At 34.9% G+C, this 137,621-nt stretch overlaps 24 protein-coding genes, 1 long non-coding RNA gene and 3 other non-coding genes across 32 annotated transcripts in view; 17 read left to right on the forward strand and 11 right to left on the reverse strand.

The window, feature by feature from the left end:
- Nucleotides 1-5,537: 5,537 nt before the first annotated feature.
- LOC108816255 (aldehyde oxidase GLOX) lies at nt 5,538-7,310 on the reverse strand. The gene has a single exon (XM_018588830.2). The coding sequence runs from the start codon at nt 7,239-7,241 to the stop codon at nt 5,583-5,585; it is 1,659 nt and encodes a 552-aa protein (XP_018444332.2). The 5' UTR covers nt 7,242-7,310; the 3' UTR covers nt 5,538-5,582.
- Nucleotides 7,311-12,343: 5,033 nt separating this feature from the next.
- On the reverse strand, nt 12,344-16,089 carry LOC108814925 (probable LRR receptor-like serine/threonine-protein kinase At4g36180). Its single transcript, XM_018587578.2, has one exon. It carries the CDS (start codon nt 15,910-15,912, stop codon nt 12,472-12,474), a length of 3,441 nt encoding a protein of 1,146 aa, XP_018443080.2. The 5' UTR covers nt 15,913-16,089; the 3' UTR covers nt 12,344-12,471.
- Nucleotides 16,090-16,729: 640 nt separating this feature from the next.
- Nucleotides 16,730-16,802, forward strand: TRNAE-CUC (transfer RNA glutamic acid (anticodon CUC)). The gene has a single exon. It is a non-coding gene; the product is annotated as a tRNA-Glu (tRNA).
- A 362-nt stretch (nt 16,803-17,164) lies between these two features.
- On the forward strand, nt 17,165-22,688 carry LOC108833939 (5'-3' exoribonuclease 3). Its single transcript, XM_018607325.2, has 21 exons — nt 17,165-17,457; nt 17,620-17,722; nt 17,859-17,935; nt 18,108-18,299; nt 18,403-18,522; nt 18,631-18,837; nt 18,936-19,100; nt 19,172-19,249; nt 19,353-19,439; nt 19,538-19,792; nt 19,896-19,991; nt 20,080-20,175; nt 20,257-20,327; nt 20,446-20,574; nt 20,659-20,735; nt 20,837-20,877; nt 20,975-21,049; nt 21,145-21,302; nt 21,406-21,510; nt 21,595-21,670; nt 21,763-22,688. The coding sequence occupies exons 1-21, from the start codon at nt 17,254-17,256 to the stop codon at nt 22,390-22,392; spliced, it is 3,042 nt and encodes a 1,013-aa protein (XP_018462827.2). The 5' UTR covers nt 17,165-17,253; the 3' UTR covers nt 22,393-22,688.
- A 171-nt stretch (nt 22,689-22,859) lies between these two features.
- On the reverse strand, nt 22,860-25,614 carry LOC108814263 (endoglucanase 10). The gene is made up of 4 exons (XM_018586798.2): nt 25,266-25,614; nt 24,016-24,734; nt 23,472-23,777; nt 22,860-23,400 (listed from the first exon to the last, which is right to left on the reverse strand). The coding sequence occupies exons 1-4, from the start codon at nt 25,489-25,491 to the stop codon at nt 23,068-23,070; spliced, it is 1,584 nt and encodes a 527-aa protein (XP_018442300.1). The 5' UTR covers nt 25,492-25,614; the 3' UTR covers nt 22,860-23,067.
- A 580-nt stretch (nt 25,615-26,194) lies between these two features.
- Nucleotides 26,195-27,197, reverse strand: LOC108816074 (protein disulfide-isomerase LQY1, chloroplastic). The gene is made up of 5 exons (XM_018588643.2): nt 26,985-27,197; nt 26,830-26,913; nt 26,692-26,743; nt 26,456-26,612; nt 26,195-26,370 (listed from the first exon to the last, which is right to left on the reverse strand). The coding sequence occupies exons 1-5, from the start codon at nt 27,144-27,146 to the stop codon at nt 26,349-26,351; spliced, it is 477 nt and encodes a 158-aa protein (XP_018444145.2). The 5' UTR covers nt 27,147-27,197; the 3' UTR covers nt 26,195-26,348.
- A 291-nt stretch (nt 27,198-27,488) lies between these two features.
- On the forward strand, nt 27,489-29,151 carry LOC108816191 (putative HVA22-like protein g). The gene is made up of 7 exons (XM_018588761.2): nt 27,489-27,663; nt 27,914-27,955; nt 28,053-28,151; nt 28,245-28,301; nt 28,380-28,443; nt 28,529-28,735; nt 28,832-29,151. Exons 2-7 carry the CDS (start codon nt 27,924-27,926, stop codon nt 28,934-28,936), a joined length of 564 nt encoding a protein of 187 aa, XP_018444263.2. The 5' UTR covers nt 27,489-27,663; nt 27,914-27,923; the 3' UTR covers nt 28,937-29,151.
- Nucleotides 29,152-32,493: 3,342 nt separating this feature from the next.
- On the forward strand, nt 32,494-34,899 carry LOC108814994 (uncharacterized). The gene is made up of 3 exons (XM_018587650.2): nt 32,494-33,154; nt 33,231-33,328; nt 34,083-34,899. The coding sequence occupies exons 1-3, from the start codon at nt 32,577-32,579 to the stop codon at nt 34,775-34,777; spliced, it is 1,371 nt and encodes a 456-aa protein (XP_018443152.1). The 5' UTR covers nt 32,494-32,576; the 3' UTR covers nt 34,778-34,899.
- A 1,977-nt stretch (nt 34,900-36,876) lies between these two features.
- On the forward strand, nt 36,877-37,352 carry LOC108816615 (uncharacterized). Its single transcript, XM_018589178.2, has one exon. The coding sequence runs from the start codon at nt 37,015-37,017 to the stop codon at nt 37,282-37,284; it is 270 nt and encodes an 89-aa protein (XP_018444680.1). The 5' UTR covers nt 36,877-37,014; the 3' UTR covers nt 37,285-37,352.
- A 1,119-nt stretch (nt 37,353-38,471) lies between these two features.
- On the reverse strand, nt 38,472-39,464 carry LOC108834833 (WEB family protein At1g75720). The gene is made up of 2 exons (XM_018608156.2): nt 39,302-39,464; nt 38,472-39,072 (listed from the first exon to the last, which is right to left on the reverse strand). Exons 1-2 carry the CDS (start codon nt 39,425-39,427, stop codon nt 38,605-38,607), a joined length of 594 nt encoding a protein of 197 aa, XP_018463658.1. The 5' UTR covers nt 39,428-39,464; the 3' UTR covers nt 38,472-38,604.
- Nucleotides 39,465-40,072: 608 nt separating this feature from the next.
- Nucleotides 40,073-43,855, reverse strand: LOC108834832 (uncharacterized). 3 transcript variants are annotated; one of them, XM_056991021.1, is made up of 8 exons: nt 42,950-43,825; nt 42,234-42,424; nt 41,962-42,122; nt 41,844-41,895; nt 41,702-41,754; nt 41,294-41,598; nt 40,699-41,221; nt 40,073-40,614 (listed from the first exon to the last, which is right to left on the reverse strand). In XM_056991021.1, exons 2-8 carry the CDS (start codon nt 42,298-42,300, stop codon nt 40,249-40,251), a joined length of 1,527 nt encoding a protein of 508 aa, XP_056847001.1. In that variant the 5' UTR covers nt 42,301-42,424; nt 42,950-43,825; the 3' UTR covers nt 40,073-40,248. The 3 variants fall into 3 exon arrangements, with proteins under 3 accessions (XP_056847001.1, XP_056847000.1, XP_056846999.1); XM_056991020.1 differs by having other exon boundaries at nt 40,073-40,608; nt 41,844-42,122; nt 42,950-43,855; XM_056991019.1 differs by having other exon boundaries at nt 41,844-42,122; nt 42,950-43,833.
- A 983-nt stretch (nt 43,856-44,838) lies between these two features.
- On the forward strand, nt 44,839-44,910 carry TRNAT-CGU (transfer RNA threonine (anticodon CGU)). The gene has a single exon. It is a non-coding gene; the product is annotated as a tRNA-Thr (tRNA).
- A 431-nt stretch (nt 44,911-45,341) lies between these two features.
- LOC108834834 (gibberellin-regulated protein 1) lies at nt 45,342-46,186 on the reverse strand. Its single transcript, XM_018608157.2, has 3 exons — nt 46,027-46,186; nt 45,904-45,943; nt 45,342-45,802 (listed from the first exon to the last, which is right to left on the reverse strand). The coding sequence occupies exons 1-3, from the start codon at nt 46,099-46,101 to the stop codon at nt 45,621-45,623; spliced, it is 297 nt and encodes a 98-aa protein (XP_018463659.2). The 5' UTR covers nt 46,102-46,186; the 3' UTR covers nt 45,342-45,620.
- A 4,362-nt stretch (nt 46,187-50,548) lies between these two features.
- Nucleotides 50,549-52,051, reverse strand: LOC108834775 (uncharacterized). Its single transcript, XM_018608100.2, has 5 exons — nt 51,731-52,051; nt 51,439-51,638; nt 51,174-51,314; nt 50,890-51,095; nt 50,549-50,782 (listed from the first exon to the last, which is right to left on the reverse strand). Exons 1-5 carry the CDS (start codon nt 51,951-51,953, stop codon nt 50,734-50,736), a joined length of 819 nt encoding a protein of 272 aa, XP_018463602.1. The 5' UTR covers nt 51,954-52,051; the 3' UTR covers nt 50,549-50,733.
- Nucleotides 52,052-53,691: 1,640 nt separating this feature from the next.
- LOC108816614 (glutamate receptor 2.5-like) lies at nt 53,692-60,867 on the forward strand. Of its 2 annotated transcripts, none has more exons than XM_056990531.1 (5): nt 53,692-53,965; nt 57,610-58,937; nt 59,243-59,558; nt 59,634-60,047; nt 60,138-60,867. In XM_056990531.1, exons 1-5 carry the CDS (start codon nt 53,692-53,694, stop codon nt 60,800-60,802), a joined length of 2,997 nt encoding a protein of 998 aa, XP_056846511.1. In that variant the 3' UTR covers nt 60,803-60,867. The 2 variants fall into 2 exon arrangements, with proteins under 2 accessions (XP_056846511.1, XP_056846512.1); XM_056990532.1 differs by having other exon boundaries at nt 59,634-60,040; nt 60,134-60,867.
- A 3,514-nt stretch (nt 60,868-64,381) lies between these two features.
- Nucleotides 64,382-65,541, forward strand: LOC108817909 (uncharacterized). The gene is made up of 3 exons (XM_018590738.2): nt 64,382-64,821; nt 64,913-64,996; nt 65,093-65,541. Exons 1-3 carry the CDS (start codon nt 64,504-64,506, stop codon nt 65,408-65,410), a joined length of 720 nt encoding a protein of 239 aa, XP_018446240.1. The 5' UTR covers nt 64,382-64,503; the 3' UTR covers nt 65,411-65,541.
- LOC108817908 (tubulin beta-1 chain) lies at nt 65,517-68,274 on the reverse strand. Its single transcript, XM_018590737.2, has 3 exons — nt 67,819-68,274; nt 66,539-66,808; nt 65,517-66,367 (listed from the first exon to the last, which is right to left on the reverse strand). The coding sequence occupies exons 1-3, from the start codon at nt 68,213-68,215 to the stop codon at nt 65,691-65,693; spliced, it is 1,344 nt and encodes a 447-aa protein (XP_018446239.1). The 5' UTR covers nt 68,216-68,274; the 3' UTR covers nt 65,517-65,690.
- Nucleotides 68,275-72,604: 4,330 nt separating this feature from the next.
- Nucleotides 72,605-72,690, forward strand: LOC130498215 (small nucleolar RNA Z161/Z228). The gene has a single exon (XR_008937136.1). It is a non-coding gene; the product is annotated as a small nucleolar RNA Z161/Z228 (small nucleolar RNA).
- Nucleotides 72,691-75,882: 3,192 nt separating this feature from the next.
- Nucleotides 75,883-77,739, forward strand: LOC108834650 (thaumatin-like protein 1b). The gene is made up of 2 exons (XM_056991040.1): nt 75,883-76,729; nt 77,162-77,739. Exons 1-2 carry the CDS (start codon nt 75,981-75,983, stop codon nt 77,388-77,390), a joined length of 978 nt encoding a protein of 325 aa, XP_056847020.1. The 5' UTR covers nt 75,883-75,980; the 3' UTR covers nt 77,391-77,739.
- A 3,149-nt stretch (nt 77,740-80,888) lies between these two features.
- On the reverse strand, nt 80,889-84,378 carry LOC108817525 (receptor protein kinase CLAVATA1). The gene is made up of 2 exons (XM_018590245.2): nt 81,603-84,378; nt 80,889-81,471 (listed from the first exon to the last, which is right to left on the reverse strand). The coding sequence occupies exons 1-2, from the start codon at nt 84,187-84,189 to the stop codon at nt 81,116-81,118; spliced, it is 2,943 nt and encodes a 980-aa protein (XP_018445747.2). The 5' UTR covers nt 84,190-84,378; the 3' UTR covers nt 80,889-81,115.
- A 14,189-nt stretch (nt 84,379-98,567) lies between these two features.
- Nucleotides 98,568-99,127, forward strand: LOC108815028 (defensin-like protein 4). The gene is made up of 2 exons (XM_018587687.2): nt 98,568-98,696; nt 98,795-99,127. The coding sequence occupies exons 1-2, from the start codon at nt 98,633-98,635 to the stop codon at nt 98,971-98,973; spliced, it is 243 nt and encodes an 80-aa protein (XP_018443189.1). The 5' UTR covers nt 98,568-98,632; the 3' UTR covers nt 98,974-99,127.
- Nucleotides 99,128-102,580: 3,453 nt separating this feature from the next.
- On the forward strand, nt 102,581-103,207 carry LOC108815027 (defensin-like protein 4). Its single transcript, XM_018587686.2, has 2 exons — nt 102,581-102,740; nt 102,835-103,207. Exons 1-2 carry the CDS (start codon nt 102,677-102,679, stop codon nt 103,011-103,013), a joined length of 243 nt encoding a protein of 80 aa, XP_018443188.1. The 5' UTR covers nt 102,581-102,676; the 3' UTR covers nt 103,014-103,207.
- Nucleotides 103,208-115,832: 12,625 nt separating this feature from the next.
- On the forward strand, nt 115,833-117,913 carry LOC130497720 (uncharacterized). Of its 2 annotated transcripts, none has more exons than XR_008936731.1 (3): nt 115,833-115,984; nt 116,077-116,352; nt 116,455-117,913. It is a non-coding gene; the product is annotated as an uncharacterized LOC130497720 (long non-coding RNA). The 2 variants fall into 2 exon arrangements; XR_008936732.1 differs by having other exon boundaries at nt 116,577-117,913.
- A 2,300-nt stretch (nt 117,914-120,213) lies between these two features.
- LOC108817031 (defensin-like protein 3) lies at nt 120,214-120,827 on the forward strand. Its single transcript, XM_018589619.2, has 2 exons — nt 120,214-120,373; nt 120,466-120,827. The coding sequence occupies exons 1-2, from the start codon at nt 120,310-120,312 to the stop codon at nt 120,639-120,641; spliced, it is 240 nt and encodes a 79-aa protein (XP_018445121.2). The 5' UTR covers nt 120,214-120,309; the 3' UTR covers nt 120,642-120,827.
- A 1,133-nt stretch (nt 120,828-121,960) lies between these two features.
- On the forward strand, nt 121,961-127,291 carry LOC108817030 (defensin-like protein 1). Its single transcript, XM_018589617.2, has 3 exons — nt 121,961-122,096; nt 126,789-126,874; nt 126,972-127,291. Exons 2-3 carry the CDS (start codon nt 126,811-126,813, stop codon nt 127,148-127,150), a joined length of 243 nt encoding a protein of 80 aa, XP_018445119.1. The 5' UTR covers nt 121,961-122,096; nt 126,789-126,810; the 3' UTR covers nt 127,151-127,291.
- Nucleotides 127,292-128,560: 1,269 nt separating this feature from the next.
- LOC108817029 (defensin-like protein 1) lies at nt 128,561-129,082 on the forward strand. The gene is made up of 2 exons (XM_018589616.2): nt 128,561-128,718; nt 128,815-129,082. Exons 1-2 carry the CDS (start codon nt 128,655-128,657, stop codon nt 129,000-129,002), a joined length of 252 nt encoding a protein of 83 aa, XP_018445118.1. The 5' UTR covers nt 128,561-128,654; the 3' UTR covers nt 129,003-129,082.
- Nucleotides 129,083-130,358: 1,276 nt separating this feature from the next.
- LOC108817028 (rac-like GTP-binding protein ARAC5) lies at nt 130,359-133,637 on the forward strand. The gene is made up of 7 exons (XM_018589614.2): nt 130,359-132,099; nt 132,445-132,532; nt 132,625-132,734; nt 132,820-132,883; nt 132,972-133,036; nt 133,114-133,179; nt 133,271-133,637. Exons 1-7 carry the CDS (start codon nt 132,001-132,003, stop codon nt 133,367-133,369), a joined length of 591 nt encoding a protein of 196 aa, XP_018445116.1. The 5' UTR covers nt 130,359-132,000; the 3' UTR covers nt 133,370-133,637.
- A 278-nt stretch (nt 133,638-133,915) lies between these two features.
- The window catches only part of LOC108817026 (vacuolar protein sorting-associated protein 35B), a 6,670-nt gene continuing 2,964 nt past the window's right edge, over nt 133,916-137,621 (reverse strand). Inside the window, exons 11-22 of the mRNA XM_018589612.2 lie at nt 137,283-137,399; nt 136,911-137,150; nt 136,772-136,837; nt 136,576-136,665; nt 136,192-136,281; nt 135,729-135,818; nt 135,319-135,387; nt 135,135-135,215; nt 134,915-135,022; nt 134,705-134,808; nt 134,462-134,575; nt 133,916-134,379 (exon numbers count right to left, since the gene is read on the reverse strand). Of these exons, the coding sequence (XP_018445114.2) occupies nt 134,166-134,379; nt 134,462-134,575; nt 134,705-134,808; nt 134,915-135,022; nt 135,135-135,215; nt 135,319-135,387; nt 135,729-135,818; nt 136,192-136,281; nt 136,576-136,665; nt 136,772-136,837; nt 136,911-137,150; nt 137,283-137,399 (1,383 nt within the window). The 3' untranslated portion in view covers nt 133,916-134,165. The remainder of the gene's footprint in view (nt 134,380-134,461; nt 134,576-134,704; nt 134,809-134,914; nt 135,023-135,134; nt 135,216-135,318; nt 135,388-135,728; nt 135,819-136,191; nt 136,282-136,575; nt 136,666-136,771; nt 136,838-136,910; nt 137,151-137,282; nt 137,400-137,621) is intronic.

Raw genomic sequence — 137,621 nt, forward strand, 5'->3', positions numbered from 1 at the left:
TCATTATAATAAATCAATGCTGTAATAGTTGGCACTTGGCAGAAAAAAACGTTGACATAATACTGACCAAATGTTTAAAAAGAAAATAATAATTAATTAACCAAAATAGTTAGTGGTTACTTGAGTGGAATCGTTTACGAGGCGCTGAATTGTGATTTGTGACTCTGTGGAACAACGTTTATTAAGGTGTAATTAGCGATGAGCCGATGACATGTCAGTGTCAGAAGATGACAAGGCGTTTTCTGATTAGAGGAGCCCAAAATCCAGTAAGAGTAATTAACCGTGTGATGACATGGAGTTTTTCCACTCTGCTCTGTTTTTATTTCTTTTTATTGTAGGGTTTAAACTTCTAATCTTTTTTTTTTTGCCGTCTTATAAATTTTATTAAGGGAACAAAGCCCATTAAAACCATATACAAAGCAAGGCCCAACTACTAAAAGACCAGTCTAACAGGAAAATCGGTGGGACAGAAACCCAACCATTAAGTCACTAAACCTCTCCTCTCGCCACGCGTCACGATCACACGAAACGACGCCCACGTTGAGACTCACAAGGACACGCGTCACCTTTTCACTTCATTGTGACCCAGCCGACATGCATCACCGGAGAAAACGAAGAACCACCGTTGGTTTCGCCAGGCCACTCCGGGATCCACTGCCGCCGCACCCATTGACTTTACCATGGCTCAATTGAAACGGAGAGATTCACCGAGACAGTCTCGAAATCTCGTCCAAGCCACTTCAGTCCCATCTTCATCGCTGGAGCTTCCTTCACCAGAGAGCATCCCACTTCTAATCTCTTTTCGTATAAATTATATATGTCACAAATATTGTTTATTTTATGTATTAGAACATTTTCAATCTCGCTCTTTTCTACTCTATTAGGGTATCATCATCAATGAGATACCCACGGGTGACTGTTTAGAAAAAATATTAACTTTAATTTTAATTATTAATAGATCAAGTCATCTAATCTATTAATTTAGGGATTATCTACTATTTGAAGTATTCATTTAAATTTTGGACTCTTTCATAGTTGTTGCTAGAATATATCATGCCTCTTATACAATGCAACCTACCAACTTAAATTAAACCAAATCTTAACCAACATAGATTAGTTAAACGTAACCAGTAACACTTTTATAATATTTTTGGTTAATCTCTTAATATAATTAGATCACTAGATCTTGACCCGCCCAACCGGGCGGGTATTTATTTTATGTTTTTATTTTTTTATTTATAAATGATGTGGGCGGGTATTTATTTTATGTTTTTAGTTTTTTATTTATAAATGATATATTTGTAATATTTAAACATAAATTCAGATTGAAAATTAACGGTTGTAGTTATAATAAAAATTAAAAGTTTAAAAAAATATTTTGATATAAATTTTAAATTCCTAATTAAAATAATATAGAAATGGGTTATAATTTTTTCCAATTCCAAAATCTTAGCATTCTTAATAACAAATAAAATAATTTATAAATACATAAAAGATATAAACATATTTGAAATTAAAATAAATTTGTTAAAAAATATCTTACGCCATTGTTATTTATTTCTATAGTTTAACCCGTGGCCGTATAAATATTTGCTTTCACTTCAATTTTTTCTTTGTTCTAATGATAATATATATATATATATATAACATTTTAAAACAAAAATTTTATTTATTACTTTAAATAATTATATTATGTGAATTTAATCGTCTATTATATCAGAGTGTATCATATAAAAATCTAATATTTATAACTAATTGGACTTATATTATAAAAGTGTTATACTAACAATTTATAAATAAAATATTTTATATTTTATTTATATGATATATAAATTGATTTTGATGTGCGATTTTTATTTAGTTATTTTTATTAATAAAAAATATTAAATGTTAACAAAAAATCTATAAGGAAATTTATTTTGGTTAAGATTCATTCTATTAAACAAATCTATTATTTAAATTAGGAAAAGACATTAAATACTTAAATCTATCATTTAAATAAGGAAAATACAAAATTCTCTACTATCTTTGTTACCAAACAAAATTTTTTTTTTTAAAGATTCCTATCCCTATTACCAAAAAGAAACTTAAAGTACTTCTACTTTAATAAGATAGATATCACTCTTAAATCAACGAGTTCCATATCATTCCAAACATAAGAGAAAAAATATCCGACTCATTTACAATGTAAGCATACAAAGACCGTATATGCTTATGCTCATTGATCTTCCAAAAACCAAATAATTGTGGCATAGACCAACATAGGCTCATGTTCGTAATACTAACTTTACTTCCATATATTTACTCTTCACCTACATCATATCACAACATACACAGTTATGCAAGAACATGATTTTTTTTGTTCAAACAACCAAATAATGGTGGCATATGGTCAGTAGATTTTTTAAATATGTTTTTTATATATTAAATTTTACGAGACTATGTGTATAAGTTTTTTTTTGAAAAAAGGCATAACTATGTGTATAAGTTAAAAGGTAAAAGGTGTGACAAGACAAATTATTATACTAAAAATGAAAGAAGATTAAATACAAACTAATAATAAATACAACACAAATTATAACACTATTAAATTTTATATATATTTACTAAAATATTATATATATGTCTAATATGTGTATATATATAAATGTTACACAAAATATATATAATATTATATACACATATTATATATACCATATATTATTAATTAAAATTTGACAAATCAATTTCCGCCCTTTAGGGCGGGTCCTAATCTAGTTAATTTTTTTACAAGTGGCATGTGAAAACCTTAGCGAGAAAATGATGTTCTCCCCCCCCCCCCCCCCTTCCCCAAGAACAGTTTTGTTTCTTTTCTCCCCTTTTTCTAATTCTTTTATTATTTTTATTGGTGAAAGTAGCATTTAGAGACTATCATTATACATGGTCTTCATTATACATGGTCTTATAAAAATAAACATGGTATTATTCCACAAATAGAACATTTTTTTATTTTTTGTTTATTATTTTATTTTCACTTTAAAAAATAAATGGTTGGAGTAAATTTAACACTAATATAGAGTTTTTCTTGGTCTAAAACTAATATAGAGTTATCCTATATTAAGTTTACAGATGAAATTTTATGTTAGAAATGCTATTAGACGGCAATGGTTGGTCACAAGCAGAAGGGATGAACCTGATTAAAGTTTGGTTTTCACATTATTTCGTTAAATCAAGTAAATATAGCTTTGATGTGTAGCTATTTTGGAGTGTAATTTGTCATTCTCCACTCATTTTTCTTAAAGAAGTTATTTATAAAGTTATTATAATATGACGCGTAAGACACACAGACATAAGTTCGGTTAATAGTATGCTAGTGTACTTTAATAAAGCCTACTCGGAATCTTAAGTTTAATTCATTTGCATCATAGATTTAAGTTAGTATATAATCAGATTTAAGCTTCATTACTAGTATATTTTGTATATTATAAGTGTGAAGAAGAGAGATGACATAAAAAGGCACATGTAATGTTTAGGTTAGTAAAGGCGTAAAGAGAGGCTAATTAGGATTATGCCTTGGATTTATTTAGGCAAACGTCTTTCGGCATCTCTCTCACCTTATTGAATTCCACCATGTCTCCATCTCCTCACATTACTTATTGATACTTAAATACAATTTCACATAATTATATTCAGATAATATGTTTTGTTTCTGATTTTAGATCCAGCAATACAGATTTAATCAGTGGACATTCTTTACATAATATCACCCATTTTTACATAGATTGATGATGAAACGAGTTTTTATAGTTTTTTTTTAAGGAAAACGAGTTTGTATAGTTTGCATTTTAAATTTGATAAGTTTATAATTTAGTATTGTAGATAGAGATAAACTATTGATAATACATGCGAAAGTGTAATCATGCACAACACCATACTCAAATCCAAATTTGCTGAAGTTTAACTTAAGCTTTCATACTGGTTGGTAAAAAAACTAAGCATGGTCGGACAATTGTATGTATATTCTAATTGCGCCAAAACTGGAAATGGTATTGGAGGTTGGATAGATAATCTGTGGGTACTATATATATTAATAAAATAAAAAATTGAAAAAGACATCAAAATTTATTTATATAATTTTGTGTAACACTAGATTTGGTTACCTCATGGGTGTTGGAATGAAAACAAAAGAAGCAAAAAGCTATGTAATTTATAATATAATAAATTAAGTATAAAGAAAGAAAAGCAAAGAACACAGCTTTGCATTGCAATTATACAGTGATAGTTTATCATATAAAAATTGTTTCTGGTAGAGATGATATTTGTTATGGACCAAAGGAATAAGTAGGCAGTGACGTACGTACGTATGTGAATTTGGAATAACTTAATATTGGCTAGGGACTTTGAACAATTGATAATTTGATGGTACGTGTTACAACATTTTTTAAAAATAACAAAGAAAAGTCTTTGATTGATAAGAGACACTTAAGAAAATATATAATAATTAGCATCCAATTTATTTTGTGAAATGATTAGCCCTTACCCATAGGCCATAAACCAGCTCATCAAAAATGTTTGTCTACTAAAGAATAGTAATATTATATATATATACACTTTTTGATAGTATTCTCTCATTATCCTTTAGCTAATTCAGAGGTTAGTTGTTTTTTGTTAACACCACAAGCAAAAGCTGCAGCTAAATTCTACTCCAAAATTTTATGTAATTCAGGCTGAAGTCTGACCAGTCTAGAGGTGGACAGTGGACAAGGTAACTGGGTTGGGTATAATCAAGTTTCATATTAGGGCCGAAACCCTTAAAGCTATATATATAGCCCACTACCCAAAATTTTGGTGCCCCTAAAATATATTATAATCTCTAGCTCCTAAAGCCTTTGTCTTATGGACTTTTTAGCCTAGGGCCGGATCATTTTTTTTCTGTAACGACCACAAGAATTACGAAGTGAAATCCATGATGATAACTTTTTACTTTAATGTAAGTGGTGGAATGTTTTCGGATTGGAAATAATTTGCGTACAAGCAGTTAAACAAGAGAGTGGTACAAGTGGAGACGTGCTAGACAGTAAGCATCTGATTGGATCATATAGCTACATACAACGTAATTCACTAAGTAGCTTATTGGACCCTGTCTCTCTATTTCTGGTATCCAATCTTTCTACACTTCTTCACGACTTTCTATTTATGGAATATTTCAATTAAATCACATTTTCTTCTTTTTTATAAATGTCCAAACAAAAAATCGGCAGTTGAGAAAACATATTTACCATAACTCTCTTGCCCACGACATAGAAATTTCATATGTTAATGTAAATAACATAAATAGAGATTCCTGCCCCTTTAATCATGAAACTTTCACGTAGCAATAAAGTATCAAACATGAAACTTTACCAACTCAACAAGACACAAGTATCTGATTCCTTTTTGTAATTTGGATCCAAATAAGAATCTTGTGACATACAATTCCGCGAAATAAAATTTGATTTACTCAAATCAAAAAGTATGTTTGGTTCAGTCATATAATAACCAAAAAAAAAAATCACACATATAGAACAAACTATATTAATGTTCACAATCACTTTTCACTTTTTTCACTGTAACCTTACCCAAATCCCTTCACTCGGTATATCTTGATTCACCACAAAAACCATGTAATAACCGGGCGGTGCAAGATTCGCAGATCTTGGCGTCTTGACCCTAACCTCATAGGTCCACTGTCCTATTCTCAAAGACGTGACATGATCAAGAACCAAGACTCTCTGGCTCATAGAGAAGGAATGCGTGGTAAACGAAGGAAACACCATTGTTACTTTAACCAGACTTTTCACACCTCCTAATACTCTAAATCTCAACCTCAAGATTCCACCGTAATTAACCGTCGAGTGTAACGAAGGACTCATAATCCTTGGACGTGTATTCCTATACTGAGATTCCAAATACGACGGCGAGAAAGCCTCTAGCCTAAGCTCCGTCGGGAAAAGCACGCCGGTGAAGTTGTAAAACTCGTGTGGGTTGCTTCCTCCGACAAGAACTCTACCATCACGTAGTAAAGTAGCGGTTGAATGGTACATTCTTGGTATAGTACTTGGGTTCTGAACTTGGAATCTTGAACCGATCGGTTTATCAGGATGATAAAGATCAGGATTCAAAACCGGTTCACGACCAAGCTCCCAACCAGCAGACCCTGAGGAACCACCGTTAATTAACAGAACTTGTCCGTTAGGTAAAACGATCATGTCTCCCATTATTCTCCGTCTCGGCATCTTCTCAAGTACCCATTTAGGGTTAGCATCGTTGATCTTGATTCTGGCACACGTGTCAAGAGCTTTGACAAAAGTGTTCTCATTCAAAGCGAGAAGGTACGATCCTTTGGGTGCACCGCCACACACCAGAACCTCCAGCTCGATGACATCAGCTTCAAGATTCTTGATGGGGAGAAGAACGGCGGAGCCAGTGCTAGGATAGCTTCTAGGCTCGCCTCCAGGGATCTCCGGATACGTCTTGACCACCGTGTTCTTTGAATAGTCGAGTAAAATGGCTCGGTTATTAGCGAATATGAATAAGTTCCCATCGGTGTTGAGGAACACGTTAGGGTAGAGATTGTTTTCTTGGTCAAGATCGTTGGTTTCCGACAAGAACCGTAAGCTGTACGTGTTTGGAGCGTTTGTCTTAGGGAAAAACTCAAAGTTGAACTCATCTCGACCTCCGACTACGATCTGACGACCATCGGGAAGAACATGGTTCGAAGCGTACCATCTTTTAACATTAAGTGCGTTGTCTATTTCAGACCAATCACAAGACTCGTCATCGCATGGATAGAACAGTCTTGCTTTACGTTCTCCATCTTTGTCTCCTCCTGTCTGAAGGAGAGTTCCGTCTGGAGTAACTCCTCCCGAGGAGCACCAAGTGTTGGACTGGACGGTCAAAGGACGGATACGGTTTAAAGCGACGTCGTATTCGATAGAGTGCGCGGTGCAGTCACGTTTCGAAACGGAGTCGTTTGGACTGTTCCGGCAGGTTCCGTTAGGAAGAGAGATTTGTGAAGGACCGAAGTTGGATCGGTCGTACATTATGACACGGTCGTTGATGAGGAGCTGTGAGTGCATCGCTGAGATTCCGACGTTGTTTAAGAGAAGCTTCCATGTTCCTCCGGCTCCGGATGCCACGTGGATGGATAGGAAGAGCATGAGAAATAAGTAAAGGAGACGGTTGATGTCGGAGAGGATTTGAGGTTTGGCTTGTGAAGCCATTGTTTCTGTTGTGGATGTAATATGGAGTTAATGTCACGGGTTGGCTTTTTATATGTATTTTTATGTTTCGTGTGGTACATATGTAAAATTGTAAACTGTCCATGAGATCTACTTTTATAGAAGGCATGAAAGAAAAAATCGATAATTAAAGTCATGACGTTAATAAAGCATACTAATTAACTCACGCCATTATGTCAAATTTCCTGTATTTCTGTTAAAATTCTAGTTTGAAATATGGAATTTTAGTAACTTTTCTTCAGAATTGAAGTAATATAACAATACAGTTTATCATATTTTTTTTGTTTTCCATGTTGAAAATTAAATACTTACAATCTTATTTTTTCCATAATATATAAGCAGTCGTGCCATACTGTTACATTTTCCTGTATTTGTAATATATTTTCTATTTTAAATTTGGAATTAATCTAACAAAAGCTGACTAAACTGAACACTAACGACCTATATAAACGCTTCACTTTTCACAGCTAATTCTATGTCATATTTTGCAATTTTTAAATAATAAAGTGTTAGAATGCCGAAGAAACATTTAAACATATTTGAAATAATATGATTTGCGTATAAAATAGAAAATGAGATCCTAATAAGTTTCTTCTCTAACTGAAATTCCATGCAACTCTGCAACGTTTGTATAACCAATAAGCCATCTAAAGCTTTGATATCAGAAATACCAATTCCACAAAGACAGCTTCAGTATTTAGATGATCGTGTATATATATATATTCACATCGCGTAGTGTATAATATAAATCGATTATACACAATCTCAAGAAAAACAATTACATTTAGGTATCTAAGTTTTCGGCTGTGTCAATAAAATATATATTATCAAGACGTGGTACCAACCTGAAAATGTACCATTATAAAATGTTGATTGTCGTCGAAAGAATATTTTCTATTGTTGGTTATAGCACTATACGTGAAGAGTTGAATATTTCTGCCTGATGGTTTAGTCATTTGTTCGTGCCATGATGATATATCAACATCGAATAGTCCTATAATCGAAATTATAAATATAGTTAAGCAAGTCAATGTTCTCTTTGTCCTTGGGGTAATTTCTTTTAATACTATGGGTTTCAACTCCACCGCCACTAGAAAAATATTCAATGAATAGAATACTATATTACAAAAATGAACAAACAAATGCGTGGAGAATGTTTAAAAAGTACTTTTTCAAATGTTAACCCGTGTTTATATTGATTTGATACGGAGTTGAAGATTTTTATTCTGTCTCGTTGGGACAACTGTCCTTCCAGATAAAATATTCAGAACAGCAAATAAAAGTTTTGTAGTGAGATTCCAAAAGATGTATCCCAGATTGAATCAATGTTTTCGTCGAAAGAAAAATTGGTTTTAGTTATCTTATCGTTTGAGTCTTACTCTAAAACCACGTCGAAGATCAGATGTTTTATTTAGTTCACTTGGAAATACATCAATAATAACACAAGATTGTTAGAAATGATAATTTATCAAAAAGTTTAACTCGATCGTCCGAAAAAAAATCAAAATATGACGCTGTAAGGCACCTATACAAAACTGGTCTAAGTATGTATTCTTTTACAAACTGTAAAGCTATGAAGAATCTCTCAACCTGAGTTGCAGTTTATGTCGGTGTGTGCATCTAGATAGGAGCGTGTTGTTTTACATGAGGGGTTACCTGCCACAGCTTTATTCTTATACGAACATTCGGGGAATCACTGAAAAGACAAAAGGTTCGGTTCGGTACTCGTTAGTCAGTTACTAGGTGGCTATGCATAGTTTTCTTCTTTTGATTTCGCGTACACAATGATTTAAGCATTAAGAGTGATACTGTCATCATATCTTATGCTAAGATTTACAAAAATCAATGTTATCACAAGTCACATGTCACAACTCATTTGAGCGTGTTAATATGTTTTGCTCTGCTTTGTTTTGGAAAATACAATCGATCTGAGCCAAACTCATAGGCTTAAAAACGAAACAACACGAGTTGGGCTTTTGTATCCGTTGAAAAAATCTCAAATCTGGAGCCCAACAGCTTGTTTATCTATGCTGTAACTCGGACGAGTTTAGTCTAATCTATCGAGCCCATACAAATTTGTTTACGTTTAAAGGGCTGACTGGTTTTCCCGCTACCACCCGCAAACACAGCTTTTGCGGTTCATAGCGGTTATTGACGTTTCGAAACAATCACAGAAAATGCTACAAATCGCTTCAAACCGCTCCGAACCTCTTAAAATCAAAATCTGGTTCCAGCTAGCGTTTGCGGTTGCGGAAAGGTAATTTTTTTTTTAAAACAGAATAAATAAAAATAATACTAAAAATATCCAATAAAATTTTTCAATTGATATATTAGAAATTGTAAAATGTATTCATATTATATTTCAATTTATATTATAAAAATTCAAAACTAAAATATTTTCTATAAATTTTTAAAATTTAAAAATATGATTTTATAAATATAAATTTTATATTTATCATATTATTGTGATTTTTAATATTTTTATAATTACATAAAATATAAATATTATTAAATTATTATTTAACAGATGTTGCGTTTGGTAGTTTACCAGTCATAAGAGTCCCGCAAACGCAACAATTTCTAACAGTTGTACCAATCGTACAAATCTCTAGAAAACGCTTAAAACCGCAACCACCCGCACCCGCAAACTCCCGCAACCGCAACCGCTGCGGTTACAGTCAGACCCTAAACAGCCATGAGACGCAACACACGCAGACCAGAGTATTAACTGAGTACAACAAAGAAAGCACCAGCAAATCAGAGTGAGTGATCAACCCATATGGTAGCTTGCAACTGAGTGAAGCAAAAAAAAGAGTAAAATCAACCATGTAGTAGAAGGAGGGTAAAGGTAGCATTTCAACTAATTCTATCTATCATACCAACTAAACCAACCAATTGAACCCATACCAGACTAAACCAATTCCACGATCATCGGAGCCATGGCTTCAGGTTTCAGCGGAGACGAAACTGCTCCTTTCTTCGGCTTCCTCGGCGCTGCCGCCGCGCTCCGCTGGTATGGCTATCGGAATCGTCAGCGATGCTGGTGTTATGTAATATAGTCTTTGATCTGATCTGGTGTTTGTTGTTTGGAAAGGAATGATAACGGAATCTTGATTCTTACTTGTTAGACAAGTAACTTTGATGGGCTCTAGGATCATTAGTTTTTCAATCTCTTTTTTAATCTATGGTTGAATGTCATATCACTAACTATGCCTTATGCACATGATAGATATTTCTTCAGTTTTGTATCCATTTGTTAAATATCATATTTCTTATTTGTTGCAGAGCGAATGCGCAACAACCGAAGCTGTTTGTAGGAATGATCCTGATTCTCATCTTTGCGGAAGCGCTTGCATTGTATGGTCTCATTGTCGGTATCATCCTCTCATCTCGAGCTGGACAGTCTAGAGCCGAGTGAAAGTATCAAGGAGGGGTCTATGGTTATCACCATCTTATCTCATATTTGAATTTTCATGTAGTGTTTGGCTTCTTCTTTCAGTTCCTTTTTGTGGGATTTGAGTTCAGTTCTCACTGAAAAACAATTATAACTTGCGTGAAAGCATTTGACTTGGTATTAAAAAAAATCATACTCTCTCCGTTCCTGAAAATAAGATTTTCTAGAGTTTTCACGTTTATTAAGACTACAATAAATATTTGCCAACTTTAATTTACTATTTATGTTTTATACAATTTCCAATAACTATCAACCAATAAAATTTAATCAATTCAAATATTTATAATTAATGATCCTCAAAAGTATACAAAGTACCTCAAAAGTATACAAAAGTACCTTAAAAATATAGAAAATATTTCTTTGTGGAAAAAAAATAAAATCTAGAAAATTCTATTTTTAGGAACGGAGGGAGTATTTTTTTAATTTGCGTAATAAAATCTACAGTAATTAGTGATTACATATATCACTACACAAATATTTGTGCGATTTAATCTCAAAACTAATCGTCAACGATTATAGTAGCCAATGACTTGACACAAACAATTAGACTTGTTATATACCACGTTCGTCTTCGCGAGGGACTTATAAAATCTGCGACCTATAATTTTTCTCATTGCTGGGTAACACACTAGATATTGTTTTCACCGAAGGAATAACCTTTTCACTGTAAATATTTATTTCCCATTCACTTCATGGGTAAAAAAAGAGTAGTCTGTGGGTTCAAGAGAGTAGATACCTACACAAGCAGAGTCAAATAATTGTCATGACTTGTTTTAAAGGTGGCAGTGAAGATAGTTATGACACATTTAATAATGGGATGAGTCATGTCCACACAAACAAAATATCCATTAAACTCTCACACAACTTATGCATTCCGTATGCATTTATTCTCCTTACCTTCTTTGTTTACACCAATCCTTTCTTCATGAGTCATGACTACCATATACTGTATATGTATTCAATAACTTCTTATCTTCAGTAAACGAAGTCACTCAAAATTCATTTCCTCGAAGACGTCATGGAAAATAAATGTTCCCTCTATGGTTATTGCTTGAGGCGGAGTTCTCCATTCATAACATACTACCCCCACCAGAAATCATAATTATACAAAAGAAAATTAAGTAAGGAGCCAAAAAGACAAACAGTGTAAAATCCGACATGGCTATGGGTTTCAGACAACAGGTTCTGCTGCTCAAAAAGCTTTTCAGTCGTCTGACGGCTAAAGTTCACTGTTCCCCGTACAGAAAAATCCAAGACTTTTTCAACGGCTACTTTCATCTCTCTAGAGAGACTTAACACGTGGCAGTCACCCACTTGTCACGACTTATTTGGCGGGAAGCTAAACAGAAAGAGGAAAATGTGGAGGACCCCACATTTCTCTCCCAACCCACTAACTAAATCACGGAAGTGTTGTCTAACCACAAAACTCAGTGTATATAGATTACGCATTGCTTAGCGCCGTAGGGTAAGTTCAACGTTAACACACTATTTATTGGACCCGCTTCACATTTACTAATGTATTATATTCTAATTTAATTTTTAGGATATGATTTTTATACGAGAATTCCGGAAATAATACATGTTTCAGGTTAACGAAAGAGATGGAAAAACACTGAACTTGATTGATTTCACTTACATTCCTTGACTAGACAGCTTAAAATTTTCTGATTGTCGTACCCGTGACAAGATACAATGCAATGGAAGTCAACAGAATTATCCACAGGAAAACTTATTATGAAATGAAAAATTGAAACATTTTCAAGAAGCTGCGGGGGCGGCGGCTGGGGAAGTAGGTGAAGTAGGGTCTGCTGATAAGGAGATCGCTGGACCAACTCTACACCCTTCGAGCATGAACACAACATCAGCCATAGACGGTCGATCAACTACATCTCCTCCAGTACACAACAACCCAACTTTGATCCCTAACAAGAACTCTTCCCACTCTGAACTCTCCGGGTCAAGCTCCAATAGACCCGGTTCAAGCAACTCAACGATCTGTCCCTTTTGCAACTGTCTCTTCACCCATTTCACTATATCTTCATCCTCCGTAAACATCACTGCTTTTTTACCCGTCAAGATCTCTAACAACACGATCCCGAAGCTATAGACATCGCTCTCTTTACTCGTTTGGCCCGTTAACGCCGCTTCGGGTGCAATGTAGCCTAATGACCCGACCGGGGTCGATGAAGTGGACGGTTCTTCCGCTGGAGTCAATGCCGTCAGCCTATCTAACCCGAACTCCGACAAATGCGCTTCGAAATCCGCGTCGAAAAGCACGTTCTGCGGTTTCAAATCCCCGTGGATGATAGACAGTGAATGCAAGAAAGATAATCCTCTAGCGATTCCTAACGCGATGAGATGACGCATCGGCCAGTTCAGTACGTGCCCGTCTTGGTGAGACGCTTCTTGCAAAAGGGTCGAGAGGTTTCCGTTGGGCATGTAGTCGTAAACAAGAAGTCTTAGATCAGGTGGTCCGCAGTAATAACCTCTCAAGACAGTGATGTTCTTATGCTTCACTCTACCTAACGCCTCTGCTTGGTTACGGAACGTTGCGTCGGTTATCGACGCACCGTCCATGAGTCTACGTACCGAAAGAACCATACCGTCTTTAAACGTGGCCTTGAAAACCAGCCCGTATCTCCCTCGGCTCAGCACATTCTCTTCGTCAAACTGTCTCGTGGCTTCTAACGTTTCAGCTAACGTGATCTTGTTGTTGAACATCACAAGCTTAGGACCACCGTTGTCCTCTCCCCTCGTGCCACCGGAGCTCGTACCGGAGGTACGTGAAGGCGTTCCTTTCTTGTCCCAGCCCAAACCTAATCTTATTTTCTTCCTCCATCTCCATAGACTGAACACATAACCGCAGCAACATAGTAACAGCAACAAAGCTCCAGCCGCGGCTAGGGTTACAAGTAGAATCAGCTTTCTTCTTCTCCTTCGCCTAACGTTTTCACATTCTAAACCGAGCGGTTTACCGCAGAGTCTCGGGTTATTGGAGAAGACGGATGTGTTGTTGAAACGTGCAGCTAGAGCTTGTGGAATCTCCCCTTCTAATCTGTTTCTTGACAAGTTCAAGTAGCTAAGCGAATGAAGCCGAGAGAGACTTGATGGTATAGTAGAGTTAAACCGGTTTGATGAAAGATCCAACCCGGTTAGATTCCTCAATCTTGATAACGATTCCGGTATACGGCCCGATAGAGAATTCGAATTAAGCAAGAGAGTCTCCAGAGACGAGTCTTTATATATCTGATCCGGAATATCCCCTGTTAACTTGTTGTGACTCAAATCAAGTTTCTTCAAATGAGATAGTTTCGAAAGACGAACTGGAATGTGACCTTCTAACCGGTTCGAACCGAGCTCAAGAACCTCAAGACTAGAGCAATTCCCAATCTCCTCCGGGACAGAACCAGAGATACGGTTATGAGACATGGACAGCACTTGCAATGACTTGAGAAACCCATAGTTCGAAGGGATATGTCCTGAAAATAAATTTGAACTAAGATTCAAGAACCGTAGACTAACCAAACTGCTGAAACCTTCCGGTACGGCGCCGTTTAAATTGTTGTGTCCCAAAGCAACCACTTGAAGATCCGGCAAGCCAAAGAGTTCAACTGGCAACTCCCCGGAGATTCTCTGCTTACTCAAATCCAACACCCGAAGCTTCACCAACCCGGATATGCTAACCGGAATCCGACCCGTTAACCCGCATCCACTGAGGTTTAACACGCTCAAGCTCTTTAACTCGCCTACATTGGCCGGAATCTCGCCGGAAAATCTGTTGAAGCTGAGATCGAGGACGCTGAGATTAGCTAGCTTCGTTATCTCCGAGGGTATATCCCCCGTGAGATGATTCTCGTTTAGACTCAACGCTTCGAGTCCCGATAGCCTCAGAAGATCCGTTGGGATCCGACCCGAGAACCCGTTTCTTCCGAGAGACAACGCCGTCAGAGACCCTAACCGGCTCAGAAAACCCGGGACTTGACCCGAGAGCTTGTTCCCTTCGAAGTCCACGACACGCAGCGACCTGCATTCCCCGACGGCCGTCGGGATTTCTCCGACGAAGGAGTTGTTCGCTGCTCTCAGCTCCTGAAGCGCCGTTAAGCTCCCGACTTCAACAGGAAACTCGCCGGAGAAACCGTTTCCTGATATATCCAAAACCGTTAATGAGGTCAAACCGGTCAACAACCACGTGGGAAACAAGCCATCAATGCGGTTCTCGTGAAGGTCAAGAATCTCGAGATTAGGGTTCACGCAGGAGGCGGGTGCATTTGACGGCGTAGCTAACCCCGTGAAGTTATTAACTCCTAACTGAACGATCCGCATGGAGGAGGAGTTGTGACCAGAGTAGCCGCAGAGAAGACTCGCCGGAACCGTACCGGTGAGGGAGTTTTCGGTGAGCGAGATCACCTGGAGAGTCGAAATCTTCCCGAGAGTCGCCGGAACTATCCCGGTGAGGGAATTTCTGGCGGCGGTGAAGTGTACAAGCGAAGAGCAGTTAGATAACGCAGACGGTATTGTTCCTTTCAGCTCGTTGGAGTCTAGCAATAGATACGTTAGGTTCTGCAGGTGGCCGAGAGAAGCCGGGATCTCGCCGGAGAACCGGTTGTAGGAGAGGTTGATGAGTTGGAGAGAAGACTCCGGCGAGAAACTCGCCGGAATGGCTCCGGTTAACGCGTTGGAAGACAAGTCGACGTGACGGAGGCTCTTGGAGAGAGTGGCGTTGGCTATGCTCCCGGCGAGGGAGTTGTGAGCGGCGTTGAGGACTTGGAGACTCCGGAGATTGAGTATCTCCGGCGGAAACTCGCCGGAGAAGGAGTTTTGGTGAAGGTAGATCGCTCTGAGGAAGACGCAGCGGGAGAGAGAAGACGGGAGGGGGCCGTTTATGTCGTTGGAGTGGAGATTGAGCCTGCGGAGCTGAGTCAACTCGCCGAGTCGAGGGCTGAGGCGGCCGGCGAGGCGGAGGCGGGGGAGGCGGAGCTCGCGCACGCGGCCGGAGAAGCAGAGAACGCCGTGCCAGTCGCATGGTGCGGAGGGAGAGGACTCGTTCCAGCTCTCGAGGGCGCCTAGTGGGTCGCGGAGAGAGTGTTTGAGGGATGTGAGAGCTTGAGTCTCCGGTGAGACGGCGGAGGCGTGGGGGAGGTGAGAGAAGACGGCGGCGAAGAATGTGAAGTGGAGGAAGAAAATGACCGTTGCGGCCATGAGAAAAGAAGAAGTGGAGAAAGAGTTTTTGCAGAGAGAGAGATTGTTTCTTTGGTCTATAATATAAGAGAGGAGGAGCGTATGGAGGGAGAGTGCAACGGCATCGTTTTGTGTGAATGTTTCGTTGTTTCCCCAGGAGCAAATTATATAAAGAGAGTAAATTGTTTTATGTCGTCAGTGGATTATGAGAAAGGGAATAGTATCTTATATGCATATAGTTTTTTTTTTGGGGTACATGTGCTTGTATGACAGTATTTGCATAATGGTTATTTACTATGTTGGATTAGACGTTGTGTTTGTAGCGTACCAATGTTGTGACAAATGTTACGACCAACTCTGCATCTCTCATGGCCGGTACAATCAAAGATGATCAGAAAGTACCAAAGTGTAGGTAAATTATCACTAAGGCTGAATTCGAATCTATGGACTACTTCTGGTACTTCGTAAATTCTGAATACTCTTGTTTTGATTTTTAGTTGTTAAATGTTTTTTGTTTTCTAATGATCAGAAGTCATTAAACACACTCAGACTGTGGGAAATTTAAGATAATGTCGACATATAGAAATAACATAAAAGAAACAAGTTGGAGTATTACAAAGATATATACCACTAACTTAACAAAAAATTATAAAATGAATGATCTTTTAATAGTTAGAATCATAATTTCTGCCGGAATAGATGGACCACACAAGAAGAAGACACAAAGCCGAAAGAGACTAGTTTAATCAAGTACAAGACTGTGTTGAGTGTGTTCTTGTTTTTCTTAAAAGCCAAACTATGCTTTCTAATTTGATATTCGGATTAATAGTAGCACAAATCCGTTGTAGTCTAGCTGGTCAGGATACTCGGCTCTCACCCGAGAGACCCGGGTTCGAGTCCCGGCAACGGAGAATTTTTTTCTTACAAGCCTGTTTCTAGTTTTGACGTCAGAACATGACGTCTCGACGTTTCTGACTTCTCTCCGAATGGGACCACCACTCGTCCCCGCCGGTACACAGACAAATGGGCTATTGGGCTTCAGAATTAGTTTTAAAAGATAATACAAAAGGCCAAACAAATATCTCGGTTTCTTTTCTGACATCGTATGCCTGTTTTGTCTTAAGCCCAAATAAATTTGACAAAGTCAAAAATCCGTTTGCTCTCATCCAAAAAAGGAAATAGGTAAAACAAAAGCAATTAATAATCTCTTTGTGGCCTTACCCGCCGTAGACAAACCAAACACCGTTGATTCGATTCGATTAATACTTTCTCTCTTCTTCGTGCTTAGGTCTCTCTCTCTCAGTTTTTTTTTTTTTTTTTTTTTTTGCGGCCGCCGGAGATTTTGATTAATATCTTCGAAGAATGGGAGTACCGGCGTTTTACCGGTGGCTAGCGGAGAAGTATCCGCTGATAATATCAGACGTCGTGGAGGAAGAGGCTGTGGAAATCGAGGGCATCAAGATCCCGGTCGATACCAGTAAACCTAACCCTAACAATCTCGAATACGATAATCTCTACCTTGACATGAACGGTATCATCCATCCTTGCTTCCACCCTGAAGACAGGGTACGTCGTCTTTAATCGAAATTCACATTTAAAAAAGTTTCAAACTTTAGCATCGATTTGACAATGATATTTTGGCTGTAATTAGGGTTTGTAATCAGACATTAAAGTTTCAATTTTGAGTAGCTTTTTGTACTTTATAATGACTTGTGTGTTTGGTTGCAGCCATCGCCGACTACTTTTGAGGAGGTGTTTCAGTGTATGTTTGACTATATCGATAGGCTTTTCGTTATGGTACGTCCGAGGAAGCTGCTCTATATGGCTATTGGTAAGTGGGGATTTTTATAAATGAGTTTTTTTTTCTTTTACCTGCTAAGATAAACTTAATAGAGTTCCTGTAGCTTGTAGCTTGAAGGTTAATTAATCATCATGTATGTATGTGTGTTTGAATTGGGTGGTATTAGATGGTGTTGCTCCAAGAGCTAAAATGAATCAACAACGATCTAGACGGTTTAGATCTGCTAAAGATGCTTCCGATGCTGTATGTCCTCCCCTCCCCATATATACTGGCATGGGGTTTCCTCATCCAGACCAAACTTATTTTAGTTCTTTCTTAATTTTCATCCAGACATGTTTCTAATGTCTGTTGATTGTCTCTTTGTTTCTCCAATCTCTTTGTATGGAAAGTTTGTTGATGTTGTTAATGGTTACAGGCTGCTGAAGAAGAAAAGCTGCGAGAGGAGTTTGAGAGGGAGGGTAGAAGACTCCCTCCTAAAATTGACTCTCAGGTGTTTGATTCTAACGTTATTACACCCGGGACGGAGTTCATGGGTGTTCTGTCTATCGCCTTGCAGTACTATGTGCACATGAGACTCAACTATGATGCTGGTTGGAAAAATATCAAGGTACTTGTGTGATGGTTATAGCTCTGTTACTTCCCTATTAGATCTTGTATTATTGGATTGAGTTTGTGACTTATATTTGCTATTTCCTTGTTGGACTGAAAAGGTTATCCTCTCAGACGCAAATGTTCCAGGTGAAGGGGAACATAAAATCATGTCATACATTCGTCTTCAAAGAAACCTTCCTGGTTTTGACCCTAATACTAGGCATTGCTTGTACGGATTGGTATGAGTCTTCTTCATCTTCTGATTTATACTTAAGACGGAAAAGCTATTTATGAGATCTTATTTGTGCTAGTTCAATTTTCTCACTTTGGCCTGATTTGATTGACAGGACGCTGACCTGATTATGTTGGGCTTGGCCACCCATGAAGTTCATTTTTCGATTCTTCGAGAGGTAGTCTTCACTCCTGGCCAGCAGGACAAATGCTTCTTGTGTGGTCAAATGGGCCATATGGCTTCAGATTGTGAAGGGAAAGCAAAGAAGAGGGCAGGGGAATTCGATGAGAAGGGCGATGGTTTTGTCAAAAAGCCATATCAGGTTGAGTTTCATAACACACTATCAGCGTGTTCGTGAGATAGAGTCTTTAAAGTGTGATAATATTGTCAATTCTCATGTCTTTGTTTTTTTTTCTTCAGTTCCTTCATATCTGGATTCTTAGAGAATACCTGGAGTTTGAAATGAGGATTCCCAACCCACCGTTCGAGATTGATCTGGAGCGCATTGTTGATGATTTCATCTTCATATGTTTCTTTGTTGGCAACGATTTCTTACCACATATGCCTACATTGGAGATTCGTGAGGTTTGTGTTGTATGGAATAGAGTTTGACATTTATATTGTTTAATGGAACATTTTTCGTCATTATCTCCCAGGGTGCTATCAACTTGCTAATGGCTGTTTACAAGAAGGAATTCAGGTCCCTAGACGGCTATCTAACTGATGGGTGCAAGGTGCCTTTTTCTCAGATTAACTCAGATCCATGTTCTTCCTTTTCCAATTCACCCTTAGGTGACATGGTTTTTGACTTTATTTTTTTACCTTTATCCTCTCCAGCCGAACTTGAAGAGGGTGGAACAGTTTATTCAGGCTGTAGGATCTTTTGAAGATAAGATATTTCAGAAAAGGGCCAGGTTACATCAGGTAACATCATTTGAGTCTTGTCAAGTATTTTTTATTGCTGCATAATGGTCTTTGGTATAGATTTTCATGGTTCCACACTTTTTCTCTGTTGATATCAGAGGCAAGCGGAAAGAATAAAGGGCGATAAAGCTCGGAAGAAGAGAATGGACGATGAAGCTCCGACAGTTCAACCGGACTCTCTTGTTCCGGTTGAAAGATTTAGTGGTTCACGACTTGCTTCTGCTCCTGCGCCTTCGCCGTATCAGTCTAACGGTGGAGGAAGGTCTGCTCCTCCTCAAAAAGTTCGACGTTTATCTTCAGGATCCAGTATCGGTGCTGCTATTGTCGATGTTGAGAACAGTCTTGAACCTGACGTATGTGAACTTTTATGTGACTTTTTAACTCCTTTGTCACTGCAATTGAAAGTGAATAATATTATTTAAGTGAACGGTAATTCAATTTGTATTGTTAAATCAGGAAAACGAGAACAAAGAAGAGTTAAAGACAAAGCTCAAGGAGGTAATCCGTGAGAAATCCGATGCTTTCAACTCAGATACTCATGAAGAGGATAAGGTTCGTCCTAGTGCATTGAATTAGATTTACAAATAATGTTTTTCTTTGGGTCGTCCTTGGGTTCTTAATGTGGTTTGCATTTACACAGGTGAAGCTAGGTGAACCTGGATGGAGAGAGAGATATTATGAAGAGAAGTTCTCGGTTGTAACCGTGGAAGACATGGAGAGACTACGGAAGGATGTTGTGAGTTTGAGAACGACATATATATATAGAGTTTGGTCCTAGAGAGGTGGTTCTAATATGTTTAAACATTATTTTGTGCAGGTTTTGAAGTACACAGAAGGCCTTTGTTGGGTCATGCATTACTACATGGAAGGTGTTTGCTCTTGGCAGTGGTGAGTTCCTCCTCCTACAACTTTAAAATACTTTTTTTTTTCGTTTGGATTGCTTTCTTTAGTGTGGCCTACTGTGATTTTTATATACTGATGCATCTTTTTACTTTTGATGTTACAGGTTTTACCCTTACCATTATGCACCATTTGCTTCTGATCTGAAGGATCTGGGAGAGCTGGATATTGAGTTTGAGTTAGGAACTCCATTTAAGCCTTTCAATCAACTTCTTGGGGTGTTCCCAGCTGCAAGGTTTGGCAACATTCCTTTTTCTTTTCACATTCTTGTTTGTTTCCTTTGTATGGTATATCTGTAACCGTGACTTCATTTTGTCAGTTCGCACGCTCTTCCAGAGCGATATAGGACCTTGATGACGGATCCTAACTCACCCATCATTGATTTTTACCCAACTGGTAAGTGTTTTACTTCCCTCAAAAAAGATTATATGTTCTCACTCACTGATAACTGTCGGAACTAATAATATATTAATGTATCTCTTTATTCAATCTTCCAGATTTTGAAGTCGATATGAATGGAAAGCGTTATTCCTGGCAGGTAAGCTCTCTATCTTTCCAGAGACAATCTGGTATTGTAAACACAATCACTGTATTTGAATGGCATTTTGAAGTATTGTAACTTTCTTTCCTCATAGGGTATTGCTAAGCTGCCTTTCATTGATGAAAAACGTCTTCTAGACGCTGTTTCCGAAGTGGAATTCACATTGACGGTATGGTGCCAATACGCCATTCCTTCAGATCATGATGTGTGCTTTTAAAGAGATCAACTTTTAAAAGAAATTTTTGTTTGCTCAATCTTTTGTAGGATGAAGAGAAGCATAGAAACAGCATGTTGTGTGATATGCTATTCATTGCAACTTCTCATCGCCTTGCTGAACTCATCTTTTCGCTTGACAACCATTGTCGGCAATTGAGTGAAAAGGAGAGACTAGACTTTAAGGTTAAGATCAGACCTGAGCTCAGGTTTGTACATCAAATGAAAACATAACTCTCTTTTTATCTTTTATTTTTTTATGACTCCATTGTTTTCCCATCTGTATCCTGATGTGGTTTGAACTACTTGCAGTGATGGTATGAACGGCTACTTGACTCCCTGTTCAGGAGAGACTCACCCTCCTGTGTTTAGGTCCCCAGTGGAGGGTAAGGAGGACATCTTGGACAACCAAGTCATGTGAGATCACAAACCTTAGCTTTCACACAATATTCACTCACACCTTAAACATTCAAAACTGATTCAATCTTCTTTTCTTCTTAGATGTTGCATTTACAGACTTCCGGATGCACATGAACACATTACCAGACCTCCACCCGGTGTCATCTTCCCTAAGAAGGTACATGATACCACAATGTTTATCACCTTTATGTGACGTTACATCAATAAGCAGCTTAAGTTGGGTTGTTTTCTCTCTCTTTGTCTTTTCAGATTGTGAACATAGGCGACTTAAAACCACCACCTGCTCTGTGGCATGAGGACAATGGAAGGAGACCGAACCATAACAATAATTACTATAACAACAACAATAATAATAGTAATCATCAAGGGAGGCATGTGGGAGAAGCAGCACATCGTCTTGTCAACAACAGCTTAGATAGGAGAACAGACCGGGACCGGTATCAGACAAGAGATGTGCATGCTCAGCATCATCATCCTGGCTACGGCTACAATCAACCACCGCCGCCGTATGTTCCACCAGTTCCTTACCAACATGGTGGTGGCTATATGGCTCCACCTGGCGTGCAAGGCTATGCTCAGCAGCAGCAGCAAGCTCCTTATCAAAGTAGAGGCGGGTACCAACCTCGTGGAACCAGCGGGAGATTCCCGTCAGATCCTTACCCGGTCCAGCCAAGGGGAGGCCACCGTGACAACAGAGGAGGTGGGTATTCTGGTAACTACAACCAACACCATCAACAACATGAGCAGCAGCATTGGCATGGTGAAGGTGGGTCTGAGCATTATAACAACCCACGAGAGTATGGTGGTCAGCAGCATCACCGTTATCATCAGCAGCAAGGTGGTGACCGCAGAGGAAGTCATCATCGTGATCGTTATTAAGCACAAGTGTGACGTTCTCTCTCTGATGCTAAGAGCGTATGAATCATCAGGTGTAGTGTTGAGCTTCGTTTGTTGTATCATTTAGAATTTGGGCCCTGCTCTTGGTTTCTTTGATTTAAAAGGGAGACAAGAGCACCTGAGGGAAAACTATAGGTTGGGGGGTTACACTAGTTTTGCTTGCAACAATTTTTATTTGTATTTGTATTGTATCTTTATTTTTCAAAACAATTGTTTATCTTTGAATAAACTAAAACAATGGTTATTTGGATTAATAATTTCAGAGTTAATTTTCTATACTTTGATGATTCTCGTAGCTTTTGTATACAAAGAACTCAGTTTGTGAAGAACACCAGATTTATCTGTAACCATAACTGAACCACCACTACAAATACATTGAAGCATTAATGACAAACATCATTGAGTGCATATCTGATAAAAAGCGTCAGTCATGTTTTGGAATCTAAACCTCTTATAAACAGTTTGCTTATTTTAAGTGTCGTATTTGTACCTTGATTACAACGAACTTACAACACAACAATACACTCATCATCAACATATCAAATCAAATACACAAACGTGAAATAAACAAATACATACATACACACATCAGTAGGACAAAAGAAAAAAAAAATTAAAGCAATGCCTGATTATTTAACAAAGGATAATGGCTCACACTCACTTCAATGATTGTAATGCTGAAGAGGTAGTGACAAGACTAGACAAGAGACCAACGAGTAAGGCATTGTTATACGTAGTTGGCTCGTTCTGCCTCACATTAGTTCTTACGTCGCTGAACGTCTCGTTCAAGTAAGGCCCACCCACCAGTGCACCGTACGCTACGTTTGGGTTCCGTTTCGTCGAGTTAAAATACTTGAACCCATCTAAACATCCCGTGGTTGCATCCGCAGGTATCGAAGCGCCTCTGTGATGGATATACTCAGGGTACTTGTCTCCGTAACCAACCACGAAGCTCATCCCCATCGGATTCTTCCCCAATATGTAATCAGCCTTAAAACAAATATAGTAAGACTTTCTCTTCTTTTAAGACTCTTAAATGTTCTTTTGTTGTTATTATTTACCTGTATTTTGGCGAAGTCTCTGAGCTCTGTCGCTTTAAAGATCTTCCCGTTGCATGATATCTTATGGATACGTGAAGTGAGCATGTAGTCACTGAAGAGTGAAGCTAAGAACGCTGCGGAAACGGATTGTTGGAGCGAGTTCCAGTCACTGACAATTACAAGACCACTTTTTGATCTACTAGCTGTAGCTGTTGGAGATTTTGGTAGAAGACCGCACATGACTGCTTTAGCTGTACCCCTGTAACTTGCAAGCCCCTTGCTTCCTGATAAATCTTTTTTAAAGAAGAGTAGCCTTGATAACAGTACCTGCAGTGGAAAACATCTTTTCTATTAAAACATGACCGATAGAAGTTACTGTGTCATACTATGTATTTTATTTATTTAGTAGACGATTATATCACATTAATTTAATATTATTACAAAAAGATATAAAAAAATTTTTTTTCAAAAGAAAAATTAAAATAAAAAATATACTCATCCTTCTTTTTAATGTTAATGTTAATTGAATATAAATAAAAAAATGCTTCCTTCTTACAAATCTAACCTGTGTTCCTGCAAGCTTATCGTCCCAACTGAACCAAGTCGGGTTACCAAATCTAGCAAACTCGTTTCCATGTTTAGTAACGTATTCAAGATAAGTGTTGTCCTCCGTCGCATGGTACAACCAGCTAGCCGCCCACAGCAGCTCGTCACCATACCCCGTGGAGTTATAAAACTTCTGAACCTCAGGTATGCTGACACTGTACGAGCCTCTCTTCTTATCAGCGAAATCAAACAACTGCTTCGCGTGTCTCAGAAGCGTCGCCGAGTACTTAGGGTCGCTCTCCTTGAACACCAAAGACGCCGAAGCCATGGCCGCTGCGGTCTCCGCAGCGACCTCGGTCCCTGGCGTCTCCGCGTCGATCTTCACGAGCGGTCTCTTCCCTGTCATAGTCTCAGGTCTCTCCCAGCACGGGTGATCCACCTCCGGATCACCCACCTGGACGTAGAGGACGTTGTCGGAAGGATGGGCTTCGACGAAGTAGTCGGTGGTCCATCTGAGAGATTCTTTGGCGGGGTCCAAGAGGTTGACAGCGTCCATCTGATCAGCGTACTCGAGGATGGACCAAGACAAGACGGTGGCGGTGAAGGCCATGGGGAAACCGAACTTGATATGGTCACCAGCGTCGTATAAGCCTTTGGAGAGATCGAGATTCGCTTCGCTTCCGTCTTTGAGACCTGAGTCTCCTCTCCACGGTATTTTGTTGTTCACCAACTTGCCGGCTACATCGTCACAAACAATCAAATTCAGCATTTAAAAACAACTAGATATTCATAGTTATTCAAAAATAATAATCCTAGCCTAGGCAGTCTTATATTGGCCTAGCTAGAAGCATGAATTAGACTAACAAATTATTTATTTATCTAATATATATTATATATCTATATTAGATATTTTAATTTTTTTTAGTTTAATTATAAAATTGTTTTAAGAGCTATAAAAAATTATATATACAAAATGAAATAAATTTATAGACTTACACTAATATCGTTACTTTTGTTTGCACCAATTTAGATCAATTTGTTAATATTGTTACTCGATTTACACCAATTTAGATGGAATTAAACCAAACTAAACCGGTTTAAACCGTCTAAGCAGTGTAAAACCGATTTTTAGAACATTGATTCAGATTAAGGAACTAAGCCGTTGCAGGAGAATTGATGAATTGAGAATTGTGGAAACGTGGAAGCAAGTAGATAATGGAGAAAGTAAAAAAAAAAAAGAACAAAAGGATGAAGGAGAGTTTTAAGTACATTTCTGGATGTCGAAGAACTGTAAAGCGAGTTTGAGAGCGTCGGCGTATTTCTTATCGATGGCGCCGGGAGGTCCAGGTACGGGACCAGCTCCTCCTTGGTCGTCGTCATCGGATTTATTCATTTTGGATTTGACCATGTAGACGACGGCCAGGACGACAGCGGCTAGTACGATGAGCGCTATGAACCAACCGAAACATCCTCTCGACTTCGATTTCTCCCCCATTTTTCTCCCGTCGGTGGAGTCAAAAGCCACACCAGATCGATCGAGACTCGAGAGATGTCACTTTCGCTACTTCAAACCCAGTGGTTGTTAAAGTCGGTGGAGTATCAAGCGGGGCTTGTTTCAGATCTATTTTCCCTCCTTTTTATATTGCTCTTTTTTCTGTTACATTATTACTACTGGGCTTATATGGGCCTTGTAAATGTCACAATTTATTACGATTAATTCATACTACTAGTCTACTCGCACTTGATCATTTTTTTTATAAAAAAAAATCTTGTTCAGTATTAGAGTGAGGGCAATTCTGCATTTCCTGATCCTGTTTCGATCATTCTTTGTATATGTTCCAAAAAAATGGTGGTACGTCATTTTCTCAATCACTGTCTGTTGTAAAGACTCTTGTCTTCATGATGATGATGGATAATGGAGGTGATCAACAGCAACAACCAAAGCAAAAGCGACCATCCGGAAAGAAACGGACACCGTCACTTGACAAGCTTTTTAGCTGCCTGCTCCGATGGCTGGTTTGAAAACGCAAGATGCCATGCTAGTATCTCAAACTGAATCAATGGACTTGACGAGATTGGGAATGTGGATGAAGAAGTTGTGTCTACTTTGCAGCTTTAGACCTTTTTCGAGAATCTTGGTCTTAGGGAGACATTTATCTCTCTTAAAGCTAACAAGTTGACACTTGACATGGTTGAACTTGAAAGTCAAGTGCAGGAAGCTTACTCCTTCAATTGTTTACAAGGTCATGAATTGGTGAACAAAAAAAAATACAGTATTGTACAAATGTAGACACACAATGAAGAAAGGGAGGAGAAGAGACTCTTTTGATATGGTTATCAAATGGAAGATATCTAGTCATCATCCTTGAACTCCCTGGCCACCAGAACAAACAACAAGAAGATGTGTGTTAGTATCAAAAACAGAGTTTGGCTGCTGATTCAGAGTGATAATCGTGTACCTCCGATCAAGGTATCGAGGTTGAACACCAGAGCCTTGACAAGTAGTGCAAGTCAAGGAACCAACACCATCACAATTGATACAGCTGGAGACTTCCTTCTCTCCTCCACCGAGCTCCACCGTCACGTTACCACTCCCCACACACAACCTGCACTTCTCTGCTCCAATCAAAGAAAAAACATTAAATAAAACAATCCACAAAACAGGTTGCTTCTTGATAGAATGGGATTCACATACGAGCTCCAGTGCCATTGCAAGGAAAACAAGGTTGAGTATTCTCTCTCTTAGCCTAATGTAGAAAACAATAAAAACACTGTTAAACATCACTCACTAACAAGCATAAGCTTTTTACTAAACCTAACGGTGAAGACTCACGGCGTTATCGATCTGCGTCTCGTAGAAGACAGGGATTCCGATTCCCAGTGCGACGCTCGCCACGCCTACTGAGATTGCGATTACCTAAAAAAAAATCACGAATAATCAATCGACGTGTTGCTAAATACTGTAGCACAGAGAGTGTGGATCTTAACCGTGTTCGTATCGACTTCTGATTTGATCCGCGGATAAGATGTTGTTGACGGCGAACGGAGGTTCCTCGCGGAGAGTAAACGGGGAGAAGACGGAGTGGCATTGATTGGACGGTGGATGAACGGAGATTGGAGACGAGGCGGAGACGGAGATGATACTGGCATTTTTACGATGGTGTGAAGAAGCTACGCAGAACCTCGCGTGAGCGCGCCAAGATGAGAGGACGAAGAAGAAGGACCAGTGGTTTTGGGTTGATCTCAGCTGCGGCTAAGATTTGTCCACGTGGCTTTATTCGATCTTCTTTTTTTATAATTCAGTAATTATCGCCTTATCCGGTTATATGACTGCTGACACTTGAACCGTTTTCAATGTAGAAAATCGTAACCGTCAAAAACTAATCAAACGGTTCGACTATAAACCGGGAACTGTTTCAAGTATAAACTTACAAGTAGAGAACAAAATATATTTGTGGAAAAAAGTATTCGCAAGTCACGATCGATACGAAACGCAACCGTTTGCTTTTGCCTCTTTCTTTCTTTCTTTCTCTATACTTAAGTTTTTCTTGTCCTTATCATATCTTCCCCTGCTTCTTCTTCTCCTTCTCGCTTTCAACGCCTAGAAACGTAAACGTCGCCGTTCACATCGTTCGTCTCCAAATCATTCTTGACGGTTTATCTTAGGGTAAGTTATTGATCAACCGTTTAAACTGCTTCTCAATATGTTTTCACGAATTGTTTAGTGATCACTTGTGTTCGGTAGTGAAAGTAATATGCTGTATAGATTGTTTTTCAGTCTATGAACTTAGATATCATATGATATGTTACTACTATGCACCACCCTGAAACCATCCGCCTGTATTATCATATATATGAATTGTGGTTGAGAACGTAACGTTCGTTTTTTTCAGTCTAATATTTTTTATTATTACCAGGTTGGCTACAATGATTGGATCGTTTCTAACAAGAGGCCTTCTGTATGCTTTACTTCTTAAAACCCCTGATCTTTGCTTTTTATGTTTTTATAAACACAATTGTTTGAAACTGACTAATGAATGTTTTAATCGTTGACAGAATGGTGTTTGGCTATGCATATCCTGCATATGAATGTTTCAAAACGGTCGAACAGAACAAGCCTGAGATTCAACAGCTCCAGTTCTGGTGCCAATATTGGTATATATATATATATATATTAGACAGGATCATCATAGTGTATTTTTTTTTTCTAACCTAGTACCTTGAGGTTTACGTCATAGTATCTTGCAGGATTCTTGTAGCTGCTTTGACAATCTTTGAAAGAGTTGGTGATACACTTGTTTCCTGGTAAGCTCTTATTGATTTTTTTTTTCATTATGTTGCATTCTTTATTTCTTTTTACCATCATGTTTCTTCTTGATGAAGGTTGCCAATGTACAGTGAAGCTAAGTTGGCTTTCTTTATTTACCTCTGGTTCCCCAAAACCAAAGTAAGTAAAAGCCCTTTTGAGATAGAGAAGTAATTTTTTTTTTATCATTCTGATTCTACTGGCCTTATGTACTTTCTAATTTCAGGGAACTACATACGTTTACGACTCTTTCTTCAAGCCATATGTTTCAAAGCATGAAAATGAAATTGACCGCAGCTTGACTGAAGTAAAGACCAGAGCTGGAGATATGGCAATGATATATCTCCACAAAGCAATCAACCATGGACATACGAGATTCTTTGAGATATTGCAGTATATTGCCGAACAATCATCAGCCAAACGTCAGTCTAAGGTACTAATGTTATTAGTTCCTTCCCCTTTCAAGTCTCAAGTTTTACCTTTTTACTGTCCTGAGTTATGGTAATCATTTTTTTCTGTTTGTTAACAGGAAGGGAAAGAGATAATACCACCTGAACTTGGTGATCCAACTCTGAAGATGACACAAAATAAAGATACGGTACCTGAGATAGAGTCATCCACGAAGAAAGACTAAAAGGCTGAATTGGGTGGGAAAGTATTGGGGAAACACACATGGTTCGATGCAACTTTGTGTTTTATTTTCTTTTTATTAATATTTAATAGGAGTAAATAATACTAAAACGTAATTAAACAATAATTTTACTATCATATGTAGTTCTTGCTAGATTCATATTTCAGATGTAAATGACTTATTAGGAAAGAAAAATAAATAACTTTGACGTTCAAGAATTGGAATGAGAATGGAACCCTTTGTTGGTGTTCAAAAAAAAAAAGAAAAGAATGGAGCCCTTTGTTGAAGTTGGTTTAGCATTATTAGAATTAGAATCACGCTTATTGTGGGCCTAAACATAAATCCTTCTCCATACACCCAATATAGGCCCAATCACTTGCCCGTCCATGTCTCCGTGGTCGATCTTTATTTTAAAACACTGTACAAAGTAATGTAAGAATGAAAGTGCTTAAAGTAAAAAACGATACATAACCATAGGACCACATGGTATAAGTTTTGACATGTCATCACTGCATGGTTAAACACATCAATATTTACATAATTTTGTTGAAGATATTTCATATTGTAATGTATGTACAGGTAACCAAATTAATTTGATGTTACATGTAAAGAAAGTCCCAAAATAGTGAGTTGTCGAGAGACCAATAATTTAAGAAGGAAACGAATGATGGGTGAATCCACTATTAAGAGTTAGGGGACCATTTTTGATTAGAAGTTGTTTGTATATCTCATCTTCTCAATCAATTGCATTAATTGATTATGTACCGCTTGTTGTATGATTCAGTGTGAAACTAAAAGAGTGTCAGCAAGAACATCTTATATTTCACCACTCTTTTTGATTCTCTCTGAGCAACACACCAAATAATGAGAGAATTTTTAGGTAGTCAGTTCCAAGACCGGTCTCGTTTTCTCACATCTAACTTTCAACAAGTTACTTGATTATAGAGTGAGTGCGAAAAGGAATATAATGCAGTTGTTACAAGTTTGTTAGTATCAGAATAGATTGTAATTGTAGACTTTCGTTATAGTATTTACAGTATCATGCTTAAGCTTTTCGAAACTTAATGCGAGTTAAAAAAAGTTAACAGCGTCAAAAGACGTTATGTTTGAACTTTATTTATAAAATTCGTAAACAAAACGTTCGACCGCTTTATTGCTTCGTTTGTTTATTTTAACAAGTTAATATGTTAACATATATGATGAATCTAACTAATGCTATTATATCAAGTTGATTGAAACCTCAAGTATTTATAAATTATAAAATGATGATACAGTTTGTAGATTTTTGAAACGAGGGACTTCAATATTTTTGGGTGGGAGATGTAATTCAATTACAAACGTTACGCAAGAGATCCCTTGCGGTTGGTTCATAAACTTTATGATTAAACGAAATGGGGACACATTTGTCTCCATCTTTTTATCTTTTATTTGAACCGTGTTGCCAAATCTTTTTAAACCCCTAATCACACGTGCACTTCATAAGTTTATATCATTGTAAGAGAAATAAAGAATACATTATCAATAGAGTAAACAAACATTTTGTATCTAGAAATATCTCCTCTTGTTTGTCACAAAATCTAAAATCTAACAAATAACAAAAAGACTGAAGAAATTGAATAAAAGATCCATAATTGATAGCTATCTTCAAAAATATTGTGTACGTTTTTTATCTCTGTGTCGGTGTTTTAAAAATCTTATATCGTTCGTGGCTCTATATTTAATGCATATTAAAAGCACTTGAAATTATACAAATTGGGAATTGGAAGTTCTCTTTACTGCAATGCAAGATGGGTAATACTAATATTTATATCAGTTTTGAAGTTATATATGGGGAAAATTATTAACCTGAGACTAATGCTGATCGTCCACGTGCTTATTAGAGATTCTTTAACATGCATGCAGGTGGAGTAAATTTTCTGTCAGTCTAATAAATTCCATTGTCACCGGAGTAACAATACTATTTAAATGTTATGCGTACGTAACAATTGGTTTTGAATTTCAAATTTGTTAACATACAAATACGTTCTCAAAGACCTCGCGCTACTTTTCTTTGTCAAAACGATGCCTATACTGCTATATAAATTACAAAATTTAATTATTTATAACGTTAAATTAATGAAAAGACTTTGCGAATGATCTCTCTTGTGAATTTTACAACTAGGTTTATTAGAGTGGAGGCAAAAGAGAGGGACAAATGTGGAACACGACAAGTGAGAAGGTCAAATCGACTGCGTGATTAATCCAAATATTGCGGCGAATGTGAAGGTCTTCGATTTTTACATCCGGTCAACAGTCAGTTCCATCCCTTATGATTAATTTACTTTATGGTTTTGATGAATGATTAATACATATTACTCAAATTATTGTGGTAAGTTTAATTGTAATTAATATCATAACCTAAAAATCAATAAGCTGAGTTACATTGTCTTGTGAATTACTACTATTATTATATTCTTTTATTTGGCGCATTGATTTTGTATGATATACTATATTAATAAATGCAGTGTCCCATACTTCTTACACTAACTTCAAGTGTAACTCCACCACTTTTACTGTAGTAAAATTAATTTCTGACACCCAAAGTTATCTTTCCCGAAATCAAATTCTTATTAACATGAAGTAAAACATTGTCCAACTATAGAATACTTATAGATATATTGAATTTAACACAAATTAGTATTTAGTATATAAGTGAAGTAAAATTAGCAGAATTAAAATATAGGAGATTTAAAAATTAGACATTGAAAAATTCAATCCGAGACAAATAGAACATTTGAAATTCGTAAACACAGGTCCAAATACGAAGTTTCCAAAGACCTTGTCTGTTGTTTAACGTGTAATCTTGATCTGTTTAAACAATTGTTTTGTCCATACACTCAAAACATTATTTTAGCAGGACTATTATTATATATCTAATGTACTATAATCGTTTTCTTTCTGGCTTACATGCATGGAATCTCCAAAAATTTTATAATAATTTACGCAAACAAAAATTAAATAAGAAATTTTAATACAATGATAATACCAAACAGATAAATATTAAAGAGCTCTGAGATGCTTGCATCACATTTTCTTTTGCATTTCGACCAATTAATAGCTTTATGACGTTGACCAAAGCAGCTCTTAAGAAGGCAAACTGTAATGGAAGATCATATGTAAGGAAGGAGTTAACTGTTTAGGTACATACAACTATACAAGCCAACCAAGCTCGTCCAAAAAGATTTAATTTCAAGTTCTTCTACCTAATTTCTTATCATTAAAAAAGCAATTCAGAACTCAAAATGCATATTAAATACTGTTCTTTCTTTTGAGGAAAATACAGAATTAACTGCACCACAACTAACAAGTCAGCAATTCCAAGATTAACTAGAAAGATTTTTTTTCTCTGACAAAACAAGATATCTAACTATAGCTTAGTACACTATGTTACAATTAAAAGCTTATAATTAAAAAAATGAACAAAGGGTAAGAAAGTAAAACAGTAAATAAAGAATTAAAGAAAGATAGAGCCCACCACTTTAGTTTTCCCTCCTTATTATCCCATCTTGGATCCATCTTCGATTTCAACACCAAAATAAAAAGCTTATAATTAAAGAACCAAAAAGAAACTCTCACATTCTCAAGAGCTTCTCTCTCAACTCCAATGGCTTTACTAACTATCTTGCCGGAAAACGCAGAGCCTCCAAAACATACTCCACCGCCTAGCAAACGCAAGAAACGCGAGAATCCCACCGAGAAACCGCACAAACCACACAAACCTCAAAAGCAGAAAGCAGCAGCACCTCAGAAGCAACCGTCTTCATGGGGCCAAATCAAGAATCTCTTGACTTGCAAACAAATCGAAGGGTCAAGAGTTCACGACCCATCCAAGAACTCTCAACCTGCTCCGTCCACGACGGCTAACTCATCGCCTTCCAAGCTCAGCTCGTCGTGCAGCTCCATCTGCAGTTTTCGAGATGTTGCTCACGGCAACACTCGTGTGGTACACAGAGCAGACAACTCCCCAGAAGTAGCTAAATCGGCTACTGCTGACTCGGAGACTCGTCTTCTGACTCGGAAACCTGGTCAACACGGTTCTTCATCTCGGTCTCTTACATCTGGCTCAACTAGATCTAACGCCAGCGGAAGTTACACGTCGTCCTCTACGACTTCGTTTAGAGCCATGCAGTTCCGTAAACTCTCCGGATGCTACGAGTGTCACATGATAGTTGACCCTAGCAGGTAATTAACGAACCACACAAATAAAATTAAATGTACAGTAGTTATATTTTCATTTTATTAATTTTTGGAATATCAGGTATCCGATTTCGCCTAGGGTTTGTGCTTGTTCCCAATGTGGAGAAGTCTTTCCAATGCTTGAAAGCTTGGAGCTTCATCAAGCGGTTCGTCACGCAGGTAATGCTTTTTTATTTGTTCTTTAGTTGGGGACTTTATTAGTTATGCTCTAGCTACGATATTAACTTTGGTATGTGTATAGTCACGTTACTAAAGTTAACCCTAGTAGTAAGAAGACCTTTTTATTCATGTGGTGATACTATACTAATGCAATTTGCTTGGTAAAGCAAAGTAAAATATTTGTAGAACTAAAAATTTGTTTAAGATCTTAGTCCATAGTGATGGATGATGATTAAACCTTTACTTGTTTAGTATTTCATTGAATTATTAGCACTATCTACACATGTTTTTTGTGATTAAACACGAAGATTTATCATGTCATAGCCTAGACTTAGGCTTTTTTTTTTATCAAGGAATCAAGATCTCAAATGCTATTGTCGGTGAAAACATCTATCAAATAATATTATGAATATTTGGCATTATGTTACAGTTTGTAATTATACTAAAATTCACATAACTGCATCTTAAAGAAAAATACAAAATAGAAGAGGAGAAACAATATATTCTATAGCTTCCATACCTGTCATTTTTGCTTGGAAACATTTCGGTGCGATGGGACCATTTGTACTAAAAAAACATAAACAGCTGTGAGCTGTCTCAGTTCGTAGATAAGTTTAATGTCCCATGGTAGTATTACGTGTCATATTTCTACTCGTTGGTACAAGAATTAAAACCTGCACCTGACAAACCGTACTAAAACTTTGACTTTTCTTTTACCATCTTCCCTAATTTAAACGTTGTCGTTTGATTGCAGTTTCTGAGTTAGGCCCGGAAGATTCGGGTCGGAACATAGTGGAGATCATATTCAAGTCGAGCTGGCTTAAAAAGGACAGTCCAATCTGTAAGATCGAACGGATACTAAAAGTACACAACACTCAACGCACGATCCAACGATTCGAAGATTGCCGAGACGCGGTGAAGGCGCGTGCACTTCAAACCACAAGAAAAGACGCTCGTTGTGCTGCTGACGGCAACGAGCTTCTCCGCTTCCACTGCACCACTCTGACTTGCTCGCTCGGATCTCGTGGCTCGTCTTCTCTCTGCCCTAATCTCCCCAACTGTGGCGTATGCAACGTGATTCGCCACGGCTTCCAAGGAAAGTCCGGCGCCGGAGGAGGTGCCGCTACCGCAGCATCTAGCGGCGGCGTGATGACGACGGCGAGCAGCGGAAGAGCTGATGATCTTCTGAGGTGTGGTGATGATGTGAGGAGAGTTATGCTTGTGTGTCGTGTGATCGCTGGGAGAGTTAAGCGCGTCGATTTACCGGCGGAGGAGAAGAAGCCTCCGGTGGAAGATAACTCGACGGTTGGAGTTTCTTCGAGCGGCGGTGTGTTTGACTCTGTGGTGGTCAACGCTGGAGTATATTCTAATCTGGAGGAGCTGGTGGTTTATAATCCAAGAGCTATATTACCTTGCTTCGTGGTTATTTACAAAGTTTTAGAATCTTGAGTTTGTAAGATTAACTTCAGAAATAATGTTTTTTTTTTCTTTTTGTTTCTGTAGTGTGTGCTTCTAACTTTGTAATATTGCAGGGAGACTAGGTTAATCATCATTTCAGATTTTAACCTGCATCATAAATCCTATCTTATTATTGGCTAATAACTGTTAAGTGTAACATAGTGAACTTTAGTTTTATTAACATAATAATTTAAAAAAAAAACTGTCAGTGTAAATAAGAAATGTACTGCTTTTTAACCACGGTAACTTTTCATAGCTGTGTCCACACTTGGTGGGCATCAGATAGTGTGGGAAGTGGCAGAGAGTGATATAATTGCTACCACATGCGTACTCAGTATATATTGTTTTATTCTCCCAAGTTCTTTTGCCTATTTTTTAGATTTTAGGGAAAGCTGATTTGTTTTAGATAACCATGCAAAGCTGTTTTTTCACTCAAATAAATACAGTTTTACACAGATAAGTTCAAAATTAACCCATAAATAGTAAAGGTTTGCACGCTGAGAGGCAGCCATTGGAACTTTCCTCGTTGTCAGAAGCAGCTACATTTGTTTATTTGCAAATGAAATCAGCAACATATGGCAGCCCAAACTACCATTATGTACTGGTCTGTAATTAAACTCCAGCCCAATTAACTTTGACTCCACTTAACCACTCTGTCGCCAGTCGAGACTCGATTGTGTATCGCAAATCTAGAGATAAATGAGTCGAATATGTTACTGTTTACTTAAAGAATAATCCAAACATGTCTAATATGGTAAACACATTAGGTACATAACAAGATTTTTTTTTTGTAGAATCTTTTTCAGCTGAATATGTGCATTTTAAGGTAATCTATTCTATTTTTGTTTCTGTACTCTTTCCTATTAGAATGTTTGCTTCTGTTATTTTATATAAATAGCCAAATATGGCTTGCGTGAGAGGTAGCTTGGGATTTAGATTGAGACGGATACATGTACTAAGCAACAAATGTGAAACTGGCCTGGCTTCCTGTGATATTGCTTTTCAGCTAAGTAAAAATTTAATTATTTATTAAACATGAGAAAACATAAAAGGGCTTTTCAAAAATTGTTAGTTGTTATACTTACCTGTTAATTACCTTAGAAAAACTTTGGGCTGGAATTATAAACCAACTGATCTAGACCCAATAGTCTTTTATTCTTCTTCCATAAAAGAACATTTCCCTATATGCAGCACTAGATCCACTCATCAAAGGAAACATCTTATAAAATTCTTTGACATAATCAAATTTATGTGAAATTAATAAACTATTGAGTTATTTAAGAGTTATCGAGGTGGTTTAGTTTTAACTTTAAGGAAGAACTAAAGTACATGACATAATCATAACCGTCATAAAACCTTAAAATTATAATAAGGATCCTAATTCATATATGTTCTCTCCATGTCTCCTCCGCTATAAAAAATTTCCTCATTATCTGCCTTTTTATATGTACTTTTGTTTTTGTTTAGATCAAACTCTTGTTTTGTTCTACAAATAATGTTTTTGAAGCTAACGTTTGCTTACTGGTCCCAAAATATGTCGTGCCCTAAAACTAGGTCAAAGTTTAAATGCAGGACCACAAATTTCTGTCTGAATGTAATCACTAATTAGAGCTTTAATTATGCATTAATTATACACTAACCTATGATTAATCATACGTAAATTGATCAGTTCTTGGTTCGTGTTTTTCTTTATATAGATCAAATGACTGAAAATAGAGAAAGAGAAGTGACATTATCGTTTGTAGATTTTTTTTTGTTGAACAAGACAGTTAACGTTATACTTTGGTGGTAAGTGGTAACTATGACATCAGTTCAACCACACGTCATTTTTCTTTGATTTTTTTAAAGGTTTATAGCTAGCAACTAGTAATGCTCATGAAACCTCCAGTCCTTTAAATACACATCGAGACAATTAAATTGGATTAAGAGCTTTGATAGTTAAGATGGACCCTACATATGTTCAAAGGATAAACACATCTCAAGAAATTCTTTGGTGGTTTAATCATTGAAACACTCTCTTCTTCCATGTTTTCCTCCTTGATGAATCATTACAAATTTACTTGGGTTTTATTTTATAAGAAAAATGAATGTCTATCTTGATTAAACTATCAAAAACATAAACGTACGAACTATAGCTTTCACCATTCGTATATAGACAAACCTACAAGATCCTTCTTCCTACAAGATCCTTCGTCCTACTAGATCGGTTTTTATAAAGGATCATCATCATGAAGCTCTTCCACAAGTTCAGAAAGATTCTCATGAGGCTCATCGACTTCACTCTTCCTTGCTCCTCCCGGCGACATAAGAACTCCGGCGAGGGAGAGAGGTTTGAGCCGCCGAAGATATCTTGCAGTAGCTCGTACTATTCGTCTCACGTACACTACAATGAAGCTATCGCAGATTGCATAGAGTTTTTTAATAAGTCTTCGACTATGTCTTGTGATGCGAATCATGAAGGTCGTCATGTAGACAAGCGTGACTGTTTTTACGTTTAATCACATCTCAAATGCTCACATGTTTCTCTTTTATTTTGCTATAACATTTTCATTCGAGGCTTTGCTTTTATTTTGTTATATTTGAGTTGTGATTTTGAAACACTTATATTATATGATCATTGATAAGTTATCCACATTTTTCAGGACTCTAATTTTCTTAGAAGTTTCTAGCATTTCGTAGTTTTCAAACTGTCATATGCTTCGAAAAGAAATGGATGTAACTATTAAGAACATTTTGTACAACTCTACTTCTCTTAGTCTTTTCTACCAATTCCATCTAGGTTGAAATATTCATATAAGGGTCTGATATAAGTTTCTCAAGTTTTCAAATTGTAATTTTTAATCATGATTAAGGTGCAACTCTAACACAGCTCATCCATCAGAACTTTATAGTTCGAGTTCCGTTTGGAAAAAATCTGTTCTTCAAAACAAAATTACTTATTTGGTCTCGTCCTATAAAGATGTACTGACTTGTATATCTTTTTCTTTGGACAGGTACTGACTTTTATTTCTAAAACCTCCTGTTACATTCGTGCAGTGCCGTGCTCAGGGTTTTTGGGGCCTAAGGCAAAATTGATGATATAATTTTTTATTTAAATTCAATATTAAATAAATTAATATTTTAAAATACTATTTTTATTAGAGAAATATAATTAAAATGATGATATGTTATTTTATATATTGAAAATAAATTAAAGTCAAATATAAATGATAAAATTAAATATCTAAATTAATTTAAATATGATAAACAAAATATATAACTATAAATTTATATATTATATGGAAATTATAAATGAGTTAAATTCTTTTTGTAAAATATATGTGAACAAAATCAACAGAAAGACAAAAACAATTAATAGTAAAAATTTAGGATAATGGCTAAATCTATAATTAAAAGAATAGGAAATAAAATAGATTATCCCAAAGAGATTTTTTTGTACCAATTATTATCATCTAGTGTAACCATTTAGCTAAATCATGAAGTCATGCATTGTATTTGACTAATTACACCGAACAACAATAGGAAAGAGGGCCCCAAAAATAGCATTTTAGAAGGGGCCTGAGGCGGTTGCCTCTTTTTCTATGTCTATGGCACGGCTCTGCATTCGTGACCAAAAAAAATCCTGTTACATATTTTGGGATTAGTTTGTTTTTAAAGAATTTTAAGTTAAAATTGCATGTGTCAATATTTAAGTTTTCTTATTTCTTTAAAAGAGGACATTCAAGAACCATTTACGAAGGTCTTACATATGACATTATTATCATTTTATAACAAAACACACAAGAAAAGAGAAGAAAATTTTATAAAACCAAGTTGTTTCATTGCAAAACCTTTTTCTTTGAGAAAATTCCTCCGATGAACAAAGGGATCAAACTCTTTTTCTTCGTCGTCTTCGTCATCTTCTCCTTTTTTCTCATCGAAGGGTGTCTCTCAAGAAACATATCCACCACCGGACCATTATTTTCACCCGTCGTAGGGTTCAAAAATTTCACGTATCTCTTCTCACTCATTGATCTCAACCTTGGACTAGTTGCAGCTAGTCTATCATCAGGAACCAACACTTCAAACTTGGTTTTGAAAACAGTATCATCGACTTTAGTTACTGGTTCCTCAGGAACTACTCTCAGCTTCTGAAGCTCTTGTTTTGTCCTCTCAAGCTCTTCCTTGAGAGAAGACAAAGAGTTTCTCATTTGCATGCTTTCTTCTTTTGCTCTTTTGAGATTGTGTTTTGTCTCTTCAAGCTCTGTCTCAATCTTTGCTGGATCCTCTAGTTTCTCTCCCTCCATCTGTTTATTCACCAATGGTATTGCCATAAATCTCGAAATGCGATGAATACAGTTTGGTGCAAATCTCCAAGATAGCACTTTTTAAAGTGTATCCAAAAGTAATATTTAATGATAAAATTTCTTTAATAAAATGGGACTTGTGTCATAAAAACATGGATTTAGTTTAGGTATTTCTCTATTAATTGAAATTCAAATAGATATATGAATATATAGAGAGAAAGGGACTTGCCACTTTGAGATGGTTGGAATAGACTTGACTAGCTAAGACTCTCTCGCCGAACAAAGCTACAGCTTCTTTGACGGTTTTAAACGGTGCCGTTGTATCGATCTCTGCTCTCTTCATTGTCTCCATCATATGGCTGCTGCTTAGCTCTGTGACGAAGTACAGAGATACATAAGCTTTGCTTATAGCATGGTGGCTTTAGAATTGAGTGACAAGACGACGCAAAGCATATTAGTTTCTTCATCTCCACTTCTTCAGAATACTCTTTTTCAAACATTTTTTATATATTTATGGAATATATCTTATATAAGATTGTTCATAAAAAACAAGGGATCTGTACTATTATTTTTGTCACATCACATCCAGATTGAAATATGAGTTTACTTGTGTGAGTTATATATTAAAAAGAAATAAAAAAGGTTTTATAAAAGAAAAATAGTCTTAAATAGCATTAGATTATACTTTGAATATAATTTAACCACACAAGCTAAAAGAATATCAAAATAACATTTATTAAAGATAAAAACAAATATATATCTCATATTTGGATTTAGGATTTAGTGATTAGGGTTAGTATTTAGTGGGTTGGATTGAGATTAGGGATTAAGAGTTAAGGAAATTTAGTGTTTTCTTGTCAAATGAATGTTATTTTGGCATTTTTTTTGTGATTGGGTCTATTTTTAAAAATAAACTTTTTAAAAATGTTATTTTGGAGATTTATCCTTTATAGGTCTTACAGAGGATTTTGTTGGTTTGATGCACAAGAAACTCAAAAGATGCTTTTAAAATCTACTTTGGAGCTTTGTTCTTTTTGCAGAACACGTTGATCATTTACATAGAGACATTAAAGAGTTTTCTGAAACAAGTAGGGTGCAGTCATCTCTCTCTCTGACAATCCTAGTTCCCGGCGAAGACAGACAGAACTCTGTTCTTAACTATAAAGTATAACATCTTCACGACTGCTCGTAGCAGAGTAGTTGCAACGGTGTTCTTGTATCTTCGTAGATAAGTGGAAAATGGTGTTCTTGTCTGTTCATCACCGTGCGTAAATGATTACTGTTATGATGATGACTCATTGACATTACTGCTGAAGTAGCCATGAAACGATGTTGCTGTTGAGATACACTGTTGATGTACCTTGGGGAGCAAGCAATCTGTAGAGGTTGAATACTAGTCCGGTTAAAGGAGAGCCTTGGTTTACTGTATTGGCTCGATGATGGTGGTCTGTACTGAGCAGCCCACAGCCTTTTATGAAGCTGTTGGTTCGCGTTGTAAGCGGTTTGGAATCGACTAGCTAGATAAGGAGACATTTGCTGCATCTACGAGATGGAAAGTCACATCATTATGCAACTGAATACATTAATCACAACTCACAAGCAAAAAAAAAAAATGATCTAGGTCACCTGGTGGCTAGAAGGCGCAGGTGAGAGTTGACTATTGTAAGCAGCAGAGATAGGATACTGTGGAAACAAGTTTGTGAATGGGAGATGGGATTGTGTTGCTCCAGAAGACGAGAGAGACAGGTCGAGACCAAGCTGAGTCATGTTTTCTTCCACCGGTTTTGGACTTTGATACCTCTTGGATGGAGGAACCATTGTTTTAAAGTCACTAATCGTTGTCACAGGATCAGGGAGTCTGCATTGCGACATTTCTAAAGATCTTTCTTCGGTTTGGTTAAGAAGTGCCACTGGACTACTCTTACTTCTCTGTAACGCTTTGATGAGACGACAAATGTAAATGTGGGAGGCACATCTCTTAAACTTTCTCGGACGGACACTTAACGGTTCGCACAAGAGTGAAGCATTCTTGGTAAGAGAAAGAGCTTGACCCATCATCCAATGCGGAAGCTTTGTAGAAGAGAGTAAGTTAAACGGTGTTGACTTTTTGCTTACAGTTTGTGCATTCACTGAGCTGCTTTGCTTCAATCTATCAAGAAAAGTTATTATGAAAAAAAAAATTAAAAAGAAAAGTTATTACATACGAAGTTAAAATACAAACCCGGTTAATCTGCGCTGGTTATGATCTTGCTGCTGCTGTAACGGCTCCTCATCAATCTGCTTAGGTTTGGGTGAAGAGAGAAATGAAGCCGCAGGTTGAACTGATTCAGCTTTGGTGGTTAAGTCAGTTTCCATGACCAACATTGAGTCAACTTTGCTGGTTTCTTTACCATCAGACAAGAAAGGATCACAAGACTTGTTATCAATGAAGTTACTGTCAGTAAACATATCAGCTAAACCGTAGAGAGTTTCTGCAACTTCTTTCTCATCTTTTGTAATTGACTCACGAACAATAGATTTTGCATCCTAACCAAAAAAAAACACAAACAAAAATTACGTTACTGTTTATTTTACTTAACAATATAATTCTACAAAAAGTAAAACATTTAATCATCAATCAAGAACCGACCATTGCTTGATTCTCCTTCTTAACAGATTCAAGATTCCTCTTCTTCATGGCTGCTGTCCAAAGTTCACAAAAAGAGATAATAGTGAAAAAAAAAATTACTAAAAAGTTAGAATTAGTATATTAAAGACGTAAAGTATGTCACCTGAACGAAGCTTCCTTGGTACAGAAGCATGATGATCCACACCGTTAGTGTCCTGAAGAAGAGATGAAAAGAAAGGAAGATTAAATTGAATTTCCGTATTGATGAAGAAGTTAATTACCTTATTGGGAAGTTTAGAGTTCTTCTTCTTCATAGAAGAGACGTCAGTTTCTAAATATGAAGCAGGACACTTGTAACACATCATCTTCTCTTGTTTCTTATGATTCATGTTTTCATCAGCATCACCTAAACCCAGTTTCTTCAATGCTTTCTTAGACTTTCCTAATTCCACGAGAATATAGAAAATAAAAGGAAAGAAACAGAGCAAAAGACGACAAGAAGTTTAAAGGTTAAAAAACAACAACAAAAAGAATAGAGATATTTGGAAATTACGAGATAGTTTATTGGACAAAAGATTGGTTCCTCCTCCACGTCTCACATCTCGACGACCCATTTCCATATTTTCGATTTACTCTCTCTCCTTTCTTCACCACTCAAAATACCAAAAAAAAGGAAAGAAAGAAAAAGATGTGTAAAGAAGAAACACTCAAGAAGAGGTTTGTAGATAGAGAAAAAACACACCTCTGCAAAAACAAAACAAAGTAGCAGACACTTTAGTTTACTTACAAACGAACAAAAGAAAAAGAGAGAAAAGTAAAAAAAAAAAAAGATGTTAAAGAGAAAAAAGTTATAAAGATCGTTTCTCATGTCTCTCGAAGAATCAGCTTCTTCTTCTTTAGAAAAGAAAGACAAGAAACCAAAGACATTACTTTTTGTTGTTATGTAACAAAAAGAGATATTAAAGGAGGATTTGTAACATTCAACCCGTGATATACCTCGTTCACATCATTAAATATATATTTTAAAACACAGTTTTCATATAGTGAGAAAAACTTCATTAATAATTATAGTCATTGTTCTCAAGTCTAATCAAGCATTGATTTGTAACTGACACAGAAGAAAAAAGGTATAGGAATGGTACTCTTTATCTGTCCCGCCAGGTTAAACAACGCAGTACAAAGTTTATTTTAAACACACAGAAGCTATAGCTATTCTAAGCTTAGATTCATCGGTATACTATAAACAAGTGTAAGAGATCAAATGAAAACCTTGTGGTCTCTTCGACCAAAAGTAAAAAAAAACCTTCTGGTCTCTCTTTGAAAAGCAGCAGGAAAGTTAAACCAAGCTCTCTCCTCTTTTAAACTAAAATATTTTTCTCAAAGTTTGCACATTCTGAAAAGAAAAGACGGATAATTCGAAGCTGTCTCTTAGCTCTCGTTCGCTTTTTATAAATGTCACACACACGAAATGACTAAACGCCTAATTATATCCATCCATCACTCGCTCAATCGAATGGCGTGCAATAAAGAAGGTACTATAACCGTCCGATTGTCTTAAGTGTTCTGCCACGTAATGTAATTACTGGCAGATCATGTGTCAGACAAAGTCAGCATTTAAGAGCTGAAAATGTACTGTTCCTTCCTGCATGGGTTTCCTATGAGATATGATTTGTATCCGTACTCTAAGGGTCCGACTGGTGACGAAGAAACGAACGATGAGGAATAATGTATTCCCTAACATTCCTAAGAAAAATTACCATTCACAAGGAATAATTTTTTCTTCTCATTCCCCATCATTCTTTTTTTTTGTAGAGAAATAAAAAAGAAAGTTATTCCTTGTCAAATTTAAGATGGAACAACAATTCCTTTTTATTCCTGCGAATTTATTCCTATATGTTTCTTTCCTATTTGTTCCTTTTGATTCCACAATTGTCACTAGTCGGACCTAATCCCACACTGGATTTGTTTTTCTCCTTTTCCCAAAAAAAATTATTTAGACAATTGAAAAATGAAAATTCCACTACATATTTGCGGTGAGACATGGCTTTGGAAAAAGGCCCATTGTTACGATTTTAGTTAAGGCCCATAAAATGTGAATTGTAAGAACATTTCTAATTCATCCCAATATTTGCCTCTATGAAATATACTCCGATTCACCTCTATCTTTTTTTTGAAATAGAAATTGCTATTTTTTCTTCTATATTTAGGAAAATAAATAACATTCTTCTATAATAGAGAACATATATTTTTATTTACACAATAGTCTTTTAACTTTTCTGATTATAATTAAAATACATGTTTATAAAAAAAATATTTTTTACATATAAAACATAATTAGATTTTGTTTACATAATAATTCTTAAATTTTTATTTAACAAATGATATGTAAATTTTATATTTAAAATTAAATCATCAACTATAATTTAATTATTAAAAAGTTTACATATATTTTACATATTGATAACATATTTAAATTAAAATTAAATATTAATTAATACAAATCAACTTAATACTCTGGTAATTTATTTTTCGATCCACAAAAATCATTAGAATATTGTCCAAACGAAGTAGATGAAGAAATAGTTTGTTGATTCTGTTGCTGGTCAGTTCAAATATTAGATGATGAAGATAACCAGTTTTAAGTCGATTAAAAAAAATCAAAGATAAACAAGTTCATTTCTCATTTCATAATGTATTAATTGATCATTTATGGGAAAATATAGTAATAATGACGGTTAGATAATGTCTACTTTGTTTAATTTTTTTTTTGGTAACAAAATATTTAATTTAAATAATATTGCACTTTTATGAAAAGTTTCCAAAGTTATAATAAATTATTTAATTTTCAAGTTAAAATTGTTAGTTTTAAAATAAATAAAAGTTAAGAGTATTCTGTTTTAGAAGAGAAAACAGAAATATTCATGAATATCTGCGAGATGCTATAGCGTGCAAATAACGATTTTAGAGAAATGGTTACAAAAAAAAAAAACGATTTTAGAGAAAGACCCGTAATCATAACTTAAGGCCCAATCATGTGCCAATGTAGGGTCCAATATACTTCTGTGTTCATCAGTTATAGTTAGTTTTCTTCTGAAGAAAAGCTAATTAATTACTATATCCCAAATAGATTTGGTATGATGAGATGAGTTATCAAAAATGCCTCCGTAGCATAGTGGTATTGCGTTCGCTTCGTAAGCGAAAGGCCGCGAGTTCGATCCTCGCCGGTGGCTGTGTTTCCCTCATAAATTATTTATTTAGCTTGTCCACCCGAGGCGTTACTACAGAAGGACCCTTTCACAATGGATAATTTACAAAATACGTTTATTTCTCTTTGCTAGATTAGTACTGCATTTGTCCAACTTATCCCTCATGCTAGTTTTACAACAACTTTACGATCTATCAATGCCCATAACGCTAGTCATATACATTTTTTACTCTAGAGGAATCTATATGCTTTTCAGCTAATATTCTGTATTGTATGGATTCTGTGGACCAAATATATGAATATGGTCTACCACCGTTACCAAATAATCATCTATGCTAGCAAAAATAGTTTGCAAAGAAAATCAATATAAATTTGAGAAACACCTTTATAAATATATATGTAACATGACAATCAACCACTCCAATTGGTTTATGTTGTTTCTTGGAGTCAAAATCATTGAGGAAAATCATATTATACAATCAATAATTTATAAAAGCAACATAACTTTATTTAGAAAACGAAATAATACAAGGGGATTATTTCACGCAACAAATGAAAAATCAAAAAACTTGCAACAAATAGACCAATTAATAAAACAGCACCACACACAAAGACGCCGTACGGTTCTCATGACTTATTCGATCCACATACAAATATATGCAAACAAGTACTAACAAGTAAACGACATAGTATCGAAATTCAACATCCGCAGCAATTTGAGAGTGTTAAATTTACTTAAGGGCACTTGCGGCGACCACCGTGGGTGGTAAGGGTAGCGTAGCACTCACACTTGTCGTAGTTTCCATACGTACCAGGTGGCACACAGTTGCATCTTGCGCAACAAGTCCCGCAGGCTCTGTGGCAAAGGTTAGGTCTACTTGAGAGCCTGCACCTTGCTACACAAGCACTTCCACAATCTACAAAATCAAGCGTTATTAATTTTTACTAATTTAACGTTAGTTTTTTTGTTCCAATACTATGTACGTAAATGCTTGTCCGTATAAGGTAATATTTTTACCAATTTTACTGCCGTAACCCTTCTTTTTGTTTGAGTTTTCCTGAATCAAAATTATAATATGTAAATAAATAAATAAATAAATAAATAAGCAAGTATTAAGTATTTGTGGTGAAAAATACGTACCACATCGGCCTGGACGAGTTGGAGAACAATAAGTGATATGAGAAGAGAAGCAATAAGGGCTTTTGAAATCGCCATATTTCTCGAGATGATTATAATATGAGAGAACTCAATGAAGATAATGAAGATAATGTGTGTTTTGAGTTTTGTTGTGTATAAATGAAAACTTGGAGGCCTCTATTTATAGTCCTCCTTTCGACGGATATCCGACCCCATATTATGGTCTAGACTATTCTTTTGTTTTAACTATTTCGTTAGGGAAACTAAAATATTGGCTTTCCGAGTTTCAGAATTCGAATATGATATGATAGGAAGTAGCCAAGTAGCATTTTGCAACAATTACTGATGATCATGAGCAAAATTAAACGCATTTTTCATTTAATTGTGAAGGTCACGAATTTGTATTTTTGTACCAATTATACTATTTCTTTTTTTGGACAAAACCAATTATACTATTTCAATAACTATTTTTTTACGATAAATAGTTAATTGAGAGATGAGAAATAGTATAAGATATTGATGTTTAGGTGTGTATATAAGATACTTTTTTACTTTTCAAAATGGGTCGGTTGGTGCGTATAAAAGTTATGCGTACGCGTAGAAGAGAATATTATGGTGGGTATTATTTGTGGTATCTTTTTTTTTTTGACGAAATTATTTGTGGTATCTTGTTATAATTTCATCAGATTATTCGGTATAACTTTCTCCGCCAGATTTAATTTATAGTTTATTTGAATTTTTTTTGGTTTGTGAATATTGCTTTGGTGGTCAGATTAACTACAGGCCAGTTTATTACCAGTGTAATCAGTTACGTACAGCTAAACTGCTAAACAGTAAACTCTATTATTGGTTTCGTTTGGGTTTGGTACGTTGTGGTTCTACAAGAAATATTGGTTTCGGTGAAATATAATAAATACAATAATTTAAGATTTGATATTTCTCTTTGTACTGAGCTTGTTTCATGAAATTTTAGCGTATAAACGGACTACTCGTTTCGGTCTTGAAATATCTTTTGCTCTTTCTATATAATACATGTGATCTCGTGAAAAAACTATGGGCAATTCCTATCAATATTTATTATTTTTAAATGACTAAGATTTTGGGTCTAAATTTTCGTTTATCTTTCTAGATTAAGATTTAAACTTTGTTAAGTAAGCTTTTACAGAAAAACATATTTTTCCAACGAAAGTTGAATTTCCGATCCTTCAACCCCTTTATTAAGCATCTACGTTTTAAATCGAAATTGTGTTTGATATGTTTTTTTGTAACTGAAATGTTTGGTATGTTATAGCAAATAAATTAAAAGATTAACACAGTCATTTTAGAATAGTGTTCTGGTTTTGATAGGTGATGTCAAGTGTCAGTTTTAACGTTTTCTTTTGTGTTGATCACCCTTTGTCCGAAATCGTTCAAAAAAAATTTGGTGTAAAATCGATCAAAATTATATGAGAGTATTGATGTGGCTGAGACAAGAAGGATGAGAAGATGTTGACGTGAGAGGTCCTTTTGAGAATACTTCATCTCACAGCTTGCACTCTTCTTATGTGTTATGAGTCTTATGACCCACTCTTCTTCTCTATAATTCATTTTGTTTTAAATCGGTTTCTGGATCAATCTTTACGATTTGTTTTAACACTAGTATTTGTATTCTTGTGGTCCACTCTTCGCTGTTTTCTGGTATTATTAAAATAGTTTGTTTAAAAGTTATTCGTATGCACTGTTTCAGTTTTTGACGTTTTATGTTTGATATTGGATATGATTTATTTTGACGAACCAAAATAAACACGTTTCTGCTGCAAGAAACTCAAAAGAGGAATAATTCTCAAAAAAAAAAAAAACTCAAAAGAGGAAGTAAAGCCATTAAGTAGGCAACTAATTTTACAAGAAACGGTGTGTTAACCAGACGATGCCTTCAAGCAGTCGATGGTAGGTAAGCTTTTTGTGAATCAAAAGTTTTGGATCAGCTTGCTTGCAGCGGTTTGCTTGGCCTGAGAGTTTCGTAATTGTAAGGGGAACGAACACTGTAAAGAGAAAGTGAGATGTCACGGATTGTCTGTCTTCAGTGTTTGGCCTTTTCACCAACCTTATTGACTCAACCACCATCCCGCACGCACACTAGACAAAGTCTATAGCATACCATAATCTTTTAATTTATATAAATAATTGAGGAAACATATATTTCTATGCATGGGAATGTCACTTCAACTATCATGTCGTCTGACAAATATTATCACACGTTCGGTAGTCGTCATTCACTAAACTCTATGTTAAGTCAAATCAAAACTTGCACCCAACTTATAGTACTGTCCTAACTCGCAAGTATTACATCGTTTTTGGTTTTATCGATAATAAAATAAGAAACGATGAAATGTGAAGGTAGTTTCCTAAATCGTAGTTCTTGAACGCTATTAACTCAGAGCTAGGTTAAAGCCCTGCTGTCGAAAATAAACAATTTGCTATGCTTGAAGGAGTGTTTTCAAGATATCACCCTCGTGAAATTACGACACTTTTTTATTCTAAATAAAGGAAACGCAATTAAGAGAAAAAATGATAAGGAGTAGTGAGTTCTTTAGCCAGCTGTGAAGTGGTGTTGTTCACTTAACAGCTGTTATGTAGCTAATCGCCAACCTGGTTATCTCTTTTACTTTCTTTTGTTCTCATCCCAATCTATTTATAATAGATTCTACGGACCTATATATGCTTTGTATTTATGTTTTCAATTGGCTTTCTTCTCTTTAAAAAAAAAGTTGTGGAAATAGGAATCTAAAAATCAATTTCAACCTCGTCCTTGTATTTGTCATTATTCTCAATTTGTGTGAATAGTAATACTTAAACATATACATGTAAATTGATAGGTAACTGGAATTTTGGTTTATATTCAGAACCGATTAGACATCGATCAAACATGTGTTTGGAGCCGTAAATATGTAAAAGTTCCCCATTTTCTAATGATGTTAATCCAGTTAAGAGGACGTAGGGTTGAATATATGTAAAAGGTTATAAATATTTTCATAGTTTGTTAGTTACTTGATCAAAAAAATGAATCGTATGCTTTGAAACCCTCAACATTCAGGGCTGATTCTTGTTATATGAGGTCAAATGTTACATTACATACGAGTTCCACCTCAACTTCAAGGTATATTACTTTAAATAGAATACATTTCCACTCCACAAATAATATATTGCGAAAACTCTCACTTTCTGATAAAAATCTTAAATATGAACTCGAGTTATCTGAACATATTTGGTAATATACATCAAGTAATTGGTGGAATATTAGGTGCTATGATTACAGATTTTCCAGCTGTAGCCGCCGCCAAAAGAGTCGAAATCGAATTTATAATAAATTTGGATTAGCTCAAACTTGAGCACAAAAGTTTAAAACAATTGAAAGAAACAAACAATAGCTGCATGCATCAATCATCATCACTCTTTAAAGTTACATAGTAACCAACGGGGTGTTGGTCCAGTGGTTCTATAGAAACTTGGTTCCCTGGATTAATCCGCGTTAGGAAGAGATTAATAAGTAATCGGTTCTTGTTCCTCTCTTCAAAATTACTTGATTTTTCACAGTCCGGACCGACAATCCGTGTCATCGGAAAAAGTTAGATAGTAACTAATTCGTACAAGAGAATAGAATAACTAATAACTCTTAAATATGTTATTATGTTCATTTGCAATAATACCAGATAAATAGACAAATAATTATTTCTGATTTTCCTTTTATGACATTTCAAGAAGATAGTTCAATGAACTTTATTTGAAATACAAAGAACAGAAAAGAAAAAACTTTAGATTGTCTGCAAAAGATTCAAGAGTTGTATTGATACTTCATAAATATGAAAGTGAGTCTGCAGAAACCGCAACTAAAGTTACCTACTACAATAACTTTAAACATCTGTTTATATCAATTACATCTTGATAAAAAACCTAGATTACATAGGTTTTGGGTTTAACTTCAATGACTTGGACTTGTTTTCTAATACTCTCCCGCAAACTTAGTGTAGAGTGTGAAGCTAAGTTTAGAAGCTCAAGTGCATCAGCTTGGTAAAGGAACGAGAGCTCGAAGTGTTCGTTTGAAGTAGTCAATTTCTTCACTTCACCATAAGATCAGTTAGTTTGAGATTTCTTCACTTCGCCATAAGATCAGTCAATAGTGTGAGATCTATTCATGTCTATCTTTGTAGCCTATTTATCCCAGGAAGAGTCTGGATTTCTTTACCTCGTTTAACTCCCCTGAGCTGTCTCGTAATGAATGTGAATCTTCTTCCATAACTAAAGATCCTTTTTACTCTCTGCTACCCATAACTAAACTAACTACAGACTGCTTCTACCAACAAACACTTCATACTGGATCATAATATGGGCTTTGGTGTGGGCTTTAATATCCTTAACTCTTAGTTTTAATTTATAGTAAAATGTTCACATAATTGAATAAAGAATGTAATGTTCATTTTTCAGCATTTGAAAATGTATTTTATCTAACACTATATATATTATCACCTAAAATTTTAATATAGTAAAATATTAAAATCTGAGAGGCTAAATGTTCAAAATCTCTAATCCACACCCTTGTTTTTTACAGTAATCTAAAGCAATTAACATAAAAGTAAGAAGGGTGGCCTGCAAAAAACGTAGAGCCAAACTCAAATACCATAACAAGAGCTTAAAGCCACACAGTATCTTATTCTCTCTTCTCTTCAACACATTTTACACAACACCTGATGGGAGACGAAGAACGAGCTGGCCACCCATTAAACTGCCAAACACCAAAAAAAAAACATAAATAATCTTAGAACACCCATCAATGTTATTATCAAGTATAGAGATTACTAGATAGAATTACATCAATTAAACAGCATTTACCTCTTGACATAGTAGTAACAAAAGTCAGCAAGAATAAAAGTTTGTATGACTTCAGAGAGTAGGACCATTATAGGCCAAAAACCATATCCTAAAGCAGTCAGTAACCTCCCTCGAGTGTCCCAAACCTGAAGGATCCAGTGTGCACAACTCAAGAACCTAGCTATCCCCAATGCAAATACGTAATGTGCTGTGAATGGCTCCACGATCTGAGACAAAGCGTTACTAGTGTACATAGGTAAAAAGTATATAGATACTTGTTTCAAAAGCTTCTACAAAGTACGTACCTTAGTGTTTTGCATGGCTCTAAGCTGAGGAAGAACTGAAACAGCCTCAAGGTAAACGCAGAAGGCCCATGAGACTCTATTGACTATATGATGATGTGTTGATGGGTGAAACAAGACTGACAGAACAGCACAAGGTATAACCTGCATCAAAAGAGACATTATGATCAAAACGGATTAATACTTTAAGAATAAATCATTCATCATTCTTTTAAAGACACAAGTTGAGATCTCAAGAAAGAAACCGAGACAGACAACAAGAGCTTACAATGTAGTAGATAGGAAAATTGTCTTTGTCTTCCATGTAACTAGCTTTGAGGTTGAAACGGATCATATAGATAACCCAAAGGGTAGTCACCAACGTAGCGGAATCAAGCAATGTGTGAATATCAAACTCCATGACGAAACTAGAATACAGTCTCACGGCCAAAAACAGAGCCGTTAGCTCTTGTGTCTTGAGAGACAATCCTGTCACAGAAAACACACACCACACCAAACAAAAGAGATAGCTATCAACCCTAATTTCGAGAATTCGGCAAGAGAGAGAGAGATGTGATTACCAGCACAAGTCTTCTCCTTGGTGAGTTTGTAGATGAGAACGGAGATTCCAAGGGCGTGGACAGCCTCGGCAGCGACAAAGAAGTTGTCGTGATCGTGAACAATCATTCTTAAGAGAAGGAGAGCAGCCATGGCGGAAACAACACCGAGAAAGGCTTTGACTTTCGGTGGTTGCCGGCGAACCCATGTCGTCAAGGCGTGGATTGGCTTCTTCGCCGCCTTCATCTCCTCCGATTTCACTTTACCTGAAAAATAGAAACAGTAAAAAGTCGAGACTTTTGGTAACTTTTGTACGAACCAAATGTTAAGTCACACTATCTTATTCCTACAAAACAAAAAAAGAAGTCGAAAAGCTTTGACAGTTTACGACGGTGACACGTGTTGAAAGTTAGATTCGCGGTAGGCCAACGATTCTGCCCTTGTCTCCTACTCTCCTTGTGGTAGTAGTATCCGTAGATAAACTAATGGGTGGGTATTATTTGGGGCCTGGATATTTTTAGCGTAAATTAACGATAATCCTTACAGCCCAATTAGGAATTGGATTGGCCCAGTATACTAAAGCCCAGCAATCCGACTAGTCTCCATATAGCTAATATAATTGACCTCTATTTTTCACTCTAAAATAAAATTTATAGATATAAATATTTCAATTATACTCTGTTTTTTATTTTATAATAACCTAAAAATAGGTTTATTCTGTAAATAGAGTAAATCATTTATTTTTGTTCGTACTTTATTTTTTATTCAAAAATAGAATACCATTAGAATATAAATCAATAGAATTATTCTATTTTAAAAGAAAAAAAAATAAAATGAACCGTAGGATCTAATACAAAATCCCAATTACAATTCCCTCTCTGTCATAGCCATGCCCTGCGACTGTGACATGCAACTCTAATTATAAAACAGCTTAAGTGGCTGAATAATTCAGCGATTGAAAATTTTAATTTCTATGACTAGTCACATGATGATACAACAAGTAAACCAACAACATTCTGTCGCCACTTGAGTTTTTTTTTGTGCTAACTGGTTAAGATCATTCAAAATGAAAAGACTTGGATATAACTATGATATTAAAAAAAATGATATATACTTTGATTCCCTGGCCAAAAATAGCTAAAAACAAGGAGTCAAAACATAATAGCTAGAATGAAACTAGGTGTGAGCTGGTGAGAGGAGGTGGTGATCACTGAATCCAGTTGATGAGGAGGTTCCTGAAGTGCTTCATGTTTGATCTAGCGTGGGTGATAACTCCGAATACTTGCCAGTTGTAGTTGCATGTCGTAACTACTTGTAACGAAACGAACAAAGCCCATGATCACTACGATCTTTTTGGAATATGAAGAACAATGGCAGCGTATTTTGTGTCTCGTGCTGATTTTGAGAGTGGACTGTTATGATGGACTTTGCAACACTAGGAGGAGATAACAACGCTAGCATGTATCAGCAACTTGGTTTGCAATGTATTGCTACTTATCAGCCTCGGCTCGGGCACGTGAAAGTCATACTCTTGATCAGTGGACAATTGGCTCTTCACTCATTAAACCAAGTCAAACCAAACTTAAAATATTGCAGCTTGCGTAATCGTCTGATCTTTTATTATGTCTTCTTTAGGCTTAATTATCTAATAATTGATTGTCCGGCCGGAAAGAAAAAACTAACTAATGATTATCCCTTCTATATTTGTACACCTTATTAATGATATCTGTATAAGACCATGTCTTTGCCTCAAATGGCTAACGCGTTATTTATCCAAAACAAGTCTTCTCTACATAATTTTAATTTGTACTAATTATTATCTATAAGGTATGTATAAAATTAATGCTCTACTTGCAAATACCAACAGTAGTTAATTAACAAGTTGAATAATCATTTATTAAATAGTCTACTTGCAAATTCCTGCCTCGCGACTTATTTATTCCACTCGTCTTTCCGTTTGTAGCTACGAGATCATCATATAGCTATGTCTTTTTCCGATCACATCGTGTCACGTTCTCTTCCAATATGGCTTTTTATTTTCCTCATATTCTTAGTATTACTAGGAAAATCTCAAAAGGAAGTTTTGAAAGTTAAAGTTGGAGTCGTTCTTGACACAAATTCGACATTAGCTGATTTGAGCTTGCGGGCTATCAACATGTCCCTGTCAGAATTATATAACACTCATAATGGCTTCAAGACAAGGATTGTCCTCAACATCCGAAACTCCAAAGGAACCGTTGTTGGTGCTGCAGCTTCAGGTAAATAATGTGTCGTGAATATTAGGGATATTACATCCCACCTGAGAATTCTAAGTGACAATAAGTAATATATAAAAGGTTAGGAACAATCCACTAATTGTCAATTAGTTTTAAGTCGGAACTCCATAATTAGCCCATGAAACTTATCATGGTATCAGAGTTCAGATCCTAAAACTCGAAACCCCTAATTAATATGACCCTTCCGACCGGGTTTATAGGTCGTGCTTAACATTTCCTGACCAGGTATAAAAGTCATAATTAACTCGCTCGACCGAGTATAATTGTTTTAAAGTTCTAAAATTTTTGGCCGATAAGAGACATCATCTCGAAGATGGGTATTAGGGATACTACATCTCACATCGGAAATTATAAGAGACATCTATCTATCTATACTATTATTTGCGAAGTAATTTTTCGCAATGGAACTCACACGTTAAAAGTTAGAGCGGTTAATATCGATAATACCCTTAATGAATATAAATATAAATTACCCATAAAATAAAAACGAATTTTAATTATTTGATTATAATGATAACTAAAATTAAAAATGATAAGGATTATCCAAAATCTAGAAATATATTTTAAAATAAAAAGTTAGAACGGTTAATATCATGATCATTTATATTCTTAATGAATACATCATATAAATTAGCCACAAAATAAAAAACGAATTTTAATTCTTTTGATTAGATAAATTATTAAAACTAATAATATCAAGAATTATCAAAATATGAATATATATATTAAATAAAATAGTTCTTATACATATTGTGTTGTTTTCTGTAAAAGTTTTATAATAAAAGAGTTAAAAGAGTGATTTTTTTCGCAACGGAACTCTCACATTGAAAGGTAGAGCAGTTAATATCATTTATACCTTGAATGAATAAAAATATAAATTACCCATAAAATAAAAAAGAATTTTAATTATTTGATTAGATAAGTGACTAAAATTAATAATGATAAGGATTATCCAAAATCTAGAAATATATTTTAAAATAAAAAATTTGAACGGTTAATATCATTTATATTCTTAATGAATACATATATGATATAAATTAGCTACAAAATAAAAAAAAGATTTTAATTCTTTTGATTAGATAAATTATTAAAACTAATAATATCAAGAATTATCTAAAATCGGAAAAATATTAATTAAAATAAAATAGTTCTTATATATTGTGTTGTTTTCTGTAAAATCTTATAATAAAAGAGTTAAAAACTAAAAAGAAAACACAAACCACATAACTAAATATCTATACTATTATTTGTGAAGTGATTTTTCGCAAAAGAGTTCTCACATTGAAAGTTAGAGTGGTTAATATCGTTTATACTCTTAATGAATAAACTATAAATTACCGATAAAAAAAATAAATTTTAATTGTTTGATTAGATAAGTGACTAAAATTAATAAAGATAAAGATTATCCAAAATCTAGAAATATTTTAAAATAAAAAGTTAGAGTGGGTTAATATCATTTATATTCTTAATGAATACAACATATAAATTAGCCACAAAATAAAAAAACAGTTTTAATTCTTTTTATTAAATAAGTAATTAAAACTAATAATATTAAGATTTATCTAAAATCTAAAAATATATATTAAAATAAAAATAGTTTTTATACATATTGTGTTGTTTTCTGTAAAAATCTTATAATAAAAGAGTTAATTTTTTTTTTAAAAAAACACAAACCACATACCTAAATTTTAATGAAATAAACTTTAAAAAAGTTAATTTATAGACTTTAGTGTACAAATAAATTTAAAAGACAAAAATTATTTTAGATATTAGATACACATAACTAAATATTAATCAAGTCATTTTAAATTTTTATATAATTGAAATGGAAATAAATTTTAAAATAAAAAAAATATATTTTATTGTACAAATATATTGACAAGACAAAAAATATTTTAGACAACAAAACACATAAATAAATATTAATCAAGTAAACTTTTTTATTTTTAGATAATTGAAAAGATAATAAATTTTAAAATAAAAAGATAATTTTTGTCGTTCATATGGATGCGGAGCCACCAGTTTGGTTAACAGGGTCTATTTGAGTCTGTTTTTGTTGCTGACAAAAAAAAAAGATAATTTTAAATATATTTTAGTGTACAAACAAATTTACAAGACATTAAAATTTTTAGATGAAAACATAAATAATTTTTTTCATTATAAAATTTATTCAGTAATGAATATATTAATAAGTAATTATAAATTATTTACGTCCGCATCCGCGGGCCAAATGCCTAGTTAAGTAATATACAAAAGATTAGAAACAATCATTAATTGTCAATTAATTTTAAGTTGGAAGCATGTAATAAACCCGATTTTAACAGTGAAACTTCGTATATAACGTATGAAATATATTTGCAATTTATTGTCCATACTATATTATTTTCATTATCTTATATATAATATAATTAATTTCATAGTACCAAAATCTTTATCAAAAATTAGAGTCCGGTAACGGCTGGTTGGGGTCAATGCCGTAGACCTCCCTGTGTGTTGAATTTCTACATTTAGCACATGAACAGTCGCGAACTATATATGAAAGTTTGCACACACAAAAAAAAACTATACATGAAAGTTCTCTCTTAGGGTGCGACAGGTCTCGTGTTCAATTTTCAGATAGCCCCATTTGAGTTATTCTTTATTAAAAGAAAAACTATATATGAAAAAGACCTGTGATCAATGATATCTAAAGATCCTGGTGTAGTGGTCTTATATTTGAAGTGACTGTGTTGTCTAAATCGGCAAATGAGTCATGAATTCGAAAGCGGAAGGCATATATAGATCAGCAATATTAATTTGAGATACAAAAAAAAGTATAATATTTTCATGATACACAAGGGTGTAAACATAAAACTTTTATAGAAAAAAATATGTCTTTGGCAGACCATAAATCATTACTAACGCATATGATTTATCTATTTACAATTCTTTTTACTCATATCAATGAAGACACCCCCTCCCCTCCTTTCCCCCAAAAAATCGGTAGCTATTTGATTGATTTCTTTTAGTGATCCAACTCATATCAATAAAGATCCTGGTCTAGTGGTCTTATATATGACGTGATTGTGTTGTCTGAATAGGAAAATGAGTCATGATGTCCAAATCCGGATCAGGATAGTAAAATCTTGAATCCGTCAAAACCGAATCCGGATCCGGATATCTTGATTTTAGGTATGAATATCCGGATATGGATCTATATTTTCAAATATATTATTTTTTTTAGTTTTTATTAGTAATTATATTTGATATAAGAATATTTATATATATATAGTTTTATAATATATTTTTATTTATTTAATTTTTATAAATATGTTATATATGTATTATTTTAGAATCTTAGTATTTTAAAAAATATTTATTATTTATTTTTAATTATTTTTACTAATCTCAATTCAGATCGAGATATTTACGACAGCGACTAATACAATATATAGACGGATATTCGGAAACTACGAATCCAGATCTGGATATTATTCACATATCCGAAGAATCCGGATCCAAATACCTTAAATTTTTTGGATATCCGTATCCGTGCCCTACTATAAATCAAGATATTAAGCCTTAATTTTAACTTCAATGCAATGTTTAATAAAGGCTTTAATGCAACGTTAACCTTAAATTTGCAGCTTTATACTTGATAAATAAGAGGAAAGTGGTGGCCATTATTGGACCAGGGACTTCAATGCAAGCTCCATTTTTAATCAACCTCGGAAACCAATCTCAAGTTCCAATCGTTACATTCTCCGCAACAAGTCCGCTTCTTGATTCCCTCCGAAGTCCATATTTCATCAGGGCCACACATGACGATTCAGCTCAAGTTCACGCCATTAGCGCCATCATAGAATCATTTAGATGGAGAGAAGTTGTGCCTATTTATGTAGACAATGAGTTTGGAGAAGGCATTCTTCCTTACCTTGTCGATGCTTTTCAAGAGATTAACGTTCGTATCCGATACCGAAGCGCTATATCAATACATTCCACCGATGATCAAATCAAGAAAGAGCTTTACAGACTAATGACCATGCCCACTAGGGTTTTTATCCTGCACATGTTGCCTGATCCCGGGTCTAGACTTTTTAAAATAGCGCGGGAAATTGGTATGATGAATAAGGGTTATGCATGGATTGTTACAAATGGTATAATTGATCTCATGAGTTTAAGGGGAGGACCAAGCTTGGAGGATATGCATGGTGTCTTGGGTGTCAAGACATATTTTCCTAGATCAAAAGAGCTAGCTTATCTTGAAGCTCGTTGGAGAAAAAGATTTGGAGGAGAAGAGCTAACCCATTTTGGATATTGGGCTTATGATGCTGCCACAGCACTTGCGATGTCGGTTGAGCAAATAAGTAACGAAAACATGAGTTTCAATACGACCAAAAACATTTCGAGAGGTGATAATGGGACTGATCTTGATGATCTGGACGTAGCTCTGTCTGGTCCTAAGCTACTTCAGGCGTTATCAACGGTCACTTTCAAAGGCGTTGCCGGGAGATTTCTGCTAGAAAACAGGAAGCTAGAGCCAACGACGTTCAAGATAATCAACATAGAGGAAAGTGGGGAACGAGCAGTTGGATTCTGGAAGTCAAAAGTTGGACTAGTGAAGAGATTAGGAGTGGATCAAATAGGCACTAACATCTCACACAGCTCGCGTGGACTTCGAACGATAATATGGCCTGGGGATACTACTCTTGTGCCTAAAGGTTGGGAGATTCCAATAAATGGAAAGAAGCTGCGGATAGCAGTTCCAAAAAAGGATGGTTTCAACAATTTTTTGAAGGTAACAAAGGATGCAAACACTAATGCTCTAACCATTACCGGGTTTTGCATAGATGTTTTTGACGCGGTAATGAGACAACTGCCATATGCTGTCCCTTACGAGTACGTCCCCTTTGAAACTCCGGATGGAAAAGGAGATGGAAATTACAACAACATGGTTTATAAAGTGTTTCTTGGGGTAAATTATACATTGATCCCTAGCTAGACCATTCATGAACATTTTTATTTCCAACTTCGATAAAAATGGCTTTTTGAAGGCTACAACTGAGAACTAGTAAAATGAATAGATAGGTTTTGAAATAGTTACCAATGGAATATAATGAATTCCAGATTTTTTCCATTTTTTTGACATGGAATGGTTTTCTAATTACTGAATGTTGTTTTTCGGAATAATTTAAAAGGAACATTCCATAAAAAAGCAGTTGCACCCGAATTTATTTTAATCCATATTGAGCTAAACTTCTTCTTTTTTTTATGTTACAGGAGTTTGATGGAGCTGTGGGAGATACCACAATCTTGGCTAATCGGTCTAACTATGTTGATTTCGCATTGCCATACTCAGAAACGGGTGTTGTATTTGTAGTTCCTGTCAAGGATGAGAGAGAGAAAGGAGAATGGGTCTTCTTAAAGCCTTTAACAAAGCAGCTCTGGTGTATGATTGCTGCTGCGTTTATCTACATTGGACTCGTGGTTTGGATTTTTGAGTACATAGCAGATCCAACTTTCAGGACACAGAGGTTCACTGAAAAAATATCTAATGTGTTCTACTTCTCATTTTCAACCCTATTTTTCGCACACAGTAAGTTTATTTTGTCACACAACCTCAGTTCTAGATAAAACTATATTGACCACATTTGCAATATTTTATTTATAGGGAAGCCATCAACGAGCATTTACACAAGGGGTCTTGTTGTGATTTGGTGTTTTGTGGTGCTAATATTGACTCAGAGCTACACAGCTACACTCACATCGATGCTCACGGTTCAAGAGCTTCGACCAACCGTGAGACACATGGATGATCTAAAAAAAAGCGGAGTGAATATCGGATATCAAAAGGGTTCGTTTACATTGGAAAAGCTAAAACAAGAAGGCTTCAAAGAATCTAAGTTCAAAATTTACAATTCTCCTGAAGAAATGCGTGAACTGTTTCTTAAAACGAGCAGCAACGGTGGTATTGATGCTGCGTTCGATGAAGTCCCTTACGTAAAACTTTTCATGGCAAAATATTGCCAAAAGTATACCATTATCGAGCCTACTTATAAGGCAGATGGCTTTGGCTTTGTAAGTAAACCATTATAGTATGTTTTTTTTTTACATTTTAGCAAGTATCGTAGATGTTATTATTATTAACTCTCCATGTTTTGTTTTGGTAAGGCTTTTCCGTTGGGATCTCCGTTGGTACCAGATATTTCAAGAGAAATCTTGAACTTAACAGAGGGAGAGACCATGAGAGCTATTGAGAACAAGTGGTTCGTTGAAGAAAAAAATTGTCCGGACCGGAACACAACTGATGATACTCCAATCCAGCTTGACCACCACAGCTTTCAAGCTCTATTTATGATCGTCTTTGCTAGTTCTCTGCTTCTACTCTTTATCATGCTGTCTTGTAGAAGATACCAAGAGGGACGAGGAAACATGAACGGAGATCCACCCAATCCGCCAGGCGATGGGCCTGATGACCATCTGCTTCTATTCTTGCTCATATTGGCTTCTAGAAGATACCAACAGAGACGAGGCAACATAATCGGAGCTCAATCCAATCCTCCAGGCGATGGGCCTGACGGCCAAGACAATGCACGAGCTAATCAAAACCGTGAAGTAAATGAAGGTGGAGCTGCTGAACCAGCTGATAATGAGCATCGTATTGTGGAAGTTCGTGAAGGAGTTAATATTGGAGATGGAGATGGAGATGGAGATCATGAATCACATCGTATTGGGAAAGTCAATGTGCAATTACAAAGGCAACAGTCACAAGTTCGCCGTCGCTGCAACAAACTCTTCTCTGAGAAAAATATGCCCTTAGGAATGGCTGCTTCGCCTTAGAGGATCCATTTGGCATAGAGTTCAAAGCGGTCTTCAATCAAGGTTACGGTTTGACTTCAGTTTGAGTTCTCGGTTTTATAAAAAAAATTATTGATCTTGTAAGATTGGTTGAAATTTCAATAAATTTTCAATAAATGTATTATTAACTTTTGAATCTTGATAACCTACTATGAGACTGAATTTGTAAAATAATTATTTCTACAAGATATGCATAAACTATCCTGCTTGTGTAGTATACATTGCTTTGAAACTAATCGGAGTTTTGGTAATGTTTTGCCCGGAAGAAAGAAAGAATTTTGAGAATAATTTCTGGAGACATAGAAGAGAAATTCATCTTACCAATTAAAGTGGAGGAAATTTTACTTCCAGGTCTGGGGTTCGAATCCCGTACTATGCAATTTATTGCAGATTTTCTCAAATCCAGGTTTCAAGTCCCGGAGAGAGCACGATTTATTAGGCAACTATTCAGTTTATAGAAGGAAGGATTACAGGCAACTATGCGATTATGGAAGGAAAGATTACAAGAGATCTTCAACATGGTGCAAGTAAATCTGGTCAGGCGTGGATCTTCATAGGACGGCTCAGATGATGCAGTTAGGCGTAGATCTTCATAAGACAGGTAGTATTGTCGGTTGTCGAATCGTCTATGTAATATTCCTAATAATTGTAATATCATAATAAATCAGCGTTAAAAAAAAAATAAAGTGGAGGAAATTTTACTCTCAAATTTAGATTTGTTAGAATATTTAAACCAAGAGCCCACTATAGAAACAATAATCTAAAATATATAGTTTTAATTTTAGAATCTAGTTTATTATTTTCGATATGAATGATATGAGAGCAGTTTTAGAGCATCCACAAGGTAAACAGAATGTCTAAAATGTTTCAACAAATTAAAAGTTGTTTTCTTAATTTTTTTTACTTTTGATTTATTTTTTAAACCAATCAAAAGTTGTATACTGAGGTTGTTAAAAGGTTCTGCAAACATCTCGGCAGACATACCGTATCAGTCTCTCTCTTCTGTCCTTTTTACTTTTAATAAATTAACTAGATTTTTAACCCGCGTTTAGATTTTTTGTTGTTGTTTTTTCTATAAATAGATTAGTATATCTTTTATTTTGATTATATAAACTGTCACGTGATCAAGTTCAATTACACGAATATGTTTTTTGTTACTTAGATTTACCAATTATATTGTCCATAAAAAAATTCTAAACATATAAAGTGGATATATTTTTATTCGTTTATGTGATAAATTAGTAAAATCTTTTTGATACAAAATTTCTATATCTAATATTCCTTTTAAAAATTATTGCAGAAAAATATAATTGTTACCAAAACATAAAAATATGGTTTTCATTTTTCGGGAACCGCTCGATTATTTATGAATTTGGATTTGATTTCTGGTTTGGTTTGGATAACAATGTTAGGAACCCGTTAAAATTTCGAGTTCAATTCAACCATGGTCCAATTCTTTTTTTTTAAAGAAAATTTAGAGTAATTGGGGTTAAATGATATTTTTGAATTTTTAGATAAAATAACAGATAATTCAGGTGATTCTATTATAGCATAAAATTAAAATAATTTTAAATATTTTGGATACAAATAGTAGGATAATCCATTTTTGGATAGTTCGGTTTATAGGTAGTAGTTTTAAAATACTTGATTATTTTAAAATTGAAATAATTAATATTTAAAATATATAAACTGTATTTTGAATATTTGGAATTCAGTTTGTAATTTCGCTCTGATTTGATTTTAGTTTTTTTTTTCTGTCCCCAATATATAGGAACTCTTCAGATATTTATAAATATTAATTTGGCGTTGATTTTGTTTTTTTTTATTTGGAAAATATTATTACTTAGAACATAATAATATATTAAAATCATTTTAAATGTTTGGTAAATATTATATCAAATAAGTCTACAATAATAGAAATATTATTATATTCACAGAAATATGTATTCAGTTATTCATGTAATTAGGATTACATATCGAGAATATTTGATATAATGTATTGTGAGGTGGACATTAAACACAAAATTTAACATATTACAAAATGTTGAATTTGATATGTTTTGGTTACCATATATTTTCGATGGTAAATAAGGTAGGTTCCATAATTTTCCTATTTTTTATCAGTTAGTTATTAGGTTGTTATAATTAATTTCCACAAATTTTAATTAAAATTAAATACCAGTGGTACTCCTGTAAATATTTCAAAAAACTAAGGGAATGTCAAGGAAAAGGCTGTTGTTTTAATTGTATTGATTATGAAAACTCCATCTTAATGTATGAGTATGTAGTTGAAATTGAAAGTCGAGAGAAAAGTCGAGAGAAAAGCTCCGGTGACCCTTAGATCCGGCCGACGGTGTGGGATTTCACAGCCACCGTCGGTCCGGCCTTTATTTTAGCTCGTCTTCCAGCCTTCGTAATGTTGTTCCCGTCTGCTATCGGCGTCACACTCTCCTCGCGGTGGACGTTCGGCTTTTGTTCCCGGCGCCGCACTTTTCTCGCGGTAGACGTTCGGTTCGTGTTTCTGGCGTGACTCCTTTCCATTAAAAGGGAACGGCCGGCTCTAGCTTCCACGTCGTTTGGATCTTCTGTAGTCGACGGCGGCGTTATTAGGGTTTGTTGTTTTTTCTTTTTTTTTGTTCTCGATTTGGTCGATCTCTGTCTGGGTGGGACCTCAAGTCCTCTCATGATGCGATCTCGAGCCTTTTGATGTTCTTTGAGGAAGAAAGGGTTTGTGATGAAGTTGGTGATTTACGATGGTTTTGGAGTGGATGAGATCTCGAGTGTGTCTCGGTGAAGCTCTCCTTGAAAAAGTTAGGCGAAGCAAAGGTATTGTAGCTACGGCCTCAGGCGTCCTCCGGATTGAAGCTCAGATGTGCGCCGTCGAATAGGAGGTTCCGGCGCGTCGTTGTTGACGGTGAGGCGTAGTGGTTTGGTCGGGATGGTGAGGGCGTGATGCGTGTATCCTCGATGAGGAGGATTGAAACACGTGGACGACTCTTCTCGATGGTGTCAGTGGTGGTTTGGACCCAGAATGGGTGGACTGTAGATCCAATCTGTTGTGGCTTTTTTAGCCTTTGTGTTTAATGGGCTTGCGGTTTGTAGATTTATAATGGGTTTATCCCATGTTTCATAGTCTTGGGCTCTTCTAATATAACTTTGACGGAAAAAAAAAACGTATGAGTATGTATACTGTTTAGGGTTTCTGGTTGCATGTAACCTGTTTTAGAACTAGTTTAGGACTAACATTTGTAATCTGTTTGCTTTAGTTTCATTAGTGGTTGGTTTTCTTCTTGTGGAGGTGTCCCAGAGGACATTGTTTCTGTGCTTTAGGGTTTCTAGTGTAATTTGTTTTGTGGCAATTTGGTTCGGGATCAGCTCTAAACCGGGTCCACTAAGGGTTTTTGAATGGGCTATACGTTTCTTCTAAATTTTTAGTTTTTCAAATCCTATTTTTTCTACATTGTAAAACCCAAAAGCCTATAATTTCTTTTTCAATATAAAGGCCTCTTAAAAATCAAAGAGAAGAAGAGAAGACATAACGTAGCGACACGTGTCATAAACCTAGACCATCAAACGCTACGTGATATAAAAAAAATGGAAAGAAAAGCTTCCGAGAAGATTTATCTTCTTCGTTACCCACAATCGTCCCAACTCCCAAGCGACCCCAAAAGAACATTACTCGAATGCTACCGAAGAAGAAGACAAAAGCACCAGTGGAAGATCATTGTTCGCTCCTCTACGGTGACATGGAAGGTAAACAAGGTTTCTTTGATGAAATTGACTTCGAAGTTTCAACAATCTTATTGGAACTCTCCCACCCCGTCGTGTTCTCTTCCGACCCTCCTCTTTTTCATAAATGGGGTCGCACTAAAAAGAGGTCTTGTACCGTCTTCCTTCGTCCGCCGAAGATTTCACCACCGTGTGCGGAGGTCGCCGAGATGGGAAGTACTTCGAGTTCGTCGTGTTTAACCGGCGACGCAAAGAAAACATATCCTCAAAGCGTAATTCTTATCTTTCTTATTTCTTTATATTTTCTAAATTCTAATTTTTTTCCTCTAGTAGATACTGATTTATTGTTTATTTACACGACAGATTAGAGAAGGTTCTATGACAAATCATAGCTCGAATCTGAAGATTACTTCTCAGACAAAAGCATCATCGTGTTCGGTTCTCGAGGTTGTTGTGCTCTTTATTTTTTTCCATTTTATTTTTGTTTTCATAAAAGATATGAAAGTATCATTTCCATTTCTAAAATATTCTGTGAATATACAGTCAGAGACGGGTTTAATTAGGGCGCAAGTTGGGTTACTACTAGCCCAGCCCATTGGAGAAAATCTGCGTGATCTACAACCGTTGATATACGTTGGTGATCCTACGGCCAACAAGAGAGATCACTTGGAACGACGTGGCTTCGATCTGAACCTTCCAGCAGAAGAAGAAGGTAACCATATATCCACCACAATGGTTGCTGATTTTCAGAGTGTAGTGACTAAAGCTCAAGCAGCTGCCCAAGCAAGACAAAGAAGATTGGGTTTAATTAGATCTAAGAAGCGGTTTAGTAGATTCTTATCTTCCTACCAATTCAAGTAGGAATGGGGTATTAAAAAGAAAACTTTCTGGAAAGATTTTGTTGCTAATATATAGTTTTTATGCGAATATGAAACTAAAGTTGCAAGTTCCATTTTTGAATATGAAATAAAAGCTTAAAATAAAATTATTATTACAAGACAAGGCATTGTGAAGGAAAGTACAAACCAAATAGCAAATACAATAAACAAGTAAAAACCATAAGAAAGTAAATTCAAATACTTTTTTAAACAAACTCAACTTGATATGTATATTATACTTGTAGTAGTTGGCATAGAGAGAATCAAGATTCGTAAGCTTCTTCCTCTTCATCCTCGTACTCGCCCTCTTCCTCAGCAGTAGCATCTTGGTATTGCTGGTACTCAGCAACCAGATCATTCATATTACTCTCGGCTTCAGTAAACTCCATCTCGTCCATACCTTCTCCAGTGTACCAATGCAGAAAAGCCTTACGCCTAAACATAGCCGTGAACTGTTCACTCACTCTCCTAAACATCTCCTGGATCGAGGTCGAGTTTCCGACAAAGGTAGACGCCATTTTGATACCGGTCGGCGGGATGTCGCAGACGCTGGACTTGACGTTGTTTGGGATCCACTCGACGAAGTAGGATGAGTTCTTGTTCTGGACGTTCAAGATCTGCTCGTCGACTTCCTTTGTGCTCATCTTTCCTCTGAACATGGCTGAGGCTGTGAGGTAACGTCCGTGGCGAGGATCAGCTGCGCACATCATGTTCTTGGCGTCCCACATTTGCTGGGTGAGCTCGGGGACTGTGAGAGAGATGTACTGTTGGGAGCCACGGGAAGTGAGAGGCGCGAAACCAACCATGAAGAAGTGGAGACGAGGGAATGGAATGAGGTTCACGGCGAGTTTCCTTAGGTCGGAGTTGAGTTGTCCAGGGAACCTTAGAGAGCAAGTCACACCACTCATTGTCGCCGAGATCAAATGGTTCAAGTCTCCAACTGCAAATGTTATAATAATATACATAAAAATTCTATAAATTAATAATATTGAATCGTCAATATTTTATTATTTTATAGAGTTATTAATTTACAGAAATTTTTAATTTTTAAAGATATTTTTTAATTTTTAGGAACAAGTAAGCGAAGATTAAGAGTAGTTGGTGTACTTACAGCTAGGAGTGCTGAGTTTGAGAGTACGGAAACAGATGTCGTAGAGAGCTTCGTTGTCAAGGACCATGCATTCATCAGCGTTCTCTACGAGCTGGTGGACAGAAAGAGTTGCGTTGTAAGGCTCAACGACTGTGTCTGAGACCTTTGGAGATGGGAAAACAGAGAATGTGAGCATCATCCTGTCTGGATATTCCTCACGGATTTTGGATATCAATAGAGTTCCCATTCCGGAACCTGTGCCTCCTCCAAGGGAGTGGCATACTTGAAACCCTGTAATTACGAAACCAAGAAAAATCAGACACGAAGTATCATCAAGATAGCAAGTGTGAACCAATGTCGACGAACAGATGAACTTCAGTGTTACAGTACAGTGTATTAGATATGAATAATAACGTAGTTAATAGGAGACCATGTCCAAAAGTAACGAGATGTTTTCACAATGATAAAACAAGAATCATGCTGCTAAGTCGCCGACCCTGACCCACTTGCTCTGTTCAATTATCTCATAAAATGATATGTTCCACCTCGACAATATCAACACAACATTAGTAGCGATTAATTAAATTATTCCATGTAGGTAAGGTTCACGTGATTTACTACAATCAGGCCACAATACACACTAAAGCCAAATTAAAACATTGTCTTTTAGACTAAAAGGAAGTTAACTTTTTCTCCAATATAAAACACAATCTAATGACTGCGCTTATATATGTCTGTATAATAATATGTTCAGCAATTATGTAATGACATGTAATATTCGATTTAATATTTGAAAAGTTTAGCCGACAAAAAAAATTGCGGGACAAATCAATAAGTGCTAACAGCTCAGTCTTAACAGTGATTCATAGCTTAATTCAATTAGTCGGTTTGAAAAAAAATTGAATTATTGAAGAAAAAGCATGGTTGTATTAACACTAGAGAGAAAGCAACTAAATAATCACAAAACATGCGTTAAATAGGGTTCATGAGCGCACAAAACCTGTGATTTAATTCTTCTGCAATTTATTTTCTACAGAGAAACGGTGACAAATGTCTACCAAACAAATATTACAGAACAAAGAAAAATGAAATGGTGATAGATGATGATTAATTATGATTGTAGTTCTTTTGTTCTCAAATTAATAATAAACAAGGAAATCCTGACTGAAAATCACTAAACAAAATAAGTCAAAATCGATAATATATATAGAACGTTTGAAAGATCGTTTAGTCAAAGATCCTCAACAAGTGACATATACATTGAAGATCAAGTGAATAATAATAAGACACCGAAACTATACCTTGAAGGCAGTCACAGTTCTCAGCCTCTTTACGGACAACATCAAGAACAGCATCAATAAGCTCAGCACCTTCCGTGTAGTGACCTTTCGCCCAGTTATTACCAGCACCGGACTGACCGAACACGAAGTTGTCGGGACGGAATATCTGACCATACGGTCCCGATCTGATGCTGTCCATCGTACCAGGCTCGAGATCCATAAGGACAGCACGTGGAACGTACCTCCCGCCAGAAGCCTCGTTGTAATAGACATTGATACGCTCGAGCTGGAGATCGGCGGAGTCGCCGTTGTAACGTCCGGTGGGATCAACGCCGTGCTCGTCGCAGATGACTTCCCAGAATTTGGAACCGATTTGGTTGCCGCATTGCCCGCCTTGGACGTGGAGGATCTCTCTCATGGCGTGATTGAAGGAGAGAGAAAGAGGGAGAGAGAGAGATGGAGAGAGATGGTGGAGGAGGAGAAAGGGAGAATAAGAAGGAGGCGCGGGAGAGAGGGACAAATTGACAGCGTGGGGGGGTGGGGGTGGGTGGGGGGGGGGGGGGAGTATGGATCTTGCCAGCTATAACCGTTACTCTTCTCTTTGAATTGAAATATTTATGTTAATAAATATTTTTACCATTTTACATATTATTATTAAATTGTTTTTCTTATAACAAAATAACAAATTAAAAATTAAAATGTATTAATAAATCTAAATTGGTAACTTTATATTTATGTGATACGACGGTTGTATTCTTTTATTTTATAATGCAAAATTATTTTTAGGAAATGTGAGATTACTTAAAAAACTGAAATTCTTTTTTTTTGCATTTAAAACAAAAAACTGGTTCAACACTATCTTCGCTAGCTTTCAATAATTTGTTGCAAGAATCTATACTATTAAAGTAGAATCGCTAATAGGATTCTACCCTTTGTTTTTTAGATAATTACATAGAAATGCCATTATTTTTATTGTCTTTTTAAAATGAATTTCAGCCGCATTAATTGCACCAATCATAATCAAGTGTTTTAAATGCAATTTAATGTAATTTAGGCCCAAACATATTTCAGCATATTTCGGCAATAAAATGAGGGATTTTCAAACCCATTTCGATTTAGATAGCCACTAAGATTTGCCACAAACAATTAGAGAGAAACAACTGAAAGTCTAATACGTGGGCAACTCTATATTATTTCATCAATTGAAGAATGTATACATTTTTATAATAGAATTAAATAAATATCCACTCATTTTAAAATTCATAAAACTTACATTTAGCGTTATTAATTATAAAATTAATTAAAAAAGAGTTATTAATAATAAAATAATTTGGCGAATATCATTGGTAGATTTTTGTATAAAATAATTTTTATTATAAAACCAAACAATAAGAAAACATCAATTTAACTTTAATAGCATTGTATTAGTTTCAACAACAACCAGTGTTTTGAAAACCGGATCGGACCGGCCGGTCAAACCGGTCCGACCGTGACTCGCTGAAGAAGCCGAGTCCGGTTCGATTTAAAACCCGGATTTGATAAAAACCAGTAAAATAGGCTGAAACCAGTAAAACCGGCTGAAACCCGGTAAAACCGTGACCGGTTTAATTTTAAAACCCGGTTCTTGAAAATTAACATATAATTAAGTGTTTTTAATTATTACTAGCTAAAATTTAATATTTTATAATTAGTGTTCAACTATCACTATTTAATTGTTCTAAGAAAAAATGTGAAAAATATATTTTTGACTCTCATATACTATTTTTATTTTACCATATTCTTAAAATTTGAAATGTTAGTTGTAAAAAAAAAAAAATATGATTGTTTTAACTGTAAATCATTTGTTTTTTAAAAAATTTTAGTTTACATACTAATCAGATTTATGTTTGTTGTTTATTTTGAGTTAATAAAAAAAGAATAAAGAAATTATTATATGTAGAAGTAAAGTTTATATAGTATAAATATATAATTATATATATTTTTATATAAATAAAAAACCTGGTTCGACCGGTTGAACCGGTCTAACCAGTCAACCAGTAGCTTCACCGAGTCAATGTCCGGTTCGGTTTTCAAAACATTGACAACAACACATATAAAAAACACATTATAATATTTTTCTTTACAAAAATTTATATGTAACAAAATAAATATGTTATAAAATATAATATTTCAAAAGAGACAATCCCGCGCTTTGAAAGCGCGGGTCAAAATCTAGTATCTTTATTATATCGATATCTAATCATGTATTTCATTGTCTAAATCAAAATTTCAAACTTTTCATACATTAAACTATTATCACCAATTTTTTTTTTATATATGAGTCTCGACGACAAAAAAAAAATCTCTCACCAAAATCACTGTATATCGTGGAATTATTAGACTAATTTTCAATGTAAATAGCATATGGAAGTATAATCCCTATATACTAAAGTACAAGTCACTAGACCAATAAAATTTTGCCACATAGATTAAAAGAAAAAAAATTAAAGAAAAAGCAAATTGAAAACAAAATCGAGAAAGTTAAATGTTTATCACATAAAATCAAAAATATTTTTTCTTGCCACTTCGCCGACCGTTTTCTTTCTAGACCACGATCACCAATGATCAACAATCTAAAAATAACTACCCAATTCTGTTACTTATATTTGTACGAGGCTTTTCTTTATAATTGCATCTTGATACAATAACACATCTTCTCTATTTCTCTAATCCTCAAACCTGATTTTGCAATGCAAGACTTCTTCCCTGAGAGACATTGTCATTCACTTATTCATCATATTTTTATTTGTGTTTGCTTAATATTTTTGGATCTCACTCTGTTCTCTACTTCTATCATCGCTTTGATTTATCAAACCTCACTCACTCACGTGTATGATTTTCTTCAAAAACTCAAGCTTATTAATATGCAGAAACACAAGGTTATCTTCTTTTTCAAAACGAAGATGTGAGACAGAAAAGATAAAATGGATATATCAAAGTTTTTCTTTGTCCCATATTTTACTCTTCAAAAGTCTCTTTATTTTTGTATGCTTAAATTTTGTTAATCTTACAATTAATAGATAATGATTGACAATGCAGGTTTCAAAAGATGTAAAGAGATCAAGAGAATCTAACACTACCCAAAAAGACTATCAACAAAATTGAAGTTACAGGTATAAATATCATATTTTACTAAAAATTTTATCGTAAAAAGTATCATATTAGTAAACTATGTCTACAAGGAAAAGATTTCTGAAAGGAACATTTTTTTCTAGGTATCGTATTTTGTATTGTTTCTCTCAGATTGGTGTTTGTTTCTTTTTGTTCTGGCAAAGATAAAGTAAAAATCATGATGATAATATCTAGAATATCATTCTTTATGCGAGTTCTTTTGAAATTTTACCTGAATAGCAAGTACATATTTCTTGGTTTATTTACTAAATAAAAATCATTATAATAAGTAGAGAAACTAGAATAAGATTTTATATTTTCTTTTATATAGGAAAGATAATTGGTGTAAGAAAAACATAAAAAAGCTAACACAAATTTTGCAACCAAATAAAATGAATTAAAAATTTAAATTAAATTTAGAAGAAGACTATTCATCACTTAGTGCGTCTAAAAAATAAGAGACGGTAACTATTATCCTAATAGAAATTAAGTATATATATATATATATTTTTTTTTTGTTGTCTACAGATATTGCAATATGCTGAGTATTAAGCATTAACATGGCAATACATTTGCTAAAAACACATTGTTTTAATATAATAAACTAATCATTTCCCGTACGCAGTACGGGTGGAACACTAGTAGTAATAATATATTGCATAGAACACAATAATCTTTCTAGATAATCAATCTTGTTCTTGAATATTGACCCACCAGATGTATGTTGTACTACTCAAACTTCACTGGAGCTCAACCCCTGATCGTAGTCTTTGATCGAAGGCAACAACAATGTGAACCATAAAATAAGTAACAGTTACATAAATGCATAAACACAAGAGTAACAGTTACATAAATGCATAAACACAAGAATACGAAACGAATACAGCAACTTGTATTTAGTATCAAAGATGTTTGAGTGACATAGCACATGGTAGCAAGATGTAATAGCGATCTGGAGATCTTGAATACATATACATATTTCTATGATAATGATAAAAACATAATAATTGAGATTGCTTGAATAATCGTATATTTTTTTGCTCACACACCGATTGTTTTTTTTTGGATCTATCATGCATTATAGACAACACCAAAAAATTATAGGTAGAAAAATAATAATGTCATAGCACATGTAGACTGTAGTGAGATCTGAGATTTGATCATTTATTTTTATTATTATGTCATGTTCGATCTACTGTTTTTATGTACGTCAAGATCAATAATTGAACATGTCAATATAGGATCCTATTACATTTATATTTGCTTCCAACCTATTGTGAAAATGTTACTGATAGAGACGTTAATGAAATGGGAGCACGTTAGCTGTATGCCTGTATCCATAATAAGAAAAAGAAAACTATAGTTTCGTAAGCCCAGACTAAACCCACTTTCAACTTTAATCGAAGTTATGGATTGACAAAAAAAAAAAAAAAAAAAGTTTCGTAAATTTTCCATTTGGGGTGGTGCGTGTTCGCTCGATCAGTAGTCCATGCTTAAATACCAATGGGCTGAGATGGGCCGGTTGAGTGAGAAATATAAAGTGGGCCGAAATAGGTAAGCGCGTGGCGGTATAAATTAGCCGGCTATATTTGTTTCTTATTATTATTCGGTTTATATTTCTTATCAAAGTGTTATTTGTCTTCCTTACTATAAATGGGATTCAATTGATGAGATTGGATCTAAAATTCTCACGACGGTCATCTGATTCTAGTAATGCACCGATCCTAATATTTTCCGATGATAATATCCATTCATCTCAGATCCTCCTTTTGCTTGGTGGTGTTATATCTGATGGACCCTCAAGTGATATCATTACCCTTGCTTTATGTGATCTCAACGTTTCACATGCATTGATTGCCCATGGCTATCCAGTGTTGCTGCCACCAAAATCGATAAACCTTACTTTCTTAATCAGTTAAAAACTACTCATACATTATTACACACTTAGTCGGTCTAATTAATAAACCGGGTTGAATAGCGATAAGTTCAATCGGGCTAGTTTCTGAATCTACCATCCCTCTGTAGGATCATGAAGTTTGAGGATCTCTTTAACCTCATCCTCGTGTTTGATACTCTTGCCAGCTTATATGTTTTACATGACGTAAACCTTAAACACTGATGATCTCTTATTATGCACACAAAAAAACAAGACTGCGTTTGTGTATGATTAGAGATACTGATATGATTAATGTGACTTTATATGCCATTTCTAAAAAGAAATCACGTGGTTGAAATGCAAAAAGGCTTCTTCGCGTCCAAGCCCATTAATAAGAATACCACCAGGAGTTGCTAAAGTGATACCATTGTCAAGTGAAGTTGTTAACAGATTGTATGCCTTTCTCTGCACCCCTATCACTCGATTGGTCACTTGTGGATATCATAACTATCTGTACTCTATCACTCGATTAAACTATGGGCTTATTCATTACTTTTCTCCTTTGTATCTTTTTATCTTTCACAGTTCACACCACGTTTAAAAACAGTTAAAAGTAACAACATTTTCACACTTGACAAAAAATATCTAGCAGATACTTATCCAGAAACTGATTTTATTGTTGAACCAACAATTTTTTTTTGGTGGGAAGCCGGGGATGTACTGTTGCTCAATCAAGCGCAAAGATATTATATGGATTCTCCAATATAATCAGAGGGCCCGCGGCTATCACCAAAGACGTTGAAACATCCACTAGAGTTCAATGCCTAGCTGTTCTGAAAATGAAATGATAATGTTATAAATCATATGGTCTTACACTTTGAAGTTCGTCATCATTTTTGTACTATAAGTCAAGGCGCTTGATTATTTGTTACTTGCAAAAAATCACATATGTGTGTATCCTTGTCTCTACTGAAATTCATGTCAGTGTAAAGATGGATAAAGTAATTGTGTTTCACACGTTTACCTGATTAAAAATCGTAATTGCGTAATTATTCAGTAAAGTTAAAAGAATCCTGAAACATAAATTACTTTACGTTTTGTAGATATTTTTAAATAAAAAAGTGGAGGTCAAAAGGTGGTTGAATGTTTTCGTTGAAAAACATCAATCAAATACCAACAACACATTCTGGTAATAATATAAACCATTTTCAAACCAGACCTTAGACTAAATACATTATCGTATAGTTCTAATAATCTCTATAATATTATTTGAGAAGTCAGTTTCATATGTGTCGCGCTCACGTTGATTCTCATGATGGTTGATTACGTGAATACCCTTGATGAATTAATTTTAGTTATACCTAATTATCATTACTAAAAATTGTTTAGTTTCTTTTTTATTAATAAAGCTTTAATTATATTTTTATTATAGTTTATTTATTTTATAAACCTATATATATAGTAAAAAGGAAATATCTATAAAATATATAGATTTTGTATATACAAAAAAACGAATTTATTTTTTCCTACTTTATATTTTCGCTAAAAACATAAATAAAAAAGTGAATATCTAATAATTTTCAAAATATATAGGTGTATATATATAATTAAAAAATAGTTAAGATAATTTTTAAGAAAACATATTTTTATAATGATTATATTTTTGATTAATTGATTTTAAGAAAATTAATTTCAAACAACGTAAAGTGATCATCTAATATCATTAAGAAAAATTATAAATTAAAATTATTTTTTACCTAACTTTCATTGATTAAATTATAAAATGTATTCACAATTCTAAACAAGTGATTATTTACCAATTATTATGATTTAGTTTTTTTATAAATATTCATATATGTACATGAATTTTCAAATATTATAAAATATGTTCATGAATGCAACTACAACATTTTCTGTGTGTTTTTATCTTTTTAAAAATAAACTTACCAAATTTTATAAGATTTATAAAATATATTACAAATATAAAAGGATGAACTGAACTAAATTAAGCTAAGAATAGTAATCCAATTTTAATATTATTAAAGTAAAAAAAATAGTTGTCCAATTTGAAATAATAGATGCAAAACATACCCAACAATGAACACTTGAACTGTCCAAAATATTATGTTTGAAATAAGATATCTAATTAAGATGAAAACACACGGATAGATACAACCTTTTGAATTTCTGGGTGTAACTACCTTACGAATTTGAAATTAATCAATGAAGTTTTGAAATATTTTGAATTGGTTTGCTTATTCAATTCTCAATCTCTTAGCACATTAATTTATTTTATATAATTTCTCCAAAATAACATATATTAATATTTTAAAATATTAGAAATAATTATTAATGCAATTCCAGCTTTATATTTCTTTTCTCAGAAAACATATATTAAATTATAAAAACTTGTATAAATATATTTACAAATCTAATAAAATGAACCAAACTAAATGAAATTAATCTAATTTTAACTTAATTAAAAAGTGTTGTTTACTTTCAAACCAAATATGGAGCTTAACGATACCATACATGAATTAATCCAAATTACTATAAATAGAATCGCATATCTAATTAAGATGAGAACATAGTGATACTTAATATTATTTTCATGATATAAATTAAAATAACTTAAAAGTTATGAACAAATGTATAGATATATCTATATAATGATATATATACAATTCCCTTTATTCATCATAAATATAAGTTATAAAGTTACTTGAAAGTTATAAGAAACATATGTAAATATTTTACAATTATCATGATTTGATTATTTTATAAGTATTTATTTCCGTGCATGAGCACGGGAGAATGACCTAGTGAACCGATTAAATATCAAAACTAGCTCAACATGTCCTTACTATAGTAGTAAAATCTTTTTCATAATGCAGCAGGTGCTTTTCTTAGTCCCAACGGTTAAAAAGTCACCATCCAGTCGCGTGTAGACACGTAAGCAGGCGTACTAGAAGCCACCAATTACGGTATACACATGATCACTACCGACATAGAAGAAAACTATTGGAATATGCTTCTTCTATAAATCAGACATCATCTTCGTCATCTCTCTTTCGCCCTGAGAATCCTCCTTTATATAAAAAAAAAAAGAAGAAGAAACAGAGCAATATAAAATACTAAAAAAGCTTAACACCAATCAATGGCTCTCCCATTGCCATTGATCTTCCTCATGTTTTGGTTATCAGCAAGAGTTGAATCAACCAGCTTCATCATGGAGAACAAATGCGAGTACACAGTCTGGCCGGGACTCCTCTCCAACGCCGGAGTTCCCCCACTTCCGACGACCGGCTTCGTCCTCCAAAAAGGCGAGGAGCGAACAATCACCGCTCCAGCTTCATGGGGCGGTCGTTTCTGGGGAAGAACGCTATGCTCCACCGACGCCGCCGGCAGATTCTCCTGCGCCACCGGAGACTGCGGCTCCGGGACCCTCGAATGCTCCGGCTCCGGCGCCGCGCCGCCCGCCACGCTGGCCGAGTTCACGCTCGACGGATCCGGCGGCCTCGATTTCTACGACGTGAGCCTCGTCGACGGCTACAACGTCCCGATGCTCGTCGTCCCTCAGGGAGGCTCGGGGCAGAACTGCAGCAGCACTGGGTGCGTCGTGGATCTGAACGGGTCGTGTCCGTCGGAGCTGAGGGTGACGGGGGCCGACGGGGGGAAGCAGTCGATGGGATGCAAGAGCGCGTGCGAGGCGTTTCGGACGCCGGAGTATTGCTGCAGCGGCGAGTTCGGGACGCCTGATAAGTGTAAGCCGTCGGAGTACTCGCTGGTGTTTAAGAACGCTTGTCCACGTGCGTACAGCTACGCTTACGATGATCAGAGCAGTACCTTCACATGCGCCAAGTCCCCTAACTACGTCATCACCTTCTGCCCTGCTCCAAACACGAGGTAAAATTCCATTTATACCCTTACTGTTTCACTACTCATGTAAAGATTAAGGTTAGGTGCGGGAAGTAATTTTGTCAAAATAGAACAGACTTCAAATTTACTACATTGGCATTTAATGAATGTACCTTGCCGTCGAAGTCATTTTAGTTTTGTTAGATTGTTTTCTTGTCATTTATTGTCACTGGATTTTTTCTTTTTTTGCTTTCTACTGCAAAAAGAAAAGAGATGGGTGCTCATTACGATTTTATTTCAATATGTTTTTTCCAAAATTATTTTAATTTACCATCGGACATGGGCATCGGGCGCAGAGATAGATTTATTGGGATGTGGATACTTAACGGCCCATCAATAATTTTAATGTTTACCCAATATCAACGCGACGCGTGGTCAAGCATTTACCTAACGTCTAAGTTTTGTTTTTGTCCGTGGCAGTCAAAAATCATCTCAAGATCAGAGCCCAGACACAAAACCGACGACACCACCAGGAACGTCTACAACTCCTGCTGGGGGAAGTACGACGTGGACGCCGGAAGATACGTCGATGATATACGAAGGAGCTCTAGATCAGAGCAAATCATCACCCTCGTCGTGTCATCTCTCGTTATATGGAATCATTGTCACACTTGCGCTGGCCTTTTGTCGGATGTGGTGGCTCTTTTGACCTAACTTTTCTTACTTTGGTCTCCCGCGGTAAACACTGAATCAGGACAATGTGGGCCCTCACAAAAGCCTTATCTCTTCCTAGCCCATGTGACTTTTTTCCAAGAACGAGTCGGATGAGTCTGAGTTATAAGAGGTTGCAGTGGAAAGCTTTACTCAAATTACAGAACTAACGTTCATGAGAGGATTCTTGTTTTTTTGGTGGGGAACATGTGGGCAAAGAAAGTGGGCTGCTTGTGGACTTCAAAAAAGACGGGAATCATATTTGTTTAATCTTTAATGAAATTATTTTTAGGATTATAATATAATGTACACTATATAAAGTAATCTATAAATTTTAAGTTAATTTATTGGAGAAATGGGGGAATATTTCATTTGTTTGTTATCTAGTGATTTGCGTCGGCCATTAGAGACATTGAGATGAATAATTACTCTTATTATATACATGTGTTTTGTTCTTGTCTCAAAAGTTATAAACTGACTTACTAAACGCATGATAGACATAAGAAATTCATAGATTCTCTGTTAGTAATGGAAAAAATGTAAATCATAAGTGATGTGGTAACCACTAGCTGAGAGAAAGATTAAATTGATAATATGGATTAAGGGTGAGTTGATGATGATGAGGCCTTTGGTAGTGGGGGGTGGGAAACTTATAAATATAACCAAGTGTCCATTTCACTGCCAATGATTTGACAAAAAATCCATATGAGTAAAGCCATCATGGAAGATATACTACACATGCTTAATTCATCCCTCTCTAATGAATAAAGAAAAAAAATAACAAGACGGGTCCAGACTAAAGCCCATTTTTAATTGACAGAGGCCCATTATAGTGATGATGATGCTAAATCTAAACTATTAAGACTGAAGTACACTTAACTATCTAAACTATTAAGACTGAAGTACACTTAACTATGTCCTCTTAAAGTTGCTCAAATATTACAAAGGACTGCCACTGCATTTAAAATAAATAATTAATCTAAATTACTATTATTCTAACCGGATTTGGCCAGATTTGGCTGGATGATTTACTTACCAAACTTTCTTTTTCTGACATCACTTACCAAAAACTTAAAATGTACGTTTAATATCCTGTGCATTGTAGTTTTATATCTTATATATTATACACATGACATTAAAAAAACACCTGTCGATTGTTAGTGAGTCACCGCATTTGTATTTTTAATTTTAATAATAGCATTTACATTAGAGAATATTTTATATATACAATGTAATACTTGCACAAATAGATTAACATTTGGGTTGATATATAGATTCAAAATTGTCATCAATAACGATCCACTTAATCATTTATAAAACACAGTAATTACCAATGGTTTAGAAATTTATAATGATTTTATAAATTTAAAACAATGAAAACAATCAATAACCATTATTAAAAAATATTTTCAATATATATAAGAAAAATACAACAAAAAGATTAATTTCATATACTAATTTAAATTATAGTTTTTATATTTGACATTAAACTTGAAGAATATAATATATATGATTATTTATAAGATGATACATATAAAATACTATTATTTATATGATTATTTATATGATGGACCAATACAATTAATTATATGATGACATATATAGGATACATAATAGTGACTAGGACTAGACGTTCAAGTATCCATTCCGTTCGTGGTCAAAGATTTCAACCCCGTTCATATATTTCTAAATTTCAGTTCGAATTATCACTAGGGCTGGGCGTTCAGATATCCATTCGGGTTCGTTTCAGATCTGTGTTTTGGATTTCTGGGATCAAAAATTTCAGTCTCATTCATATATTTTTAAATTTCAGTTTGAATTACATTCGGATCTTTGCGGATTCAGTTCGGGTTCATATAACCCATTTAAATTATTTTTTTTAAATTCACTATATATTTTGAATTTCTTAAAATCTATAAATAAAACAATATATTGTATATAAATTTGAATAACATATGTCAGAATACCTAAACTTAACATATAAATTGGTTTAGTTTAAATTTTGGATCAAAAATCAAAAATTATTTTAAATATTTTTGCTGTTTTGAGTGTACTTCCACTAAGTTAGATATTTATATTTGACTATTTTATATATTTTCAAGTATGTAAACCAACCTAAAAGTATCATATATATTCTGGATATTTTTATATACATTAAAACGAAAAATAATTAATATATATATATATATATATATATAAGTATATAAATCTTTTTCGGATACAGAACAAATATCCAAAATACTTTGGTTCGAATTGGTTATGGTTTCAGTTGTCTAAATATTAAAATTTTGATAGTTTAGATATTTAATCAATTTTGGTTAGAGTTTGGTATTATTTTTTTGGATCGTGATCGGTTCGATTCTTCAGATTTGAATTTTTTATCCAGTTTTGATATTGACTTGAAAAATAAATAGCAATATATTTCTGAAATATACACCCGCACGGGTGTGCGGGTCAAAATCTAGTGTTTCTTGTTTTTGAATTACAAAATGATTTTTGGAATTGTTATAGAATTTGGTTACATATTGTATATGCTTCTTGATGTAGAGACCAAAAGCACACGCCACAATGTAATAAAGGATCTTTGGGTCTTACCATAATGAACTTGTGGAATCTTAAATCTGTATGTATGTTAATATCTAGAATAAAATATTGGTAGAATCTAGCAGATGAAGATTTGTTTTATGAGAAGAATGAAGAAAGTAATCGCCCTTGGATTGGCTCCATTTTGAAAGCTCATGGAAAAGAATTTCGATTTCTGTGGACAGTGTTAGGGCTGGGCGTTCGGGTACCCATTCGGATTTCGGTTCAGTCCATTCGGGTTTCGGGTTTTCGGGATCAAAGATTTCAGCCCCATTCGGATATTTCTAAATTTCGGTTCGGGTTCGGTTCGGATCTTTGCAGGTTCGGTTCGGGTTCGGATAACCCATTTAAAATGTTTTTAAATTTTCAAAATTCATTATATACTTTAAATTTTCAAAATCTATAAGAAAGATAATATATTACATATAAATTTTCATAACATATATGTCAAAATACTTTAATTTAACATATAAATTGGTTTTCTTTGAATATTTGGATAAAGAATCAATAGATATTTAACTATTTTGGTGTTTTCAATATACTTTAGCTATTTTAAACATTTACTTTTAACTATTTGCATATATTTTCCGAGTATTTTGGAAAACTTAAAGGTTCTTATATATTTTTAATATTTTTAATATACATTATATATAAAAATAATGTATATATTTAAGTATACAAATTTATTTCGGATACATTCGGGTATCCAAACTATTTCGGTTCGGATCGGGTTCGGTTTCGGTTCTTTAAATACCGAAATTTTGAACCCGTTCGGATATTTAATCAATTTCGGTTCGGATTCGGTGATACTTTTTCGGATCGGATTCGGTTCGGTTTTTCGGGTTCGGATTTTTTGCCCAGCCCTAGACAGTGTTATAGCAGTTTAAGGGACCAATAACTTAATACACATGAAAGTTTAAAAGCCATCATCAATAATAAGCATACTGATCGCATTACAGACCCCAGTAGATAAGAAGATATACAAATCGAACACATAAGTACACAGCAAATATACAAACAACTCGAAAGTAATTTAAAACCACATATGTCCCCACTTAGAGACCACAAAACAAAAAAATATTAGCATTACACACAACTGACAACACATCTTATTATTTTCTTCATTAGTCTTTGATCGGCTCAGAAGGAGATCAAGTTAGTCACAGACTTTGGAGCGTTAGTGAGCATGTGCACAACTTCCCTCATCGTAGGCCTTGACGCTGCCTCATCCTCCACGCACATCATCGCTATCTTGAACACATGAACCACACTGGTCAACGGGTAACCAGTCAACCTCTGGTCAACGATCGCAACAACAGTGGCTGCATCAGACGACGGCTGAGGTATCTCACCCTCCGTGTTCCTCACCCACCTCACTATATCCACTCCTTCTCCAAACTCACCAACCGGTTTCTTCCCAGCTATCAGCTCCAATAACACCACTCCAAAACTATACACATCACTCTTCTCGTCCACTTTGAGAGTGTATGCATACTCTATCAACACCAAAGCAAACAAGGATTAGTACATATTTTAAATGTTAAGCTCATGTTCATTTGCGTGTCACAAAACAAATTGCAATTTGAGATTAGTTGTTTGTTATATAATAAATCATGTTTAAACCAACCTGGAGCGATGTAACCATAGGAGCCAGCTATTGAAGACATACACTCAGAAGCAGCACCGTCCACTAAGAACTTAGCAAGCCCAAAATCAGCAACATGGGCTTCAAAATCAGAGTCCAGTAGAATGTTATTGGACTTAACGTCTCTATGCAAGATCAACGGCGAACAGTCATGATGAAGATAACACAGTCCTTTCGCCGCTTCAACGGCTACTCTGTGCCTCGTCTCCCACTGAAGATGACCGCCTTTGGACCCGTGCAAAAGCTCGCCGAGGCTCCCGTTAGGCATGTACTCGTACAGAAGCAGGTTCGTGTCCTTGTTCGCCACGTAGCCGAGTAGCCTCACGATGTGACGGTGGCGGATTCTCCCTAGCGTCTGAATCTCCGCCGTGAACCCGTGGTCGCTCCTCCCGGTTCCACGTCCCACCAAGCGTTTGATCGCGACGTCTACGTTGTTCGGCATGGATCCTCGGTAGACGATCCCCGCTCCTCCTTTCCCGATTATGTTCTCTTCCTGAAGGCACTCCAGGACGTCTTCCGCCTTGAAATCGAGTCGCTGGAAGGCAGTTAGCTTCCATGAGAGAGATCTCTCGTGTCTCTTCTTGTTCATCTGGCGAATCGCGACGCTGATGATGATCAGCGCCGTGATCGCCGCGATGATCGTGATGGCGATCCTCGACGGCGAGAAGAGCGACGCGTGGATGCGGTCGGAGGTTTGTCCGGGACGCGTTAGGCAGGAGACGTGGTGAGGGAGGCAGAGGTAAGGGTTCCCGGCGAAGGAAGTGTCGTTGAAGACTAGGAACTGGCCGCCGAGTGGTACTCTCCCGGAGAGGTCGTTGAAGGAGAGATCGAGAGTGGTTAAGCTCGTCATCTTCCCGATTCCGATCGGGATGGAACCGGTGAGTTGGTTCCCGGAGAGATTGAGAGTTCCCAAGTTAATCACGTCGTGGATGTCTTTAGGAATATCTCCGCCGATTCGGTTACGGCTGAGATCGACGGAGATTAAGGAAGTGCATCGGGAGATTGAGTCAGGGATGTCGCCGGTTAAGTTGTTAGCGCTCGTGTTGATCTTAGTGAGATGCTTTAACTCGAAAACTTCTTTAGGAATACTCCCGCTAAACCGGTTCCGGTCTAATAACAGATCTTGTAGATTTTTAAAATTACCGATAGCCGGGGGGATTAAACCGGTAAACCAGTTGTTAGACAGGTAGATATGATCGAGAACGTCGCCGGACATCTCCCCCGGAAGCTCCCCGGAGAAGAAGTTATCGGTGAGTTCGATGATCGTAGCTAGTGGTAAGTTGAATAATCCCGCCGGAACCGTTCCGTTGAGGAGATTCTTGACGATTCTGATCTTGTTTAACGATTTGCATTGACCTAGCTTCTCCGGGATGGAGCCGAAGAAGAAATTGTTGGAGAGGACCAGCGCCTCCAGCTTTCCACCTCTGCATAGATCTATTGGGATGAGTCCGGTGAGATGGTTATCAGAGACGTCGATCTTTTTAAGATTCCCGTTCCGGCCGAGATTCGCCGGTAGCTCTAGCGTGAAGTTGTTCTCCCAGACCTGGAGGACTTGGAGGTTCGGCATGTCTCCGATGAAGTCCGGTATCGGCCCGTGGAGATTGTTTCTGAAGAGGTTGATGAGAGTGATGTTTCCGAGGGAGATGAAGCTCTGAGGGATCTCTCCGGTTAGCTGGTTTATTGATAGATCGAGAGATTTTAAGCTGATTAAACCGGAGAGTTCTTGTGGGATGTTTCCGGTTAAGTTGTTGATGTGGAGGAACAGCGTGTGCAAGTGTTTTAGGTTGCTCAGAGTCGTGGGAATCTCTCCGGTGAGAGTACAGCTCGCCATGTCGAGGATCTCTAGGTTCGTTAATTCACCGAACTCGGGGGGAACGCCGCCGGTGTAGCTGTTGAAGTAGCCGACGTACATTTCTTTGAGATTCTTGAGGCGTGACAAGAACGCCGGGGGTTTACCGGAGAGTCCGTTTCCGTTGAGGCCGAGATACTCCAAGCTTTGGATGTCTCCGTAGCTCTCTGGAATCTCTCCGGTTAAGAAGTTCCCTCCGAGAGAGAGGTGTCTCAGCTTCTCGAGCCGGGGAATCTCCGGCGGTAACGGCCCGGTGAAATTGTTGTTGTACGCGTCGAGGACTTCGAGGTCGACCATGGAAGCGAGAATCTCTCCGGGGAAGGTTCCGTTGAGGTTTGCGTTGTTGGAGATGTTGAGAACCTTGAGAGAAGTGAGGCTCTTCATCTCCAGCGGCAAAGTACCGGAGAAGTTATTCGCAGCTAACGTCAGATTCACCAAACGGTTTAGGTTCCCAATCTCCGGTGAGATGGTCCCGAACAAGGGAGTGAAAGAGACGTTGAGGGAGATGACGCGAGCGTCTCCGTCGCAGGACACGCCGGAGAAAGAACAGTGAGCTGTGGGGGAAGTGGAGTGAACCCAGTCGTGGAGGCCGCGGCCCTTGGGGCCAGTCATGGAGGATTTGAGGTTGAGGAGATGGTCCATGTCAGTGGAAGCGAAGCATGGTGAGAAACATAGAAGATGCAGAAACAGAAGGTGAGTTTTCAAAAGTCTCATCTCCATTTTTATTTTTTTTCTTTTCAAAGCTGTCTTCTCAGAGAGAATAAGAAGTTAGCGTGAGTCTTATGCGATAGGATGAGTACACACATATATGCAGAACATTACAATGGCATATTATGAAGAGGATGGAGAAGAGGAATCGTAGTGGTACTGTTCTAAAATACTGCTAGACTTTCAGAGAGAATATTATTACTTTTTAATCTTTTTTTTATATGACTTTGAATGAGAATAAATATGCCACTAGAAATAATGCGCTTTAAAAACCTTTTTTTTCCTAATGCATCTCGTAATTTTTTTGAAAATAATTTGTAATGGTTATTCTCTAGATTTATGAAATTATCATACGGATATAAAGTTATAAACGGGTAAAAGGACATCCAGCTTCTAGATATGAACTACAACTAGCAGTCAACACATCATATGTGTCAGTGGTTCATAGGCCTTTTTATATCTCGCATTCTATTTTTTTAAAGGGTGCTCAGATAATATTTATAGAAATTATTACAGAGTTGCTGGTAAATTTCAAACCTGAAACCAAAAATATTTAATATCAGTTTCGTGTCAAATTTCATTTAAACATGTGAATTTTAGACATTATCTATGGTTTTTTTCTCGGCTAACTAAGTAATAGTGCTCAAATTGTAATGCAGACCCATAATCCACTTCTACACGTGCAGATTTTTTTTTTTTTGAGCACGTGCAGATTCAACATACACTTTTTTTTTTAAGACTTTAAAGAAATTTTTACCGCAGTGTTTTCTAAACTTTTTCTTTCACAGTTTTTACAGACAAAGTTGTTTGGTTAATAGCCGCCACTACACTAGACATGGAAAACCGGGAAAACGTCGTCTTCGTCTTCTGTCTTCTTTCCACTGTTAAATCTTCTGACACTATTTAAATCGAGAAAGTTTATCTTTTTGGTTATATATATCAAAATAAATGGATATCTTCACGGCGTTTAAAATGTAACGGGAGAACGAAACCGCTAGTACATAGAATGACTATGATCTGAACTGACCGTTATAGACCATAGACAGGACTTAACTTTACGTTCCCTGGCTATAGCTGCTGTGGTTTCTTTCTTCTTATCGCCGTCTTGTCATCTCAGCCAGCTTCATCCGACGACGTTTTCTTTTCATCGTCACGTGATTATGAAAATGGAAAAATATTATTAAAAAAATCTTAAAAAGACAAAGAAGGGAGTTAATGGGCTTATTAAGTAGGGCCTAGTTATTAAATGGCCCGTAGAGAAAGTTTGTCTGTGTCCGTCCTTTCCTAAAGACACAAATTTGCCCCTTCTATTTTGGCTTCAATCGAATAGTCAACGCTCCATTTCTTGTCTTTGTCTACACTCACTCTTCTTGTAGACCTTCTTCTGCTGTGCTTCAGGGTCCCCACGTTCTGTGTTATTTACCTTTGGTTTTGCAAATCTCTCTGACTTTACCCTTATCTTCTCTCCTGTAGTTGAAAAAAAAACTATGTTGTTGTTTTTTACCTTCTGAAGATCGTTGGTTTGTTAATAATGGGTAATCATAAATAATATTGTAGCGGAAACGAAACGCTCGAATATCACACTTATCTTTGTTAGAACAAATAATCTGTTATTAGTTTAGAAACATTGAAAGTTCTAGCGACTTTGACATATCTAGTCTATCAATGGACAAACACTGAAATGAGTTGATGATCAACAACTATTTGATCGCGATTACTAATCGTGTGACGATAACATAACAAAGAACGAAACATATGTATATCGCTGACGAATGCTAATGCCCACAACTACATAACAAAGCTTTTGCAAGAGATAAATCGAATAGCAAATGTGTATCTTACTTAATATTATAACTATCGTTGATACACTTTTACAAGTATTTCCAATAGTTTTTCACAGCTTTAAAGATTTCAAGAACTTTACGATTTTGATCCGCAAGATATCCAATTTATTTCCAATATTTTTCTTAGTTATAAAAGCCATGTTATAGTTTATACAAGTTTTATGCAGAATCGATTCTGCCAGAATTAAAATGTATTCCCTCAACATTTTGTATCATAAAAGCTAATGCTATTTATAAATTATTGGTTTCCGGTTATACAAGCACTAGACTTTTGGCGAATATATCTTCACCCCGCTAACAATATTTTATACGATTAAATATCAAGAGGAGCTTTACCAACAAAGGGCCTTTTATTTGTTGAGAAATCTATACACTTGGGGTTGACATAGACACACACACATACACTAACACCTGGGGACCAATGGTCTACATATATGCGGCATATTGGTATAAAGGCCCTTTCCTAAATGGCGCAGCGAATTTCTCATTTTATAATTTGATGTTGTGTATTATCTTTTGGATTTGATCTTGCTGCATTAGATTTAAGAAAGTAAACGCTAAACGTACCTAACAACATATAAATATATGCTTTCACGTGTAATGTTTGGTTAATACTGTTAGCCGGTACTGTTCTGAACCAAGGGAGATGCCAATATGTGATGAAGAAGAGAAGCATCTTTTCTCTGATTCGCTGAAAATGCCCAAACTTGTGAACTTCGGGGAATAAAGGTTTAGGTTCTATGTTTTCAAAAAAAAAAAAAAAAAGGTTTAGGTTCTCTTCGGCGGAAAAGGAGCTTTTCTTTGTAATAAGAAAATTTTCTTTATGTAGAGAAGAATATATGAACTTTGGGAATTTTCTGATATAATATGACAATACACATACACTTAATGTAAGACATTTATCGTTAATGACATACATGGTGAATGTCTGAATGAACTGTAGACTAGCTTCTAGATGAATGCTAATAAATGATTAGTGGAACTGTATAAGCTTGGCTCATACTTTCGAACGAATTTTGGAGTTGCACTTCCAATGGTACAATTTACATCATATGTTACTTTTCACTTGTTACTTGAAAGTTTATTACTGTTTAAAAAGTTCGTATAAAGCAATTTGAAATAATATGCAACTTGAGTGAAGAATAAATTTAAGACGCTTAAGAAAATCAAATTTCTATAACATTTCTTATGTATTTGAAAGATTTGATGTTTTAATTTATCACACATTTTTTTTTAAATATACACATACATACATACTTTATTTTATTTTATTTCTTAAATTTGTTTTATTTTTAACAAAAAATTTCCACTCATATTTTATATTTTATATTTTAATATATATTTAGTTCACAATTAAACTACACTAATTAAGATACAAAACATTCACCTTTTAAATACAAAAAGTAAAAACATAAAAAGTTTAAATTAAAAATGGGGGTATAGTCATTCAAAAATTTTAAAACAAAAAAAGCTTCACAATTTGACCCAAAAAAAAGCTTCACAATAGAAACTTTACACACGGATAGTGTCCCGGCAAAAAAATGGTTTATCTAATATGCTTTCTTATTCTTACAGAGTGTATGCATACACGCTCTACTAACCAAAAAACATCGTTTAGTATTAAGAACCGTATCTTCAAAAATTCAGAGGAGGTTTATTTAATGTCATGAACGGCGAGGAGGGGCATTCAATGTGTTATTGTCTAATGTCTTCAAAACCTAGTAAACGTTTTTGGGAGTAAACATGTAGAAAATGATACATGATCCATTCCTGATCAGCTTGTTTGTTTCACATATAATCAACGCACTAATCATTTTGGGATAAACCTTTCAAAAGCAATTATTACAAGAAACAAATTGAGAGCATTGAGAGCAATGATGATATATAGGTCATAGTATTGTCAATCGAGTTAATAGTTAAACGAAAAGGCTACAGAAGTAGTAGTAGAAGATGATGATGAAAACGAAGACAAAGTTGTGACACAAGTGTGTCTTACACTATCTGTCTTGGAAACTGGGCATTGCCTAATGGCCTTTTGAGCTTTTGCTTCAGTCACTACCGAATTCTCTCTCTCTGTATTGGCAGCTTTAGTCCTAAATCTATTCAACACATGCAATGATATTAGACGAAGAAACTTCTGAATCCATGATCCTTCTTTCACTTTTTGTTCCATTGCACGGCTGATATCAAAATATAATTATCATTTATATCTTATACACTATGAAGAGGCAACACCAATATTTTTAAATAGCAATGTCTTTTCTATTGTAGGGAATTAATTACATGTTTTATTTACAACTGCAATGTCATCAAGTACGAACTCCTCAACGGTTGGCTTTGTTTTGACACACGTCTTTTGTCAAAGATCACACGATTTCCTCTGGTTAAAGAACAATAACTAGTAATTTTATCTCCATATTTGTACTCGTCAAGTTTGTTGGGCCCTTGAGGCTTGAGTCTTGTTCGTAATCCAGATTTATAGTTCTATTTGAATCGTTGAATCCGTGAACCCAATACCAGCCCATCAACTAGGACAAGCTTTTACACATAGCTTTTATTAATGTCGCCAGGTGCATCAGATATCTAATTAGTTCCTCTCCCCTCTCCAGTTCTCTCCCACTCGGAATATTAAATTGAACTTCTTTTTTTTTTGATAAATATTAAATTGAACTTACGGTGAAAAGTATTTGTCTACACAACTATGAAACAGTATTGGACGTATATGCTTAGAACTTCTCCAAGAGAACCACGAACAATAAAGAGGTACATAACCAACGTCTCCGTTTTGATAAGAACGTTGCTTACCTAGCTAAGTTAATCCTAAAATAGAAAAATAAGAACAAATGTGGTATATTCAGTTGGATTTTTGGTATTACCATTCAAAAACGAGCATTGATATATTTGTTATCCAGCTTATGTGTACTGATCTCCAACAAGAGTATACATCTATCTTATTAAAACTCAAGTACAAAATTGGAGTGTTTGGAGATTCGAATAGGAGAATTAAAAAAAATTAGAGTGTTTGGAAACTTGGACAGTAATCTTAATGAAATTTATTTGGATACATGAATAGTATTATCTATTAATTGTGTTTCCATATTTCACTTAGTTTAACAATTTAATTAATTATATTACCTTAATAATAATTTACATCATTAAATATATTACCATAATAATAATAGTGCATATTTTTATTTATTAGTTAATCAATATTAATTTTGTGTCAATTATAAAATAAAAAATGTTAAATAATTAGGTTTTGCATCTATCTATCTTATTAAAACAAGTACAAAATCGGAGTGTTTGGAGACTTGAATAGAATAATTAAAAAAATTGGAGTGTTCGAAAACTTGGATAGTAGTCTTAATGAAATTTGTTTGGATACATGAATATTATTATCTATTAATTGTGTTTCCATATTTCACTTAGTTTAACAATTTAATTAGTTATATTACCTTAATAATAATTTAAATTATTAAATATTTTACCATAATAATAATAGTGCATATTTTTATTTATTAGTTAATCAATATTAACTTTGTGCCAATTATAAAATTAAAAATGTTAAATAATTAGGTTTTACATATGATTAAACGTTTGGTTTACTTTATTTTACTAAAATATTTTATTTTAGTTTCAATCGGTGGAAAATTACGTACCCAAAAACATAGTTCAAAGATATATTTTTGTAAATAAAATAATAACTTAAAATGTGCTACATTTATTGCCACTTAATTTTTCACTCTATATAATTATTTTACTTGATAAAAAAAGTCTTTCTATTTTACTTAATTTAGCCAAACACATAGAAAGAAGTTTTTTTATTAATTTATAAAATCAGTTAGACATGAACATTATATGTCCATTTAAGTACATGTTGTTCTTTTTGGGTATCGTTTTTGTTTTGTTTTGAAACCAAGTCCAGCTTGAATATCCCCTATATATTAAAGGAGATGCATTTTCATATAATGCGTTCACATTACGTTTGCCACATGGCAACCTCACAGCGATTTGAGAATGAATATGCTAATGTGTCACATGCAGAGAGTTTCTCGGCCAAATTTTACATAAATGCGTTCACACTATATATTATTTTACGTTTTTTCAATATAAAACGCACATACACAGTTCTACGAGTTATACAAAGTTCTACATAGAAAGACAATTTACAATAAAAAAATTGGTATTATCTAGGCTTATTTTATTTTTACTTAATTTATTTTAATAAAATATTATCTTTCTTGTGTTATTTTGAACAAAAATATCTTTTTAATGTTAATTACGGTATCTTTATATATTTATCAACCATCTTTATATATTTTTTGCATACACATACATGTAAGAGTGGGCACGAATCGAATATCTGAGATTTTGGAGGTATTCGTAATCTAATATGTTTCGTTCTAATAAACAATTATCCGATTCGTAGCCATCCGGATATACAGTGTCCTGGATATCCGAAAATAAGATTTTTAGCCGGTTTCGATTCGTAAAAGTAAATAAGTTAATTAAAATAAATAAAATCTAAAATAATATGAAATCAAAAAAAATATTACAAAAATAAAAAAAATATTTACCTTTTTGAACACTAATACCTAATTTAATAAATTTAGTAAATAAAAATATTGTAAAACTTATATAGAATATATTATTTATATAACTTATATATAATTCATTATATATATTTATATATAAGCATATAATGGATCGGATCGAATCGAATATCCATTTTAAAAAATATTACTATTTGTGATTTGCTTCGTTTTTACGGATATTGCATATTAGTATTTGTTTTTCTTCGTAGAGTTACGGATATCCAATTTTTTGTTAGAATTGAACATGATAACGAATCAAATCAAAATTTACAGATATTTTGCCTAGTCCTAAATATATGTGCATATTGACGTGAACACCTATATAACTAAATATTCACTACAAGTGAGGATTCTAATTCTTTTGGAAGTTAAAATATTCTTTTTAATGTTTTCATTTACTATCGACCAAATTTTAATGAAATGATTTGTCTAATAATTTTCTTTTCTTTTTCGTCAATTATTATCTAGATTTGATTTGATTTTTCTTGCATTTATAAATTATAATATGAAATCAATGGTTTGACATCAGGACTGTCTAAAATTCATATAACATGAAATCAAATAAATAAAAATAGTTTTTGGTTATCATTGAAAAAATCTAAAAAATCTCAAGCATTTTAACCTAATAAACAAAATAATTATTGATTTAGAATGATTGTTATATTTTAGTAGATTAAAACCAAAAACAAACTAGCATAAAGCCGACATAATATCGTGATTAAACAGACCTAATATCTTCTTATCTTATGAAATAATGAAATTATTAATTTCATTATCTTAAGAAATAATAAAATTAATAATTTTATTCCGCGCCAGGCGCGGGTTATTACCTAGTTGTTTAGTTAAGGGAGATGAAGAATCTTGTTTTTAGGGTTTGCTAGACTTTTGCTCTGATACCATAATATTGTTATTGTATTGAATAGAAACGTCCTTATATATATTTACAGAGGAGGCCTATTATAGAGATGAATATTATGGAGTACCATAGCACTGTGGTTTTTAGAATATTTTGATTATTTATCAATCAAAATAATTTTATTTTTTTTTTTGTCATAAAGGTACACAGGAAATGTGTTCACAGAATTAACAGGCAAATGCCTGCTAGAAAAAAACGCAAAGGAAAACAACTTGGAAACCAGTAGGCTCCATGATCCAAATGAAAAAAAAAGGAGCATGCCTTGACACTCAAGAAAGAGTTTTAGCTTGCTTTAGGTCATGAAACAGAGGGTCAACGTATTGCAGCCTCCTTGGCGAGAATCGCAGATAGCCATGACGGACCCCCAGTGGCGACGTACGACTGCAAACGATGGTCCCTAGTGACACTGTCTGCAATTGCCGATGCTGCCATATTACCAGAGTCCAATGCAACATGAAGCTCACTCTTTGGAACAGAGTAAATATTCGTGAGGACCTCATAGCATAAGTAATAAGAAGAAGGGATATCCACGGGATTAGAAAGAGCCATTGCGGCTTCCGGTGATGAGAATTCGAAAAGGATATTCTTCAGCTTGAGGTCAATCACCGCTGCAGTCGCCCAAGATAAGGCTAATAGAGCCGCTTGAGCCTTCGAAAGAACACCCGTGAAAGCTCTTCTACTATGGTGAAGAACCTGGCCCCTTGAGTTCCGAATGATCCAACCAGCTCCACTAATCTGCGATGAAGAATTCCAAGATGATCCAACATTACATTTAAGAGACGCCCAGGGAGGTTTAACCCAACCAATGGAGGGTATTGGGACAGCTAAGGTATTCTCTTTGCTCAGTGGCAGGTTTCCTTGAAGATTTAACCAAACCGTAGCTTCTTCTTTGGCCTTCCTAACCACTTCTGATGCCAATGGTTGGACCTGATCAAAACAGAGTTTGTTCCTTGACTTCCATATATGCCAAAGAAGCCAAGGGAATGACAGTCGAACTGAAACTCCCACGTTTTGCCTTTGACTATATGAAATCAAATGATGCAAGTTCAGAAACACAGAGTTCTGAGACCAACCCGCCGGAGGCAATGGGAACTGTGATAATGCCCAGACGTCTTTAGCCACCTGACAATGGAAGAGCATATGACAGATAGTTTCCGGGCCTTGATGGCACACTGGACAAGTAGGATCAATCTGTATCCCGCGAGTACGAAGCTGATCTTTGACAGCCAGAGCTCCGGACAAAACACGCCACATGAAGTGACGAAGTTTCGGAGACGTTTTGGTCTTCCATAGCCTGGACCAAAGTTGTTTCTCAATAGGAGGGAGGTTGACAGTAGCTCCCGCTCTGCTGTTTGTGAGTGATTCAAGGAATTTATAACCACTTCTAGAGTCGTATCGTCCAGATTTAGAGAGCCCCCAAACAACAGAGTCGTCTCGAGACAGAGCAACTTTCGTTTTTAGAATCAGCTCCACATCCTCATCTACAAACAGTTCACGCACTAGGTTGGCATTCCAGGAGCTTGTGTGCTGGTCTAGGAGCTCATCCACTGTAAGTGTGAGATCAACGACTGCATCCTGACGGTACCGCGGCGGCCTAGGAGACGAGTCAAACACCCAATTATCAGTCCAAACCTTCGTGAGCCTACCATTACCTATTTTCTTTAACAGGCCTTCTTGTAATAGCTCCCGACCGTGCAGAATGCTGCGCCACGCATAGGAAGGACGAGTACCGATACCACTTTCCAAGAAATCTGCTCGATGAAAGTAACGATGTTTCAACAAGCGAGCAAGGAGAGAGTTCGGAGACGACCAAATTCTCCAGGCCTGTTTAGCTAATAAGGATTGATTGAATTTTTCAATGTCCTTAAAGCCTAAACCCCCAAGTTCTTTCTCTGTGCAGAGTTTTTTCCAAGCAACCCATGAGATCTTCTTCCTGTTATTTCCACTACTCCACCAGAATTCAATCATTGCACTAGTAAGTTTTTCACATACATCCTTAGGGAGTTTGAAACAGGACATAGCAAAGACTGGGAGGGCCATTGCAACTGATTTCAACATAATCTCCTTACCGCCTTGCGACAGTGACTTCGAGAACCACCCTTGTAGCCTGCCATGGAGCTTTTCACGGATGAAACTAAGAAGTTTTCTTTTCGAGCCACTGAAACACTCTGGTAGACCCAGATAAGATCCTTCACCTCCTTCAGCCTCAATACCCAACACCTCCTTGATCTCAATCTTAGTTGCTTCTGGTACACGCGAGCCAAATATTACAGATGACTTCAATTGGTTAACTCGTTGACCGGAAGCGTCCCCATAAAGTTTGATACACTCTAGTATTTCCTGCGCCTCATCCACATTAGCTTTACATAAGAGTAAGCTATCATCCGCAAATAACAAATGGTGGATAGAAGGGCAGTGTTCCGTGAGCTTAATACCATGCAAACGGCCAGCAGCTTCAGCCGAGTTAAGACAACTGACCAGCGCCTCAGCACAAAGAATGAAGAGGAAGGGAGAGAGGGGATCTCCCTGCCTTATTCCACGCTCCGGTTTAAAGTGCCCATGAGAATTGCCATTAAGGAGAACCGAGAAAGAGACAGAAGTCACACAAGCCATGATCCACCTGACCCATACTCTATCAAACCCCATGCGTTCTAGTAAAACTTCTAAGAAGTTCCATTCAACACGATCATATGCTTTTGACATGTCCGTTTTGATCGCCATCCATCCCTCTGCCACTTTCGTGTTCGTGCGTAAGCCGTGAATCATCTCATGCGCAATGAGAATATTATCAGATATAATACGGCCAGAAACGAAGGCACCTTGAGTTTCTGATACTATCTCTGGCAAAATAGTCTTCAAACGGTTGCAGAGAATTTTAGATATGATTTTATACTGAACCGAGCACAAGCTTATTGGCCTCATGTCTTGCATCCTTGAAGGATTTGCGATTTTTGGCAACAAGCTAATTTGCGTGTGGTTCCAACCTTCAGGCATAATAGATGATCGAAAGAAATCCTGAATTTCCGAGATGAGACCAGGACCAACAATGTGCCAGAACCTCTGATAAAACACTCCAGTCAGACCATCTTCACCCGGGGCACTACTACCCTTGACATCGAAAGCTGCCTTCCTGATCTCTTCACTGGACACTGGATGTGTCAGGCGTTGATTCATATCATGTGTTACTCTGTTCTGGAAGCCGACAAACAGAGACTCCAAGTCGAAAGGGTTGGAACTAGTAAACAAGTCTCTAAAGAAATCCACTGCTATATTCCCTTTAGCCCCTTCTGAGAATTGTTCATGGCCGAGCTCATCAAGAAGCATTAGTATGCGATTCTGTATCCTTCGCCCTTTAACGCAATTATGAAAATATTTTGTGTTACGATCCCCTGCTCTAAGCCACTCTTCTCGACACTTCTGTCGCCAGAACAATTCTTCTTCGCGCAGTGCTTCTGATAACTCTCGTTTCAGACGGTCCATGATATCATAAGATGGCGCCACCTTTGCTATCTCTGCCTCAAGAGCTGCACGTAGTCTAGTAATGCGGTTCCTAGAGTTCAAGTCTGACTTTCTTTTCCAGATCATGATCGCACCTCGACATCTGCGTATACGATCCATCGTACTGCTCCGATTACTTCCACCACCTTCCCAACTCAAGCGAACCATGTCCTCAAACCCTTCTCTAGACAGCATTCGTTTGTCAAAAACGAACCTCCCCTTCGTAGGATTATCTCTTTCCAAAGAGAAACATAGCCTAATGGGACGATGATCCGAAGCCCATAGGTCAAGATACTCCAAATTGGCACGAGGAAAAAGAGATAGCCACTCACTGTTCCCAAACGCTCGATCAAGGCGGCATTTGACCCATCCATTTTCACGCTTCCCTGCCCATGAAAGGCAATCACCCGTGTGCCGTAGCTCACGAAGTTTGCAATTTTGCACCATACTTCTGAAGTTCCAGAAAGAAGATTCCTCTCTAACCGAACCCCCACTCTTATCATCATTTGAGAGGAGCTCATTGAAGTCTCCAACTAAAACCCATGCTTCATCTCTAGAGAGACCCATGCTGATTAAACGATCCCAAACGCCTTGACGTCTTGCCGTAACCGGATCTCCATACACACACGACATGAAGAAAGACACTGACCCATAAGAAACCTTGAGGTCAATAATTCTCTTGTCACTCGACAGAACTGTAACTTGGTACGAATCCTTCCACAATAAAGCCAAACCACCACTTAAACCTTCTGGCTCCACTGTAAGAACGTGATCATAACCCAACTGCTTTTGTAACCCAACTATATACTCTGACTTTTGCTTTGTCTCCATTAGAAAAATAAAATCAGGATAGTGCTTTCTACGAAGGGCTCGGAGAAAGCGAACTGTCTCAGCACTTCCTGCGCCTTGACAGTTCCAAGATAGTACGCTCATTGGGGAAGCAGCGGCTTCAATACGGAAGCCACCGATTGGTCTGAAAGTTTCTTGTTTTTGGACTCCGAGACATTGATAGGAGCAACAGCCTTCCTCTTTGAGCTCGGGGGTTGATCTGTTATCTGTAAGGACAGCTGAGGTACTCCAACACTCTCCTTGTTCCCAGTATTCCTTCTTTTCCAGGACGACGAGTATCTTCTCTGCGATTTGCTCGCTCCAACATTCCCAAGGACTCGCCCTTCCGAAGAAGGGCCAAGCTGAAAACCCGAACCCGCCGTAAACAAAGGAATAGAGTGAGCAACAGACTGTGCAGCAGAAGACTCTGTATCATCATCACTCTTCTCGTTTCGGGTCAAGACTTGATCCTTTAGATGATCACTCGTATCAAAATGTTGAGCTTCGAGGAGTGCTGTGTAAGAAACATGTCCTTTTCCTTTGTCAAGCTCCTTAGTAATGCGAGTTAAGTGCAAAGAAGCAGCTTCTCTGCTTTCAATGATGCCTTTGTTAACACGCTCAATGCGAGCTCTCCGTTCCTTCTCGTCCGCATGAGAAATGTAAAGCAACGCCTGATTACGTTCTTCCCTTGGAAGCTCAGGGAAGAGGTCCGGGAATCTGGTGGGAATCTCAGCAGATGTAGCCATTCTACAATCATCAATACTCTGATTGACTCGCTCAATTCGAGCCCTTCGTTCGGTTTCATCAGGATGAGACACATACAGCGTCGCTCTTCTACGCTCCTCTTTTGATAGTTCAGGAAACAGGACCGGAAACCCAGGGGGGCCATCAGCAGGTTCAGTAATGATCTGACCACCCGTTTGTCTAGATGGAACAGCAGTGGCCTCTTTCTCCATGATACTGTCTTTTCTCAAGACAGGGCATTTAGTCCTTTCATGAGTAAGCCTCAGACAGTGGAAGCAACGCCTGTGTATCTTCTCGTACTCAAATTTAATAGTAACAGTTCCACCTTCTGGCACATTGAGTTTCCTAGCTGCTTTCGCAGGCTTGTCAGTATCAAAGTGCACTAAAGCTCGAATATACTCCTTTGTATGAGATGCCTTGGGGTCATATTCCACCACTTCAACCTTACCAACCTCCGCAGCCAGTTTGTACATCGTCTCTATTTTAAAGAAAATCGCCGGGATGTTACGGATTCGTATCCATACGTCCAGCATTCGAAGAGAGTCCTTAGGAGGGTTCGGGGACCAGCGCTCAAGCACCATCGCCCAATAGTTGTAGGACCATGGGCCATCTTTGATCACAGTCAGAAGATCCTCCTCACGTTGAAATACAAACTGAAACCGGTCACGAGACAAAGCAATACCCCGCACTCTGCCTATCATCCTCCAAGCAGTTGGCATGAAATCTATCATCTTTGCCATCACTTGACAGTCCGGGTTCAGCAATCGGCCCATCAGACACAACTGGTTTTCCTCGATCACCCTGAATCTTGGACTGTCAGGCAGAGTTAACGGCTCCTCTTCTTCAAGTGACATAGCTTGGATGGCTTTTTGCAACAGGTCAGCCATGTTATCACGACAGATGAAACTTCCGACGACGGAGAGAGAGTTGTTACGCACGATTAGCGGTAGAAGGTCAAGCGTGAATGATGTGAAATTTCCCGTAGTAACACAAAATTCCACTATTATCTTTTGAGAAATCATTACAAAAGGGAAGTTCTTGATTCGAAGGGGAAGAAAAAGGAAAAAACAGAGTATGACCGGAAATCACAAAAGGTGGAAAAGGAAAGTAAAAGAAAGAGGAATTTTGGAAGAGAAGACTTTCCAAATTAACACAGATCGTCGATAGACGAATAATAAAGATACCTCACCGCGAGGGAAATAAAAGTTTTCAAAAAAGGCAAGACGCCACCACACAAAATCTCACCGGAAATCACCCCTGGGATGGTAAGTCCACAGCGAAGTCTTCTAATCCTTTGTATTCAAAATAATTTTATTGATGATCAATTTAGTGTTAAACTAGAGTCAAGGCAAGTCGTTCTGGCCTGTTTCTATCTCGCCTCTTTTATTTGAAGCATCGGAGCAATACAACTTTTTTTTTTCGTTTTTGATAAAATTATAAATTATTATACCAATTTTCAAATTTATGGCAGAGAAGTTACACAATGAACAAGTAGTGGAATTCAGAAAATAAAACTAAACAACCGAACTAAAACAAAGCCGAAGGTAGTAGGACAAAGACTAAGAACCAGGTTAGTTACGAGCCAAAAAAGACCTTACAAACCGAGACCAGTCGAGAATGAGAGCCGGGCACCGCGAGCTACAGAGAGATACAACTACTCTTTTGTCAGTGCTGGAGCTACAAGAAATCATCAACTAGAATCTTATTATCCGTTTTCACTTCGTATAATTAGGGAACCCAGTACCAATTCATCAACCTCAGAGCAAGATCCGGCCCGGTAAAGATCTTATCTTCTCGAGTCTTGATAAAGTCAAATTAATCAGCACTAGCTAGCTCAGCCAAACCAGTCCCCTAGGTTACATTAGATAGGCGGTGGAAAAATCAGCCATAAACTATTACTATAACGTACTACTCGACGTTAACAACACGATGACAGATTCGTCACTGCACTATAAATAGAGTTTGATCTTCAGCTTATTTCCTCACAAACAACATATACATATATTGAAAAACAAAGGCAATAAATAATCATGTCCAAGTTTGCTACCATCATCACCCTTCTCTTCGCTTATTTTGTTCTCTTTGCTGCTTTTGGTGAGTAATTATCTTTACCATATGCATGAAAGATGTATTAAAAATGTTACTTTATTTGGATTAGTTAATTAAACTAGAGATACAAATATTGCATACAGAATCACCGACAAGAGTGGAAGGACAGAGGTTGTGCAAGAGGCAGAGTAGTACATGGTGGGGAGTTTGTGGAAATAACGATGCATGCAGGAACCAGTGCAGTCGACTTGAGGGAGCACGACACGGATCTTGTAACTATATCTTCCCATATCACAGATGTATCTGTTACCACGCATGTTAATTTCCCAAAAGCTCTTGGTGTTTGTATTTTACATAAAATAAGTCCGTGTCACACTAGTGGCCATAAATAAGTCTATTATAAGAGCGACTTCAATGGAAGTTTCTAATTAAGTTTTTCATATTAAAAACTAATAAAATAAAATATTAAAGAAAAAGATTGACAAGAGTCTTTCAAATGTTAAACATTATTAATTCTTACATAACTGGTTCAACTTTTTCTATATAAAAATAAACTAATTCTGTAATTAAATAATATATTTATACGAAACTTGATTAAAAAACTTCACCGCTAAAAAATACTCTTATGACATGTATGTTATTGTTTGTCTTTCGATGTTTGAATGGGTATTGTTGTTATAGCGTTCTTTGGGGTTTTAGCACGTACAACTGAAACATTCAAGACAATCACCAACTCAAATCTATTTTTCATCTATAATTTCCATTAAATTATAGTAACTCTATTATAAAGTAAATTTTGCTTTATTGATTTACACATAATAGAATTGTTCTAGTAAAAGAGAAAATATAAGGATAACACTTTTTCACTTTGTATTTGGAATGAAAAAGTAAAGTCTTTTATTCCTTTCTCTGTAACAGAGTATAATTATAAAATTTATTCTATAATAGTTTTATTCTAATTTAATAAAAATTATAGAATAAAAAATAAGTTTGGGTTGGAGATATCATGATGCTTGAATTTTCTTCCTTTTTGTATAAGAATGCTTGAATTCGCCTATATGTAAGGATTAGACAATGTTAACAAACATATGACACGATAATAAAAATGGTAACATTTTACAGCTTGAAAATTTGGTGATTGTTTTTACAGCTTGAGAAATTGTAATGAAAGAATTAGTAAAAAAAAAAAATTGTAATGAAAGAAGTGAAATGAAAACTAATATATTGAGAGGAAAATTTGCAGAATTTTTCTTGGGTTCACATTCTAAGGTAAATCTCTAGGTTCACCAACCAATAAGATTTTGTAATTTCATATTCAATATCTTAAAAAAAGGAAACAAAATGTTTTTCAAGCTATATTATGTTTTTAAAATAAAAATAATAATAGTAATGGCCAAAAAAGTTTTTTTTTTAACATTGTTACCAAAACACAAAATTCTGAATCCAAAACACTAAACCCTAAATCTTAAGCACTAAACCTTAAATCCTTTGGTTTACCCTAAATCTTTGAATAAATTTTAAACCCTTAGTTATAAACATTAAATCATAAAAATAGTAATTTTTAATCCTAAACCCGTGGATAAATTCTAAATCCTAAATTCTTAATCCATAAACTAAGGGTTAGTGTTTATCCAAAAATTTAGGATTTAAAATTTAGGGTTTATGATTTATCTAATGGTTTAGGGTTTACGATTAAGAGTTTAGTATTTTAAATATTTAGTGTTTAGGGTTTATGATTTAGGATTTATAATTTATCAAAAGGTTTAGAGTTTATCTTGACAAGAATTTATGGTTTAGGATTTAAAGTTTAGTTTTTTGGTGACTGCGTTAAAAGTGTTTTTCCTAAAAACAAATTGGCCACTATAACTATTTCTTATTTTTTTTATTCTAAAAACATAATATAATTTGGAAAATATTTTATTCCTTTTTTAAAATATTAAATATGAAATAACAAAATTTTATTGGTTGGTGAGTCTAAAGAGTGAAGCAAAAAAACTCAAATTTGCGCATATTGACGATAATTTTTTTTCAAGCTATACATGGCACTCTCTTCTAGCTGAGAGGATTCTTTTTCCTTAGCCTCCAATACATTACAAGTTGATTCTTTCTAATTGTTGAGTCAATCTCTATGCCTCAAAAAAATGGAAATTCTAGTTTTATTCTAAGGAAAAAACCATACTGCGTATTATTGAGTTACAATGAAGAATGGTTTATTAACTTGTATTGTCATTATTTTTTTTTTAACTTGCATATAATGCCTATGACAGTCTATGGCTAATGGGTCTTCTACGCACATTCACTCGGTCCGTGGATCTAATTCCGTTCCAACAATTAGTGCGTTAATATTTTCAAGGTCCGAAAATTTTGTTTATTGACCCTACATTCACCACATAATTTTTCATGTTTTGTCTCAATCATACGCTATCGCGAATCATTTTCCGAGAGATTATCCATCATTCCTTTATTCCAGGTCAAACACGTTTAATTTTAGAGTTCTAAACGAATGTATGATAGAAAAATATGCACACTTTGGTGACATAGATAGCCAAATCAATTCTCTTAAATCTTTTCATATATCATGATGTTACAATTCACCCCCTCTAAAAAAACACAACATCCTCGTTGCGCCACACAACAGATTTCATGACGTTTCTCAGGTCAAAACTGAGTTGGTTAATCAACTCTGATATCACTTGTAATGTCCCTGAACGTCCAAGGCTAATGGGCCTCCCAGCCCACTCACTCGGCCCGTGAATCCCATCTCGTTCTAACGGTCGTTGCATTAATTTTTTCAAAGCCTGAGAGTTTTGTTACTAACCCTAAAATCACCAGATGATTTTTTCCGTGTTTTGACTTCACTCACACACTATCGCGAATCATTTCTCGATAGATCATTCTACTGCTTTAGCTCAAGTACATTTAATTTTGGAGTTCTAAATGAATGTGTGCCGAAAAAATAAGCACATTTTAGTAACATAGATAACCAAGTCAATTTTTGAAAACATTTTCATATACCATAATTCGAAATGTTACGTTGCATCTACTTCAAATACTGGCATACAAGGGGTCCGCTCAATCTTGTTTTTTAGTTGCAGCTTAATACCGCTAAATACGACTCGTAATTGGATTCGCCAATTCAATTACGTTGTATATGGGTAGCAGAGACAAAGTTAATACGGTCACAACCTCATCGTCTTTTGGTTTGGTAGCTCGTGCTCTTCATATGACATTTTCTTTAACGAAAGATCGTGTATAAATTGTTAGTTTATTTTTAATTTCTTAGCAGATGAGTAGTACTAGACCGCCAACTCGGTTAGCAAACCATAATTGAAATTGACATTGATTTTTAGTTGTGTGAATATGTAAAAAAAAATTCAAAAAGGGAAAATGTAAAATAAATGACTTCTTCAGAACTTAACTTGTACTTATGATTCATCATCTTGGTTTAACAATTTCAAGAAAGATATTTCGGGACAAGTAGATTATGGGAAAATATCGAGTTTTTCTTGTATCTCAAGCAAATGGCGAAATCATATACAATATCCTCTTTTTTTTGGGTTAATACATCCATCCACTCATAGTTTCCTTCAAATCATAATTTCGTATTCTGGTCAAAATCTCTTACGAATCACTGAAATTGTGTAACTATGACTTGGTCAAAATCTTTAATATCTTGATTCTTCACAAAGTAAAATCAACCAACCGCCCATGTGTACGATGTAGCACTAGATGACTAGATCAAAGCCATAGCAGCCGCTTGGGTTACACTAGATAGAGACTAATAGAGACGGCCTTCTATATGTAAAAGATATGTGGTGGAGAAACCGGCCATCAACTTTTATTACAGGGCCCGTCTTATCTTCCATATCGTCATTAGAAGACAATAATGTTTAATTAATTTGTTGTATACCACGTTACTGTGCCATGCACAAGTAAAGACTAATACACTATAAATAGGGGTCGATCTTACGCTTATTTCTTCACACACTTCACACAAATACATCGAAAACAAATTCCTAATAGTCATGGCCAAGTTTGTTTCCATCATCACCCTTCTTTTCGTTGCTCTTGTACTCTTTGCTGCTTTTGGTGAGTAGTGAATAATCATAAGCATGGCGAAATGAATTTAAATAATTATTTTCCGATTATTTGATTAATTTGACCATGATAAATATATATACAGAAGCACCAACAATGGTGGAAGCGCAGAAGTTGTGCGAGAGGTCTAGTGGGACATGGTCAGGAGTATGTGGAAATAATAATGCTTGCAAGAACCAGTGCATCAACCTCGAGGGAGCACGACATGGATCTTGCAACTATATTTTCCCATATCACAGGTGTATCTGCTACTTCCCATGTTAATCTACCAAAACTCATTGGTTGTACCAAAACTATGTGGTGCTTGTGTGTTTATTTACATTTAATAAGTCTGTGTCACTCTATGAGTGACCTTATGACATGAACCAAGTATGTTTATGATGTTTGTATGTTTTCTGTGATACTGTCAAGTATGTTTTATGCATGTTTTCTCCGATAATATAAAGTTTTATGTACCACGTACTATGTTTCTTTTGACCCTACTATACTTGACATAAAGATTGAGAACATCGATCATTGGCTAGTAATAATAATAACAAAAAATTCATAAGAAAGGATTAGGTATGTTTGAATATAACGTAAACATTACAGACTTAACTAAACTCAAATGGAAGCGTCGAGATAACAATTGGACAAGCTTTACACATGGCCTGCATCGGTGTCACTCATGTCCACATTTCTTTTCCAACTCTCTCCCACTCGAAGTACTGAACCAACGATCCCAAAGCCAGATTCACTAACCGTTGAGCTAAAACCAGACCCAGGACAAGCTCGTCGTCCAATCCCAAACGATATCAACTTTTGATCCACACCTTTTTTCTCAAACCTTTCTAGTTTGATTTTTCCCGGCATCTCTGTGCATGGCCCATACGTCCCACGTGGAACATGTATCCTGCTAGGCTGCTACCATGCAATCCTCAGATGCCACATGGGGGAGAAGAGTCGGAGCTACCGGGTATAGGCGGCGTATAGTCTCCGACACAATGTTTTGGAGATAAGGGAGACTCCAAAAAAAAAAAAAAAATCGGTCTAAACCGATTTGGTTATCGATTTCGATTTCGCTTCTTGCTTTTTCAATATTTCTGGATGGTTTAGCAAATTCGATATCGCCCATTCCAGGGTTCCAGTTAACGTATCAGTCCCCGCAAGTATCATTAATTCAGTCAAAATCATCAAAACAATCACAATAAACTCTTATTACCTAGTTTTTGTTTTGGTTAATTAATAAACACTTACGACAATGATTCCTTTGATGACAACAAGCGTGTAATAATCAGGTTGAGTTTCTTGGAGAGAAAGCAAACACTCAATCATAGTATATTACCCTTTTCTTTATCCGCTCGTTTCTCGTCAACAAGTCCTTGCAAAAAGTAAAAACTCATCAAATCGATCTGCCACCTTTTTGACACGTCTTTCGTAATTAATGACCCTACGCAAGACCGGAAAATAACCAGCAGCGTTCCCAGTAATGGTAGACACTTAGGTTATTTTATCGGTTCAATTCGGATACGGTTTAGTTTGATTAATTTGGTTTTAAAAAATTTCTGTCTGAAGTAAATTATAATCAGTTTGGTTTAGATCGGTTTTGTGTCAGTTTGTATTCGATTCGACTGATATTCAGTTTGGTTTGTGTTTCAGTTTGGTTTAATCAGATTTCCTTAGTTTAATTCTTTTAAAAGAAATCATGTTTTGAAACGCATGATAATGAAATCATCAAAGTTGGTGACACAAAATAAATAAATTTTGTAAACTAAATCTAATATAGAATTAAAACAAAAACCTTTACAAACCATAATTTTTTCAATCGAACTAAAGTTAATTAAAATAAGTAGAAAATTATGCAGGAAACACAGAGAAAAAGACGTTGCAAAGAATTTTTGTTTTTATTGAAACTTAGCTTAGATTTTAGGTAGATTCTCTTTACATATAAGAATTCAAGACTTTTTTTAATCAAATATTTGAAACTAAATCATTAATTTTCCTGTGTTTAAACGTAAATTCAAACATTAAATTGTAATATAGTTATTTTAAATTATAATCTTTAAACCTAATATAAATATTATAGGCGGTAGCAGTGGCACTTTGGTTATTTTATGGATTCGGTTTTGATTCAATTCAGTTTGGTTAATTCGATTCTAGAATATTTTCAACCGAAGTAAATCTAAATTAATTTGATTTGGTTTGAATCAATTTAGGTTCGGTTTAACTCGTTTTTTTCCCACCCTAGTTCCCAGCGCTGACACAATCCACCACATCAGAAATCAACTGCCGAACACATCTTGCATCATCATCGTGTTCTGTTCCATCGCCGTGAAATCGCTTTCCGGCCACCATTCTCATAACATTGTTGAGAATGAAGTCTAAACAATGTTCTCATCTCCACTTTCACAAACTCCTTGATTTCGATCACGGAATCAAAAAGTTAATTCTTATTTTATTTTATGTTTTATGTAAGAAATGCATACGAGATTTCAGCTACAAGGATTGTTATGAACAAATGGCCAAAGGTTAATCAAACACGGTTGAGGTAAATATCTGTTTCAAAATTTATATACTGCCTATATATGTGAAAGTAGATAATCTACAACCCTTTGTATTTAGGCAGTATCAAAAGTTTGATATTTCTTTTCCATTTACAAATGTACTTATATCATCAAATCTGTTTTTCTAATCCTAAAATATATAATCCATTCCAAGAAATGTGTCATTTTACTACTGCACTGAAATTTAAATCACTTCAACAATGTAATTTAAGATTACGTAAGTTTTATTATATCGGCAAAAAATCACATACTTGTTGAGAGTTTTTAGAGAGTCGCAATATCAAATGTCTGATTTCGTCTTTTCGGATGAAAAAAGCCTGTTAAGTGAGTGAGAAGAGAAGATCTCAATGGCACCAAGTCTCTGGAGATTGCGCCAGTGATCTCCGTAAGGGGCAATTACCATGAATGTATAGTTGTACTTTACATGTACTACAAAAAAACATGGCATATTTTCATGACAATTTCGATGGATAAAAATATCATCGAAAATTTCTGAGGAGCTTCCGAGAAATTACCGAGGAACCTCAATATTAGAAAGTTTTCGGTATTTTGTCAGAAATTTCTGACAAAATACCGGCGAAAAGTGATATGTCAAAATATTTTAAGAAAACATCGACAAATTACCGAGGAAAATTTATATTCTTTAATTGGTCGTTTTAATTGAATCAAAATTTATTTAATCATCGGAATTTCCTCGAACATTTCTGGCGAGAACACCTTTATATTGAAGTTTCAGTTAGAGATTTTACTTCCTTAGAATTTAGTCAGAACATTTTTACAGAATTCCGACGAAATTCTGACGAAAACATCTTTATATTGAAGTTTTGGTTTGGAATTTTATTTCCTCGTAATTTCGTCGAAATTTTTTGACGGAATTCCGACGAAATTGTTTTTATGTCGGAATACCGTCGGAATTTTTTTCTGAGGGAATTCCGACAAGTAATTGATTTCTATATGAAATAAATATAAATGTAAAACATGATACCGACATGGTCACACAAACATATATTACGTGTCTAATAGGATGTGAATTAACAAACGTTCAATTTCTTCAATTTATAAAATCATCTACGAATATATCAACGAAACATAATATCTCGCACAAAGAATTATATACTAAACAAACTTATATCGATAATCTAACTTACCATATCAATTTTGTGTAATATCATCTTATATGAACACTTATAAACTAAAACATGTAGACAACTCCATATAAATCATCAAAATATATTAAAACATTATTGTGGGTCAAATTTTCCATGTTTTGAAACCCAAAGTCTGATTTCGTCAGAATTTTGTCCGCATATTCCGGCCAACTTCCAAAAATGTAAATCGCTACGAATTGAAAATATGCATAGAATATGCTATATTTGTCAGAATATTCCGACGAATTTCCGATAAAATGTCCAATTAACGATTATTCGAGAAAATTTCTGACGAAAAGTATTTGGTCGTCAAAATTTCGTCGGAATTTTGCATTCCCTGAGAAAATGAACCGCCAAAATATTCGTAAACCACAATAATATTGCTCTAATAAGATTAAGCGATGCGTCTCCATTTCATATATGGCTGATATACTTTTCCATAGTGTTCTAGTGAAACATGTGAATTGAAGTTATACAATATTTTGGTCCGCCTTTTAAAATGCGAGTTTGATTTCTTTGGGTATAAATATTAGTTGACATTGAGTATTATTTTTTAAAAATAATTTTGATCTACATATCTATGTTAAGAAGTAGATATTCAGTATTTTCATATTCAATCCAGATCTGCGATTGAACTGATAAACTCGTGCTCTATATATAATCCGATTCAGATTTAATGAAAATTTCATTAATTAAAAATCTGATAAAACCCAGTAAAAATCTAAAAAGTTATCATTAACCTATGATTAACCTTGATTGACACATTAAATATTTAGAGAAAACTGATAAACATTTTAAAATGAAAATTTTATATACTTTTAAATTGTACACAAAATTGAAAAAAAAACTATTAAATTTTTAATTTTTGTATTTTGATGATTACTATTCAGAAAATGAATAAAATGATATTAGAGAAAACCAAAATTTATTTATATAACAATATTAGTTTGTTTTTTTAATTCATATTATTTGAAGATTAAGTTTAAAGATGTCAGATTGTATAGGACATATTTTAAAATATTTATTTGTTACTATTGTATATATAAATTTAATTTGTTTGATGAAAATTAAGTTATGTTAACAATTTATTTTTAATTTTTTATTAAATACGGTAAGATCTGAGACATTATTGTTTGTTTCTATAAATTATATTACTTTAAAAGAAATCATTTATATAATAACATTTAAATTCTTATCATAAATAACGAAGAATTTAAGGTGGTTTTGTTATAAATATTAATGCATTAGACTTAATAATAATATTGTAGGGATATTAATTATATTATAATATTATTTTTTTAATTTTTTATTAAGAAGGATTTAGCTTTGTGTTTTGTTTTAATTGTATTGATATATAGGGAGGAAGAATGTTCAAGGACTGTGCAAAACACTACGGCGGATAAGGTAGCACGAAATGCGAGGAATCAACCGTCATTTGTCGTTCACATGGATGCAGAGTTACATGCGTGGTTCACAGAGTTAGTTTGAGTTTAATTTAGTCCATGACAAAAAAAAGGATAATAGCTTTATCAATTAGATTTTGATGTGTTGTATACAATGAGAGTTTGACATGTGCAGATTTCATAATTTTACCCAAAAAAATATAAATAGAGGTTGAAGACAACATATTAAATTGGCTTTACTTTTGCGGAAGTGTAAGCATCATAATTCATAACTAATTTTACGATTAAATAAAGAAATAACGCAGAGAACTGAATTTAGAATGTACAGATCTCCTATGATTAATTTTTAGCAATAACCAAAATAAGAAAAAACGACATGAAGAAGAAGAAAAATATTGAAGATAGATAGGATTAACATGTAGACGTAAATTCCTATAACCATAATTAATTTTTAATTTGTTAAATCATGATATAAAATTGATGTGACATAGTTTCATTGTAACCAAATAATAGGCACGAGATTCCAGTCTAAATATTAGGTTCTTAGGCGATAAGTGATTTTTAACCTAAAATATTTTTAAAATGAGATTAGGTCGTCGGTAAACAAATTATTAATTAACAAATTTTTTTAAAAAAAAATTCTTAAGGGCCAACAATATTAATTCAATCAAGAATATAAATTTTGTTTTTCATATAATATTTCTTAAATAATTTTCATATAAATTCACCTTGCGCAAGGCGCATGTCTTATCTTAGTCAATCTATACTATTAAGAGATGTACAAAATAGAAATGCCCCTTAATTTACTACTTATTTACACTAGAATACCAATGAGATATTTATTGAACTTATATTTAAGTATACTTGTCTTTTTCTAATTTAAATAATATATTTAATTATCTATATATTTTCCTAATTTAAAAAATAGTTTTCCTTAATCGAATCTAAACCAAAATAAATTTCCCTACAGATTTCTAAATATATTTCATAGTAATATATTAAATATTTTCAATATTTATTAGTAATAAATAATAAAGTAAAAAATCACACATCATGATCGAGTTATATAATATATAAATAAATATAAAATAATCTATTAAGTTATTATTATAATGTTTTCATATATATGCAAGCCCAATTAGTTATAAATATTGGATTTGTTTATATGATACACTATGATATAATAGACAACTAAAATCATAAAATATAATTATTCAAAGTAATAAATAAAATTGTTATGTTTAAAAATATTATATTAACAATCATGTAATACATTTATATGAAATGGTATAGTATATATTTACAAATATATACTATACCATTTCATACAAAAAAATAGTTGTGAAAACAAATTTGTATACGGTCATGGGTCAAGTTCTAGGAATAAACAATAACATCGTGAAATTATATTTTAAAAAAATATAATTTAATAGAAATTTCAAATATTTGGAATTCGAAAGCATTATGACACATTCCTATACTATTTTAATTAGGATAATTGAATTTATATCAGTATATTTTATTAAATTTTTAATTTTTGTTATAACTGCAAAAAAAATAAATTTTGATCTAAATTTATGATTAAATATTACAAATATACATCATTTAATACAAACAAAACTAAAAACAGAAAATAAATACCTGTGAGTGTGTACATTTAGTAGTTAACAAAACATTGTAAATAGTGTAACAGATCTCTAAATTTGATACACATGACAGCATTTGCTATTCGTTAATTTACTAGAAATAATAAAAATACAATCTAAATCTTTTGGTGATGTTTTATCATTGAAAGATTATGATAATCCTACTTTAACCACCATTAATAATAAACTAGATTTTGACCCGCTCGACCGAGCGGGTGTCAATTTTCTTTTTTTTTTTTTTTTTTTTGCTAAGAGTTATACATCATTTGCAATTAATATAATGTACTAAGTCTATGATCCATATATCCGCACAAATATATATTTTTATAGAACAAAATTTTATGATAAATTATAATAAAATTATTGTATATATTATTTAAAATATATGGTGCTATATATTTTATATTTTCAACATTTATCATACGGAACTTACATTGGGATATTATTTATGTGAAAATATATGTAAGATAATATATTTATATATTATATAAATAATTCTTCTTATGTGACTTTTATTTTTTAGTTATTATAAATAATAAAAATATAATTACATAAATCTAATAATAATATTGTTCATTAACTATCTAAAGCTATGTTTATTAATTATTTCCAAACACATACATAAATAATAAAATAGGAAAAAAATAATTAATATTATATGTTAGGTTTATTAATTATTGTTGCCATATTTTTAGTTAGAATTTTATTTAGGAAATGCATTAATTAAACATAAAAGATAAAAAAATCATAAAAGGTAAATTAGTTGATAACTTCAGTGGTATACCATTGTAAATAATTGTGAAAATTAAGGGGTATTTTTTATTTGTACTCCTCTTTAGTATAGATTAGATTCTTTTTAATTACGATTTATGTTCCTCTACAAGCAATAATACACTGTCATTAATTTAAAGATGATTCATTTAATGACGGAAATATAAGAAAGACGAATATTGGGTTGTTATTATTTTCGTTTTTTCTGTTGTTAATATATTCGAATTATATTGAAATATTAAATATCTTGGATTACAAATAGGAAACCGATGATTTTGTGGTTGTTGGAGCCTTAAAAGTGATTGATTGTGATTGTTTATGGTATGTTTCGATATTAGCATAGAAATAGGAAAGGTTGAGATTTTATTTGGGTTTTATGCATAAATTTGTGTTCCAATTAAATATTTGAATTTATTATTGTTTGAATTCATAATCAATTTATAGATTTGATAATAATTGTGTTTGATCTAAAAATCTAACTTATTGTAGACACATAGTTTTATTGATATTGAATTTATACCGTAAGAAGCTTATAAAATCGATTAATTGGTTGAAAATTACTCTAAAAACGTATTTTTTATATTGATAGAGTTTAAGAAACTTTTATATTTACTTAGGTCATATAAATCAAAATAAAGTACCATACCAAACATTTTACTTCTTGGTAGCCGTTTTCAATTTTCTTTTGAGGTGATAATACATCAAGTTTACCAGACATTTATGTTTCTTTATGTCAGATAAAGGAGAAGTGATGAGTTTTTGGAGAGATGTACAAATACATGTACGATTGACATATTTTGGATAGATGATAGTGGCTATGAAGGAAAGTCATGCGTTTTTTTAGCTACAATTATTCATATTTGGGAAACATTTATTAGCTGGAAAAGACAATATATTCTTTATGTTTACTTTATTAAATGGTTAATGGCATTTGATTGTAAATTAAATGCAACTTCTAGGGTAAATCTATATGTGTACTTCTGTTTTAATAAAGTAGATTAACCCCTTATTTGATTACTTAATTTAGGAAAAAAATAATTTAGATCAAGGAGCTAAAAGAGAAAATTAAAACTCATATTCTTTAGAGAATAAATATAATAGTAAAAAAACAAAGATAATAAAACTTAGAAAATGCAAAATGGTTCTATTTAGAGGGACTTGCATCAAATTTCGAGAGATTCTATGCCACTTGACTCATTCTAAATGGTAGAATCTATTTTAAATAAAAAACTAGATTTTGGATCCGAGCTCCCGTGCGGGTGTACGTTTGGAATGATTAAATGTTAGACATAAATTTGATGGCTTTCATATTTGTTGATTTTTGATATTGGTGTATTTCGTTCGGTTTGTTGAGTATCTGATTATAAAATTTTAAAATATAAAAAATCCATTTTTATTAGTATCAGTATATTATTGTGGGGGTTTTTAACTCAATTTTATTATAATACTGGTTATGTAAGTTTAAATATTTTAAATTTTTAATTACAGGATTTTAAAAAATTAAAGGCTAATGCAAATGTACAAAAAAAAGTTGTTATGAAAATTGTTTTATGAAAGCCCATCCACACAAATAGGCCCGATTTGTTAAAGGTTTGAAAAGAAAAGTATATGCGAAGGCCAGTAAAAAAAATTTGTCCGCGAAAGAAACAGAAATTTTTTTGTTAATTGTCTAAATTTTCGTAATGTATATATTTTACCACTTACCAGTATTTAATATGAATTTATAGTTTATAAGCATCAACTGCATTATTTGTTTTAAAATTTCATTTGTTTTAGTTGTTGTTTTAAATAAGGTGAATTATTGTTAATTTAAAAATGAGTAATACAACAATATAAATAGAAATATAATAATATTCTACAATTTTTAAAGTATTATTTAATTTTATTTTGGAATATATAGGTTTAACTCGTAAATCATCATTATAACAATAAATAATATAATAGTAGAAATAAAACTATAATAATATTTTAAATTTTATAAAATATTATTTTATTTTATTTATAATTATAGAATTTTTAGTTATACGACAATGTTTCAAAATTTTATGTAGTTTTCAATTTAATGATTTTAAAAATTTTATGTAATTTTTCAAAATTAAAATGTTATCATGCAAATATATTGAAGGAAAAAAGTTTAATTAGGTATGGTTTTATATGCAAAATCTAAACTAATACGATATTTAAGGAGCATATTATACGCATACAAAAATATAACAAATTGACAAACAATAATAAATATTTGATATTGCGAACCAAAATCTAAACCATAAAAAAAATCAAACTGTACATTTATAAAATTACTAGGTGTTTTCCTGCACCATGTACAGTAAAAAAATTTCAAAAATATTTTTAACAGATAAATATAAATTATATTTAATATTTATTAATATTATAAATTTTCTTTTTTTAATCAATATTTTTAATATAAATTTGGTTTAACTGAACATTTAAATTAAGAACAAAACAATTTTATTTATTTCGAATTATATTTAAGAATGCGCATGTATATATTTAAAATTATAATCTTAGGTAGATTTTTCTATCTATTTATTTTTAATTAAATATATTAAATAAATATGTAAAATTTCATAATTATCAAAAATTAAAATTAAATAATATTTATAAAATCTGTAGATATATATAAGAAACTAATAATTTTACGATTTAATTTGATTTTATGATTTAATTTTTATAATTTTCTAAAAATATGTATATATTTTTGAAATATTTTTAATTTAAATGATATTTCGAAATTTGAAATGCCATAATTGAATATATTTATTTAATGATGATTTATGAGTTATTAACATATTTTTAAAAAGTCCAAAAATATAAATCGACAATAAATGTAATATATGAGTTATTACTATATTTTTAAAAATTTACTAAAAATATAAATTAACATTAAATATAATTGTACATGTCATATTAATCTATAAGACATGTCATCAATTTTAGTAGCCATGTCATATTATTTTTGTGAGAATGATTGTAGAGAAGACATGTGGCAAAATCACTTCTCAAATATAGTCTAGGGGATTATACAAAATGTTGGTCAACATAGTCATAAAGAATATTATACTATGTTTATATCATGCATATGTAATAGAAAACGTGTATAATGGGGTAGAAACTTTTTGATACGAAGAACATTTTGTAATTGTATTTGAATGGATTGGTTTGCAAAGGGGTCAGTAGATTTTGAAACAACACGTTTTGATTTTCTAGGTTTGGTAAAATTCAAAATTTAACATTAATAATATGGGCCATTAACAATTCGTAAGCCCAATTTAGAGCAACAAAAGTTTAAAAGAAATAAGTAAAACTACGTCGTTTTGATGGTAGTGGCATGATTATGTAATTTTTGTGCAACTTTAAGGGGTAAATACTATTTGTACTTCAGCTTTAATAGTTTAGATTTAGTTAAATAACTAATTTGTCTTAAAATGTGAACATAGTAATATGTATTTTCGTTTATATAGATTTATGAATGGTGTTTTTCAAGAGATTTCAAATGAATATCTTATTTTTAAGTAGTGAAAAAGAGAGGATGAAAATGATACCCATAAAATAACAGTATTTTTGTTTGTTTGAAATATAGATCTCATGGATGAAGATATCCTTTTGAATTTCATCTAAAATAAATTTTCAAAAAAAAAACTCAAGACAGATATTAACTTATCACGGTCAAGGGTTTATACTCGATCAAAAAACTTTTCAATGGAACTATTTAGCCACTTAGTATTTGCATTTCTTATAAAACCCCGAAACCCCATTTTCTAAAGCGTTTTGAGTTGTCCAGAAGTATGCACAATGATCTTCCGTCATGGGATAGAAATCTTTCGGTGAGATCCAACTGAACGGAATGTGCGTATGTATATTAGTAGGCCAATAGGCCAGGAAAGCGCCGGTTAGTACATGGCTGTTGACAGAACAAAGCCTTGCAAGGAAGTTGAAAACGATATTTCTATGAACTCGTATTAAAAAAACATTCCAAATTTGAGATATCCGATGCAAGTTACTAATATTCAATCCTCTTAGTTTAAGTATCAGGTTAAGGGCTTAGTAGATTGAACATCAGAAAGGAGAGCGTTAAATAAAATAAAAAAATGAATTGACAAGAAAAGGATCCTCAGAAAATATCTGGCTGAGAAGCAAATTAAGTGTGTAAACTATGACTTGGTCAAGTTCTTATCCTCTTCTTACGACCAAGTCAAACTAGACCCCATGAAAACTGAAAGTGAACAACGTAGCATTGAAACCAGCCATTGTCAGCACACTGTTTATGAATCTGTCAAGATGTCAATTTATCTACATAAGGTATTTTGCGTGTTAATATTTCCTACTAGAATATGGTCGTATGTGTTTAATTTGTGGGGTTGCCATGTTATTAACTGATCGCACAAGTAAATGACCAACTCGCCATCATTTCTCTGAGTAGGTCTCTCGGTTACTTACTTACTTACTTCCTAATAATGCGTGCATTTTCATATAATAGGTCTTTGTCACTCCATGAGTGGCCTTATGACATGTAAACCTATGTTTACGTTTGATTGCTTACAGCATTTCTAAAGCCAGTTCTTGATGAGTATCTTGACTATTAAAAACAAAAATAATGAAAAGACGAGAGATCTAGAGAAACTTCTTAATATCTAAAAATAGATCCTGCAGTGCATCAACAAGGCGAAATCCTCCACAACTTTCTCGGCTAAGACCAGATCGGAAGTAAAATCCAGAGTTCGTGCTGCGCTGGATATCTTAAACGATGGCGGTTTGGGGAAGTATCTCGGTCTCCCAGAACACTTCGACCGGAAAAAGAGAGACATCTTTGCCACTGATAGGATACGGTAGCGTGCCCACAGCTGGTCCTCTAGGTACCTCTCAAGCGCTGGAAAATTAGTTCTTCTCAAGACGGTACTGACAGCCATGCCCTCGTACTATGTCATGTTTTAAGCTCCCAATATTCCTATGCAAGCAAATTCAGTCCGCTTTAACGAGATTCTGGTGAGATTCTACGCCAGTGGTTCGGAAATTTTGTTGGGTTGCTTGAGACAAACTTACTCTTTCAAAATCAGTGGGAGGGCTTGGATTTAGGGACATCAAGACCTTTAATGATGCACTATTGGCAAACCTTGTTTGGCGCTTACTCACTGCCCCATCGTCCCTCTTGGGACAGACACTGCTGGGTAAATTAGTTTTTCTCAAGACGGTACTGGTAGCCATGATTTATTTTGTGAGGAAAAAAATGAGAAAACTGTATTTTAATAGTATTGATTATACAATTTGATTTATTTTTAACTAAAAGGAAATGATAGTTGGACCACACTTTTTATCAACTAGTAATACTGTTTTAATAAAATAGATAAATTAAAAAAATAATATAACCAATCTATCTATCTATATCTGTCTATCTATATATGTAAAAGGATATTCTATCTTCTTAGAGAGCCACATCAGCAGAAGGGGATGGGCAAATCATGACACGTAAACTCATAAAAATTCTGAAAGCGTCTTTGATTTTGAGTTGAAACGTCTTCTGTGTGTTGGTATATTTTGTTTCAATTTGAGGATGGGCTTTTTAGAAACCATATTATGAATCCCAACATAAATCAAGGGCAAATGAATCCTCTTCTCACATTCTGCCGTCGATATCCCAGATAACTCAATCATCCATCTTCTCACCCTAACATATCCACATCGCATTAAAACGTCCTTAAATCCGAGGTTTAACTAATGAGTGTTGAGATACTACTCATTGATGAATTACTCATTGTTCTAGATAATGCTTTGGCTGATTGGATTATATTAATATGCAGCTTGGATCTGCTTATCCACGAAGTACAGTCAGTTAGGGCAGAATGAGATCTCAGATTCATTTGACCTTACGCCATCCATCATTAGAGTTACATGAAATGCTCCTCAAGAGACTGACATTGGTTCCTACAGATCTCAATTATCCACAGCCACTCATTACGGAACGTAATATGGGTCGATATATAGAGCAACTTCTCATACCAGCTCTCAACATTTGAGCACACAAGGCGTCGGCTCGGCTCATCCGGAGATGTCCCCACTCTGACAGAGTTACCAAAGTATGCTTCTGGAAGCTATGTCTCCCTCATCTGTCATTAGGCTCCTCTGTTTGTTATTTTGGATATTATCAACTAATGTTTATGTTCCCAAATTAAAAATAGGGTGATGAATCTTCATCAAGGTTATGGATTCATTGTGTTCATTAGTGAGGAGGACACTGACTATGTAAGTCTTTCTCTTTTCCGAGAGTTTTAACTTCTTTCTTTGTTTTCCATGTGCGCAGGCAATTAAGGTTCTTAACATGATTAAGCTCCATGGAAAGCCTATACGTCTTAACAAGGTGTCATTTTTGTTTTTATAAGCATCATCGTAAAAGTTTGCTAACATTTTGTTTCCTGGTTGACTTTCAGCAGTTTGACTTTCCATGACTGTAATTCGTACACTTCCTTTATCTTTATTGACATACATGGTATTCATTTTTATCTCTTTTTTTTCTTAAACATTTTGATCATTTTTGACAAAAGAATTCATTTTGATCGTATAGATTATAATTACAGTACGACAAGAGAACAAAAAGTCTGTAATTTCCACCACGGCAGAACTAAATATGTGATATCATATTAATTTCTTCATAATATTTTCCAGTATGACAGTTGTATCTATTTCATTATCTTAAGAACACATGTAGCTAGCTTTGGTTCTACCCAACGTGTGCCTTCTCTTTCCATGCTACCAACACTAGCCCGGATTTGATTGACTACCTTTGAAGTGACCTTAAAGTGTTGTTACCGACAAATATATGCCTCTTCTTCGTTAGATTAAAGATATCAGTAGAGTTGGCTTTTACCAATGAACTCTTTTGAAACCAGATTAAACGATAGGAATTGAAATCAAATCTACACTTACGGATATAATAATCATTTTTAAAACTATTAAAGTCCTAATGTTTTCCTTTTGTGACAGAAGCAAATTGAGTTGTAAAGAGTTTTTTTTTTGGAACACAATTTTCATTAACTTCAAATTCAAAGAATACAATGAAGAGAGGGAATCAAACATCCTCTTAGAAACAAACCATAAACAACAATTGCAAAAGAAATTAAACAGGATAGATCTTCATATGAAGTTGACAACGAATTCAAAACATGGCTTGAATGCGTCGATAAAGCTTTAGCAACAGAATCGGACAACTGAGATTTAGTCACGAGTAACGTTGAAAGCCAACCCTCACCAACGAAAAGAACCGAAATAATCTCGATTACACCTTCAGGCCCTGTACAGACCGCTGCACAAGATAACAAACCGGTGAGTAAATTGAAGCAATAACTCGGGAAAGAACCCGGAAGTACATCCCCATTCATAGAATGAAGGCATGGTTGTGAGAAACTCTCATGAACTGGAGAGGATGGTGAAAACAGTAAAGAGTGAAAGAGTTTTTTTTTCTTTGATAAAACAAAGTAAAAGAGTTTACCGCACTGACGATAATAAAATAAGTTTCTTAAGTTAAAATTAACAAATCGAAGGTACAAATGTATTGAGAACATTACTAGATTACATTCACTTCTCTTAACAATAAGATTTTTTTTTTGTATCCTCTTTACAGTAAAATTACGCAATGTGTTTTTTTTTTAACGCTGGATTTTATTATTAAACCTTTAAGGCAAATAGTTCTAAACAATAAGAACTATCAAAACAAAAGTAGAAAAGGGATACACCAGAAAGGATCCAAAGTAAAATAACACACATCTTGCGTATGGATGACTAAAGATTTTCACATAAAAATTCCATATTTGTTTTTGGAATAGCTGAATCTCAAGGGAGATTATCTTCGTATTAATCCCAAAACACCACGCTTCAGACTGAATTGAGAACGATTGTCACTCTCTTTTTAATACTCCAGTAGGAGCCACTGAGACAAGACAACTCTTTATATTGATCTATTGCTGATAATAGAGTCAAAGAGATTACCGTTCCATAGAATTTGATATGGCTTTTTGAAGTAACTATAGTTTCCAGTAAAAACTCCATCATCATCACATGAGGAACCATCAACGATTGAAGCCGGTAAGACCCGTCGCAACCATCCGCAATAGATCTGTCAATTACTTTTTCTAAACGGTTCAATTGAACCGAAACCTTTGTCTTTCCAAATCTATTGGAAGAAACATACGAAAAAACAATAAAAAACTTTGCCAGATATAAAATAAATTGGCAATCGAGTAAAATAAATAACCAGAAGTAAATCAGATCAAAGAAAGAGAAGCAAAACAAATCAAACAAGCCGATGACGGAGCTGTGGAAGCCTCCTACCATCGGCTTGAAACTATGAAAAAAACTCTCTTTTTCTCTCCTGGCGGCTAGGGTTTTGTAATTTTTTACGCAATGTGTTATTGTTTGTTATATGCTGATATGCTCAAATTAGCTTTCAAGCTACTCTCTCAAAAAACATGTTCGATGTAGTACTTGAGGATCAAATTCACAGGGAGTGTGGACACACAATAGACTCTAGATATTAAGATTAAGCTAGACAATCAATATTAAAATAATAAATAAAGTAGTAAACAAGTGATTGATCTGTTGTGAGAATATAAAATATAAAAGCTAGACTTAGGGATCTATCAATCAAGATATTCAAAACTAAAATTCAAAGATGGTAACGGTTTTATAGATATAATTCTAGAAATTGATTTCAATAAGTAAATAATCCAGCTTTCGCATGCAATTACTAATCATATGTTTGAATCCTATGTTCCAGTTGTCGTGTGCAAACAATGAGCGAACGTCGATCGATGCTATGGCTAGAGCGTCAATCGATTCTTTTTCAGATAAGTGTTAACGACCTAATATATTATGTTCAACTAGATTCATAGAACAAATATCTTATGCTCCTAAATATCTAATCCATTAGAGTTCGAGTTCTATTAATTGATTGCACTTTTGTGCCTCTCAATTGTCCTATGATTATAGGTTCAAGCAATCAGTCACTTCATTAGTGGCCTTATGACATGTAAACCTATGTTTACGTCGGATTGCTTATAATATAAAAGTTTATGCACGACGTATCTTCGTGTTCACAAAAATAGATCCATACATGATACATAGTATGGAGTTGTCACGAATCCACACACACATATAGTCGTTTACAATTCAATACAACAGCGTGAAGTTCCTTTTTCTTGCGATGACAAAATCATTATAGCATGAAGTTCCTTTTTCTAGCGTCTCAAGCAAATGCAACAATAGTTTCTTTGGATCCTCTTCATTCCACATCTCAGCTAATGCAACAAACGTAAAAAAATCTCTGAAACACTAACTGTACTTGGTCATGATCTCAGAACATCTCTATTAAGAAGATATTATCAAATTTTCTGTTTACTGGTTTTTTGTAACATTTCTTCTTACTGATTAGAAAGTATTTTATCAATATCAAAAGGAGAATGAAAAAGAGTTCTCAGATAAAATTTATGAGAACCCCATAAAATTACTTAAAACATTTTTTATTGTTTTAAGTGGTTCTTTTAAAAATATATATTAAAATTTAATAATATACAATTAATTACAGTATATCAAAAATTTATGTCATTAGAATTCTATTTTGAGAACTTCTGTGAGGTGCTCCTATCTTCTTGAATCTTGACCGATACAAATTAAACAGCATGCACATGTGAACAGTTAATGCAGCATTGGCCCAAAGGCAAATCACTCGCTTAGCGCCTAGCTTGCACTAGATAGATCTTTTTTTTTGCATTAGATAGATCATGCATCTTATGTAAATATATGTGGTGGAGAAAATAGGCATCAACTATTGATTAGTCAAATATCTTATCGTCTATTATTAGCAACTTGCTATTCAATAAATTTCTCCGGTGACCTAGATACCAGTATGTGTTCCATTTGTGGGGTTAAACTTTTATTGCAGTATGAAAAGTAAAAGACTAAGCTAACCATCAAATCATTATAAATAGGGGTTCATCTTAGGCTTAACTCCTCACAAACTACACATACATACATCAAAAATCATGGCTAAGTTTGCTTCTATCGTCGCCCTTCTCTTCGCTGCTCTTGTTGTCTTTGCTGCTTTTGGTGAGTAACGATTTTCTCTTATGCGCGAAATAACGAGTCTTAAATTTTCCATTTCAGACTATGTGATAATTTAACATGATATATATGTGCAGAAGCACCAACAGTGGTGGAAGCAAAGTTGTGCGAGAGGTCAAGTGGAACATGGTCAGGAGTCTGTGGAAACAATAACGCATGCAAGAATCAGTGCATTCGACTTGAAGGAGCACAACATGGATCTTGCAACTATGTGTTCCCTGCTCACAAGTGTATCTGCTATTTCCCATGTTAATCTACCACAATCGTTGGTGCTTGTATGTTTACTTACCGTTTCTTGTGTGCTTATTTGCATTAAATAAGTCTGTGTCACTATGAGTGACCTCATGACATGTAGCAGATATGTTATGTTGGCTTTTCTTTTGTCACGAATATTCTATGTTGGTTTGTTTTAATAAAATATAAACATTTGTCTTGGGTATCTAATATGTGTACACAATTTGGAGTTAGTCGCTTATCAATATGTAGCTATGTACTCCACTTAACTTTTCTAACAGTTCGGCTAGTTCAAATTATTGGAGATCCTATTTTATCGGACTTGCCATGGGTTGCGAGTATTAGGAAGTATTAAAGCTTTCCTGGTCGAGCTTCCTTCACCTTTCAGTTAGGTTACTACTTGATGCAAAGCTTTAAATGTTAAAAAAATTATTTACACCAAAACGATAATAATATGTTGGTACGTTTGAAAGATGTAAACAAAATGAACTAATTGGATGCAAAGATGCAAATGAAGATAAAAATTGTGCAAAAATATAATAAGTATTATATGACTAATCTCCCATTTGGCTTTTAGACCCAAACCATGTGATATTTTTCATCTTTCTGTAGCACCTAAGTTCGTAGGTAGCATCTTCACAAAACCAGTTCGGGTCATTCTTGGTTTAATGTGAGTTAACCACTTTAGTTGTATGTCTTTTTCTGAGTTTACTACTTGTCTGTGTCTCGTGCTGGTTCTCTCTTAGTAAGGCAACGAAGCAAGCTGTTGGTACGTGGCTTTATTATCAAAGTTTGCAGATAAGGTGATGAAGTCCAAAACAATTTTTCTTTCAATTCGTTATTAAAATAAATTCTTTTTAAAGTCGGTTTTTTCTTCTAGGTGGTCGGAAATAAACCCAACTTAAGTTTGAGAGTAGGAACTACAAATTACATAAAAAAACAATATACTGATTCGAAATATTTAACTCAAAATATCGGAATGTGTTAGTCGGCACCCTCTAGCTTTTTTAATGGCATCCTCTAGCTAAGATTGCCTCTACGTTTAAAATTTGGTTTTATGTTGTAAGATCAATAACATGAAAAATATCCAAGTTCAATTTAGATGCGATGTGGTCTTGACAAATCACTACCACTTATGTAACCAAATTAAATGCGATGTGGTCTTGGTGAAGACATATAACTTATTGACCAAATCAAATAAGCCGGCTAAGTGAGCAGTCATTTTAGCCACCGAATCAATTTAGCAGTCAAACCATGCACCGTTCAGCACACTGTTTATGTATCCGTCAACATCGTATCTTATCATGAGATACATGCGAGTTTAACATTGTGTACTACAAGACGGTGTTTGTTTAATTTGTGACATTAATCGTAATATGCATGCTTAGAGTAAAACTACCTCCTCATCAGTTTACTATAAATAGAAGTTGATCCTAGCTTATTTCTTCACACTTCACACACATATATACATTGAAAACTGTTGGATAAGCTTCAAAATAGCTTAGGAAACAAGTTATTCATAAAAGGAAGTTTGAATAACTAAAAAGGAAAAACTTGATTTAGATTTATGTTAAGTTTCTAGATCACATTGTAATAGGTTAAGCTAAGACCCTATATATAGAGATCTATATTGTAAGATGATCTCAAGAAGTTAAGAGTTTAATAAAACGAAGAAACTGTTTTATTAACAAGCTTTGCACATTCACACATTCGATCCTTAGGCGACTTTATTTGGTATCAGAGCTTAGGTTTTTGTGTGATTGTGAAATCGAGAAGCTGTATCCATGGCTGATACAAAAAGCTTTAACAGAGATGAAGCCACTAGGAAGAAGAGAAGACTTTCCGAGTGCTGTAATCTGTCCGATGCTCAATACGACGAACTACACTGTTTGGGCAAAGAGGATGAAGATTCTGTTAAAAGTTCACAAAGTTTGGGGTGCAGTAGATCCAGGCACTGACGACGAAGAAAGAAACGACCTCGCAACGGGACTTCTGTTCGGTTCAATACCTGAAGCGATGGTTTTACAAGCCGGAGAAGATGACTCCCCTAAAGTTATATGGGAAGCCATTAAAACCAGAAACCTTGGTGTTGAACGCGTTAAAGAAGCTCGTCTACTAACGCTGATGAATGAATTCGATCGATTAAGTATGGAAGACTCGGACAGTATAGATAACTTCACGAGCAAGTTAACAGAGCTTGCATCAAAAGCGTCCTCGTTGGGACAGAGCATTGATCAACCAAAGCTCGTGAAGAAACTTCTCAACAGTCTACCAATGAAATTCATTCACATGACGGCATCAATAGAGCAGATGCTTGATCTAAACAAAACCTCCTTTGAAGATATTATTGGAAGACTCAAAGCATATGAAGAACGAGTCAAAGGCAAAACTGCATATGATCAACAAAACAATCTGTTGTTCTCAAGCACTGAAACATCAAGCGATCAGAACTCGAGAGGCAGAGGAAGAGGATCATATCGTGGTCGTGGTCAAGGAAACAGAGGTAGAGGACGAGGAAGAAGCAACACTGGCGAGGGGAACAAAGAGAAGAAAGACTACTCCCAGATCACATGCTTCAATTGTAAGAAGAAGGGACACTTCAAATCCGTGTGTCCTGAGAAGAAAGAAGAGAAACAAGAGCTCAACAAGACAGAAACGGAGGTAGCAGAAGCTGCGTTATACATGCATCAAGTTGTGTATCTCAACGAAGAGAAAGTCTTACCGAATTCACTAGAGCCAAGCAAGAAAGAAGATGGCATATGGTATCTAGACAACGGTGCGAGCAATCACATGACTGGTGAAAAATCTTACTTCTCAGAGCTCAACGAGAACATCAAAGGAAAAGTCAAGTTCGGAGATGGCTCGTATGTAGATATAAACGGCAAAGGATCTATTCTCTTTGAAGCCAAGACAGGGGAACAGAAGCTCCTAACCGACATATATTACATACCGAACTTGAAGAGTAACATACTAAGTCTGGGTCAAGCAACTGAACAAGGGTGTGACATAAGGATGAAAGAGGATTACCTCACCTTGAGAGATCCAAGCGGTAGACTTTTGGTGAAAGTTCAGAGAGCTTCTAATCGTCTATATAAGATATCACTCAAAGTGGGTAAAACTACTTGTCTACTCGCAAAGATCAAGGAGGAACCATGGAGATGGCACGCACGCCTTGGTCATATAAGCTTCAAGACAATAAGGGCCATGGCAACACATGATATGGTTCGTGGATTACCTGAAATACATGAAGAGAAGCAGCTGTGTGACTCGTGTTTGGTCGGGAAGCAGACGCGTCACAGCTTTCCTGCAGCAACTGCATACAGAGCTTCGGTTGCTCTCGAGCTGTTACACGCGGATCTGTGTGGTCCCATATCGCCGGCAACACAAGGTCACAACAACTATATCTTCGTCATAGTTGATGATTGTACGAGATATATGTGGTCTATTTTGTTGAGAGAAAAGAGTGAAGCCTTTGATAGATTCAAGAGTTTTAAAGCCCTTGTTGAGAGGGAAGCAAACAAGACAATCGGAACACTTCGTACGGACAGAGGAGGAGAGTTCACGTCAAAGGATTTCCAAGACTTCTGCAACAAACATGGCATCAAACGCCATTTAACAGCACCATATACTCCACAACAGAATGGAGTTGTGGAGAGAAGGAACCGTACTTTAATGGAGATGACTCGAAGCATGATGAAAGCTATGAAGGTACCGAACTACATGTGGGGAGAAGCCGTGCGACACGCAACATATGTGATCAATCGGGTTCCTACTAGAGCATTGAAGAATAAAACTCCATACGAAAGCTTGAAGGGAGGAAAGCCTAACGTAGGTCACATAAGAGTTTTTGGATGTGTTGCTCACGCGAAAGTAGATTCAGTTCATCTAAGGAAACTTGATGATCGTTCTCAAGCTCTTGTTCATCTCGGAATCGAACCAGGCACGAAAGCTTATCGACTTTATAATCCTACCTTCAAAAGGATAGTCGTAAGTCGGGACGTAATCTTCGACGAGAAGACTTGTTGGAATTGGAAGGGAGCTACTAAGGAAGGACAAGACGACTCTGGTATGTTCCGTATGACGTGGGGACTGACTGTAAACGAAGGGAATGGTCCGTTTATAGCCAGCACACAACAAGAAGAAACCACGAATGCAGAAACAGAGCAGCAAGAAGACGAAGCAGGTGTTACACACGAAGAATCAGATGTAACACACAATGAAGAAGAAGAAGTTGATCAAAGCTCGACACAAGAAGTAAGGCGCTCAACTCGTCAAACAAGTAAACCTAGTTATCTAGATGACTACATTTTACTTGCTGAGATAGAATGTGAGCTGCTGCTTCATGTTATCAATGATGAGCCAAAGAATTTCCAAGAAGCAAAGGGAGATAAAAGATGGACGAAGGCATGTGAAGACGAGATCCATTCGATCAACATAAACAAGACATGGACGCTAACAGACAAGCCAGCTGGAGCAAAGATCATCGGTCTCAAGTGGATCTTCAAGATCAAAAGAAACGCTGATGGATCTATCAACAAGTTCAAAGCGAGACTCGTAGCTAAAGGTTACGTACAAGAACATGGTATCGACTTTGATGAAGTGTTTGCACCAGTGGCTCGATTAGAAACCATAAGACTCCTGATTGGGTTAGCTGCTGCGAATAAGTGGGAGATTCACCATCTAGACGTCAAGACAGCATTCTTACATGGTGAGTTACACGAAGAAGTTTATGTGTCACAGCCTGAAGGGTTTGAAAAGAAGGGAGAAGAGCATAAAGTTTTCAAACTCTCCAAGGCCTTGTATGGATTGAAACAAGCTCCACGAGCTTGGAACATAAAGCTTGATCGAACTTTGAAGCAACTCGGCTTCAAGAGGTGTTCTAAAGAAAATTCGGTCTATCGAAAGGATGATAAAGGAAAGCTTCTTATCGTAGCTATCTACGTTGACGACTTGTTCATTACCGGAGACTCTGCAAAAGAAATCTCAGAGTTTAAGAAGAACATGTCAAAGAACTTTGAGATGTCTGATTTAGGTCTTCTAACCTACTACCTCGGATTGGAAGTAAGACAAAGCTCAAAGTACATCATGATCAATCAAGAAGCGTATGCGATGAGAGTATTGGAGGAAGCTGCAATGGACGACTGCAACTCGACATGTATACCCATGGAGTTCGGTCTGCAACTCTCAAAAGGCCTCGACGAACCTGAGATAGATGCTACACTTTATCGAAGAAGAATTGGCTGTCTCAGATATCTTATGCACTCAAGACCAGATATGTGTTACGCAGTGGGCATCTTGAGTAGATATATGCATTCACCAAGAACGTCTCACGGCAACGCACTGAAGCAAGTGCTAAGGTACTTAAAGGGAACAGTCGGGTACGGATTATCTTACGAGCAAGGTGGATCAATGAATCTCGTGGGATATAGTGATAGTAGTCACAACACGGATCCGGACGATGGAAGAAGTACGACAGGTCACTTGTTTTGTCTAGGAGAAACGCCAATCACTTGGTGCTCACAGAAGCAAGACACGGTGTCTTTAAGCTCGTGTGAAGCAGAGTATATGGCGGCAACGGAAGCAGCAAAGCAGGCGGTCTGGATACAAGATTTGATAAGTGAGATTACAGGAAAAGAGATGAAGAAGACGATGATACGAGTGGACAACAAGTCAGCTATATCATTAGCCAAGAATCCCGTGTTTCACCGTAGGAGCAAGCACATTCACAAGAGGTTCCATTTCATTCGCGAACGAGTAGAGCAAGACGAGATTGATGTGGAACATGTTCCTGGAGAAAAGCAGAAAGCGGACATCCTAACTAAAGCTTTAGCAAGAATCAAGTTCAAAGAGATGAGGGAACTGATTCAAGTTCAAGACTTAAGCAAAGATGGCTTGAAGCTTAGAAGGGAGAATGTTGGATAAGCTTCAAAAATAGCTTAGGAAACAAGTTATTCATAAAAGGAAGTTTGAATAACTAAAAAGGAAAAACTTGATTTAGATTTATGTTAAGTTTCTAGATCACATTGTAATAGGTTAAGCTAAGACCCTATATATAGAGATCTATATTGTAAGATGATCTCAAGAAGTTAAGAGTTTAATAAAACGAAGAAACTGTTTTATTAACAAGCTTTGCACATTCACACATTCGATCCTTAGGCGACTTTATAAACTAAGTATTACTAGTTATCATGGCTAAGTTTGCTTCCATCGTTTCCCTTCTTTTCGCTGCTCTTGTTCTTTTTACTGCTTTCGGTGAGTAGTGACCTAACTATTTCATGCATGTTGAGAGAATTTCCTATTTCATATCATATGATAATTAACGTTGTGAAATCTATGCATATATATACAGAAGCACCGGCAATGGTGGAAGCACAGAAGTTGTGTGAGAGGCCAAGTGGGACGTGGTCAGGAGTCTGTGGAAACAATAACGCATGCAAGAATCAGTGCATTAACCTTGAGAAAGCACGACATGGATCTTGCAACTATGTCTTCCCAGCTCACAAGTGCATTTGCTACTTCCCTTGTTAATTTTTCCATAAACTCTTTGCTGGTTAATTGTGTGTGTTTTACATAAAATAAGTCCGTGTCACTATCAATGAGTGATTTATGACATGTACCAGATATGTGTATGTTGGTTTGGTTATAATATAAAGTTCTCGTACCATAAAATAGCAGAATGAATGCATATTTCCGCCCCAAAAAAAAAATCTGTCAGTTTACGTGACTGATAAAACGTCAATGCTTAGCTTGTAGAAAACAATGATTTGTAAAGTTGGGTTTATATAAACAAACTTTTAGTTTAGATCTGATATACGGAATAAGATAGGGAAATTCAAATCAGAGGTTGAACGTATCAAATAACTCGTTCCCTAAATGGACAAACCTCTATTCAGGGCCTACGTTTTTTGTTTCATATATATTAGACTCGAAATATCTCGGGACCGGCCATGTCTCGTATATAAAAGCTTCAAATCACATTTTTTGTTAAAGGGCATCAAGAGAACCTCGACTTTTAGACCATATGATTTTTTTTGTTGTAGCAGATAACCTGAGGTCGTAGGTAGAATCTTCACAATACCGGTTTGGGTCATTCTTGGTTTAACCATAGTTAACCACTTTAGTTTGTGTGATTCTTCTTCTGAGTTTGCTACTCGTCTGTGTTTGTACTGAGCTCTCTTAATAGGGCAACAAATCAAGCTGTTGGTACATGGCTTTTATTATCAAAGCTTGCGAATAAGGCGATGAAGTTGAAAACAAATTTTCTTTCATTTCGTTTTTATATTTTTCCTTTTAAAAATCGGATTTCTATTCTCTGTGGTCCAGACTAAACCAAAGTTTAGTTTGAGGGTGGTAACTACAAAATTACATATAGCATGTATGAGGGTGAGATTTTACACCTTAAAATACTGTCCAAGAAACAAAATAAAACGAATTTGAAATAATAACACAAAATTTCGAAATTTCCTAGTCGGTACCCTCTAGCAAACTTGTTAGGATCCACTATGTAACTAGATTAACTCTACGTTTGGATATTAGTTTGATGATTGTAAGATCAATAACAAGAAAAGTATCCAAGTTCAAATTAGATGCGATGTGGTCGTGACAAATCACTACCACTTTTTTTTTCAAATCACTGCCACTTGTGTAACTAAAACTAATGCGATGTGGTCTTGGTGAAGACATACAACTTCTTGACCAAGTCCAATAAGTCGGCTATGTGAACAGTCATTTTAGCCACCGAATGGAATTGCAAATGAACAGTTTAGCAGTAAAACCAGGCACTGATCATTGTTCTATTTGTGTATTTGTCAACGTCTTATCTTCTATCATGAACTACTTGCGTGTTAGCATTGTATACTGAGACGGTGTTCGTTTAATTGTGGGGTTAAGCACTTAATCGTAAGATGCACGATTAGTGAAAATTAACCCGTCATCATTGTACTCTACTATAAATAGACGTTGCTCTCAAGGTTATTCCTTCACACTTCACACACATATATACATTATTAAAAACGAAGTATTAATAGTGATCATGGCTAAATTTGCTTCCATCATCGCCCTTCTTTTCGCTGCGCTTGTTCTTTTTGTTGCTTTTGGTGAGTAATAATCTGATTATCACATGCAATGAAATTTTACTTTTTCCTTTTTCATAATATTTGATTGTAAATCTTTTGAGATATATGTATATACAGAAGCACCAACGATGGTGGAAGCAGCGAAGTTTTGCGCCAGGCCAAGTGGGACATGGTCATCAGGAAATTGTCGAGACAATAGAGCGTGCAAGAATCAGTGCATTAACTTTGAGAAAGGACAACATGGAGCTTGCAACTTTGCCTTCCCAATTAACAAGTGTATTTGCTACTTCCCTAAACCTTGTTAATCTATCTATAAACTCTTTGGTGGGTACTGTCTGTATTTTACATAAAATAAGGGTGTCCTAATAAAATAAGATTATAATAAGACCTTCGTCGATTGACAAAAAAAGAAAAGACCTTCGTCAGTCGTCACTATCAATGAGTGATTATATGTCATGTTACAGATATGTGTATTTTGTTTTGGTTATAACGTAACATAGTTTTGTGTACCATAAGATATAAGAATAACATAGAATGAATGCATATTTCCACAAAATATGTCAATTTATGTGACTGATAAAATGTTTATGCTTGGATTGTTTTTTTTCTTTTCCGTCGTTTATGCTTGGATTGTTATGTTGTTTAAAACAAAGATTTGTACACTCAGGTTTTTATTAATAGAATTAAAATCATTTGTTGAACGTGTCAAATAACTCTTCCCCAAATGTACAACCCTAAACTATTAACTACGTAATAATATACGCTGTGCGCAGAGTGATATATTTTATAAAATATTATTAAATATTTCATTTTTAAATTAGAATATGTAAAATATATTTTCATTATTTGATCAAAATAATTTCTTAAAATATTTAATTTTTATCAATTCACGTGTGATACATATTTTTAAAATTAATTTCAAAATTAATTTTTTGTATTGTATAAGGTATATAGTTTAGTTTAAATGATATTAAAATAAATAAATATTTCTAATGTGAGTATCTATTAAATGAGATTTTGTATTCATATGGTTTTATGATCATTTGTATTTTATTATAACAAAATGTTTTAAATCACTGATCACTAAATTTTCAAATTGAAACTTTTAATAGTTTTAATAATTTATAGACGTTTTAGGAAAAAAATAAAAATATAACATATAGAGAAAAAATCAAAAAATTATTACATAGTTATTATGATTATTTAATTTTTGAAACAATATAATATTAACCAATGATAGAGAATATAAAAAGTGTTATCAAATAATCCAAATCATTAATTTGATATATGTATTAATCATATTATATAACTTTTGTAATTTTTATTTAAAGAAAAATGAAGATTTTTTGTAGACTATAAATTAGTTTTTCTGGTTAATTTAGTGAGAAGTATAATATATGTTTAGACGAACTAATATATTTAAAAGTTCTATGAAGTATTATAGTGATAATATGTGTCATATCTCATGATCTACGATGTTTCTCAGTTAATATATACTCCCTCTGTTCCATAAAAACTATTTGACCAATTACAAAATAGAACTATTAAATTTGATTGGTTACACGGTTTTTGATAAAGTTAAAATTACCTAGAAATATGAGAATATCTTACATATTGGAACAAATAAATTATTCTAAACATCTTATAAACATCTTATATTTAGAAACACAGGAAGTAAAAGACTACATTTATGGTCACAATTATGGGCCATCTACGTTTATGGTCACAATACTAATTAATTAGCAATGCATGTTTGTTGGACACAATTATGGGCCATCTGCCATGCAAACTGATTGCACTGTCAAACTTTAACACACTCCTTTTAACAAATGCTATATGTAAGTAGGGCTCTTCTATGTGGACCTCGTGGCTTATACATTTTGAACTAGGCCTCGTTCGTTGTATTATGTAACATTCTTTATGTGGCGTAGTGAGCCTTCCTCTTATTGGGCCTCCAGTGAGCCTTCCTCTTATTTTATTTTCTTAGCTTCTAGTTTTGTTGGTGTTATGTGGACTTTGTGTTATACCACACGGACTTCGATATTGGCAAAATTTTTCTTTCAGGATAAATACTGATGTCACTTGACTATGTTGACTTACTCGTGAAAGATTTATTTTACTTAGAAAATTCCAAACATGTGGCTTCACTTACAAGCATTCCCAATTCATGGTTTATTCTTGTTAATTTAAAATAAAAATTCCCAATTCTGTTTCATTTAGATTAATGAATGTGAAAAGGTGTTGTTCGTTGAAGAGTAGGTAGAAAGCGTAGAGCTAACTCTAACACCTTAGTTTCATATGATTGCATATTGTATAAAGAAAATGCAATAATGCGACCGTATGATTTGGCTCATTGGCGAGTTGAGCACGTTCTTGAATGTTTTTTTTTATCTTGAAGATGAAGAAACCTCTGAAAACTAGAATAACAAAATACTCATGAAAACTAGTATTTATTATAATTTGAAAGACAATTTATTTTTAAAAAACGAATGAAATGGTGCCGTAACACTAAGTCGCACGTTCTTGACGAGAATTGTTCCCAATCAAATGATTAATATCTCAATCTTGCGTCCCCGATACTTTGGTCGCTTATGCTTTATCTTTAGTTTTTAATCATAATATTAATTTTGAACAAAAAAATCATAATATCAATTTATTTCCTGTCATCTTGCTCTTGTAATTTTCATTTAGACTATAAATAGTCATTAGAACCACGTGTCTGTGGTCAAATGGTCAAGACGTTCCATGAATTTTCAAAGAATTCGAAGTCGAGTTCGTACCACACCAGAGTTTTATGCATGTGACCGCGGAGATTTTTACATTTTTTTCCGAAAAATGGTTTACCATTTTCTATACATGGTCATTAGAGGATTAAAGAATCAATTTTTAAACAAATAAACTAGTGTGTCAGGTTGTTATTTTGGTGGTAGTTGGCTATCTTTAATTTCATAGTGTAAATTACAACGGATGATTTTCTCATTCAAATTCGAAAAAAATTAAAAACAATATTTAGGAAATTAAAGTGGGGTGAGTGTAAATGATAAGGTGTTGTTGGGTGTACCATTTAGCAGCTGGCATAAAATAAAACAGAGAAAAATATTCAAAAGAAACAAAAAAAAAAAGACAAAACATTTTCTCATTCTTCTTTCATCAATCTCTCATTTGAGTTTCAAGGTTTTGCTACAGTTAGGGGAAAGGTTGTATCTTGATTCTTGGTAATGGGCCTAATGGCTGAGATTTGAGGAGGAAGAAGAAGAAGACTTTCATTTGTTTTTATTTTTATTTTGGGAATTTGCGGCGGAGATGAGCGCTTCGAGGTTCATAAAGTGTGTCACAGTCGGCGATGGTGCTGTCGGAAAAACATGTATGCTGATTTCTTACACCAGCAACACTTTCCCTACGGTAAACTTTCACTGCTAAAAAAGTCTCCTCCTTTTGTTTTCCTTTCTGCTCTCAGTTGTATTCTTCAAGCTTCTTTGACTATGTTCTTGGAATGTTATTAAAGCTGGTAAACTAAATAAAAAAAATGTTTCTTTTTATTTCCCTCAGATCATGTAAAGGTTTATCCTTTTTAATTGTTCGTACATATACTCTCTTAAAGAAAAGAAAATTGTGTGTTAATGATGATGATCCATTTTTAACTTTGTTTTGAGAACCAGTTTAGATTATATACATGAAGGGTGTTTTTCTTTTTTTTTTTTAAAGTCAAATCTCATGACTAGTTTTGTTATTTTGACCTTTTATCAGGACTATGTTCCAACTGTTTTCGACAACTTCAGTGCTAATGTGGTTGTAGATGGGAACACTGTGAATCTTGGACTGTGGGATACAGCCGGTAAATTAAACATCATCTCCCTTTTTTGAAATCAACCCCATCAAATCTTGTTTTCATTTTTTGACTAAGGTCTTTGTTGGGTTTGGGTGCAGGGCAAGAAGACTATAACAGGTTAAGACCATTGAGTTACCGTGGTGCAGATGTCTTCATTCTTGCTTTCTCTCTTATTAGCAAAGCTAGCTACGAGAACATAGCCAAGAAGGTTTTTGTCTCTTTTACTTTCTTTCTTTCTTTCGATGATATAACTTTCTGCTGAGCTGATTCTGAATTGGTTTTCTTTATTCAAGTGGATTCCTGAGCTCAGGCATTATGCACCTGGAGTTCCCATTATCCTCGTTGGAACAAAACTCGGTATGTAACTAACTCTGTTCTTCTGTGGTTGGTGCACATCTTCGAGATGACAAAAAAAAAAGTACTTATGTTTTTAGAAATTTTGCAGATCTTCGAGATGACAAGCAGTTCTTCATAGACCATCCTGGTGCAGTGCCTATAACTACAAACCAGGTAGGTAACCCCCACGATCAAGTATTCTTGTCAGACACAACCAGATGAGATGTGTGTCTTAATTGTTTTGTCTGCAGGGAGAAGAACTAAAGAAACTGATAGGATCTCCGGTTTACATTGAGTGTAGTTCAAAGACTCAGCAGGTGGATCTCAGATGTCTGTTTGTTTATGTGTTTTTTTTGTTGTATGTATATAACAGACTGATAATGTTTTTTGAGTATTGGGGTTATGCAGAACGTTAAAGCAGTCTTTGACGCTGCTATAAAAATGGTGCTTCAGCCACCGAATCAAAAGAAGAAGAAATTGAATAAGAGTCTTTGTGTTTTATTGTGACCTCATCTTTTAAAGAAAATGATCAAGATTTATTGGTAGAGACAAAGAAAAAGAAGAGAGTCTAGCATCAAATGCAGCCTTGGTGGTCATTTGAAGTGAGGCCAAGTGGGATTCTAAGTAAGAGAAAAGGGATGAGTTCTTGGTGTGTTGTTGTTGTACTTCCTTCTATGTAGACTAGTCTCTTAATGCTTTTTTTTAAGGCTGCTGGAAACCTTTTTGTACTTTTAACAGACGAGTTTTAATTAATTTTATCATCGTAATTCTTCTCTTTTAAGAGTGTAGGCTATCAGAAAGATGTTAATAACACCAACAGTTGTTGACTTTAAATGTTACCATGTCAACCATATACGTCGTGTATTTATGTCAACCATATACGTCGTGTATTTAGGAATATTAGACGTGTGATTATGTGATGGCGTCTACCATGTTCAAACTGTAAAGTGAAAAAACAAAAAAAATCAAAAGACAACAATGTATTGTGTTGGATTTTTCTTGTTTGAAAGAATGTTAAATTAATTCAAAGAATAAATAGAAACAATTGAGGCATAGGTTCAAACAATGATTTTCAGAAACAAGAATTCTATACACATAGGGGAGTAATATTAGTAACAAAGAAGATTAAAATTACAAGAGGTTTCTCCAATTTTGTCATGGACCCGAAACGAAATCAAACATGTGTTTACACCATTTTTTTTCTGAAGTTCCAGGAAAAAAAAACAAATCAAATCCAAATCCAAATGGGTTTTAGCTCTTATGGATTTGATTCAGGACTGTGTGTGTGGGGGATGAAGACAAGTCACAACTTGATGAGGTCATATTTGTCACCCATTAAACCACCTTTCTGTTTCTGGAACTTTATGTAACGCAATGTACTTGTAAAGAAGGGATCTGAGTGTGTTCTTCTGTTACCGTTGTCGTCGCTTTGCATCTCGGTGTTGATCAGCTCTATGAGGCTCTGTACATCAGATGGAGTTATATGTGGATTCCCTTTCTCATAGAAGTATATGTACCTGTCAAACCAAAACAATTGTTAATCTTGAGATGCTTCTCTGTGTATGAACAAATGTTAGATGATTTTTTTTATAAACCGACTTGTTCAAGATTTCGACAAACAGCGTGACTGGTCCGCTGCTACCTCGGGTCGCATTAGCCATTTGTTGAGCTGCGTTTGCTATCCTCAGTGCACGTCTTAAACAGAGAAGAGCTCTAGAGAAGAATAACATCGACAATAAATTAGTTCTGGAGCTAAGAAGATCACTTACTTACCAATGGTTTGATGTAGACATGAAAGAAAAAAGAAGAGAAGTATGAGAGTAATGAAAGAGGAGATGAAACCTTTCTCCGTCTTTGATGCCATCTATATCATCGACCCAGAAGAGGTGAGAGCATGCATAAACCGCTCGACATTGATCAGGCTTCTTTAAAAGCCTTGCTGAGTACTGGTCACAAGGAAAACACACACACACAAAATTAAGTGCTTGGATAGAAGTTGAGAAGAGATATTTTTTTTTTTAAAATGAGAAAGCATTGGCGAAAAAACTGTACCCCGGTTGCTTTATGGGTCAAGGTGTCTCTGTTTTCAACACCAAAGACATTGATCCTTTGCAAGGTTCCAATAATCAGATGAATCGCAGTTACCTGTGCCTTGGAGTCCTATAGTTTAATCATACAATGATACAACACGCACAAAACAGTGAAAGTATATAAGAATTGAGGAAGACAACTTTGGTTGTGTAAAGTTCATACAGAAAGGATAATAAACTACCGCGATCTCTTCCTCGTATAGTATGAATGCTTGGGTGAAAAACTCATAAGCAACAGGCTCAAGATCACAGTCACTTGCGGCCTGATAATCATTCCAAAACAATACAAATCTGTTGATAATGCTATGTGGGATTACGTATTGCCTACAGGCAAATTCGAATTTTGTTGATGACTCTATAGATTACCTCGGCGCACTGGAGGTAGAGCCTTAGAGCCAGTTCAGGACATGGAACCGAGGAGAGAACCTCGATTGTCTGGAACAGAAAGCACACGTCCAATGGATTGTAAAAATATTGGCATTATAAAATGATGCATCATTAACAACTTAGTTATCTCATACTGCTGCTCCTAGTGAAAAAACTTAAATAACACAAATAGCCTGACTGTGTGTAAGTTTTGGTGGACAATCAAAGAATCTAATACGTTAAATACACAGTACAGTGCTTTTAGTCAATCACATAGAGAAAGTACTCCTGCATTGATTATCAAACGATGATCTAAATTCATCAAACGATTCACAAGTATTAATGTTTAATTCCTGGGAATTTCACAGTTGTTTCTCTATCTTATATGTATGAAAGAAAGCTCACTGAACCTGGTTGAGAATCTGAAAAATCTTCCCCGGGGTTGCTGGGACATCTTCTCCAGTTACATCTCCATCCTGGGATTCTAGCTGCCTGACCAACTGTGGCGGAAACATTGAAGACACTCTTCAAGTCAAACCATATTTTTCAAAGCAGCGAATCTAATATCACTGGAGTGATTATGCAATATTATCACACGAGAAAGCATTCCACATATCTATGTGCGTATGTTAAAACGTGCATTACTGTAATTCATGTAGACTAAATACATAAACCTTGCTTTTCACTGACAAGAAGAATGCCAGAAAGCAACAATGATAAGAGTATTTAAAATCATGTAGAGCATATAGAATTGCACAACAAATCTCCGAAGTAATGTGTGCCTTGATTGGGTGGGTTTGTTGTGCAAGGGTCACACTGGAATACTGGATACACACATATGCAAGTACGTAATAGGGAAAATAAGAGATATACCCTGAGTGCAGAAAAAACAAGTGGGGGAACGGTAAAAGGTAGGCGTCGAGTTCCTCCTGTCATAAGATGCTTTCTCACAACACATATAATCTGCATATCAGTAAAGCACCCAGGTAAACAATGTGCTTACTCAAAGGATAGGATGTAAGTAAACCATGGTCTCATAGCCCATTTCTAATATGACTTCCGCTAAATAACGCCAATGACCCTGAAGCCGACCTGCAGATCAATGTCGGTATGCAGGCAGCTTCAGGAGAGTGGAGCAACACACTCAGAAGAACAGTTCTATAGATATCTACTAAAGTCATGGGAATGACAGTAGGTCCGAAAACATAATGCATATAACTACTGAACCGAAAGTTTAGTGTATGTATGATGTTTCACCTTTAGCATCTCTTCTGGTTCTTCATTATCAAGCATATGTATCAGTCGGGCAACTGAATTTTGTTCCTCCTGGAAATCCTCCTCATCAAGCTAAATGCAAACACAAAAAACCTATGAGAACTAAGACACTAGATTAAAGCTGACAGAGCTAATCACTGCGGTACACGAGGGATAACCAAGGTAAAGGTGACCGTACCTCCTCTGTATCTGTTCCATCCAAATCCTTAATAAGTCCTTTTATCAATTCAAACAGCACTTCAACCTAGTGAACACAAATTGGCATGTTATTACAGTAGATAACATAGGTCTTTAATTGAGGAAAGTAGTAAGCATACCTTATCAGCAGTTGAAATACACGAATTGTTTTTCATTATACTTTGAATAATTAGCATCGCCATTACTTTATTCGTTCCATCATCAAGATGATCCATGACACGTGGATAATTTGACAGTGTAAGAGCTGTAACTATGTCATTATATTTTTCTAAAGGAGCACTCAGAAGTGCAACAACTTGTTTCATTGCGCGGGCGTCCTCCAGCTTGGGCACACTGGAAAGCTTAACTACACATGCTCCCTACAAATTTTGCGGATCAAGAGTTAGTTTAACACCATGGCTACACCAGATTCAAACAATGCATCATACACCATTCACAAATATTAACTAAGGCACAAGTTTAGAAAAGATTGCCAGGGAAAGAATCCGTACCAATATCTGATCCACATAGTCAAGCCGATCTGGGTGAACACGGAGGGTAAAAGTCAGAAGAGAGACAAACAGCGTCATAGCTCCAACAATAGGCATCTCAATCTGTGTATCTATCACCTGCAACCATACCAAGTCCATACGTCAACGTATTTCAAGAAAATTAATGATCATATGCAGAAAGAAGGCAGAAGAATCAAAGACTCTAAGCATCTAGTCCATTGACCTGCAGAACTCAGAATACGAAATGAGGCAGTTGGATCCAGACTGGGAAAAAGGGTCTGAGATCAAATTAAACTAGATGCATTATCTAGCAATTTCATAGTTTGAGTGATATTTTAA

The sequence above is a fragment of the Raphanus sativus genome, chromosome 7, assembly GCF_000801105.2.
Source record: "Raphanus sativus cultivar WK10039 chromosome 7, ASM80110v3, whole genome shotgun sequence".
NCBI classification, from domain to species: Eukaryota; Viridiplantae; Streptophyta; class Magnoliopsida; order Brassicales; family Brassicaceae; genus Raphanus; species Raphanus sativus.

Coding starts and splice junctions, on each gene's coding strand:
- LOC108816255 (XM_018588830.2), bottom strand. CDS start 7,241: ATGGCTTCACAAGCCAAACCTCAAATCCTCTCCGACATCAACCGTCTC.
- LOC108814925 (XM_018587578.2), bottom strand. CDS start 15,912: ATGGCCGCAACGGTCATTTTCTTCCTCCACTTCACATTCTTCGCCGCC.
- LOC108833939 (XM_018607325.2), top strand. CDS start 17,254: ATGGGAGTACCGGCGTTTTACCGGTGGCTAGCGGAGAAGTATCCGCTG. Junction 18,300..18,402: donor CTGGTTGGAAAAATATCAAG/GTACTTGTGTGA, acceptor TGGACTGAAAAG/GTTATCCTCTCAGACGCAAA. Junction 21,303..21,405: donor AAGATCAGACCTGAGCTCAG/GTTTGTACATCA, acceptor AACTACTTGCAG/TGATGGTATGAACGGCTACT.
- LOC108814263 (XM_018586798.2), bottom strand. CDS start 25,491: ATGGGGGAGAAATCGAAGTCGAGAGGATGTTTCGGTTGGTTCATAGCG. Junction 23,778..24,015: donor ATAAGCTTGCAGGAACACAG/GTTAGATTTGTA, acceptor TTTCCACTGCAG/GTACTGTTATCAAGGCTACT. Junction 23,401..23,471: donor GAGACTTCGCCAAAATACAG/GTAAATAATAAC, acceptor ATTTGTTTTAAG/GCTGATTACATATTGGGGAA.
- LOC108816074 (XM_018588643.2), bottom strand. CDS start 27,146: ATGCCAGTATCATCTCCGTCTCCGCCTCGTCTCCAATCTCCGTTCATC. Junction 26,914..26,984: donor CAGAAGTCGATACGAACACG/GTTAAGATCCAC, acceptor ATTTTTTTTTAG/GTAATCGCAATCTCAGTAGG. Junction 26,371..26,455: donor CCTCGATACCTTGATCGGAG/GTACACGATTAT, acceptor TCTGGTGGCCAG/GGAGTTCAAGGATGATGACT.
- LOC108816191 (XM_018588761.2), top strand. CDS start 27,924: ATGATTGGATCGTTTCTAACAAGAGGCCTTCT. Junction 28,302..28,379: donor GGTGATACACTTGTTTCCTG/GTAAGCTCTTAT, acceptor TTCTTGATGAAG/GTTGCCAATGTACAGTGAAG. Junction 28,444..28,528: donor TCTGGTTCCCCAAAACCAAA/GTAAGTAAAAGC, acceptor TTCTAATTTCAG/GGAACTACATACGTTTACGA.
- LOC108814994 (XM_018587650.2), top strand. CDS start 32,577: ATGGCTTTACTAACTATCTTGCCGGAAAACGCAGAGCCTCCAAAACAT. Junction 33,155..33,230: donor ATGATAGTTGACCCTAGCAG/GTAATTAACGAA, acceptor TTGGAATATCAG/GTATCCGATTTCGCCTAGGG. Junction 33,329..34,082: donor TCAAGCGGTTCGTCACGCAG/GTAATGCTTTTT, acceptor GTTTGATTGCAG/TTTCTGAGTTAGGCCCGGAA.
- LOC108816615 (XM_018589178.2), top strand. CDS start 37,015: ATGAAGCTCTTCCACAAGTTCAGAAAGATTCTCATGAGGCTCATCGAC.
- LOC108834833 (XM_018608156.2), bottom strand. CDS start 39,427: ATGATGGAGACAATGAAGAGAGCAGAGATCGATACAACGGCACCGTTT. Junction 39,073..39,301: donor ATTCCAACCATCTCAAAGTG/GCAAGTCCCTTT, acceptor GTGAATAAACAG/ATGGAGGGAGAGAAACTAGA.
- LOC108834832 (XM_056991019.1), bottom strand. CDS start 42,300: ATGGAAATGGGTCGTCGAGATGTGAGACGTGGAGGAGGAACCAATCTT. Junction 42,123..42,233: donor TTTGTCCAATAAACTATCTC/GTAATTTCCAAA, acceptor TCGTGGAATTAG/GAAAGTCTAAGAAAGCATTG. Junction 41,599..41,701: donor AGAAGGAGAATCAAGCAATG/GTCGGTTCTTGA, acceptor TTTTTTGGTTAG/GATGCAAAATCTATTGTTCG.
- LOC108834834 (XM_018608157.2), bottom strand. CDS start 46,101: ATGGCGATTTCAAAAGCCCTTATTGCTTCTCTTCTCATATCACTTATT. Junction 45,944..46,026: donor AACTCGTCCAGGCCGATGTG/GTACGTATTTTT, acceptor ATTTTGATTCAG/GAAAACTCAAACAAAAAGAA. Junction 45,803..45,903: donor GGGTTACGGCAGTAAAATTG/GTAAAAATATTA, acceptor TTGATTTTGTAG/ATTGTGGAAGTGCTTGTGTA.
- LOC108834775 (XM_018608100.2), bottom strand. CDS start 51,953: ATGAAGGCGGCGAAGAAGCCAATCCACGCCTTGACGACATGGGTTCGC. Junction 51,315..51,438: donor ATTTTCCTATCTACTACATT/GTAAGCTCTTGT, acceptor CTTTTGATGCAG/GTTATACCTTGTGCTGTTCT. Junction 50,783..50,889: donor TGTTACTACTATGTCAAGAG/GTAAATGCTGTT, acceptor GGTGTTTGGCAG/TTTAATGGGTGGCCAGCTCG.
- LOC108816614 (XM_056990531.1), top strand. CDS start 53,692: ATGTCTTTTTCCGATCACATCGTGTCACGTTCTCTTCCAATATGGCTT. Junction 53,966..57,609: donor TGTTGGTGCTGCAGCTTCAG/GTAAATAATGTG, acceptor TTAAATTTGCAG/CTTTATACTTGATAAATAAG. Junction 58,938..59,242: donor TTTATAAAGTGTTTCTTGGG/GTAAATTATACA, acceptor TTTATGTTACAG/GAGTTTGATGGAGCTGTGGG.
- LOC108817909 (XM_018590738.2), top strand. CDS start 64,504: ATGCTACCGAAGAAGAAGACAAAAGCACCAGTGGAAGATCATTGTTCG. Junction 64,822..64,912: donor AGAAAACATATCCTCAAAGC/GTAATTCTTATC, acceptor TTTACACGACAG/ATTAGAGAAGGTTCTATGAC. Junction 64,997..65,092: donor CATCGTGTTCGGTTCTCGAG/GTTGTTGTGCTC, acceptor GTGAATATACAG/TCAGAGACGGGTTTAATTAG.
- LOC108817908 (XM_018590737.2), bottom strand. CDS start 68,215: ATGAGAGAGATCCTCCACGTCCAAGGCGGGCAATGCGGCAACCAAATC. Junction 66,809..67,818: donor GAACTGTGACTGCCTTCAAG/GTATAGTTTCGG, acceptor TCGTAATTACAG/GGTTTCAAGTATGCCACTCC. Junction 66,368..66,538: donor CAAACTCAGCACTCCTAGCT/GTAAGTACACCA, acceptor TAACATTTGCAG/TTGGAGACTTGAACCATTTG.
- LOC108834650 (XM_056991040.1), top strand. CDS start 75,981: ATGGCTCTCCCATTGCCATTGATCTTCCTCATGTTTTGGTTATCAGCA. Junction 76,730..77,161: donor TGCCCTGCTCCAAACACGAG/GTAAAATTCCAT, acceptor TGTCCGTGGCAG/TCAAAAATCATCTCAAGATC.
- LOC108817525 (XM_018590245.2), bottom strand. CDS start 84,189: ATGGAGATGAGACTTTTGAAAACTCACCTTCTGTTTCTGCATCTTCTA. Junction 81,472..81,602: donor CTATGGTTACATCGCTCCAG/GTTGGTTTAAAC, acceptor TGGTGTTGATAG/AGTATGCATACACTCTCAAA.
- LOC108815028 (XM_018587687.2), top strand. CDS start 98,633: ATGTCCAAGTTTGCTACCATCATCACCCTTCTCTTCGCTTATTTTGTT. Junction 98,697..98,794: donor TGTTCTCTTTGCTGCTTTTG/GTGAGTAATTAT, acceptor TATTGCATACAG/AATCACCGACAAGAGTGGAA.
- LOC108815027 (XM_018587686.2), top strand. CDS start 102,677: ATGGCCAAGTTTGTTTCCATCATCACCCTTCTTTTCGTTGCTCTTGTA. Junction 102,741..102,834: donor TGTACTCTTTGCTGCTTTTG/GTGAGTAGTGAA, acceptor ATATATATACAG/AAGCACCAACAATGGTGGAA.
- LOC108817031 (XM_018589619.2), top strand. CDS start 120,310: ATGGCTAAGTTTGCTTCTATCGTCGCCCTTCTCTTCGCTGCTCTTGTT. Junction 120,374..120,465: donor TGTTGTCTTTGCTGCTTTTG/GTGAGTAACGAT, acceptor ATATATGTGCAG/AAGCACCAACAGTGGTGGAA.
- LOC108817030 (XM_018589617.2), top strand. CDS start 126,811: ATGGCTAAGTTTGCTTCCATCGTTTCCCTTCTTTTCGCTGCTCTTGTT. Junction 126,875..126,971: donor TGTTCTTTTTACTGCTTTCG/GTGAGTAGTGAC, acceptor ATATATATACAG/AAGCACCGGCAATGGTGGAA.
- LOC108817029 (XM_018589616.2), top strand. CDS start 128,655: ATGGCTAAATTTGCTTCCATCATCGCCCTTCTTTTCGCTGCGCTTGTT. Junction 128,719..128,814: donor TGTTCTTTTTGTTGCTTTTG/GTGAGTAATAAT, acceptor ATGTATATACAG/AAGCACCAACGATGGTGGAA.
- LOC108817028 (XM_018589614.2), top strand. CDS start 132,001: ATGAGCGCTTCGAGGTTCATAAAGTGTGTCACAGTCGGCGATGGTGCT. Junction 132,735..132,819: donor ACGAGAACATAGCCAAGAAG/GTTTTTGTCTCT, acceptor TCTTTATTCAAG/TGGATTCCTGAGCTCAGGCA. Junction 132,884..132,971: donor CCTCGTTGGAACAAAACTCG/GTATGTAACTAA, acceptor GAAATTTTGCAG/ATCTTCGAGATGACAAGCAG.